This window comes from Microcaecilia unicolor, chromosome 14 (assembly GCF_901765095.1).
Source record: "Microcaecilia unicolor chromosome 14, aMicUni1.1, whole genome shotgun sequence".
Classification (NCBI taxonomy): Eukaryota; Metazoa; Chordata; class Amphibia; order Gymnophiona; family Siphonopidae; genus Microcaecilia; species Microcaecilia unicolor.
In genome coordinates, this window is record NC_044044.1 from 36,491,681 (window position 1) to 36,635,859 (window position 144,179).

At 46.1% G+C, this 144,179-nt stretch overlaps 2 protein-coding genes across 2 annotated transcripts in view; both read right to left on the reverse strand.

The window, feature by feature from the left end:
• Nucleotides 1–18,166: 18,166 nt before the first annotated feature.
• Nucleotides 18,167–119,590, reverse strand: INTS3 (integrator complex subunit 3). The gene is made up of 30 exons (XM_030187424.1): nt 119,464–119,590; nt 101,299–101,382; nt 101,132–101,215; nt 84,018–84,131; nt 83,439–83,523; nt 82,005–82,071; nt 79,454–79,598; nt 71,108–71,237; nt 70,515–70,612; nt 59,903–60,094; nt 58,408–58,495; nt 57,698–57,777; nt 56,817–56,908; nt 56,171–56,277; nt 52,740–52,859; nt 48,867–48,996; nt 48,196–48,250; nt 47,314–47,417; nt 46,822–46,866; nt 46,604–46,723; nt 43,357–43,510; nt 36,483–36,551; nt 34,007–34,082; nt 26,263–26,376; nt 26,124–26,172; nt 22,931–23,098; nt 19,823–19,923; nt 19,631–19,703; nt 19,319–19,472; nt 18,167–19,162 (listed from the first exon to the last, which is right to left on the reverse strand). Exons 1-30 carry the CDS (start codon nt 119,530–119,532, stop codon nt 19,085–19,087), a joined length of 3,045 nt encoding a protein of 1,014 aa, XP_030043284.1. The 5' UTR covers nt 119,533–119,590; the 3' UTR covers nt 18,167–19,084.
• A 12,187-nt stretch (nt 119,591–131,777) lies between these two features.
• The window catches only part of NPR1 (natriuretic peptide receptor 1), a gene marked incomplete in the record, with an annotated part of 80,624 nt that continues 68,222 nt past the window's right edge, over nt 131,778–144,179 (reverse strand). Inside the window, 5 exon segments of the mRNA XM_030187564.1 lie at nt 131,778–132,599; nt 135,091–135,182; nt 137,684–137,782; nt 140,153–140,327; nt 143,153–143,221. Coding sequence (XP_030043424.1) covers nt 132,543–132,599; nt 135,091–135,182; nt 137,684–137,782; nt 140,153–140,327; nt 143,153–143,221 — 492 coding nt within the window.

Here is a 144,179-nt window from a genome sequence, read left to right on the forward strand (position 1 = left end):
TGCAGACTTGCAGACTTGCAGACTTGCAGACTTGCAGACTTGCAGACTTGCAGACTTGCAGACTTGCAGACTTGCAGACCCTGCTCCCCTTATCCCCCTACTCTATTCCTTGCCCTCCCCGCCGCAGACCCTGCTCCCCTTATCCCCCTACTCTATTCCTTGCCCTCCCCGCCGCAGACCCTGCTCCCCTTATCCCCCTACTCTATTCCTTGCCCTCCCCGCCGCAGACCCTGCTCCCCTTATCCCCCTACTCTATTCCTTGCCCTCCCCGCCGCAGACCCTGCTCCCCTTATCCCCCTACTCTATTCCTTGCCCTCCCCGCCGCAGACCCTGCTCCCCTTATCCCCCTACTCTATTCCTTGCCCTCCCCGCCGCAGACCCTGCTCCCCTTATCCCCCTACTCTATTCCTTGCCCTCCCCGCCGCAGACCCTGCTCCCCTTATCCCCCTACTCTATTCCTTGCCCTCCCCGCCGCAGACCCTGCTCCCCTTATCCCCCTACTCTAACAGGGAAATACAGCACCCAAATTCCCAATGACCGTACAGACTTACTTCACCATTGAACTTAGTCATCGGCTCCTGACTAAGTTCAATGGTGAAGTAAGTCTGTACGCTCATTGGGTGCTGTATTTCCCTCTAAGGAGAGAAGGGCCTTGGAAAACCCCCATACCAATACTTACCTGTTTGAACAGGGTTAACAGCTAGTACAAGAATAAAGCATACCAGCTAACATGTCTTGTACTACATTCTCACACTTAGAGCTTAAAAGAGTACATGGGGAATAATTAATCACACTACACTTCAACTTGAACTAAAGGAATAGTAAAGTGAGGATGATAAAAGGTTCTGAGTTAAAAGATGACCTTTTAGCTTACATCTGAAGACTAACAGAGCCTGCAATTAGCAGCAGAGGAGAAAGGTGCAAATAAGAGATTTACCCTGGGAACAGCGTTCCCAGGGAGAGTGGAGAGGTACTGAGGAGCTGCAGAGTGAATGCACGAATAGGTCAATAAGAGAAGTTTGAACTGTAGGCGGAAACAGATAGGAAGCCAGTGAAGTGACTTGAGGAGAGGGCTAATATGAGCATAACAACACTAGCAAAATATGAGTCGTGCAACAGATTGAAGAGGAGAGAGAGAGATGGCTAAGTGGGAGACCTGTGAGAAGGAATCAAAGATGACCCCAAGCAAGCACAGGAGCTGATGAGACAGGAAGGATGAGAGTGTTATCCACCACCACAGAAATAGAAAATGGAGGAGGAGAGGTTAGTTTACAGGGAAAGATGAGAAGCTCAGTCATGTTTAGTTTCAGATGACACTGACCCATCCAAGCAGCTATGCCAGACAGGCAAGCTGATACTTTGGCCTGGATTTCTGGTGTGTGCAGAAGTAGATCAATCTGGGAGTCATCAGCATCAAGATAATACTGAAACCCATGACATGAGATCAGAGTACCAAGGGAAGAAGAATAGACAGAGAAAAGAAGAAGTCCCAGGACAGATCCCTAAGGTACACTGGGAGAGATAAAAAGAAAACCAGGAAAGAACAGAGCCCTGAAATACTACTACTTAACATTTCTACAGCACTGTAAAGTTTAACAAAAACAACAGTCCCTCCTCAAAGGAGCTTACAATCTAACAGCCAAATTGGGGCAGTCTAGATTCCCTCAATAAAGGTACCAAAAGCCACATTGAAGAGGTGGGCTTTGAGCAACAATTTGAAGGGGGCCTGGCATATCGGCTCAGGGAGTTTATTCCAGACATGGGGTGAGGCGAGACAGAAAGGGCGAAGCCTGGAGTTCACAGTGGTGGTGAACGGTATCGAAAGGAGGGATTTGTCTTCAGAGCAGAGGTTACAGGTAGGAACGTAAGAGTAGATGAGAGTAGAGACGTAAGGAGAGGCTGCAGATCGAGTGCATTTGTAGGTTAATAGGAGAAGCTTGAACTGTATGCGGTACCTGATCGGAAGCCAGTGTAGTGAGTGTATCGGTCCAGGCAGAAGAGAAGAGAAGACACGCAGCAGAGTTCTGAACAGACTGAAGGGGGGATAGATGGCTAAGTGAGAGGCAGGTGAGGAGTAGGTTGCAGTAGTCGAGGCGACAGGTAATTAGAGAGTGAACGAAAGTAGGGGTGGTGTGCTCGGAGATAAAAGGGTGAATTTTGCTAATGTTATAGAGTAAAAAGCAACAGGTCTTAGCTATCTGCTGCATATGCACAGAAAAGGAGAGGGAGAAGTCAAAAATGACCAAGGTTGCAGGCAGATGAGACACAGACTATGAGGATGTTATCGACTGAGATGAGGAGAACTGGGTTTGGGAGGGAAGACAAGAAACTCGGTCTCGGCCATATCCAGGCGGCAATGTCAGATAAGCAAGCCCATACTTTGGCCTGGGTTTCCAAAGTGATGTTTGGTGTGCAGAGATAAAGCTGGATGTCGTCAGCATAAAGATGATATTGGAAACCGTGAGATGAGATCAGCGAGCCCGGGGGAAGAGGTGTAGATTGAAAAAAGAAGACGTCCAAGGACAGATCCCTGAGGAACTCAGACAGAGAGCGGGATGATGGGGGTGCAGGAAGAGCCATGAGAATGTACTCTGAAGGTACGGTGGGAGACGGAAGAGGACGGAGCCCTGGAACCCAAACGAAGACAGTGTGGCGAGAAGTAAATTGTGATTGACGGTGTCAAGAGCAGCAGATAGATTGAGAAGGATGAGGATGGAGCAGTGACCTTTGGATTTGGCAAGGAACAGGTCATTACAGACTTTAGATAGTGCCGTTTCTGTCGCATGTAGGGGGCGAAAGCCAGATTGAAGCGGATCGATGATGGCACGAGAGGAGAGAGAATCCAGGCAGCAGCTTTGAACGGCACATTCAAGTATCTTGGAGAGGAAGGGTAGGACAGAGATGGGGCAGAAGTTGAAGGGACAGGTACAATCAAGTGATGGTTTTTTGAGACGTAGTGTGACTACAGCATGCTTAAAGGTGTCAGGGACGGTTGTAGTGGAGACAGAAGTTGAGAATATGACAGATGGCGGCGGGGGGGGGGGGGGGGGGTGACATTAGGAGAGATGGTGTTAAGTAAGTTGGTGAGGATGGAGTCTGAGGAACAGGTGGTGCATTTCAAGGAACAGAGAAGATGGCCAGTTTCCTCTTCAGTGATATCATGAAAAGAGGAGAAGGAGGCCAGGGTTGGTTGGTTGGTTGAGGGAGCAAGTTATAGGGTGAAGAGGAGGAGATAGTTTGGTGGTGAATTCGAGGTTGATCTTCTGCACCTTGTCACAAAAGAAGTCAGCCAGTGATTGAGGAATGAGGTGGGGTGGGAGCAGAGGGCGCTTTGAGGAGGGAGTTAAGGGTGGCAAAGAGACGACAAGGGTTACAGCTGAGGGAATTAGTCAGTTGGGTGTAATAGTCCTGTTTGGCGAGGAATAGGGAGGAGGATAGCATGAATTTTTTAGTAAATGAAATCGGTATGGGTGCGAGATTTCCTCCAGAGGCATTCAGCCAATCGGGCGCAGGAGCGAAGGTAGCGGGTGCGAGGGGTCAGCCAGAGCTGGGGATTAGTGCGGGACAGGAGATGGACTGTGCAAGGGTGTCCAGAGCAGAGGGGAGAGCGGCATTGTAAGCGGAGACAGCTTTGTCAACAGACTCAGAGGACATGATGGCAGGGAGGAGATCAGAGACACTAGAGGATAAGGTGGGAGGATCGACAGGCTGGAGAGGCACAGAAATTGGAGGGTGAGCAGGTAGAGGAGAGGACGAGGTCAAGACAGCGGCCAGATTGGTGAGTAGGGGTGGTGGTGGAGCTCAGTTGGAGGTTGAAATCAGTTGGAGCCGCCAAAGAAATCCAAGTGAGGACAGCGTATCGAGAAGTAGGCTGTGATCGACAGTGTCAAAAGCGGCAGATATGTCAAGAAGGATGAGGATAGAATAGAGACCTTTGGATCTGGCCGGGAACAGATCATTGGAGACTTTAGCGAGCGCCGTTTCAGTTGAACAAAGTGGGCGAAAGCCAGATTGGAGTGGATCGAGAATAGCTTGAGAAGAAAGAAATTCGAGGCAGCGACGGTGCACGGCACATTCTAGTATCTCAGATAAGAAAGAGAGGATGGAGATGGGGCCATACTTGGAAAGAGAGAGAGGATCCAGACAAGAGTTTTTGAGGAGTGGGGTGACTACGACATGTTTGAAGGCATCAGGGACAGTCGCACTGGAAAGTGATAGATTGAGGATATGACAGATGAAAGGAGTGACAGCGGGAGAGATAGGGTCAGTGGGGCAGGTGGTTAGTTTTGAGGATGAAAGAAGAAGTAAAGTTTCTTCTTCAGTGATTTCAGAAAAGGAAGAAAAGGAGGTACGGGTAAGAGGGTTGGGAGAGTGGACTAAGGGAAGAAGGGGTGGAGGAGAGCTGGTTGCAAATTCAAGTTTAATCTTGTGAACCTTATCGTGAAAGTAATCGGCCAAAGTCTGGGGAGAAAGTGTAGGGGGAGTTGGAGGAGAAGGCGCTTTGAGGAGAGAGTTTAGCGTGGCAAAGATGTCGAGGCTTCAAACCGATAGAGTTAGTTAATTGGAGATAATAATCCTGTTTGGCAAGTTGGAGAGCAGATTGGAAGGAGGTCAGTAAGAATATCAAGTGTAAGAAGTCAGCACGAGATTTAAGCCAAAGGCGTTCGGCGGAGCGGCCAAAAGAGCGTAGGTAGTGGATAGTAGGTGTCGGCTGAGGCTAAGGTTTGGTACGTTTTACGGGGCGAGACGCGGGAGGAGCAAGAGCATCCAGAGTAGACAGTGGCGTAGCAAGGGCAGGTGTCAGCGGGTGTGTGGGGGGGTGCTCTGTCGTCTCTTGCCACCACCCTGCCTTTTTTTTTTTTAAATCCATGCAGCGCCTCGCGTCTGCCCTGCGTGTGCTGTGTGAAGAAAATTGCATCGCTGGCGTCGGGCCTTCCCTCACTGTGTCCCGCCCTCTTCTGAGGTAACTTCTTATATCCTCGAGGGCAGGACAAAGCGAGGGAAGGCCCGACACCAGCCACGCAATTTTCTTCTTCACACAGCATGCGCAGGGCAGACGCCAGGCACTGCCTGCATCGCTGCATGGATTAAAAAAAAAGGCAGGGTGGTGGCAGGAGAAGAGGGCCCTGTCAGCTCTAAACGGAGGGGGACGGGGATGGGACCGACTCAGGGGGGGGGAACGGACCTCAGAGAGAAGGGGATCGGGGAGGGGTGGGGGAGCTCAGAGGGGATTGGGGAGGGGAGGGGTGGGGGGAGTGCTCAGATAGGAGAAGGGACCTGAAGCTGGAACTGGGCTCTGACAAGGGGGGATGCAAGGCATATGGTGGATGAAGGGGGCTGGAACTGGGGGCCGAAGAGGGGGCAGACCCTGGATGGGAGAGGGACAGCAGACGGATTGAAGGGGCAGAGAGAAAGGGCAGATGGTGGGTGGAAGGGGGAGAAAGAGAGAGAAAGAGGGCAGACTGGGGCAAATGGTGGATGGAAGGGGCAGAGATAGAGGGCAGATGTGGATGGAAAGGAGAGAAAAGGCTGACAGTGGATGGAAGGGGCAGAGAGAGAGGGCAGACAGTGGATGACAGAGAGCGAGCAAAGACAGATGCTTGATGGAAGGAAGACAGTGAAAAGAAGATGAGGAAAGCAGAGACAACAAACTGTAAATAAAATATATATTTTTATTTTTTGTGCTTTTGTAGCTGTGTTACTAAATGTTTATAAATAGAACATGTAAATAAATAAGGTAATCTTTTTATTGGATTATTTGTAATACATTTTGACATTTCAGAGAACAAAACCCCCTTCCTCAGATCAGGATAGGATACTGTATTGACCTGAGGAAGGAGATTTTGGCCTCTGGAAGCTAAATGTATTAGTCCAGTAAAATGGTATTATTTTATTTTCTGTATTGGTTTTATTTCTATTTGTTAATTTGTAAAGTGGTGATTGGTATTAAGTTTTTTTCACATTTACATCTGCTGTCTTTATATTTTGCACAGTACTACGGGACGTTTTCTGTTTCTGTAGTGTTGCATTGTATGCAGAGTCTGGCATCGGTGGTTCAGTTTAATTTTGGTCTAAATAGAAAGTTTATGATTACTTATTCTATAGTGGATTAGGGTGTATCTGTGTTTGTGAAAAAGACGTGGCTTTCGGTTGGCATTGATTGTGCAGGATCTGTGATCTGTACTAATCTGTCTGTTTTCGTTTTACAATAGGTGAATTGATGTTCTAGCGCTCACTGTAGTGTTTAAGATGCTTTCCTTTTCCTTGTGTGACTCGTACAAATTACTGCTTATGGTATGGTAGAATTGCTCTATAGGTCCTGAGTGTTTTGTATTCTCGGTATGTCTAGTACTGGATTTGGGGGGGGGGGGGGGGGGGGGGTTAAAAAATGACCAGCCCCAGGTGTCAACTACCCTACCTACACCACTGATTATAGGAAGAGACGGCCTCCTTGACGGACTCGGTCGATATAGCGCCGGAGAAAAGATTAGAGATACTAGAAGACAGGGTCAAAGACTTAATAGCCTGTAGATTCCTAAACGTGTCAGTTACAGTAGGACGGGACTGAGGAGGAGGGTGTCAAAGTGTGAACGTTAGAAGATGATAGTCAGATAGGGGGAGAGTTGAGGCAAGGAAATTGGAGGGTGAACAAGGAGAAGAAATACGAGATCAAAACAGTGGCCGTTCTGGCGAGTAGGGGCGGTGGAGCGCAGTTGAAGGAGGATGTTAAGGCGAGAAATTGACAAGTATAAGAGTTAGACGGGTCATTAACGTGAAAGTTAAAATCCCCGAGAATGAGGGAGGGAGATGAAGGTTCAAGAAGGAGAGCCGGGCATCAAAGGCAGTGAGAAACGAAGAGGGGAATTAAGCGGGGGGGTCGATTAATGATCGCTACCCGGAGAGGTAGTAGAGGAGCGAATAGACGGATCGCGTGGACTCGGAAGGAAGAAAAGCAGTGAGACTGAGGTGGAAGAATGGGTTGAAATTTACAGGAGGGTGAGAGTAGTAGCCCCGCTCCGCCTCCGACTGAGCGAGGAGAGAACCTCCGTCATGTAGGACCGCGACTGAAGCGGAGTCTTCGGGGTAAATCCGGGTTTCCGTTAGGGCGAGCAGATGAAGGGTATGAAAGATAAAGAGATCGTGGATGAAGGAGAGTTTGTTGCAGACAGAGCGGGCGTTCCATAGAGCGCAAGAGAAGGGCGGAGAGGAATAGAAATAAGATTGGAGGTATCGCGGCAAGGCCTGCACGAATAGGATGAGGGCTGATGTGGGGCACCGGGTTTGGGATTAATGCCGTCTATGAGAAAGGTTATTAATTCGCTTACCGAGTATTGATACATGGGAGGATACGACTACTGCGTAAATATGCTGGCTGTATCTATCGCTCCAACACACGCAACTGAAACAGCTATTTTTATACACTTTGTATTTAAGGTCAAATTACTCCTTACCTGATCGTTTTCTTTCCGTTAGAACCGACAGATCGATCCAGAGACGAGTGATTTGCTATGGATTTACAGCCTGTCTCACTAACACAGACTACCCGACAATTATTACATCGCTGGCCTCCACGTCTAAGCGATGCAAACATTTCTTTGACCAGGAAAGAAACAATAATTACATACATACACAATCATCACTGATCTCCATCGTCCAAGCTCTTGTCATCATCGGCTGAGGAGGGCCCGACACGCACAGCGAAAGAGCTAGGAGCTTTTTGGACGGGGAACACCACATTTCTGCGCAGCCCGTACGTTGCTCACTGTGCTGCGACAAGCCCCAATGTACACTAGGAAGCGGTCGCATGCTTCCGGCCCAAGTAAACAAACCGCTGGCCGGGTGGCTCCTCTCTTGGGCTTGGAGCATATATCCTCTTTCCCTCCTGCACAAACTGAATTGGTTAGAGACGTGCCTTATCTTCCGCATCCCAGCTTATTTTGTATTCACAAGGAAAGTTACTTTCGGTCTGAAAAACAAGGTTTCAAAGGGTATTATCGGACAAAAGCGGGATTGAAAAGCAATCCTTTAAGATAGCGCTTAAACAATGAATGAAACAGAATTACTTCTGATCGACCCAGACGGGGGTTGAAAAACAATCTTTTAAAATGCTATTCCGTTACAGTTATGTCCCTCGACCGGCACAGAGAGATAGAGAGAACTTAAGAGATTAGTATATCTGGACATTTGCAGCCATCTTAAACTCAGTATTGTTGATATCAAAGCGGTGAAGGCAAAAAATGAAACTTCTCTCCTGCCTGTATAGTCCCCATATTGTGGGTATTATTATCACTATTACTTATCGTTTCTATAGTGCTAGTTATGAACTATGAAACACGATTAAGACCTGTAAAAACAGGCCTCGAGTGTCTCTCTTAGTTGACCTTTTCACTGAATCTAACCTCATGGTCTGCTAGCACCTAAGTAAACACTATAAACTTAAGTTGTCCACCCACTGACACAACAAAATGATTATCACCACCAAACTAATTCTAATAACCTACACGCCATCTCTAATTCCCCAAACACTAACCACCCCCCTCACAAACACCAACAATATACCCGCAATACTTAACCTCTTCAGACTACCCAGGCGCAACACACCTCGCCGGAACAACAATAATCAAAACAATGAAAAAACCACCCCACGGGGACAAACGTGTCGCAAAGGAAAGAAAGGACGTAATAAACCTACGCAACAAGAGAACAGACAACTTAAGAAAATCATCACAACTACAAACGTAAAAGACCCCTACCAAACAATTCAAGTGGGATACGTAAACGCCAGATCAGTAGTAAATAAAGCAACCGCAATAACTGACTGGATTGCGGCAGACGACTTTGACCTAGTACTCGTCGGCGAAACCTGAATCCACGATCACAAACAAGGACCTCATAATCCGACAACTCTGCCCCCCGGGCTACAAAATTACACACTGGACAAGGAAAGAAGAAAGAGGAGGCGGAATAGCACTAATCTATAGATCCCACTTCACCGTAACAACTGCTGCTGAGTCTACAACACCAAAACTCGAAATTGCATCTGTTAGAATCCACCGTGCTAATCTACTCGACCGTCTAAACGCGGTCCTGGAAACTGGATTTTATATCCGACTCCAACTTACTCATAATAGGTGACATAAACCTACACCTGGAAGACCTTAATGCAGCCAATACACGGGATTGCATACACCGCTAGAGGACACATTGATCCTGTTACATTCTGACAACAGATCTACAAAAATGAATGGATAGCGCAGACAGACTCCAAATACTATCTCCAAAATTGGGACGATAGATGCAGGAACATACTAGACGAAATTGCACCGCACAAAGACACAGCTCAATACCTTGGTTCAACGAAGAACTGAAAAAACTTGTGTTTGTACACAAGTCAGGAGACTCGAACGCACGTGGCATACACTCAAAGCTTGGAAACAAATGCAAAGAAAATACAAATACTCAATAAGACACACCAAAAGAGCGTACTACAAAACCAAAATAGGACCGGACTACAAAGACGTACATAAACTCTATCGACTCGTGAATAAACTAATAAACGCCACGCCGGTTACCGCAGCCGGCACGGACACCCCGTCGGCAGACCGACTTGCCAAATACTTCAATGAGAAAATTACAAAACTTCGATCCACACTACCGCTCGATACCACCGATCACGAACAATTTATGGATTGCCTGGACCCTACTCTCGGTGAATACCCGGCAGACCGAACCTGGAATGACTTCGATCTGCTAACCGAAGAAACCGTCGCTCAAGCGCTCAACAAATTCTCCAAAACCCATTCCAAACTGCATATCTGCCCCGGTAATCTAATAAGGTTCACCCCAAACGCTTCATAACAGACCTCACGTCACATCTGAACCGCGTGCTACAACACAGACTCTTCCCCGAGGACAAAGGAAATATATTACTTACACCCGTACCCAAACACTTAAAGAAAAAATGAAATGACACAACCGACTATTGATCAGTAGCATCCCATCCCCCTGATAGTAAAACTAATGGAAAGTATGGTAACCAAACAACTCACCGACTACCTAAACAAATTCACAATATTACATGAATCACAGTCAGGATTCCGATCTAACCACAGTACTGAAACAGTGCTAACCACTCTCATAACCAAATTTAAACAACTAATTGCAACTGGAAACAATGTGCTACTCCTACAATTTGATATGCCCGGCGCGTTCGACATGGTCAGCCACCAAATACTCCCGAACATCCTAGACTACTTCGGGATCGGAGGAAACGTACACTAAGATGGTTTAAAGGCTTCTTAACAGCAAGAACGTATCAAGTGATTTCAAACTCAAAAACGTCAACACCAACCGTGGAAACCTGAATGTGGAGTACCACAAGGATCACCGCTCTCACCGACCCTTTTTAACTTAATGATGACACCGTTAGCCAAATCGCTATTCGACCAAGGACTCAACCCGTACATCTATGCGGACGATGTCACGATATACATCCCGTTCAAACAAGACATAACTGAAATCACACACAGCCTCCAAATAATGAACTCGTAGGCGGATGCATTCCAACTAAAGCTAAATGCAGAAAAAACACAATGTCTCATCCTGTCCTCACGATACAACGCAAACAAAACCGATACCGTAAACACCCCAGACTACACCCTTCCGGTCTCAGACAGCCTGAAAATACTGGGAGTCGCAATTGACCAAAATCTCACATTCAAAGACCATGCAAAAAAATACAGCAAAGAAAATGTTCTACTCGATGTGGAAACTTAAAAAGATCAAACCTTTCTTCCCAAGGGAAGTATTCCGCAGCCTGGTACAATCGATGGTGCTAAGCCATCTAGACTACTGCAATGCCATTTACGCCGGATGCGAAGGACAAATCATTAAGAAGCTTCAAACCGCTCAAAACACGGCAGCCAGACTCATATTTCGGAAAGTGAAATACGAAAGCGCCAAACCCCTGAGAGAAAAACTACACCGGCTCCCGCTAAAGGAACAAATTACGTTCAAAGTTTGCAACCTGGTCCACAAAATCGTCTACGGGGGAAGCCCCGACCTACAAGTCAGACCTTATAAACCTGCCTGTTAGGAACGCAAACAGATCATCACGCACATTCCTTAATCTCCACTAGCCCAACTGTAAAGGGCTAAAATATAAATCCACATATGCAACCGGTTTCTGATACATCTGCGCGCAGCTATGGAACGCACTACCAAAGGCCAAAAAACAACTCAAGACTTAACCGTCTTCCGAAGGCTACTGAAAACAATACCACAAACACCCATCTTAAACACTAAATAATAACATTATACACGATCTATACAAAACCAAACTCCTATCACATGACTGACTAACCTCTTTGCTATGAATAATCAAGCACAATCCAATTTCTTACTCAGGAACCTTCATGCAACATAATGGACTCTTCTTTACAATGTATGTATGCACATGGTGTGTGTGTATATATATATGGCTTACATTTGCTGTAATGGTGGTTGCCATTTCCGGGTAACAGAGTTACAATACGTACATGGAACCTAGCATATATGGAACAGGTCCTTATATATATATATGCTAGGTTCCATGTACGTTACCATGTATATATTGTAACTCTGTTACCCGGAAATGGCAACCACCATTACAGCAAATGTAAGCCACATTGACCCTGCTAATTGGTGGGAAAATGTGGGATACAAATGAATAAATACCTCATTTTCCGTTCCCTACATGCAGGCATCTTTCACGGGAACAATATGCTGAATCTGTGATGGGCACCGGCAGCCTCAACTTTCCACCGGTCAAACGCCGGTACGTGCACAGTTAAAATTTAAAGCCAAGAAGTGTAGAGTGATGCACTTGGGGTGCAGAAACCCAAGAGAGAGATACTGGATAAAAGGATAGAAATCAGTAAGCTCAAACAGGGAGACAGACCTTGGGGTGTTAGTGTCCTAAGATATGGAGGTGAAGAAACAGTGCATCAAGGCAACAACCTTAACCGGAAGGATGCTAGGCTGCACAGAGAGGGGGTATGACCGGCAGAAGAAAGGAGGTGTCGATGCCCCTCCACAAGTCATTGGTGAAACCCCGCTTGGAGTATCGTGTTCAGTTTTGGAGGCCATATCTTACTAAAGATGTAAAAAGACTGGAAGCGGTGCAAAGAAAAGCTACAAAAATGGTATGGGATTTCCATTACAAGACGTATGAGGAGAGACTTGTCAACCTGAACGTGTATACCTTGAAGGAAAGGAGAAATGGGGGTGATGTCATACAGATGTTCAAATATTTGAAAAGTATTAATCCGCAAACAAGCCTTTCCCGGGGCAGGGGGGAGGACAGATTCATGAGTAATGGCTAGAAGTATTTTTTCACAGTGAGGGTGTTGGATAGGTGAATGCCCTCCCATGGGAGTTGGTGGGGGATGAAAACTTCAATGCGTGAGATAAACCCAAAAGAATCCTGTTTAGAAGGAACAGAGCCATGGAATCTTAGTGGAGATTGGGTGGTGACGCCGGTAATTGGGAAGTGAAACAGGTGCTGGGTGGACTTCTATGGTCTACACCCTGATCGTGACTGAATGGAATGGGCTGGAGTGTAAATTTTAAGGGGCTTTGCCATAAGCTTCAGAACTTTTAGTACAAGAAGAGGGCTGGGTAGACTTGTACAGTCTGTGCCCTGAGAATTGCAAGGACAAATCAAACTCCAGTACGTGCCTAAAGTACTGCATACCGTGTAAAATGAGTTTATCCTGTTGGGCAGACTGGATGGACTATATAGTTCTTTAGCTGCCCTCATTTACTATGATCAGTACAACAGTGAGAGGGTGAAATTTGAGTTGATTGTGCAGTAGAAAAAAAAAAGGGAGAGAAGAGCGAAAAAAAACAAAAAAACTACAACTCAAAATCAGTATGTCAAGAACACGTGTAGTGAGGGTAAAGACAAATGGACAGCAGCTGCTTGAAAGAGAATTAGACGATGACAGACTGGCAAGCTGAAGACAAAGTGCAACCGACATGATGGAAAAATACAATGTCCATACCATATACGTAGAAAAAAAAAAAAAAACAATTTATTTTGAATGTTTTAAATGGAATATGTTGGCTTTGGGAAACCTGCATGCATTTGGTAGAAAGGAAACGCCGTATAAAACATTCCAGTAGTCTGATCGGCTACTTAGAAGACAACGGATCGGGACGCGCAAAGCAGAAATGGTGGAAAAGCCAGAGTACAACACCCGCAGTTAAAACAAACAAAAAAACAACCCCCCACAGGCCCAAACTACTCAAAAGATCTGTGCCCCAAAGTTCTGACTCTCATCTTAAAAAATGCCTCCTGTTTTTACAGTAGGTGGAAAAGGGATGCATTTCCTAGCAATTGTACAGGCAAGCTAGGGAATTAGAGTCCCGCAAATGAGCAGTGGCCCAAATCGGATGTTATGCCTATAAATTCCGAGACCGGAGGGACAGAAGAATCCTCCCGATGTTAAAATCTCCTAGGACCGCACCAAAAAAAAAAAAAAATCCAAAGAATTCTGTATCTCAAAAAAGATATAGTGGAATTGGAAAAGGTGCAGAGAAGGGTGACGAAAATGATAAAGGGGATGGGACGACTTTCCTATGAGGAAAGGCTAAAGCGGCTGGGGCTCTTTGGCTTAGAGAAGAGACGGCTGAGGGGAGATATGATAGAGGTCTATAAAATAATGAGTAGATGTGAAGAGGCTGTTCACCCTTTCCAAAAATACTAGGACTAGGGGGCATGTGATGAAACTACAGTGTAGTAAATTTAAAACGAATCGGAGAACATGTTTCTTCACGCGATGTGTAATTAAACTCTGGCATTCGTTGCCAGAGAATGGGGTAAAGGCGGTTAGCTTAGCAGAGTTTAAAAAAGGTTTGGACAGCTTCCTAAAAGTCCATAGACCTTTATTAAATGGCCTTGGGGAAAATCCACTATTTCTGGGGTAAGCAGTATAAAATGTTTTGTACTTTTTTGGGATCTTGCCACTGTTGAAAACTGGATGCTGGGCTTGATGGACCTTTGGTCCTTCCCAGTATGGCAATACTTATGTACTTATGTAACATTTAAAGAAAGCTTAAACAGGTCTGTTGCAAAACACCTTGGTGCCCACCTGGGTCTATCCCTGCGATAGCTCAGATCCTCCCGCACCCGGGCACTTGGTCTAGGCTAGCGCCCTCCTCCCGCCAACTGGGGTCCCAACCGCCTCTGGATGAAGCTCCCGCTCTTGAGGTATTCCCCGGTGACTTCTAGGTTACTGGGACCACGTTCCCGGTGGGACTGCAATTCCTAGAAAGCGCTCGCAAACCCACAATACAAACCACCGGGATTCTTAGACAAGCAGAGGCAATAAACTGAAACAGGTTTATTTATGAAAAATTAGAACAGTGTGTGAAGCAGAAAAGGTGCAATCGGCAAACAATAACAGGTAACTGAATATGGATCAATTATTAAATGATCTAAACATTAGTTCCTTACCTGAATAGTGCCTGGAGAGTACAGAAAATATAGCTGCTCAAAGGTTACAGAATACAACCGCTCACAGGGGCGGTCTTAATGAAGAGATCTTTCTCTTTTCCTTCCCAATCTGAGACTGGAGAAAAATCCAGTATTTCCAGACTGAATTTCAGCTCCTGGGTCAATCGGAAGCCAGAACAATGCTTCTTAAAAGTAGCTGGCCACATCGCTGTAAGTTACTACTTCTTCTGTGTGCTAACTAAAGAAGGTACACCACCTGCACATAAATGTGCACCACCTGCTGGCCAGACTAGAGAAATACACTTCAAGGAATAATACAGTTTTCAGGCTTAAAACCCACTCTTTGATGTCACAGTCCCACAAAAGCACTAGGAAAAATAAAAAAGGGGGTAGAAAATAAACAGTTCCACATACTGCAAAGGAAAGCAACTAAATTAGTACAGATGCAATGAGGACAACCATTCAAACACTTTTGCTCTAGTCCACACTAAAAAATGGAAGAGTGGCCTAGTGGTTAGGGTGGTGGACTTTGGTCCTGGGGAACTGAGTTTGATCCCCACTTCAGGCACAGGCAGCTCTTTGTGACTCTGGGCAAGTCACTTAACCCTCCATTGCCCCATGTAAGCCGCATTGAGCCTGCCATGAGTGGGAAAGTGCGGGGTACAAATGTAACAAAAATAAAATAGATACTATTGGAGATTCTACATGGAATGTTGCTACTATTGGAGATTCTACATGGAATGTTGCTATTCCACTAGCAACATTCCATGTAGAAGGCTGCGCAGGCTTGTTTCTGTGAGTCTGGCACGTACGTGCAGGACGTCAGACTCACAGAAGCAGAAGCCTGTGCGGCCACATTGGTGATCTGCAAGGGCCGACTTCTACATGGAATAACAACATTCCATGTAGAATCTCAAATAGTAGCAACAGTGGAGGAGTGGCCTAGTGGTTAGGGTGGTGGACTTTGCTCCTGGGGAACTGAGGAACTGAGTTCGATTCCCACTTCTGGCACAGGCAGCTCCTTGTGACTCTGGGCAAGTCACTTAACCCTCCATTGCCCCATGTAAGCTGCATTGAGCCTGCCATGAGTGGGAAAGCGCAGGGTACAAATGTAACAAAAATAAAATGCACATCAACATGTCTCTTCCTGGATCCTTTTTCTTACTGTTTCAAACAGACCCGGGAAGATACACATTGACCTGCATTGGTGGAGATTTGAGGTTTGCACTAACTGGTTCTTAATGCCCCTGACGCAGCATAGCTATGTCGGGCACCTGCTTGTTAACCCTGGGAGCGTGGATACAACTTATTAAAGACAGTGTTTTCTGCTTCTCTTCTTCTGTTCCACTGTGGATATTGTAGACCGACTGCCTTCTCGTTTCCTTACAGACAAATGATCCGGCAGAGAGAGAAATTTCACCTCAAATCCAGGAACCCCGCTGCTCACACAGAGATAAGGAAGCCGCTGGCGGGAAACAACCTCAAAGCAGGAGTCATACATTTCTTTGCTTGAATCGTACAAAGGCATACAAGTACACTAAAAAAAAACAATTTTAGATATGAGTTGCCAGCATCCCCCCCTTTTTCACTTTGCTTAAAAAAATAAAATAAAAAATTTGAAAACAAGTTTCACCTTTTTTCTTTTTTAACAACAATAGTCTATATATATATAGATTTTTTTTTTTTTTTACCATGTTGCAAGACACACACATCCATTTTTATAGTCACATTTACATTTTATAGTGATCTTGTTAGTACACATAAAACTTTGCCTTAACCCAACTTTACAAGTTGTTTTTTGTTTTGGTCTTTATTTTTTTATACATTGTACATCAATTATCTGATTGGATCTGGTGGTGGATGCTTGGAATGCCCTCCCGCGGGAGGTGGTGGAGATGAAAACGGTAACGGAATTCAAACATGCATGGGATAAACATAAAGGAATCCTGTTTGGAAGGAAGGGATCCTCAGGAGCTTAGCCTAGAATGGGTGGCAAAGCTGGTGGTTGGGAGGCGGGGCTACTGCTGGGCAGACTTATACGGTCTGTGCCGGGGCTGGTGGTTGGGAGGTGGGACTAGTGCTGGGCAGACTTATACGGTCTGTGCTGGGGCTGGTGGTTGGGAGGCGGGGCTAGTGCTGGGCAGACTTATACGGTCTGTGCTGGGGCTGGTGGTTGGGAGGCGGGGCTAGTGCTGGGCAGACTTATACAGTCTGTGCCAGAGCTGGTGGTGGGAGGCGGGGATAGTGCTGGGCAGACTTATAGGGTCTGTGCCCTGAAGAGGACAGTACAAATAAAAAAAGTAGCACATATGAATTTATCTTCTTGGGCAGACTGGATGGACCGTGCAGGTCTTTTTCTGCCGTCATCTACTATGTTTACTATTACTGTTTTTAGGCTATACCCCTGTAGCAGCCCTTGTCGGGTTAAGAACAGTATTCGGGGAATTCTCATCTGGTATCTGTTCTTTTTCCATCGATTTGATACAGATTGCTATAGTCTCTTGAGTACGTGTCAAATCGTCAAAATGCCACTTATAACCAATACGTTGCCATTCATTCTAATCGCCGACAAACGTGACGATACTGTGTCCCAACAGGGTTACTCCCCGTTTCACTTTACAAAAGCTGCATCAGGGGAATAAAGGAACAGGTACCGGCTTCAATCCAACATGGCTCATAGATGAAAGGGTAACGGTTTTACAACAGGCTCTCTCTCCGGCCGTAGCCAGCCTTGCAATTTGGGGGGAGGGGGCGGGCAATACTTGCCTCTGTCTCCCCCTCTATGCATACCTTTGCTGGCAGCCAATAAATGGACTGCTGCCGCTTCCCGCTGCTTATTTCTGGCTTTGAGTGAGCAACATGCCGGGACTTCTCACACGTGCGCGAGAAGTCAGAGGCTGCCGCTTACAGCTGGAAACGAGGAAGGGGAAACGGCGGCAGCTTATTTACTTGGCTGGTGGGGCTCAGCATCCCCGCCAGCAAAGTAAGAGAATTCAGGAGGGGGTCTGAGCACACATTTTGGGAGCCAGTTATTAAAGTAGCCAGTGGGGGGCAGGTGGTGTCTACTTTAACAACCGGCTCCCAAAATTCTTAAAGGCTTGACAATCGGCTCTTGCCAGCCCATGAATGCCCGCTCCGGCACACCGCCGCTTACAGCCTTTTAGCCTCTGTGGACAGAGTAGGAAAGCGGGAGGGGGACGGCTCCGCAGACTGTCGCCCCAGCTTCTGTACCGCTCAAATAATTTAAAATGATGTTCCGTTCTGAACAAACCCCCTGCTCTACTCGCACCTAGCCGCTACCTGGGACGGGAGCTGTCTGAGAAATATAAAGGATGATTTCCACTATCCGTTAACTGTCCATTTGAAGACGGAGAAAATTGCTTAACGTTCTATGTCTGCACAACACCCGTAAGGGTGAATCGCTTGAAACTATTTTCTTTCTGGCTACATCTGCTGGTTCATGGACATAACAGCCACTTGTCAGGATATGTATAATAACTATCTTTTTTTTTTTTTTATTAAACCAGTCGTTAGGCCAAGCTGGATGGGCCCTTTCAGCTTTTCCCCACTGTTATCTACTACATTAAGAAGTTAACAGAACAGAAACCGATTATGTAAAAATCTTGAACTGAAACAAGACCAGACATTTTATATAAAACAGTTTTATAGTTTTTATTGTATCATAAAAATATTCAAAATGTGAATACCCCTTGGAAAAAAAAAAACAAGGTGCCGCCTCAATTGTGCGGTAGCTCGGCGCTCTGAAACCCACGCCTCGCTCGTAGGTCCCCGCGTCGTGCGAGGATCTCGGTGGAAGATGGTATAACGTCTCGTTAAAGTTCAGTTCAAAGGTTGTTAATAGTGCTGGGAGAGGTCCAAGTTGACAAATCCTGTTCAGGAATCCTCTGCATTAGAAAAAAAAAAAAAAAAAAAAAGAGGCCCGATCTGAATTTTTAAACTCACCCGCACGTTTCCCAGCGGGGCCTCTACTCTCTAGCTCTTTACCCAAGCGACTCTGCGGGAAATGAGCATCGAGCCCAGCTCGACATATACCAAATCTGCCACCTGGAGCAAAAGGCTTTCTTCGCAAAGGTTTTGAAACCAGCGAGAACAGTCCTCCTGTTCCTTTTGAGCCCTCAAAGCAACTTTTGTGGATTCCTTCTATGCAAACGGCAGGCTTTTCAAAAGAAAGTCCCCGCTTGTTGTCTTTCCCACCCGATCACCTGAAGATATCTCGGTTGTGAGAATTATTTACAAACGTGGTTTCTCTAAGTTGTCTTGCGGTCCTTTTTCCGACGCGTTTGCTTTGCTCCCTACTACTCTCGATAGCCAGTAACATGTAAAGGTAGGGGAAGATAGCGCTGTGGACCCTAACGCTGTAACTCGCTACCGTGTCCTCCACCAAAAACTGCACGGAACGCCGACTACAAAATGGAGACGCTTGCAGAAATAGAGCCCAGACCCCGCTTAGGACAGCGGATCAGACTGCCTCCTTCCCGATTTATGCGTCTGCTGCTGCGGTACGCCGGAGCTCTGCGTCCTTCTGTTAGCCCCGGCTGTGGAAAACGCACAGGCGCCCGTCGTCCCTTAGTCGCTGTCCGAGCCCACTGCCGCCGAGCCTTTGCGCTTCCGCTTGGACGGCTTCGGTTTGGTTTCTTCCTCCTCCTGCAGAAAGAAAAGATCGATTACCTATCGATAAACAGCTACAGTGACCGTAAACAACTGTATACAAGCGCAGAGAGAGGCAGAGTCCAGATGGGTCAATAAAGATATTTTTACAAAATTAAAAATGAAACTCCCAAAACCAGAACTTGAGCCTACTGAAGCGCTGCTGGAAGCGGACTCTTCGTCGTTGTTGGCCGGCTGCGCGGCGTTCTTCCGGCTTCGTGGACTCATCATTGGACCTTTTCGGCGACTCTTTGGGGGTTTGGTGGAATCTTCGTACTCTTCTGCCAAAGAGAAGAGATCGCTGAACCTGTACAGAGACAAACGTGACAGTCAGCGTACAGCGGAGCTCGGGACTCTCACGGCTGGGTCCCGGTCCGTGTCGGCGCAAACGCTACCGCCTAAGAAATGAGGCCGTTTACTGAGGCGACACTGTCCACGCTGCACTTCCACCCGTGCTACACTCACTTCATCTTGTGGGCTTCGTCGCAGCTGGCCTGCACGTGCTGTAATGCCTGTAGGATTGGAGTCTGGCTGAAGACTGCAGAGATGGAGAGAGACAGAGCTTACAAAGACATCAGAACACAAAAGACACGCTGAGCAGAATATACTTTCCTGACTCTGGAAGCCAGGATCCTGCACAGGCAGAGAGGGACTTACAGTTCTGTTTGGTGTTGCTGAGGTTGAGTCGAAGATTATCCAGGTGTTCCAGGATCTGTTCCAAGGTCAGCTGGGCTAGCTTACTGCTAGAGCTACGGAGGCTGCGGGAGAGAGGCCCAAGGAAACGGGATCAGCGCTTCCGTTTACTGATAGCATACAATCTATACTGGGGTTTTCAGCATACCCACAATGAATACGCACGAGAGGGATCTCCATACAATGAAGGCAGTACATGCAAATCTGTCTCGTGCATATTCATTGTGGGTATCCTGAAAACCTGACTGATCTATACTAAACATCTCCTCAGAAGGGAGAGGAGAGCAAGGGACCGGTATCTTAGCTCAGCACACACAAAAAGCCACAGGCTGAGATTATCTGTCTGTCTGAGCTAGTGTTTCACACCGACAATAGGGGTAAAAACCAACACACAGTACCCATCCCTGAACACAGCGAAGGACTCGAGCACCCACACAGTTCCCACCTATGGCTGAACGCATACAACCTGACCCCGACAGGAAAACACATACCCCAATCAAAGACAAAGACACGTCCACACATCCTTCACAAGGGCGTGTGTAATTAAACTCTGGAATTCATTGCCAGAGGATGTGGTAAAAGCAGTTAGCTTAGCATGGTTTAAAAAAAAGGTTTGGCTAGCTTCCTAAAAGAAAAGTCCATAAGCCATTATTTAGATGGACTAGGGGGAAAATCCACCACTTACTTCTAGGATATCAGCGTAAAATGTATTGTACTGTTTCGGGATCTTACCGGGTACTTGTAACCTAGCTTGGCCACTGTTGGAAACGGGATGCTGGGCTCGATGTCCCAGTATGGCAACACTTACGTCATTATGAGTCATCACAACTGCTAAAGACTGGAGAAAGAGTGAACAGACAGAGAACAGCACCCTCCCATCTCGACTCAGATGTAGCAATAAACACTTTTAACAGCCTGTATAAATCTGAAAGCACCTTATGGGTGTCTCAGCTGGCAAAACAGAGGGGCGCTTATCCAGACACTTTAACCACTAGACCTGTTTCAGGAGAACATCACAATATCCTACAGATCAACGCAGAAACATCTCCAGACTCTAGGAGTCCCATGAAAGCAGCAGACTGCACGGCAAACCTGTCCCACCACCAGAGTCAGCTCACTTGCTCACCACAGGATAGAAAAGCACTTTAATTAAAGTGCCTCCGCTCCTGAGCATTTACACTGAGAGGTTAAGCGACTTGCCCACAATCACAAAGTGATTATTATACCCTTTTCTATTGCTAGAGCACCTTTCCAAATTTAGCTGCAGTTTACAGTAAAAAAAATAAAAATTTATATATATATGACAATAATCAACATTTATCCATTCCAAAACCACATAGCCCCAAAATACGATATAGCAAAAACCACATACTGTCCACTAAGTCCCCCCCCCCCCCCCCCCCCCCTCACAGAAACAGCATGAAGCCCCAGGAAATATATAGTCATCAAATAGTGGGGCTGGACTGTGTGTGAATTTTTTTGTTTTTTTTTTTACATTCAAAAGCTAAACGGCTAAAAACCATCACACTCTGGCTATTATCCCAAGTTTATGAAAACTGATCAATTGACCAGTTCCGAGCGCTGTCATGACAATATTCCAAGTATCTGAGTCCAATAAGATTGCGCTTTAGGACAAGACTACCAGATATACAAATATCACCTTATGTTCCAGACTCTCTGAGGCACCTTTTAAATCCAGATCTTCAATAAGTATCAAATGCTTCCTTCAAAAGAAGTCCCTATATCCTTCTCCCAGCGATTAGTATAGCATTTCGACAGTGCTGAAGGAGAGCAGGGCATCGTTCAAGCGAGTTAGACACCCTCTGCCACCGCTTCACTCGGCGCCTGCTCTAATGACGTCTCGGGTAACCCAAGCTCTCCAGGACGTTCTGGATGCAAAAAAAGATCTTCCTGCAACACCCCACCCATGTCCCTCTCCCTCCAATCTCCTCAAAAACTCCTGCTGACCCGCAAATTCCCTCCCCCCCCAGCAGCCCATACTTCCTTCACATTGCTGATAATAATGAACCTCTCTCTCCCATCTCTCTTTGTCATCAAATGTTGGACTGACTTACTCAAATTCAATCCTCCTACGGCACAGGCAGCTCCTTGTGACTCTGGGCAAGTCACTTAACCCTCCATTGCCCCATGTAAGCCACATTGAGCCTGCCATGAGTGGGAAAGCGCAGGGTACAAATGTAACAAAAATAAAATAGATACTATTGGAGATTCTACATGGAATGTTGCTAGTGCAGGACGTCAGACTCACAGAAGCAGAAGCCTGCACAGCCACATTGGTGATCTGCAAGGGCCGACTTCTAGTGGAATAGCAACATTCCATGTAGAATCTCAAATAGTAGCAACAGTGGAGGAGTGGCCTAGTGGTTAGGGTGGTGGACTTTGGTCCTGAGGAACTGAGTTCGATTCCCACTTCAGGCACAGGCAGCATCTTGTGACTCTGGGCAAGTCACTTAACCCTCCATTGCCCCATGTAAGCCGCATTGAGCCTGCCGTGAGTGGGAAAGCGCGGGGTACAAATGTAACAAAAATAAAAAATAATGCCAATTCTTTCCCTCCTTTTTATACTTCCTTCTCTGTTTATCTGTTAACTGCTCCATCTTGCCTAATAATCAACATCTATCTCTCCAATCCTGCACAGTAGGAGACTCCACCGTTTTCCAATGTGTGTGCATTGATTGGGGATGACCAATGGATGAGTGGGCAGAGATCAGGAAGCCCAACAAGAGGGAAGGGGAAGAGCATGCGGGAGTCAGGGATGGGATGGGGAATAGTGCTGGGACCACAATTACCAACGGAGACTGGGAAGAGTCACAATATGTGCTTCTAATCTCAACACTGCTCCTGCAAGTAAATGCCGCTTTCACGGTCTACGGTCGCTTACTTAAGAACCAAATGCTGGTCGATTTTATATTTATACATTTGTGTCCTCATACAGCGTGATGTCTGAAGCCAGCACTTCAGCTGAAATCCTAGTTACTAGGACGCGGAGTGCACGTTACCCCATCATCTACACTACATCTCTGGTATCTCTACGGTCAGATGATATCCTACCTCTGGCGTTTCCGCGGCAGGCTGTTGTTTTTGATCAATAAAGACTTGATGTGTTCTGCCAGAAGGTCGTCGTGTTTGATGCACCAGTGCCGGAGAATGCTGGTAGTGAACTGGTCCTCGGAGTGGCAGGGGCGGCTCAGCACCATCTTTACCATCTCTTCACTTGGCCTGAGAAAAGGAGAGCAAGAAAGCATGTAAGGCCTTCCCTCCTCTGAGTGACATCTCTGCTGTCTGGAACAAGTAGCTGTGTGTGTGTTAAAATCTGATCTACCACTGTGCCAGGAAATATTTCTGGTATACGCTTGTCGTGCCCTAAGAAACCCTGCGTCCGTCACAGAAAGCTCTGATGAAGGGCATGCTAAACGAGGTAAAGCGGAAAGATTCTATCCTGTCAATTCCCCCCCGCCGCCAATATCACCGTTTCACCAGAGAAAGCTCAGCTGCCGCTCAACGGCAAAGGTTGAGTGCCTTTAAGAAAATAAAAGGCTAAGTATTGATTATGGATGTTATTGCTCACAGTGTTTGTGTATTATTTCAGAAGTTTTTGGGATTGTATTCTGAAGATTTTAACCGATTGTACTTTGTCTGAAATGAAAAATTTGTACCACCTATTTGTGGAGAAAGAAGACTTCATACCCTAGTTCTCTTATTAGAGGGTGACAAACCAGGGATTTTGGTTTCAGCCGAAACAGAATCTGCAGCCAAAATTTGCAGTTCTGTTTTGGCTAAAACTGAAACCGAGATGCCCCCTCCCAAGACAGGTCCCTGTCCCCCCCCCCCCCCCCCCCCCGACCACTCATAGGCTCCTCTCCGTGCCAAATGCGCAGTGAAAATAGCTGCCTAGACTGCTGAGGCAGCCATTTTGAGACTGCTTCTGTCTATGCCAGTTCCAGTCTCAAAACGGTTGCCATAGGAACTCGAGGCAGACATTTTGACTGCGCAGCCAGCACAGGCAGGAGCAAGTGAGGATTGTTCCTGCCTCAAAGCGGCCGCTAGAATACCGCAGGTTCTTAAGGTAGGTCTGGAGAGGACCTACGGGTGGTGGAAGAATAGAACCTGTGGTCGGGAGGGTGGAGAGCGATGGGTGGGTTCAGCTGAAACGGACGCACGGCCGAACCTCGATTTTGGACTGGTTTTGGCCCCCAAACCAAAATTCAGTTGCCCTCTACTTTAAGCAGCTGATTAACCACTTTGCCTAGGTTGAATTCTAGTGACACTGGGACGCCCAACCCTGGTACTTAGCTCCCTAGTCACTCGGGATGGTATCTGTCATGATTATCCAACTGAATGCATCTAGGTCCACTCCCTTTATCAGGTTTCATTTGGCCGACCGCTAAGTTAGGAGGGCTGTGAACTCTGCCTGCACAGGAACCCTCACCTATAAGGCTGTGAGGATCTCTTCAACGCCTTCATGAAGTTCACAATCGCCACCGATCTCAGAACCTACAGAAAATCCCAGACTTTGGCACCCTCCTCTTTAGAAAACTTACAAATTGGGTTTGGAGCTTGTTTCTGTGGTCATAAAGCCTTTCTCTTGGCCTTGGGACTGGGAGCACCGCATACACCCCTTCCTGCCTGTATGATAATGCCTCGCGCCTCCCTGAAGCGAAATTTCCCAGAGGATCGTAAGGGAGCTCTTAGGCACAGCCTCGCCTCACTGAGATCTTTCACAATCTTCTTCAGGTCCTCTCCAAACAGCTGCGTCTTTGTTGCTGTGTCCGTTGACTAGTTACACAACTAGAAGAGAATCCTCATTGACGCTGCAACTGTCATTCAAGGATCTAGTCAAGTCATATAAAGGCATCCGCCATGTATGCCAACTCCAACTCTAGCCACGCCACACCCTTGGTATCATCCTTAAACTCTCCAGTACTCGATTTACCTCATGCAAATGAGGAAAGGCTAAAGAAGTTAGGGCTCTTCAGCTTGGAAGAGAGACGGCCGAGGGAAAATATGATCGAGCTCTACAAAATCCTGAGTGGTGTAGACAAGAGTAAAAATAAATCTTTTATTTTTTTTAAACTTGTTCCAAAAGTACAAAGACTAGGGGACACGAGCAAGTTACATGGAAATACTGTGAAATATTTTTTCACTCAACAAATAGCTAAGCTCTGGAACTCGTTGCCAGAGAATGTGGTGGGTTTAAAAAAGATTTGGACAAGTTCCTGGAGGAAAAGTCCATAGTCTGCTATTGAGACAGACATGAGGAAGCAAATGCTGGCCCTGGGATTTGTAGCATGGAATGTTCCTATTATCTGGGTTTCTGCCAGGTACTTGTGACCTGAATTGACCACTCTTGGAAACAGGATACTGCGCTACATGGACCACTGGTCTGACCCAGTATGGCAATTCTTATGCTCTAGACATGTAGGCGCTACAAATGGCTGCCTGAAGCCTTAAGGCCGAGGCCTCTAGCTTGTGGTCCTGCGGACTGTTGATGGAAATACTGCCCTTCGGTTGTCTTGGTCACCACCGTCACCGAGGCGTCCACCTTCAGGAGCTTCAGCTTCTATGTTTTATCCTCATAGGTCTCCTGACTTACAGGCCCAGTCTCCCATTCTGTCAAAAGAGTGCTTGAATCACCTGATGAACAGGAAAAGCATTTCAGGTCCTCTAGACGCCTTCAAAAATGTGTGTCAGAGTTCACTGCTCTATAGTCTCTGTCTCCATCTGCTGGCTGACAAGCATAACCCATATGTTTGAGATTGGCCTTGTGGAATGATAAGGAACGGCCCCCGGTTTCCATTTTCTCCTTTTGGACTCGCGTCTGAATGAGACCCAGAGCTGAGATCTGCTTTTCCCAGCTGCTACCAAAGTGCAGCGGCTCTTTCTAGAACCCCATATAACAATGTTTGTGTTTCTTAAATTTCTATATGCCACACATCTCACAGACCTGAAAAATTACAAAATACACATGTAACAATTTTATACATGACACAAAACCTTAAAATATATCTAGGAACTGCCAGCATTTTCAATACAAACCTTTCAAATTTCAATCCTTCAGAATTAAGACTAAGAAAACACAGAGGCCTTAAACCTTTTTAACGAAATGGTAAAAAAAATAATCAAACATAGACCTAATTTCTCCAGGAAACAAGAATTCCGAACAGCTATTTCAATGACTGAAAACAATTTTTAATCCTTCTCGGACGGGGGTTGTGACTGCACTACAGCAGAATTTTGTACTCACTTCTCCCTTCGGAGCTGCAGCAACAAGCACGACAGGGCCTCGGGATGCTCTGGGAAAGAGAAAGAGAGGTGAATTTCTTCTGCAAGTAAAGCTCTCCTGCTGCTTTGCCTGAAGTTGGACTGTGCTCACACTCACTTACCTTTATATTTCAGATGCTGCAGGATGGGAATAATGGTCTCCAGAGGTATGTTGTGAGCCAGGAAGAGCTGCCACGTACAGTACTGCTCAAAGGTCTCCCAATCCAGGCTCTGAACTAGGAAACGGAGAGAGAAAGAGGATTGGATTAACATAGTATTTAGCCCTAGGCAAATATGAGGAGGGGAAGCATTATATCCATTTTTGATTTTTCCCCACTTCCAGCGGCTGGAGGGAAGATATACAGGGACTGTTTTTGAAGAGAATGGTAACAGCAGCAACACTGGGAATGAGAAAATGCATGCTTACAGGTCCCACCTCCCACACAGACCGGAGGAGATTCAGGAGGGGCTCCCATGAGGCCTGCAAGTTTACACTGATTTTGTCCTTGCACTTGCTCACAATGTGCTGCCTTACTCTGGAGAGGTGAGCTAGGGAGGGAGGGAAGGATGGAGGGAGAGTGAAGAAAGGCAGGCAGCCAGGTCAGGAGGGAAGAAGATATTGATTCAGAGAACTTGGGGAGAGTTTGGAGCCAAACAGAGAGGATGACTATGAGCCCTAGGCATTGCACTGGGAAGAAACCTCAAGCTGGGGAGCTGTGTCCCGGAAGGTTGCAGAGGAAAGGAGCTCAGGCCATGGTCCTTGTCCATGCAGTAAGACAAAAAAAAAAAAAGAGGAGAACCTTGCCACAACCTCACAGGCGGAACAGTGAAGCTAACGGCGACGAGACCACGAGACAAGCCCACACTCACCAACCTTCTGACCCCCTGGAGACAAGGTATCAAGGCCACCGACTCAGACGAGAAACGTGAGTTGAAACTAACTTTAAACTCACCCTCACAGACCCCTAGAAAACTCCTAAAAACAAAACAAAACCCCAGCACTCCCACCTTAAAGAGAATTCCAAACGAACACAACAAAATTATTATCACCAAACTAATTCTAATAACCTACACACTATCTCTAATTCACCAAACACCAACAACATACCCACAATACTTAACCTCTTCAGACTACCCGGGCACATCCCCACCTCCCAACCACCAGTCCCGCCTCCTGCCACCGGCTCTGCCACCCACTCTCGGCTAAGCTCCTTAGGATCCATTCCTTCCGAACAGGATTCCTTTATGTTTATCCCACGCATGTTTGAATTCTGTTACCGTTTTCATTTCCACCACCTCCCGCGGGAGGGCATTCCAAGCATCCACTACTCTCTCCGTGAAAAAATACTTCCTGACATTTTTCTTGAGTCTGCCCCCCTTCAATCTCATTTCATGTCCTCTCCTTCTACCACCTTCCCATCTCCGGAAAAGGTTCGTTTAACATTCCTTTTGTTATTTAATAGGGCAATTAGCTTGCTTGTGTCTTGGTTTTCTTTGTAGGGGTTGTATCGTAAAATACAGGAGCTGCTGCACCCTACGGGTCTGAGAGGAAGGGAATGTAAAACAAAATTAAAAAGACAAATGAACAACAACAAAAAAAAAACCTGTCAAAGCACGGTGGAGGCAGACAGTGTCTGTGAGGGCTGCAGGAAAGGAAAGAAGCTGCGGCCAGAGGGAGAATTCGCTACTCTCTTCCTCAGCACGTCCCGTCTTCCCCTCGCGACACTTTTTTTTTTTTTTAATAATAATGCTAAAATTTAGAGTAAATAATTGGTTACAATAAAAATTCTTTTATCCCAGTATTACAGAAAATGGAATTCTTATTTATATCAGTCCGAATTTCAGTATAAGGAAAATAAAATCTCTCTCTCTCTCTGTTTGCCCTTCGGAAGCTGTCAGACTCTGACCTGGTACAAAAGGGTTCCCAGTCTGAAGACTCATTTGTCCATCCCTTAATGCCTTATATTTTCTCTCTTACTTATCTGGTATTCTCCAACTTTGACCTTCACACAATTCTGCTTCTTTGGTATTTTTCTCAAATATTCATCATTTGCCCTTTGTAATGAATACCTATCACTCTTTATGGTCCTTCACTGAAAATGTCCCTATGTTATGTTTAAAGCCTGTTTGACACAAACAAACAGACACTTGTTAAGGTTTATAGCTCATTACGAGGGTTAAGCAAGCCTGTCCATAGTCTGTGAGAAAACCAAGACACGAGCAAGCTACTTGCCCACTATATAAGAAAAGGAATGTTATACTAAGCTGACTGATCTGAAAAACCAAACATCTCCCTCTTTATGGGTCCTGAAACGATAAGTTCAGGGAGGTTCTTCTCAAGTGGCATCTTATTCAGAACTGGCATGCAAAGCAACAAAGGGCAAAAGTTCATTCCACATCAGAGGTTTAGAAGGTGACATAGAGGGAGCGTGGAGCACCATAACTTTACTAACGCCCGTCTCGTCTTCCGCCAGGGTCGCTTTACTCATACTACCCCTCTCCTCAAGTCGCTTCACTGGCTCCCTATCCGTTTTCGCATCCTGTTCAAAGTTCTTCTACTAACCTATAAATGTACTCACTCTGCTGCTCCCCAGTATCTCTCCACACTCGTCCTTCCCTACCCCCCTTCCCGTGCACTCCGCTCCATGGATAAATCCTTCTTATCTGTTCCCTTCTCCACTACTGCCAACTCCAGACTTCGCGCCTTCTGTCTCGCTGCACCCTATGCCTGGAATAAACTTCCTGAGCCCCTACGTCTTGCCCCATCCTTGGCCACCTTTAAATCTAGACTGAAAGCCCACCTCTTTAACATTGCTTTTGACTCGTAACCACTCGCCTCCACCTACCTTCCTCTACACATTAATTGATTTGATTACTTTATTTTTTGTCTATTAGATTGTAAGCTCTTTGAGCAGGGACTGTCTTTCTTCTATGTTTGTGCAGCGCTGCGTACGCCTTGTAGCGCTACAGAAATGCTAAATAGTAGTAACTGATAACATGTTGCGGTTAAAAAAGGTTATAAGGCATAAGACATAAGCATCGCCACACTGGGATAGACCAAAGGTCCATCTAGCCCAGCACCCTGTCTCCGACAGTGGCCAATCCAGGTCACAATCAACCGACAAGATCCACGGAGCAAAGCATTTTGTACTGCTTGTCCCAGGAATAGTGGATTTTTCCCTACGTCCATTTAATAACATTCTATGGCCTTTTCCTTCAGGAAGCCATCCAAACCTTTCTTAAACTCTGCTAAGCTAACTGCCTTAACCACATTCTCCGGCAACGAATTCCAGCAAAACAACAAAAACATACAGCGATAAGGCAAAAAACCCAAGAGAGAGAGAATAACAATGTTTTAAATCCAGATCAGCCCACCAAGAGGAAAGCACAGTTAATAATCGGTGAAAGTGTCAACCAAAAAACTATTATACCCCCAAATCCAGCAGGAATGATCCGCAACAGAGAAACTAGTGACTATTCCCTAATGCTTTATTCCATACCGTCATGGGAAGAAGACAGAGCTGTGAGGGCCCAGTCCATTGATCCTGTCCAACACGACCTTAGCAGAATCTGACCAAAGAACATTCTCCTAGGTGGACTCTGGACTGGTCTGCAGGTAGGATCTATTTCACCTTCCTCAGTGATATTCGAGACCAGTCCAGATACGAGGGAAGTATCAAAGTACAATTTCCTACAGGCAGGAATTAGAAAACCCTTCAGGCAGCACTCGCGCCCCAGAATCTGCACCCTGGTTAGCACGAACATCAAGACAATAGTGTTTTCCAAAAGAAATCACTGACAATCATTTAGCCACCCTGCAAATGTCAAGTGGAGGAACAAGACCATGTTCTGCCCGAGGCAGTTTGCCTCTTTGTAGAATGAGCCCTTGGTACCAAAGGAACCTCCCCAATCTTCTACAATATATGCTGTCACAATTGCCTATTTAATCCAGTGGGCTACAGTCACCTTGGAGAAGAGCTTCTAAGCCACCTAGTTCCAGGAGGGAGATTTTAGGCCAGTCCTGGATGTTTGACATCACCATCTTGGTGGATTATGGGATCTACAACAATGAAGTCAAGGGGTGGAATCAGAGACTATAAACCCCACACTGCTTTACAACATAGAACGAGCCAAAAAAAACAAAAAACCTCCTGGAACTGGGTATCTTGACACCTCTATCAGAGGTCGACTCACCTTTTGTTGAACCCATGGAGAGCACAAATAAGTGATTTGACCAGTTCTTCAGTCCTCACATAATCGACAGCTCACTGCACACGCAAGCATCGAGTCCTCATCTCCTCATACGTCCCCCAACACCAGAGGCAAAAAGCATTTATTATCATAAAACAAAGACACTACTTTTGGAAGGAAGAAGGAAATAGGTTGAATGACCACCTTCTCATTTAACACTACCAGCAAAGGTTCCCAGCACGATAATTCCAAAATCCTTCTAGCCTAGCAAATAGTCACTAAAAATACTTGTCTTCAAGGCAGTGGTCCTATGGGGTTCAAAAGGTACCTGAACCAAAACCGACAAGAATAAGTTCAAGTCACAAGAAGGAACCACCAGCCATCTCAAAAGTTGCAAAAAGCTTTATTTACCCTTTTAAAAAATCTCACCACATCTGGATGGAAGGCTAGTGCCTTACTTTGCACCGAACTCCTATAACATTCAAAATCTGTACCTTTTAGGAGGCTAAGGCCAACCTTGCTCCAAAACCATCCTGTGAGAATTCAATAGTTCCAGAACTGACACACGCAGAGGTGCCTGCTAACGTTCCAAGTGCCAGCCTTCAAGTATTCTCCACACCCTAATATATGCCAATGAGTTGGACGTCTTCCTGAAGCACATCAGCATGGAGATGACTAGACTAGAGTACCCCTGCTTACGTGGCTTTACCCTTTCAAGAGGGAAAGGGAAATGGGACTTGATATACCGCCATTCTGAGGTTTTTGCAACTACATTCAAAGTGGTTTACATATATTCAGGTACTTATTTTGTACCAGGGGCAATGGAGGGTTAAGTGAGTTGCCCAGAGTCACAAGGAGCTGCAGTGGGAATTGAACCCAGTTCCACTGCACTAACCACTAGGCTACTCCTCCACTCCAAGTCATAAGACAAAATGGAGACTGATCTTAAATTTTGATTGAACCCTGCATTAGGAGACCATCACCCCTAGGCACTGCAATGGGCCTTCCAATGAAAATCTCATCACATCTCCATACCAGGGTCTTCTTAGCCAACCAGGTGCCACTAGAGCTACCAAGCCCATGTGACCTCCTATGTTTTGAATGACTCTGACTACCAAGGGCCATGCAGGAAGAACGTATATCAGTTCAGCTGGGGGTCACTTCTGCATCAATACATCTAATTCCCTCAGACTGTTGTTCTCTCCCGCAACTGAAGAACTTGAGAATCTTCACATTGACTGCTATGTCCATGAGATCCATCACTGGAAGCCCCCAATGTTGTACAATGTGGAAGAAAGCCTTCTCTGTCAGATTCCCTTCTCCTGGATCTACTGCGTTTCTGCTTAGAAAGCCTGCCTGAACATTGGTCACCCTTGCGACATGTGCTGCTGATGGATTCAAGAGATGCCTTTCCACGCATGGCATTAGCAGTGTCATTTCCTGGGCTGTGCGCCAGCTTATGCCGCTCTGGCAATTTCCATAGGTCACCACTGTCACACTGTCTGATATTACTTGCATTACTCTGTTCCAGATCAGAAGCAAGAATGTCTGGAAGTCCATCCTGATGGCCTTTGCTTCCACTGACCAGGGCCCTTATGCCATTTTGCCCAGAAAATGCACTCCCCGGCCCTGAAACTTGGCATCTGCTGTCACCACCATCCAGTCTGGTGCCTCCAGGAACATTCCCCTTCTCCAAATGGGATCCTCAGATCCACCAATCCATACTTCTTGCCTCCAACAGCAGGGCCAGACATGTACCCAAGGAATGAGCCTAAGGAGACCAAAGAGACAGCTGGGCCTTCTGCAAGGGTTGTTTGTGAGCCCTGGCTCATGGTACCACTTCTGGCATAGCTGCCATGGACCCCAGATCCTGAAGACAGTCCCAGGCCATAACTCTTGATCTGAAGAACATTTCTGATCTCAGGCCTCAACCGCTGGCTCTTTGACACCTGCCCTTGAAGAGTGTCAAATTGCGCTCCAAAGTACTCCAGGGTCTACTCCAGCCTCAAATTGCTCTTTGAAGAGCTGACAACCCGACCTAGATCCTGCAGAAACTCCTGAAACAACTTAGCCCAAATCAACTGCTCATCCAAGAAGGGGTGAACTAGAATTCTATAACCACCACCTTGGAAAAAGTCCAGGACGCTGTTACGCGTTACGCTGTTACGCTAAATGGAAGAACGCAAAATTACAAATGGCACTCCAAATCATGCTCTTGCCAAACAGACGTGGCGATAAGCTTCTGTCAGTGCCGATATCAAGAACTGTCCTTGTCGAACTGCCATAATGACTGATTTTAACCTGGGGATGTTGAGAGCCCTGTTTACATGCCTGAGATCCAATGGGCCAAAACATGCCCTCCTTTTTTGGGGAACCACAAAAAAGATTAAATATATGCCCGTGCTCTTCTCTTATGGGGGAACTGATATAATCGCCCCTAGACCCGCTAGATGGTGCATTACAATTCCAATTACTGCTGCCTTCGGCTGGGAACAACATGGGGATTCTACAAAGATGAAAGAGGAAGAGGAAACTCCAAGGCATAACTTTCTTGAATGACATTAAAGACCCACTTATGGGACTGTGGAGGACGCACATGATAGAGATGCTGAAACTGGAAAGAAGCGCCCTCAAGGACCTGGCTTCGAGGGAGGGCAGGTGCTTGCAGAGGATATGGGAACGTTTTTGGGACACCTTACAGCCAGTGGCAAGAAGCAGAATTCTGAACTAAACATGACACAGCAGAACTCAGTTAATTTGTGGATATTTAGGTTGCAGGGGGGGGGGGGGGGGGGGGGGGGGGAAGAGGGGTGGGGGGGGGGGGGGGGGGGGTGTGTGTGGGGGGGGGGTAAATCTGGAATGGTTGAAAAGGTAATATCTGTTGTTGTATCTTTGTTGTTAGTGGAAATAAACATGATTTAAACATAAAGACCCACTTATCTGACATTATTTGGAAGGTACCTCTAGTAAAACCAGCATAGCTGAGCCCCCACCACTGGCTCACAAGTTCTCAAATCCTCATTATGAGGCAGGCTGGGTCAGCACCACTTGATTCCACCACCCCCCCCCCCCCCAGCCAAGTTAATTGATAGTGGAGTCCAGACCACCAGGTAGATGTGTGAAGGGACATGTGTTGACAATGTGTTTCGTCTTCTGGTTGACCTGGCCACAGTCCAATTGAAATTGGTTTAACCGTGACCACCATTATCAATACGGAAGGTCGAAACCAGGTTACAACTTCTTCCTTCTTGATAAAACATCTCACTCTCCACATGGGTGAATCCCACCAACCACCATGAACAGGAGGAACAGTAAGAGCGTGGCCGTAGCTCAACACGGGCACAGAAGAATTCTAAACTCTGAGCAAAATTCCCAGCAAAGAAAAATCTAGAGCAAAAGGAGGCTGAAGAGGGCACAGCATAGAGAAAGCAATGACAGACTGAGGAGGAGACAGCTACAACACAGAGAAAACAGTCAGAAAATGCTATTAACAGGTGACATCAACACAAAAATAATCAGAACTGGAAGAGCTTGACGTGACAGCAGCAATACAATATATGATGTCAGGTCCCCTCCATTCCTCAAAGGCAGAACAAGAAAGGAACTCATTTTTTTTGTATTCTGGTTAAGGTGATCAGCATTGCTATGGGGAAATTGGCTCTACTTTGTACTCACTCAGAATGTTCAGGACAGAATCCTTTCGAAACATGATCAGATTCCCCATCATCACATGGCAGACCAGTTCCTGCAGCTGCAAGGAAAGCAAAGTGCACAAGTAGCTTAATGTTTACAGAAACAGGCTGCAAATCAGGGAAGCCCCGGAGTTCAAATCCTGCTTTACCCACTATTGCCTCAGGTACAACTTAGCTGGTAAGCCCTTAAAGACAGGAAAATACCTACTGTACCCAAATGTAAGTCAACTTGAGCTTGAACAAAGCAAGTAACAGATCTAAGATCCAAACCCAAAGATGAATTTAGAGGTGAGAGAGCCAGTGATTGGCAAATGGGGATGGCACTAGATAGCCAGTAACTACCAGTGTACAAAAATGCAAAAAAAGCAAACAAAGGCCTACAGGGCTGGAACAAACGATCACTAGAAAATCCCTCTGACCACTTCTAAAATAATCAATGTCAAAAGTTAGAAAACGCCAAAGCGTTCCTTGGGTTAACAGCTGCTTAAACTCGACAGTGTGATCCAGCGCGTGACACTAACAACTTAGCAAAACATATCACCATAGCAAACGTCGTGGCATTGTTGAGTTTAAGCGGCCGTTAACCCAGAAACGCTTTTGCGTTTTCTACCTTTTGATATTATTTTAGAAGTGCTCCGATAGAAGGCTTTTTTAGTCATCCATATTGTTGCATCGAGAGTATTTTTTTCAACCCTTGAGGCAGGTATAGTCGCGCCAAAACACGGCCCATGTCGGGTCTTTAGAATAAAGAACTTTGTTTGTTCCAGTCCTTTAGGCCCCTGTGGGCTTCTTTGCTTTTAACTAGATAGCCAGTGACAGAGGAGAGGACCAAACAAATACCAGTCCCAGGATGAAATATGAAAGATCCAGTCAGGGCCGCCAAGTGACAAAAGCGGGCTTGAGGCAAACACCCCCTGGGCCTGCCTGCCCTGCTCCTGTCACTGTGCCTGGCAAAATGCCCCAGGGCCCAGCACTAGCATTGTTCTCCTGTTCCTGTGCGGGGCAGCGCCAAGTCCTTCCTTCCTGCCGCATCCAAAGAGGATGTTTGAACGCAGCAGGAAGGAAGTACTCTGCTCTGCTGCCGTGCACAGGAACAGCAGAGCAATGCTAGCGCCGAGTGGGCCCCCCTTGGATGCTGGGCTCTGGGGAATTTTGTCCCCCCTGACCTCCCCCCCTCTCAGTGGCCCTGGATCCAGTTAAAGAGAGATCTCCCTTTCCTTTTCCTTCTGGAACAGCAAGCAGCAAAGACTTCAAGGACATCTCGGGGCAAACGTTTTCTATTCTATAGATGTGGTACAGATTAACATCAGAATCAGGTTAGTACGTATCCTTCCTTCCTGAACATCGGTTCAAATCTCATTTACTTACACAGCAAACCCTACAAACAGCTCTCCCAGACTAATGGTTAGCGTAGTGGGCCGAGTACTGATTTTGATTCCCACTGTGGCTCCTTGTGACTCTGGGCAAGTCACTTAACCCTTTATTGCCCCAGGTATAAAAACAGATTGCGAGCCCACCAGGACAAAGTGGAGAGAGGACAAAAAGGGTAGAGAACTTTTCACAGAGGAGGGGGAGAGGACATATAGGGTGGGGGCTTTTCACAGAGGAGGGGGAGCGGACAATATAGGGTGGGAGGCTTTTCACAGAGGGAGAGAGGACATAGGGTGGGGGGCTTTTCACAGAAGAGGGGGAAAGGACATACAGGGTGGGGGGCTTTTCACAGAGGGAGAGAGGACATACAGGGTGGGGGGCTTCACAGAGGAGGGGGAGAAGACATACAGGGTGGGGGTCTTCACAGAGGAGGGGAGAAGACATACAGGGTGGGGGGCTTTTCACAGAGGGGGAGAGGACATACAGGGTGGGGGGCTTTTCACAGAGGGAGAGAGGACATACGGGGTGGGGGGGCTTTCCACAGAGGAGAGAGAGAGGAAAAAAAGGGTACTGAACTTTTCACAGAGGAGGGGGAGAGGACATATAAGGTGGGAGGCTTTTCACAGAGGAAGAGAGGACATAGGGTGGGGGGCTTTTCACGGAAGAGGGGGAAAGGACATACAGGGTGGGGATCTTCACAGAGGAGGGGGAGAAGACATACAGGGTGGGGGGCTTTTCACAGAGGGAGAGAGAGGACAAAAAGGATGGAGCACAGAGGAGGGGGAGAAAACATACAGGGTGGGGGGGCTTTTCACACAGGGGGAGAGGACATACAGGGCGGGGGTCTTTTCACAGAGGGGGAGAGGACATACAGGGTGGGGGGGGTTTCACAGAGGGAGACAGGACATCAGGGTGGGGGGCTTTTCACAGAGGGAGAGAGGACACATAGGGTGGAGAACGTTTCACAGAGGAGGGGGGCAGGACATACAGGGTGGGGCATGGGGGGGGGGCTTTTCACAGAGGAAGGAGCTGAGGACATACAGGCTGGGGACTTTTGGCAGAGGGCTGAGGTGAGTGAATATTCTCACCTGCGCAGAGTCAATGACAGCAACAATCATGTTCAGCAACTCTCCACTTCGCAGCGTCTCATCCGGAAACTGCGTGAATAGAAAATAAAGTGTGAGGCCCCTACCACTTAAAAAAAAAAAGGCAGGCGAGCATTTTTCTATCAATTTCAAGTGCACTGAAATTATAGCCAATGTTTATGGCTTTTTTGTTCAAATTTTACTTGATGGTTCAATTGCTTTAAAAATATATATATATCTTACAGGTGTCAACATTGCACAATCCCTGTTATCTCCCCAGACGGCAGCCTTATCATCACCATTTGCCTGATGGACCGTCTCCCTGTTGCTATTATTCAATGTGTGTGACCATCAAAGGTGACAGCAGACACAGCAGTACACAATCGGCTGCCAGAGTCCGCATTGCCATTTGTCAAAGGCAGACACATGTAATCTGGTATTTAATTAGCATAAAAAGTGGCTGTTATTACACAGGAGAGGAAAGCCAGCAGCAGATCTGCACTTGCTCCCGCTGCACTAACGGAGTGATCAGGACTACAGGCATTACACAAACCACTTTAAGTAATTACTAGTAGGCCATGCCTCGAGCGATGGGGGAGGGGGCGCTTCACAGTGCTGCTGCACATTTCTCTCCTCTGCTGAGCCCCCCCCTACCCCACCACTGCCACTGCAGCGCCCAAAGCCACAAACTAAATCATTCACGATACAGCCAGTTTCATTCATTTAATGCTTAAATGCCACCAAAGGCAGCCTGGGGACAAAGTTTTTAGTACTGATCAAGATCACTTTGCAACACAATATTTCTAGGAAAGAAAAATAGAGATGGAACATACTGTACGGAGCAGACCCAGAATAGGTGTCTTCCACCCCCGCTCAGCATCTCCCTCCATACAGTGAGAGCTGAGCATCAGGGTAATTGGATAAGGAGTCATGTCGTTTCAGGCAGCAGGAGCATGTAGAAATGGAAGTATTCTGTCCATTTATAGAAAAGTAAGACATGTGTTCTGGGTTTGCAGATAAATTATACAATGCCATCATTTAAGAAAGGCCTGAGAGCTTGTCTCGACGGGCCCAGTTAAACGAGAGCTGGGCCCGTTTGGGAAGGTTCTGGGCAGGAAGTGTGTCTGTGTGTGGGGCGGGGGGTTAGTGTTCTCGGCCGGAGGGCTCGGGGGCTGGAAGGATTGGTTGGCTTAAAAGAAGCCAGCCAGCCCTTAAGCCTGATTCTTGCTTCCGACTGGAGGAGAGGTTGCCGGGGGCGTGGCAGTGGGAATAAAGGCTGGGCTTCCTCCGAGGCTCAGGGCGCTTCCTGATCCTCGGAGGTGGCTTTGCCCCCCTCACATTTAATTGAGGGGGTGAGGTTTCCTTTGTTGTGTTGTAGAATTCTGTTTTTCAGGTGAATGGCGTTGGATTTGTTGCAGTGGCAAAAAACCCGAGCTACAGGAGCAATGGCTCGTGGGGATGAGCCTGGGCATTAAAGGCGGGTCGGATGACCCGGAATAAATGTGTGGAGGTCCACACGGGACATGGCTCTTGCTGTTAGGGCGGAGCTGGGAAGAGGAAGAGTTGCGGTGACAGCAGGAAGTGGAAGTTGCTGCTTTGCTATCAAGGCGAGCGGCGGAGGGGGGCACTTGTTGATGTTATGTTTTGACAACTGTAGCTCGGGGGTGGGATTATCCTTTACTGATGTTAATTGAAAGTTTTAAATTGTTAATAAATCAAGCTGCGGCCTATGGTTATCCCACAATTGATTGATGAAGTATGGGGGGGGGGGGGGGGGGGGGCATGCCTGGTCAAACGGGTCCCCTGCTCCAGGGGTTATATATATTTTAACCCACGTCATCACATGGGCATCTGCAGCAGTTCTAGGGCTGCTGTGCCTTAAATGTAAGCATATTTCTGTCAAGTTGCGCTGGCAATTCTACAGAGAATAGTAGATACCCTCCCTTTCTTTACACCTGCCCCTCCGTTTAGACACAAAGAATAAGAAAGAGCAGCTTTTTTTTTTAGCCAGTGAGCACACGCTCACCCCTCTATATAGACGGACCAAGCAGGAGAGCCTGCTGCTGTTATCTCTATGACACACCAGTAGGGAAGAGCTGAGATTCACCTGGGTACAGTAGGGGGAGGGACTTCTCAATCAATCACTGCCCTGGTCTGGAGGAAATCAGGTTATACAAGGATTTCCTCCATTAATACGTCTGATACCCCTGACTGATCATTCATGATAAAGATGACGGAACTCCTCACATATGAGCAAAGGCTAAAAAGGTTAGGGCTCTTCAGCTTGGAGAACAGACGGCTGAGGGGAAATTATTATTATACTACTATTACTACTAACATTTGTATAGCGCTACCAGGCGTACGCAGCGCTGAACATGAGACATAAGACCGTCCCTGCTCAAACAGCTTACAATCTAGGTAAAAACAGACAGACAAGACATTTACGGGCAAGGGAATTACTGGTAAAGAGGAACAGGAGAGAAGGAGGGCAAATGAGTAGGGTTAGGAGGCAAGGCAGTAGTGAAAAGGTGGGTTTTCAGCATAGATTTAAAAAAGGTACAGATGGAGCTAGACGTATGGGCTCGGGAAGGCGGTTCCAGGCATAAGGTGCCGCAAGACAAAAGGAACGAAGTCTGGAGTTAGCGGTGGAGGAGAAGGGGGACGATAAGAGAGATGTGTTCAGAGAGCGGAGTTCACGGGGAGGAGTGTAGGGAGAAATGAGAGATAGTGAGGGGTCACAGAGTGAATGCATTTAAAGGTCAGCAAGAGGAGTTTGAACTGAATACGGAAGCAGACAGGGAGCCAGTGAAGTGACTTGAGGAGTGAGCTAGTGTGGGCATAACGATTCTGGCGGAAATAAGTCGTGCTGGACAGACTGGAGAGGAGAGAGATGGCTGAGCGGAAGACCAGTGAGAAGTAAATTGTAATAGTCTAAGCGAGAAGTAACAAGGGTGTGGATAAGGGCTCTGGTGGCGTGTTCAGAAAGGAAGGGGCGAATTTTGCTAATGTTGTAGATAAAGAAGCGACAGGTTTTGGCGATTTGTTGAATATGGGCAGAGAAGGAGAGAGAGGAATCGAAGATGATTCCAAGGTTACGAGCCGAGGAGACAGGGAGGATATGAGAGCCATTGACGGAGATAGAGAATGGGGGAATAGGGGAGGAGGGTTTACGGGGAAAAATGAGAAGTTTGGTTTTAGACATGTTTAATTTAAGATGGCGTTGAGACATCCAGGCAGCAATGTCAGACAAGCAGGCAGAGATTTTGTCCTAGATTAAAGTTGAGATTTCAGGGGTGGAGATGTAGATCTGAGAGTCATCAGCGTAAAGGTGGAAGTGAAAGTCATGGGAAGAGATCAGGGCACCAAGGGAAGAGGTATAGATGGAGAAAAGGAGTGGTCCAAGGACAGAGCCTTGAGGCACACCTACAGAAAGCGGGAGGGAAGTTGAAGAGGATCCACCATAGTGAACGCTGAAAGTACGGAGTGAAATGTAAGAAGAGAACCAGGAAAGAACAGGGCCCTGGAATCCAAGCGAGCTTAGCGTATCAAGGAGTAAAGTGTGGTCAGTGTCAAAAGCAGCAGATAGGTCAAGAAGGATGAGAATGGAATAGAGACCTCTGGATTTAGCCAGAAGCAGATCATTAGAGACTTTGCTAAGTGCAGTTTCAGTACAGTGAAGAGGGCGAAAACCAGATTGAAGTGGGTCAAGAATAGGTTGAGAAGACAGAAAGTCAAGACAAGGGCGGTGAACGACACGCTCAAGTAATTTGGAGAGGAAAGGGAGAAGGGAGATGGGGCGATAGTTGGAGGGACATGTAGGGTCCAGTGAGGGTTTTTTAAGGAGTACTGAAAGATTAAGGATGTGGCAGATGACGGGGATGATAGTAGGAGAGACAGTGGTAAGTAGGTAAGTGGGGATGGGATCAGAGGAACAGGTAGTAGATTTAGAGGAGGAAAGCAGAAGGGCAGTTTCTTCAGCAGAAACTTCTGAGAAGGAGGAGAAAGAAGGAAGGAAGGGAAGGGAAGGAGAGTTGGTGTGAACTAATGAAGAGAGAGGTGGGGAGGGTTTGAATGAAAATTCAAGGTTAATCTTACGGATTTTTTCATGGAAGTAGTCAGCTAGGGTCTGAGGAGAAAGAGAAGGGGGAATAGGGGACGGAGGTACTTTAAGAAGAGAGTTTAGCGTGGCGAAGAGAAGTCGAGGGTTAGAACCAAGGGAATTAGTCAAATGGGTGAAGTAATCCTTTTTGGCAAGGTAAAGGGCAGATTGGATTTGAAATGAGTGAAGTTGGCAAGGGAACGGGATTTAAGCCAAGAACGTTCTGCTGAGCGGTGCAGGAGCAAAGATAGCGGATTGTAGAGGTTAGCCAAGGCTGGGGTTCGCCTAGTAGGACCTAGAAGGGGCAAGAGTATCAAGAGCAGAGGAGAGAATAGTATCGTAGGAAGAAACGGCATCATTCACAGACTTAGAGCAGTGGTAGAGAGAAGGTTAGAGACACAAGAGGATAGATTAAAGGGGTCAATAGCTTGAAGATTCCTGGAAGTGGGGGATGAGATTGGGTGGGACTGGGAAGGAGGGTGCTTAACAGTGAAGATAAGTAGATGATGGTCAGATAGGGGGAGCTCAGAGGAATAGAAGTTGGAGGGAAAGCAGTTAGAGGAGAGGATAAGGTCAAGACAGTGACCATTTTGGTGAGTGGGTGCCGAGCAGCAGAGTTGAAGATTGAATGAGGACGTTAGGGCAAGGAATTGGGAGGCATAGGAGTCGGATGGATCATCAGCGTGGATGTTAAAGTCCCCAAGGATAATGGAGGGGGATGAAGGATTATGAAAGAAGGAGAACCAGGCATCGAAGTCAGTGAGAAAGGATGGAAGAGACTTATCAGGGGGGTGATAGATGACTGCTAGACGGAGAGGCAGGGGAATGAAGAGGCGGATAGAGTGGACTTCAAAGGACGAAAAACGGAGAGACTGGGGTGGGAAAAGAGGTTGGAACTTGCAGGAGGGAGAGAGTAGGAATCCAACGCCACCAACACGGCCGGCAGGGCAAGGGGTGTGAGAGAAAAGATAGCCACCATGGCAAAGGGCCGCGACGGAAGTAAGGTCATCAGGGGACAGCCAAGTTTCAGTTAAGGCAAGTAGATGGAGGGAACGAGAAATGAAAAGATCGTGAATGTAGGGAAGTTTATTACAGATGGAGCGGGCATTCCAAAGGGCGCAAGAGAAGGGTAAGGAGGAAGGTGGAAGGAGAGGAATAGAGATGAGATTAGAGACAGGAATATTATTATTAATTACATTTGTACCCCGTGCTTTCCCACACATAGCAGGTTCAATGCGGCTTACATAGTAAATAGAATTACAAAGTCTTGAAGGAGAATGTTGCAAGTTGTAGTAAACATAGTAGTAATGGGGTTTTGAGGATATGTAAAGAGATTGGGAGGGGTAAGGAGTAGGAAGGATGGAGAGGAAGAGATTGAGGAATGAGCATAAGGAGATTGTGAGACATGATCAAAGGTATAATAATCGTCGGGGCAGGAATCATGTGGGAAATATGTTTGGCATCTACAAAATCCTGAGTGGTGTAGAAGGAGTAGAAGTAAATCAATTTTTTTTACTCGTTCCAAAAGTACAAACACTAGGGGACACGGAGGAAGTTACATGCAAATACGTTTAAAACAAACAGGAGGAAATGTTTTCATTCAACAACTAGTTAAGCTCTGGAACTCTTTGTTGAAGGATGTAGTAACAGCGGTGAGCATATCTGTGTTTAAAAACAGTTTGGACAAGTTGCTGGAGGAAAAGTCCATAGTCTGCTATGGGGAAGTGTTGCAACAATTGGGGTTTCTGCCAGGTGTCACTTGGCTTGGCCATTGTTGGAAACAGGAGATAGGGCTTGATGGACCATAAGTCTGACCCAGTATGACTATTCTTATGCTTCTCTTGGATGGTCAGATCTGGCATTCTGGAACCTTGCAAGGCCAAGCGGGAGAGGAAGGCCCGGCCCCTGCTTCAGTAAACATGCCTTGTGCAGCAGTAAAATAAATGTTGGGGAAAACAGCTCTGTGACCTCCTGGGCCCCAGAGGACCCTCCCAGATTCTCCAACAGCAGTCATTGCTGAAGTGACCTTCTTCCCACAGCCCCCTCCAGAGCTGAAGGAAGTGGACTGGAAGATGGCAGCCCATAGCTTCCTGGAGATGTGGCTGCCATTCCCACATCTAACTCTGTTCTTTCCAAGGCCATGGCCGACTCAGCTCATAACATCAAAACCTCTCCCCTGCAGCCTGATCGGCTCTCTGGCTCAGCACAGAAGGAAGTCCACACCTCAAATAGCGCCTTACATGCTGAGAGGGGGGCAGCCATGCAGTTTCGGCCCTGACACTCAGTGCTCATGGCATGACTCAATAGACCCTGCTAGAAACTGAACGTAAAAGATCTGAGAGTCCCCTGCCCCACCTGCACCAGGAACCTGCTCCACTTTCCCCTCAGCAGGAGCCTTTTCTGACTGGCTGAATTTTTTCAAATTAACTAAATGCCCAAATGTTCATCATAAATCTACCAGCAAAAGTTTGAGTCCAGGACAACGGGATCCAAACTGCTTTGGATGCAATCCTCAGTTGGGAGAACAATCCAGACACAGGACCAGGGAACCCCGCCTCTCCCCCTCCAAATGCCCCACTCTAATCAGCATCAAAACAGACTGAAGGGTGCACAGGGAACTGTCTACCATCTGATGGAAACTGAGGAGCGGCAGAGCTCACATGCATTTACGTTATGTCTCCATCTGCTGGTAGAGAGTTATAACTCATACGTCTGGACTGGTCTGATGCATGATAAAAAAACAAACAAGAAAAAAGGACAGCAGATTCAACCTCTTACTTCAGTATAGATGGAAGGAGTGAGGTAGCACAGCAGCCTAACATCATCCTCTTGACAGGCCTTCATATCCATCATCAGGCACGTGTGCAGGTCACCCAGCTGTGTGGCTTGAGCAAATGACTCGTACAGATTCATCTTGCCCGCGGCTGCTTTACTGAAACAAAAGAGCAAGAAATGATCTGGAAGCAGAACTGAATGCTTGGTAGTTAACTTTTAATGTCAAGAAATTTAGAGTGATGCATTTAGGGTGTAGAAGGACAGAGACTGACAGGCACGGATCAGGGGTGACAGCGTCTGAGGAATGGAAAAACAATGTGATACGGTAGTGCTCAAGAGCAGAAGATTAGTTTAGGTTGTTTTATTCTCGATATACCAACTATTATCTGACTGCAGACCAAAGCAGTTTACAAAAATCAAACAAAAGAGAGTAAGAAAGGAACCACAAGATAATCAAATCACACCAGAAGTACAAAAGATACTCACAAGCACTGTCAGGTCCTCGACCCCAGCTGATCAAAGGCTAAATGAAAAATGTGCGCTATCAAGAGATGAATCTCACTCAAAATCTCATAGGAGGAGGTTGTTTCATAACCACGGAGCCAAAAAGAAAACTTATTAAGTCATGCCAAGACAAAGAGAAAGGAGGACTAGAACATGGTCAAGAAGGGAACACAATGTTCGTGAAGGTTGGTGAGGAATGGTCAGAGAGGTTAAGTCAGTGGTTCCCAAACCTGGTCCTGGAAGCACTCCAGATATCCAAAATGAATATTCATGAGGGAGACAAAACACTCATGAATATTCATCGTGGATATCCTGAAAACCTGACTGGTTGGGGTGCCTCCAGGACCAGGTTCGGGAACCACCGAGTTAAGTAATTAGGAGTGTTACGATGCAACGCTTTGAAAGCCAATAGAAGCAACTTAAAGTGAACCTGGAGCGCAAATGATAGGCAATGTAAACGAAGTAGAAGAGGGTGAAAACGATCAAACTTGTGAGCGTGACGTAAAAAGCAAGCTTTGTAGGTAGGGTTTGTAAGCATTTTGACCAGTACACTGGAACATCATCACTGGAAAATCATCTACGGCGTAGTCCCAGGATACATGACAGACCTTATAGATCTACTAATAAGAAACAGACTTGGATCAGCACGATCATACCTACATTACCCAAACTGTAAAGGGCTAAAATACAAAACAACTTATGCATCCAGCTTCTCCTACATAAGCACACAACTATGGAATGGACTCCCATATGCAGTGAAAACAGTACATGACCACCTAAACTTCAGGAAATCATTAAAAACCCACCTCTTCAAAACCCTATCCCACTGATCCAACATAAATCCTCACACCCAGCAACACAACATAATCAATGTTCGTACTGGTCAATTTATTTTCCTCTTTCCCCTCGACCCCATGACGCCTGAATCACTTCTACCTCATCTGACCTCAACACAATCTTGTATTTGTTATCAACCAAAATGGCAAACGCCTTTACGGTACTTTCTAAGCCACACTGAGCCTGCAAATAGGTGGGAAAATGTGGGCTATAAATGTAACAAATAAATAAATAAAACACCCATATAAACCATATTACAGTAATCTAGCTTTGAAAATATAATGGCCTGGATTAAGAAATGCATAACTTCAGTACTGAAATAATCGCGTAAGTGATCTAAGGCATAAAAGCAAGATTTAATGACAAGGGAAATGTGGGGTGCAAAAGACACCCTCAAATATCTGACAGAATTAACTGGAGTAATAAGACAGTCAAAGTAAGGTGATCCTGCGCTACCAGTAAGGCAGTATGGAGCAATTAGATCTTACCTGCTAACTGGCTTTCCTTTAGTCCCTCTAGACAGGCACAGATGGGTTATGCACTCCTACCACCAGATGGAAACTGAGAACAAACTGGGCTTCAAGTCAGTCTATAACTGGTGCGCTCCGGAGCTGCACACAGGCCACAATGTCCTCCCGCATCCTGACGCTGGAAACTGCACAGTGCTTAAGGCGCTGGGACAGCGCCCTCAAGAAAGAAAAATATCCTTGGGAACTCCGCAGGTCCTCAGAGACTTTCTATGGATCCAGTGTTCGCGAGTGTTATCGTCTGTCAGGTTGAACTGCTTTCTTCTTAACGCTTGGGGTGTCAGGTGTACTATAAGTTTTGGACTAGGGGTGGTGTCCGTTCTCTCAGTACTTCACCATCATTTTCAGTATTTTTGCATACTTGCAGTGTCTCTGATTACATCTGTTATTTGCTGCCATTATCTTTAAGAAAACAGCTTTTTTTATTTTTCTAATACTTAAGCCTTGTTTCCCTTTCTTCTCAGTGTTTATAATTTGGACTGTTCTGAATTTGGATTGCACGAGTGGGAAGTTTGTGATCTAATCTCCGAGTGCTAAATTACCATTATTTGTCACTAGTAAAAGAGGCCCGTTTCGAACAGAAAGGAAACGGGGGCTAGCAAGGTTCTACGTCCCCCTACCCCTCCTCTTCTGGCCCAGTTGGTGGGAGGAGGGTGCTATTGTACAGCACAAGCGGCAGGTGGATCTGAGCTGTGCTGGGATAAACCCTCTAAGTGGCTGCAGGGTAACCCCAGGCGGGTGGCTAGGTGTCTCGTGACGGCTTATATTTAGGCCGCAGAACGCCGATGCGTGCTTCACATTTGGGTTTTACCGGGCGCATGCGCACAGGAGCGGAGCTTACCGCATAACTTCTCTGCGTATGCGCCAAGCAAGATCATTCCGTTGAACACTCTAATGTTCAACGCTATGAGCGTGCCTCTATATTTGAACCTCATTAGCGTAGAGCATTAGAGCGTCGTTCTGGCGGTACATTTACAGGAGTATCAGGGCCTAAATGAGGTGTTTGTGCATGTACGCAAGATACCCCTTCTAATTAAGAACCAAAGGCAAGGATGAGCTGGTAATGGCTAATTAATACATAGCATATAATCTCATTAGGGAAGATGACACCTTGAGAGGAAGGTTAAATCTTTCCTCACCGAGAAGAAAAGCCATTAATATTCCTCTGCTTTCAAGTCTGCCTCTTTCACCCTCTGCTTCCCAGAGCACCAAAGTAACAAGAAATCCACAAACGTTTGAAAAGCTGCCTGTTCGAGACACTTTGGTCCGCATGTGAGAGCAGCATGTCGATTTATACACAAATGGAGTGTGCGAGGGAGGAAAGATATGAGCTGTCTGGAAGCAATGACAGAGAAGGCTGGTACAGCCCCTGCAACTCTCACCTGGCCTTCAGGTAATAGAGCAAGTGGTAACCGATCTTCGGCTGCTTCTGGTACAGCTCAGACAAGAGATCCAGTAACAAAGAGAAGCCGCTGTTATCTTCCTGCATCTGAATCAGGTTCCTATAAAACATGAGATGCACAGAGGATGGGGACACAGCTCAAGCGCAGAGCAAGCTTTCAGCAATGCATTTCACGTCCCACCTTGCCAATCAACAAACCTGAATATTAGGTAAAGTGGTTTTCCCACCGACTCCTCCAGCGACCTGCCAAAAGAAAACAACAGGTGAACGCGGGCAGCTCACAATGCCCGATACATTCCTCTGTCTGAGCTCTCACTGCACCCAGTCTCCTCTCTCTTTTTCAGACTGGCATTTCTCTACAGCAAGAAAGTGAAGGGCTTGCTGTGACTCAGACGAATAGTTAAGCTCTGGAACTCATTGCCAGAGAATGTAAAACAGCGCTTAGCGTATCTGGGTTTTAAAAAGGTTTGGACAAGTTCTGTTATTAAGATGGCCATGGGGGAATCACTGCTTACCCTGAGGTTGCTAGTATGGAATGCCTGCTACTAATTGGGTTTCTGCCAGGTACTTGTGACCTGGATTGAGATGGACACAGTACGGCTATTCTTAGCCTCCATATCCCTTCCATATGGCAACACCCACGAGTCCCAGTTCCCTCTTACAAAACCTGGGATGAAAACCAAAACTTACTCTTCTGTGAGCTCTTCCGGTAAAACCTCCCCACGGAAATGGGCCTTAAATAACTCTTGCAGGCAGGAAGCAAGCAAAGACAACTGCTCGGCATCAAAGTCATCCTGTCACGAGGAAGAAAGAGAGAAGTGGAGATCCACAGGGAGAGAAATTAACAGGAACGAAGATGAGACGAAGAGAGGCAGTGAGAATATGAGGCAAAGACAGCTTCAAACATAAAACACAGTGTGTCCTTTCCTAAAAACAGGAGGGTTTATTTTGTAAGACAAATCCCTCCTCTCAGTGCCCTTCTCCACCACCGCCAACTCCAGGCTCCGCTCATTCTGCTTCGCCTCACCCTATGCTTGGAACAACCTTCCTGAGCCCTTACGCCAAGCCCCCTCCCTACCCATATTCAAGTCTTTTCTGAAAGCCCACCTCTTCAGTGCTGCTTTCGGCACCTAACTCTTAGCTCTCAGGAAATCCAGACTGCCCCTATCAGACTGACTGTTCACTTGTCCTTTAGATTGTAAGTTCTTTGAGCAGGGATTGTCTTTCTATGTTAAATTGTACAGCGCTGCGTAACCCTTGCAGCACTTTAGAAATGTTAAGTAGTAGTAGTATTGTTACATTTGTATCCCACATTTTCCCACCTATTTGCAGGCTCAATGTGGCTTTCATAGTACCGGAGAGGCGATCGCCAACTCCGGTATGAACAAATACAATATGATGTTGAGGTAGGGTAAGGTTCATGTGGAACAGACACATTATGGAATCGTAAAGCGGAAGAGTTATATTATGTCCATTACGTGCTTTGATTTCGTAGTGTTGCAGAGTTCAGGCCTCCATATGCTCCACGACCACAACCCTTCCTGCATTTCACACCCATTTGGAAGTACTTACCTCCAAGATCTGTTCCACAATTTCCTGCATGACTTCACACTGGACCTCTGTATCACTGAAAGCAAGAGGTACAGGAAAGTAGTGGTTTCAATCTTAAGATCAATGTCCGCACCTCACCCTATTAATGAACCCAGAGTTTATTGGTACTTGCCAAAGCCCAGAGCAGTGGACAAACTAAGGAAAAAAGGACGGACAGTAAACCATGCACACACCAAAACAAGCTATGCAATGTTACCGAACACTGGGACAGCCCCCTTCCTCCCCCTCCCCTCATATCTGTCAGGCCACACGGTGAAAAAGTTCATGTACTCTGTCAAAGGAAAGGGAAAGAGGAACCAATCTGTCGTGTACTCTAGTTGAGTGGAACCAGAGCTGGGATCTGGAGCCATGAACCTTCACTGGCCTGTGGATTCTTCCCCTTTTTTATATTCCATCCCGGTTTACATCAGTCCAATCAAGCAGCAGTAAGAATCAGACAAGGGCCTTAGAAAACCCTGCAATAATGGGTAAATCTTTCCTCACCCCAGGGACTCTGAACACTGTCTTTACTGCAATCTCAGCTTTGGCAAATCTAGACAATTAAATACCTGACCCATGAGTCAAACCCAGTTCGTGGACACCAAGTCAGCTCAAGAAATCAGACTGTAATAACGCAGGTGGTATATACAAACCTGCCTTTCTGGAGAGCAACAACTTTATCCTTCAAGGACTCATCTAACTGCTCCAGGTATGGTGTAATGTCCACTGGCTCTTCGATAAGAATTTCTTTGATCGGATGGAACCTGAACTCCCTCTTTTTACCTGAAAGACAGAAGAAGACATGAAACTACACATTCCAGAACGTTCCTGTTTCTTTAAGTGATTGTCAATTAAGGGCGGTAGAAAGATCAGAGGTCTACAAAATCCTAAGTGGTTTTAAATGGGTAAAAATGAATCGATTTTTTTACTCTTTCCAAAAGTATGAAGACAAGGGGACACTCAAGGAAGTTAAATGCAAATACCTTTAAAACAAATAGGAGAAAATATTTTTTCACTCAACGAATAGTTAAGCTCTGGAACTCTTTGGTGTTAGCGTATCTGGGTTTAAAAAAAGGTTTGGACAAGTTCCTGGAGGAAAAGTCTATAGTCTGCTATTGAGACAGACATGGGGAAGCCACTGCTTGCCCAGGGATTGGTACCATGGAAAGCTGCTACTATTTGGGATTCTGTCAGGTACTTGTGACCTGGCTTGGCCACAGTTGGAAGCAGGATACTGGGCTAGATGGACCATTAACCAGTATGGCTATTGTTGTGTTAAGTTCTTATGACATATGTCCCAGTTTTTGAGGGATCTTCACTGGCTTCCAGTAAAATTTTGGGCTCGTTTTAAATGCCTGTTTATAACTTTTAAAATGTTGATTTCTTTTTAGCTGATTTGACATCTAAATTATGCTTTTATAATCCTGCTTATATATATCGCTCTAGTTAAACGAAATTGCTTCTCTCTCTACTGTTCAGCTATTCGTTAAAATGACTGCATGTGCTCCCATTTCTCGGTTGCTGACCCCAAACTGTGAAACTCACTAACATTTAAGATTAGGTTTGAGAAAGATTTGATATTTCTGTTTAGAATTCTTTTTGTATAAGAAAAATGTGAGGAAGTATTTCTTCATGGAGAGGGTGGTGGATGCTTGGAATGCCCTCCCGCGGGAGGTGGTGGAGATGAAAACGGTAACGGAATTCAAACATGCGTGGGATATACATAAAGGAATCCTGTGCAGAAGGAATGGATCCTCAGGAGCTTAGCCGAAATTGGGTGGCGGAGCCACTGGGGGGAAGAGGGGTTGGTGGTTGGGAAGCGAGGATAGTGGTGGGCAGACTTATACGGTCTGTGCCAGTGGTAGGAGGCGGGACTGGTGGTTGGGAGGCGGGGATAGTACTGGGCAGACTTATAGGTCTGTGCCCTGAAAAAGACAGGTACAAATCAAAGTAAGGTATACACATATGAGTTTATCTTGTTGGGCAGACTGGATGGACCGTGCAAGTCTTTTTCTGCCGTCATCTACTATGTTACAATGTATACGTTATTGTATTGTATTTTCGTGAAACAGTAACGGAATTCAAGCATGCGTGGGACAGGCATAAAGGAATCCTGTGCAGAAGGAATGGATTCACAGAAGCTTAGCTGAAATTGGGTGGCGGGGGGAAGAGGGGTTGGTGGTTGAGAGGCTAGGATGGGGGAGGTCAGACTTATACGGGGTCTGTGCCAGAGCCGGTGATGGGAGGCGGGACTGGTGGTTGGGAGGCAGGAAATACTGCTGGACAGACTTATACGGTCTGTGCCCTGAGAGAGACAGGTACAAATCAAGGTAAGGTATACACATATGAGTTTATCTTGGGCAGACTAGATGGACCGTGCAGGTCTTTTTCTGCCGTCATCTACTATGTTACTATGTATGAGTGCTAACACTTAATCTATCAAGAATCGTAAAGATAAGCAGATTATAAAAGCATGAAATAAAATGAAACCTTGAGAAATGATCCCATTTAAGATGATATGGCTTTCCGGACATCAGAAGCACTTTTCAAATGCTAAGGCTACAGGAATTTCAGAGACTGAACCATTTTCAACATCCAAGCCACAGAGGCCAGAGATCAGAAACTGGTGCTTCAATTTCAGCGTGTCCATTTTCACCTGACAGTGATGGGGTGTAAATGGTCATACAAATGTAGGTGTGCCAATTCGGGTTTGTACACAGATGCCAATATTTTATTTGTTACATTTGTATCCCACATTTTCCCACCTATTTGCAGGCTCAATGTGGCTTATACAGTACCGTAAAGGCGTTCGCCAACTCCGGTAGAGAACAAATACAAAGTGATGTTGTGGTAGGGTAAGGTTCATGTGTTACAGACACATTAGGGAATCATAGAGAGGAAGAGTTATGTTTATAGGATTGTCACTCAGTGCGCAGCATCAGCACACAATTATAAGAGCTGCCCCCTAACAGCACTGTAGTTGCCCTGCATTTAGAGGTGCTGGAGGCAGTGGCGTAGAAAGGGGGGGGGGGGCGGAAGGGGCGGTCCGCCCCAGGTGCACGCGCTCGTGGGGTGCCGGCCCCGCTGGTTCCCTGCTCCCTCTGCCCCGGAACAGGTTACTTCCTGTTCCGGGGCACAGAGCAGGGAACCAGCGGGGCCGACGCAGCTCCGAGTGACGTGCACTCGGGGCAGATCGGCCCTCCCGCAGGTAAGAATGCAGTCCTGGTGGGGGGGGGGGGGGGGGGGGGGGGGGGGGGGGGGGGGGAGTGCGCAGCGGCGACCCGCCCCGGGTGCCATTAGCCCTCGCTACAGCATTGGCTGGAGGCGAGGACTGAACTGAGGGTGGAATCATCAATAGCAAAGACTAACCAAAACTGTGACTGGTAAAAAACAATTTGCCTGTGACTATGTTAAGCTTGACGTTTCTGGCATCAGAACAAGAGAGAAGCATCTCACGTGTGATATGACGTTTGCATGGCAGTGCTTGAATGAAACACAGATGTCATTCCAGAGCCACATACAAAGTACAGCAGGTGGAAGAACGTGAACCATGAATACCATGTGACCCAGAAGCTGTGCAATAACCGGCCAATGGAAGATGGAGCGAGAAAGTTTCCCCAATAAGAGTTAGACCGGCAACCTGAAAGGAGAAATTAGACCTTACCTGCTAATTTGCTTTCCTTTAATCCCTCCGGCCCGGCCCAGGATTGGTATTTTCTCAGTCTCCAACCTGCTGGAAGGCAAGCACAACCCATCAGTCCAATCCTGGGCCGGTCCAGAGGGATGCTAAGGAAGGAAGGCCTTTGAAGAAACTATGAACTCCTGTGACTTGATCTAGCAGAGAAGATATGGTAGCCTGAATGTGCCATTATGCTTCCTGCTAGCAGTATATTATCCAAATAAAGAAACAGGAAGATTCCACGTTGACACAGGTGAGCCATGACCACTGCAAGACATTTGGTACCAATTCAAGGAGCAGTGAAGACACCAAAAAAAGAGGAACTTAATGTAAGTACTCCTTGCCAAGAAAGGAAAAACCAAAGGAGCACCCCGTGATGAGGATGAAAGAGCACGTGACTGTACGCATCATTTAGATCCAATGAAGCTAGTCAACTGCATACTGTTTGGGATCCCTACATACAATGGACCTCACACCCCGACTCCTCTTTGAGCACTACTTAGGCATTTTGCTGTTGGGGAGTGGATCTTCGGGATTAACGTCTATTGTTGATATTGTCTATCCATTTGAAGGCTGTTCAAATGATGTTATGGCTACTTGTGTATTGGTTATTTTATTTTTCTTAATAAAAATTTGAATAAATAAAAGCCCTTGTCAGTGTGCACACGGAAGAACCTTTGGAAAAGAGCTGCCCACATGCCCAGAGTCTTGCATCTGGGACAAGATTTAGTTTCAGTCTCGATGGTAAGTGGGACGTCACAGTGACACATAAGACAGATGGATGCAGAACCTAAGAAATGCATTCACTGAAAATAACACTTTGTGCTAATTGTCTCCGGCTCCTCACCTTTGCCGTTCAAGTCCTCTTCGTCATCGCTAAACGCAGCTTCGGTGCTGCCATAGCAACTGTCATCCTTCTCAGCCATGTGATTGTCCATTTCCATGGAGACTGGCTCCTCAATTTTCACTGTAATAATGAATAGAAGATCAGCAGGACGCACATTAGAGCAGGCGTGGGTAAGGCTGGCATTTGCCATGAGTACCCGACAACATTCATAAGCAGCAGTTCAAACAGATCAGAGGCAAGGGCTCGACCACATGACGGCAACTCCAGCAGGAAAGCAGATCATCAGCATCTTACAAACTCCAGAAGCCACTAAAGCAGCAGAAATGGCAGATTCCCTTTAAAGAAAGTCACCTAACCTCCCCCCCCCACACCCCCCCCCCAAAACAAATAATGAAGTCTGCTAACACTGAACCCCACTGTCCAGCTCTGATCCCCCCCATCTATAAACAAAGCCCCCCTCTACAGCCCTGACCCCAGCATTGTGGGTGAAGACCCCCCCCTCTATAAACACAGAGCCCTCCTCTACAGCCCTGATACATAAAGAACTCATCCCCCTCTAGAAACACTGAGCCCCCCTCTACAGCCATGACATAGTAACATAATAAATGACGGCAGATAAAGACCTGTCCATCCAGTCTGCCCAACAAGATAAACTCATTTTACATGGTATGTGATACTTTATACCCGAGTTTGATTTGTCCTTGCCTTTCTCAGGGCACAGACCGTAGAAGTCTGCCCAGTACTGTTCTTGTACTAAATTCTGAAGCTAACATCGAAGCCCCAGGCGAGTGAATAGGCGTTTTGTGACAAGCCCTGATACAAACACTGTACATAAAGAACCCCCCCCCCCATCTATAAGCACTGAGCCGTGCTCTACAGCCCTGACCCCAGCACTGTGGATAAGACCCCCCCCCCACACCTATAAACACTTAGTCCCCCCCTCTACAGCCCTGATACCAGCACTGTGGATAAAAGACCCCCCCCATCTATAAATCCAGAGCCTCACTCTACTGCCCTGATACTAACACTGTACATAAACAACCCCCCCAACTATAAACACAGAGCCTCCCCCTACAGCCCTGATGCTAAAACTGTAAAGACCCCCCCCAATATATAAAACACTAAGCCCCACTCTACAGCCTTGATATTAGCACTGTGGATAAGGATCCCCACTGTCGCGAAACAGTGGGTTTTCAAGCATGTGCACCGTGGGAAAGTGCGGGGTATAAGCATGACAAATAAATAAATAAATGCTTTCATGAAGTGTATTTCTGTTGATTGGCCAGCAGATGGCTTTTGTTTTGTGTTTTAAATCTGTTGCAGAGTTTAAGCTTGTGGAAAGGCAATCTGCAGTACCACTGGCCAGATACTTTCAAAGTTGGTGCCCTGGGCTCTGATTGGCCCTGGAGTTCAAACCTAGTCAGGAGGTACTGGATTTTCCCCAGTCTCAGCTTGAGAGTACAGAGAAGAAACATCTCTGTCCTATGACCCTGTTCAAGACTTGTGAGCAGTTAATTTCCCGAAACTCCCCAAATGTTACCCAGGTACTAACAAGTGTTGGATAGTTTTAAGGTTGATCCTTGTTTCAGTTACCTGTTATTGCTTGCTGATTTTCACCTTTTTCCTCAGTTCACTGTTCTACTTTTTTATGATAATAAACCAATTCGTTTATTAGCTCTGTTTGTCCTGGACTGACTAAGAATCCTGGTGGTTTGTATGTTGGGTCTGTAGGTACTTTCCAGGAACTGTGGGACCTCTGAGAGTGTAGCCCCAGTAGCCTGGAAATCACCAGGGAATAACTTGAGAGTGGGAGGAGGGTGCTAGTATAGAGCATGTGTCCGGTGTAGATGGGCCTGATCAGTGCTGGGGACAGACCCTCCAGGTGGCCGCAGGGTTAACCTTAGGCGGGTGCTAAGCATTCCGTGACACCCCCATTTATAAACACTGATCCCCCCTCTATAGCCCTGACATCAGCACTGTGGATAAAGACCCCTCCCCATCTTTGAACACTGAGCTCCTCTCTACAGCCCTGATACTAGCACAGTAACATAGTAGATGACGGCAGAAAAAAGACCTGCACGGTCCATCCAGTCTGCCCTACAAGTCAAACTCATATATGCTAGTTTTTGTGTATTTCTTACCTTGATCTGTAACTGTCATTTTCAGGGCACAGACAGTACAAGTCTGCCCAGCACTATCCCCGCCTCCCAACCACCAGCCCCGCCTCCCACCACCGGCTCTGGCACAGACCGTGTAATTCTGCCCAGCACTATCCCCGCCTCCCACCACCGGCTCTGGCACAGACCGTATAAGTCTGCCCAGCACTATCCCCACCTCCCAACCACTATCCCCGCCTCCCACCACCAGGTCTGGCACAGACCATATAAGTCTGCCCAGCACTATCCCCACCTCCCAACCACCAGCCCTGCCTCCCACCACCAGCTCTGGCACAGACCGTATAAGTCTGCCCAGCACTATCCCCGCCTCCCAACACCGGCTCTGGCACAGACCGTATAAGTCTGCCCAGCACTATCCCCGCCTCCCACCACCAGCTCTGCCACCCAATCTCGGTGGATAACCCCAAACAGTGGATAAAGACCCCCCCCCCCCCCCCCAATCTATAAACACTGAGCCCCATTCTACAGCCCTGAACCCAGCTCTGTGGATGAAATAACCAGGGAGATTTGCAGCTGGAACTGGGATAAACCTTGTTTTATTCCACTTCTTTTGTTTACGACCATAGTCCCATGGCATCAACGCTATCCAAATAGCTATTCTGTATGAATTTATATAAACCTTGACATATCTGACTGCAAGCCAGTAACTTCTATCCCTCCAGCTCAGAAGCCTCATTTATTGGCCTAACAGATAATGCAGGCTTTGAAAACACTCACTACTTGCTGCCAAAATCAACAGCCGAGTGAATTTCTGGCAGCCTGGAGTGTGCTGGGACTTTCTCCTTCAGGAGGATTCCTGGGTACATCCAGGTTTTATCGAGCATAAGTCAGTGGGCAGCACTGGTCTTTGCTGTCTAGCTCTCACAATCCTCATATCTGCCACATAAATTTACTACATCCAAGGTGAAAATTAGATTAAAGTTTCAGAGAACTATATTTCTGTGCTCCATCTGGAAAATCCTTTTTTTTTTCTGTGCAAAAAGATGACAAGAAGCAAGAGACAGCCAGCCAGAAAGAGGAGCAGAACTCTTCTGAACAGACATCTCAACGAGAGACATGCCAGAAAGAGAGAAAGCAGCGCTTGCTGGAAATATTTCTCAGTACCATTCCCGCCCCCGCCCTGTTTACAGATGTATCCTGGCTCTCTTAGCCACGATCCATGTTTCTCTCAGCAAAACAGTACCTAGCGTGTACAATGAACGTACTCGCTCCTTCAGTGGCTTTTCTGAGCCAGAGAACTTCCTCAAATCCTACCTTCCGATGGCGGCGAGGGAGAGCTGCAGAACTCAGGGAATTTCTCTCTCAGCATGGAGCGCAGTTCCTTGTCCAGTTTGGGGTTATGAAATAAAGGAGCCAGGTGTCTGAGGAGGACAGAGGGACAATTTCAGATCAGACTCAGAGCCACTGTAATGTGTACCCACATCTAACCTATAACTAACCCTTTCAGAATCAGAGCTGCTCAACTTCCGCCAACATGTAACCTGTTGCCTGCTTCTGCCCTGATCCCAACCTCATCATCCCCAGAGCAGAGGTATTTATTTGATATCGCTTTGATAACACCCAAGTTACATCCTAAAAAGTCCTCCCCCAACCAGCAGACCTAGACTTTCTATACAGAGCCACCAACGCAGCAGAAACTTCAGCTGATGAGAAAGTTAGGAGCTGATGGACCTGCACATTCACTGTCACTCCTTGGCCAGGAGTCTATGGTGCAGCCAGTGGCAAAACTCCTCTCTGTGCCAGGATGGAAAGTGGGAATCTTGGTGTGGCTACAGCACAGCACATTCAGAGTGATAACCCCGCAAGGCCTGCTCAGCAGATGCAACAGAGCAGGGCCAGATCTCACATGGCACAAGATGCTGAAAGTACAAGATAAAACCCAGCACTGCTGGCTGCTTACGCAAGCACACGCTTCTCCACTATGTGGTTGAGGGAACTGAACACCCCTTGCCGCACGTGGCCCTCCAGCGGTGGGTAGAAGTTGGGAATTATCTGTGGAAAGGAAACCAAACACAATATTAGAGGTCCAAGCAGACGAGGCCAAGTCTGCCCCCCCCCCCCCCCCCCCCCCAGTTTAATGGCACCAGAGTGAAGGCGCTATTAATTCAGAACGTGGAAGCACTTAAGAACTCTCATCAAGACTGACAGGAAAAATGTTCCACGTTGCACAGAGAGACACTGATCCTGGCAGGTTATCAGAAGCAAAAGAGAGAACAAGTCTCTGGGATATTCAAGACCACCCCACAACTGCTTTTACCAGGTATCAGCAGCTATCAATTAATGCACACACGAAAAGACAGGAAACAGAAAAACCCACTCACAGCATCTGCGATGCACGTGAAAACCCCAGTGTCAAGGAACGATTAAAGTGAGGGCATTATTCATCACCATAATAGAGCAGTGGGGCCAGAACAAAGGCCAAATTAATATGGCAGTGACAGGGCCACAAGCTCAGAAGCAGCCCCGACACACACTTAATGGTAAGAGCTAGTGAGCCGTAGACAAGAGACAGAAGGGTAATTAACAGTCACCTCTCACACTACGATGTGAGATATAAATGTCACAACTAAATAAACAAAACTGTACCTGCTGTACACCACCTTGGGTGAATCCCAAGAATAAATAAATAAATAAATCAATCTAGCTGTTGACTATGCAACAGGAACCTTGTGGCAGTGTGAAGTGGCATCTGAAAGCACAGAAGGTACAATCTCTCATCAGGCGTGATCTCCCTGGCTCTCCTCCTCTCTGCAGTTTTTATTTCTCTGTCTCAGGACTTACCCGACACATGAAATCCAGCAGGGTGGCTGTGATAGCGGGATGGGGCTTCATGGAGTGATGCATCACCAGTATTGCAGGCTCTGAAGAGACAAAGACTCCAGTATCAGCTGAATGTGTCCGTCATACAGCACAAACTCAGGCCTGTGAGGGGTGTTACAGGAGTAGAGAGAAGCAGAAGGAAATGCTCTCCTTTCCTGGGTTCTTCTGCTGGGCCTAGTGACCTTTTGCTCAACCTTTTGGCTGCAGATGACCTGTGAACAGCAGGATAAATTCAGCATACCCGTTTCTTTCCAACTGCTGCTTCCAGGTATGGCTGATTTATCCTAACTGTCCACAGTTGATTTCTTGGAGTCTGAGTATTTCTCACACTTAAACAATCCATACTCTAAAAATCAAGGATTACAGATGCCCGAGAGCAGAGCTATAAGGACAAATGACATCAGTCGGGATACAACCAGTTATGTAACTGGCTCTTGTGCAAGAGCGTCTGAACCTTATCAACAGGAGGCAAAAGCAGAAAAAGCTTGCAGGTACCCAGTGCCACTCGCAGCAGCAGCAAGGGCAATGTTATGAAAACACAGTGAAGCCAGGAGGTGAAGAGCAGCAGACAGGGGATCTGGAATGCACGTCTCAGAAAGAGACTATCGCAACGGAGCAGCCTTGCCTCATCTCCAGTGAGAGCGGCTGAGCTGCTGGCATAGACCACTCACCGATATTCATTATGCTGTCCTTCTCCGGGCTGAAGAATAACCAGTCATAAAACAAGGCCAGTTTAGCATTTGAAGCTGCTACGTTAGACTGGAGGAAGAAGAGGAAAGAAATGACAGTAAGGCACTGTGGCTGACTCCGCACGCTACATCCTTCCTCTCATACAGGTGCCGTAGAACTGAAAGCGGCAAGGACTCCAAACACACAGACCCTTCACTCAGAAAAATAAGTGGGTGAGGGGGCTGTGTGTCACTGAAAGAGCTGGAACATGTATCACAGTTAAGAAAGGCCAAGTGATCTGATTATTCAAAGAAACCAGCTGCAGGAAGAGTCTAACCCTTTTATTCCTATCTCCACACTTTGGGAGTTAATCTGAAACACCCCGAGCCCCTTTTGCTCAGGTCCCTCGAATACACCACTGTCTTTCCTCTTTTATAGCCTGCTTTAGTAGCTTCCTGACTTCTCACCTCCAAAAAAGCGTATAAAGTTACAATTAGTCCAAAATGAAGCCGGATTAGCTGGCTCTTGCACTTTCTAAGAGATTATCTTTAGTTTGAAAGCACTAATTTGAGTATTTCTATATTTAGAAGACCTACTTACAACTTACAATTTAAAATTGGCCCAACAGGAGTGGGATAAACTGAGCTGGGACAGGTAATGGGTTGGAAACCTCAACCAAGACCAGCCCGTCCCACCTCTCATGATTTGAAATTCAAAAACTTTGTCAAGACTTGTAGAAGTGCTAAAACGTTTCAGCTTTTTGATAACTGCTGATTTTGCTCAATTTTGTTTTCTTACTACTACTACTACTATTTAGAATTTCTATAGCGCTACAAGGCATACGCAGCGCTGCACAAACATAGAAGAAAGACAGTCCCTGCTCAAAGAGCTTACAATCCAGTAGACAAAAAAATAAAGCAAACAAATCAATTAATGTGTAGAGGAAGAGGAGAGGAGGGTAGGTGGAGGCGAGTGGATACAAGTGGTTACGAGTCGAAAGCAATGTTAAATAAGTGGGCTTTCAGTCTAGATTTAAAGGTGGCCAAGGATGGGGCAAGACGTAGGGGCTCAGGAAGTTTATTCCAGGCGTAGGGTGCAGCGAGACAGAAGGTGCGAAGTCTGGAGTTGGCAGTAGTGGAGAAGGGAACAGATAAGAAGGATTTATCCATGGAGCGGAGTGCACGGGAAGGGGTGTAGGGAAGGACGAGTGTGGAGAGATACTGGGGAGCAGCAGAGTGAATACATTTCTTAGCAAGTTTATTTTATTTCAGTTCTTAATTTTGTCTTGCTGGGCTTTCAATGGATTGAAATCATCATCTTCAGCTTGTCAGGAAAAGACTAACCAAGCAGAGCGATTCTGCCTCCCGCCTCCCGTTGCTGTCTTTACCTACATGATCCTATATAACACATAACCAGTGTAACTCAGCATCCCCGAACGTTTACACTTTCAAATCTCTGTTCATATTGTGAAGCACCATCGGAGCCAGGGTTACTTACCGTGCATGTGGTCAGCAGCCATCCAATGATGGCCCAGCGTGGGAGGATGTCAGAGCTCAGAACTTCATTGGACGGATGGACCACACCGCAAATATACCGGATGAGGTCACAGCGCAGGGATTGGCTGTCAGGTGTAGATAAGTACTGTCGTTGAAACCAGTCTTGGTACCTTTTCTGCTGGCCAAACCTCACCTTATGGTGGAGTAGGGGACAGAAAGCACAGTAATAAATACCATTTCGGCAGCCAGGGGGTTCTGTGCTGTGCCTGACATGCTCTCTCACCACTCAGGAAAAAAGCTCTGCAGGCAATCAAACGGTTTCTTTGAACACTGAGGTATCTAATACTCAGTCAATAAGAATTATAAGCATGAGGGGTGTGCTTCTCTCTCTTTGAGGTGTGCAACAGCCCTCAAAAAAAATCAAAGATACGCACTTAAGGACAAACTAAAGAGAAAGAAAAATCTCGAGTGAGCTTTGATGAGATGATGCTGTTACACTGCATTTACTGCTGAGCATGTAAACAATTATTCAAGAAACTCACTCATCTACAGCCAGCTACTTTCTGAGGAATAAGCAGAGAGGTACAAAGACCTTTCATTCCACAATGCTCTGCCTCGCAGACTGGGAAGAGCTTTGGGTTCAGGCCAGCAATCAGACTCCTGGCTGGCAGAAAAAGCTAGTGGCCAATCAAACACACACACAAAGCAGAGCAGACTCAGGTCATCACTAGGATAACAGGCTTAGGTTACATTTAACATAGTGGTGAGTGACACACACAGGTCACTTCTAACCTAGTACTAGTGATACACATTTCAGGCAGAAAAAGTTCACATCACAAAAAAACTAAGACTGCAAAAGTTAATCACAGTTAACAACACGATTAATGCACCAATCGCACTTCTGCTCTCTTCCACTCCCATGATCCAGCATCTTTCCCTCCAGCCAGAATTCAACATCACCCCCGCACGTCAGCCTAACTTAAAAATGGTCTTGTATTGGTCCCCAGTCTGCAGTCTACTCCAAACCTTTCCCTCTGGCCCGTTCTGCCTCCTCTGATATCACTTCCTATTTTAGCATGGGTGGGATGGGTCAGAGGGAAAGCTTCGGACCTGGCCACAGGCAACCACTGCCAGAGACCAACAGAAGACCACCTTGAAGGAAGACTGGGGGGGGGGGGGGGAAGAGGGAAACTGAGAGGGGGCAGATGTCAAACCCTGAGTGGGGGGAGTGGAGCGAGCTGCAGGGGTCACCAGTGGAAGCTATTGCCAAAGCAGTAAGCTCCAGCAGCCACGGAAACAACTGTGTGCTGCTCACCACCAAGTCTGTGTCGCTAAAATTGAAGGTGGAGAGGAGGGAGGGAAAGCAAAAGAGAATGCACCAGAGGGAAGGAAGAGAAAGGGAGATATGCTGGATCTGGATTATCAGTTATTTAGGGAAGAGAAGGAGGATGGGATTTGATATACCGCCTTTCTGTGGTTATAATCAAAGTGGAGTGGAGGAGTGGCCTAGTGGTTAGGGTGGTGGACTTTGGTACTGAGGAACTGAGTTCGATTCCCACTTCAGGCACAGGCAGCTCCTTGTGACTCTGGGCAAGTCACTTAACCCTCCATTGCCCCATTGAGCCTGCCATGAGTGGGAAAGCGTGGGGTACAAATGTAACAAAAATAAAAATTATATACAGGTACTTATTTTGTACCTGGGCAATGGATATTTAAGTGATTTGCCCACAGTCACAAGCAGCTACAGCAGGAAATAAATAGATAAATAAACAAATGTTAATCATGCAATTAATCATGAAAATTTTTAATCGGAATGCAGCTTTAAAAAAAATAATAACCCTGTTCCAGTCAAGCCCATCCCCCACCTCACTCCACTCCAGAGAGAGCAGGCCTTCAGGTCACCTATAACTTAGTGCTGTTACACACATGGTGAAATCTGGTCTTACCTGATAATTTCCTTTCCTTGAGTTCTAGCAGACCACTCCAGAATGGTGAAATTAGATCTTACCTGCTAATTTTCTTTCCTCTAGACCCTCCAGACCGGTCAAGACGCGTGGGTTATGTCCTCCTACCAGCAGAGGGAGACTGAGAAAACACTAAGCTTTTGAAGCCTGTATATATAACCTGTGCAGAACCTCCACTAGCCAGTATAACCCTGACAAAGCAGAGAAACAAAAAACACTAACAACAACTAGCAACCCTGTACGTGGTCACAGTAAACTGCAAAAACAAGAAACATCTTCCGCTTGCTCTTACGGAAACATGTTCCTTTGCCTTTGATAAAACAGTTGGGCTTCTACAGGTGGACTATCAAAGAAGAGCCTCACCTGTCCCAGACTCCTATCACAAAACAGAAATAAACAGAGTCTGCAATTAGAGAAACAACAATCTACAGCAGCCAAGAATTATCCAACAAACACACCTCCTGGCCTCCAATACAGACAGGGCGGGCTCTTGACCGGTCTGGAGGGTCTAGAGGAAAGAAAATTAGCAGGTAAGATCTAATTTCACCTTCCTCAGCGACCCTCCAGACCGGTCAAGACGCGTGGGACGTACCAGAGCAGTAACTAACTTACGGGAGGGACCTACTAAGGCCAGAGGTCAAAACTGCTGCCCCAAAGCGCACCTCGTCCTTCGCATGCACAGGAATCCTATAATGCTTCACAAAGGAATGCAACGAAAACCAAACCGCAGCCCGACAAATATCTAATGGAGAAATCATACTATTCTCCGCCCACGAGGCTGCCATTCCCCTAGTGGAATGAGCAGACCAGCACTAGGCACCACAGGACCCTTCACCAAGTAAGCAGATGCAACCGCCTCCTTCAACCACCGTGCTATGGTCACCTTAGGAGCCGCTGCACCCTTCTTTGGGCCACCATGAAGAACGAACAAACGGTCAGAGGCTCTGAAGTCCTGAGTTCCAGAGAGATAACTCAAAACTCTCCTGACATCCAGCTTGGCAATACCACGTTGCTCCGAATCTCCAGCCATATCACTGAACACTGGCAGAGAGATGACCTGATTAACATGGAACTCGGAAACCACCTTGGGCAAAAAAAGGAAAGCACCGTCCGCAACGAAACCTTCCCTCAGAAAGGACAAAAATGGTTCCCTACAAGACAAAGCCTGAAGCTCTGAAACCCTCCGTGCTGAAGTAATCGCCACCAACAAGACCATCTTTAAAGATAAATCCTTACAAGATGCCGATACCAGAGGCCCAAACGGAGGCCTGATCAAAGCATTCAAAACTAGCTTCAAATCCCACGGAGGCACCATCCGTCACTGAGGCGGACGCAGCAACTTAACACCCTTCAAAAAACGCACTACCTGAGGCACAGAAGCGAAGGACTTTCACTGAAGCTTCCCACGAAAACATGACAAAGCTGCCACCTGAACCTTCAGTGTAGACAAGGCCAGACCCCTATCAACACCATCATGCAAAAATTCCAAAACTTCCACCACCGAAGAGCGAAACGGCCGAACTCGATGGTCTTCACACAAGTGCTCAAAGATTCTCCAAACCCGGACCTACGCCAAGGAAGTGGATCGTCTATGGCAACTCAACATCGTAGCAAAGCCACTGGACGAAAGCCCCTTCTTCTTCAACTTGTGCCGCTCAAGAGCCAAGCCGTAAGCGAAAACCGAGCCGGATCCGGCTTGATTATCGGGCCTTGACACAGAACTGATCCCAACAAAGGCAGGGCCGCCGCCCCTGCCAACCGCACCAGGTCTCCGTACCATGGTCGACGCTGCCAATCCGGAGCCACCAGAATCACCCGACCGGAGTGATGTTCGATGCGCTATATTACTTGACCGACTAACAGCCACGGAGGAAACACATACAGCCACTCCCGAGGCCAAGGCAACAGAAGAGCGTCGATTCCCTCCGCTCGAGGGTCTCTTCAGCGACTGAAAAAAAAAAAAATCTCTGAACTTGCGCATAGCGAGCCGTTGCCCTAAGATCTATCACCGAAAGTCCCCAGACCGACACAACTCGCTGGAACACTGACCGAAGAAAAGACCACTCTCTGGGATCTAGAGTGTGCCTGCTGAGATAATCTGCATCTATGTGACCTACCCCGGCCACATGCGCTGCCAAGAGAGCCTGAGGATGAGTTCAACTGCGCCGCCAAGGCTCTTCGTCCCCCCTTGACGGTTGACATACGCTACTGCCATGGCGTTGTCGCAGAGCACTCGGACTGCCTTGTGGCGAACCACCGACGGCAAGGCCTGGAGCGCCACCCGAATGGCCCGAGTTCCAGCCGGTTTGATGGACCACTCTGCTTCTGCCTGAGACCACCGGCCTTGAGCTACCTGACTGAGACAATGTGGCCCCCCAACCTTGCAGACTGGCATCCGTGACCATTACCAGCCCCTGTGGGGACTCCCAAATTGCGCGGGTTGAGCCACCATCGGAGACTGAGACGAGGGGCCACCGACAGCGGACAACACCTCTCCAAGTCCTGCGACAGAGGGGACCAACGACTGAGCAGAGCTGACTGTACCTGACGCATGTGCGCCCTGGCCCACGGAACTACCTCTATGGTCGCCGCCATCAGGCCCAGGACCTGACGATAAGTATGGGCCGTCGGCGCCTTCTCTGCAAGGAACCGACGAATCGGACCCTGTAACTTGGAACCAAAAGGCCGCACGAAGGAAAGTGAAGATAAGCTTCCGTCAAATCCAGGGAAGTGAGAAACTCTCCTTTCCAGACCGCACCAGTGACCGACCGCAACGTCTCCATTCGGAAAGAGGGCACCTTGAGTGCCGCATTGACCCTTTTGAGATCTAAAATGGGACGAAAAGTGTCCTCTTTCTTGTGGGCCACAAAATAGATCAAATAGCACCCTGAGCGGTGCTGATCTGAAGGAACAGGAACCACGGCTCCCAACGCGAGCAGCCACCGCAGAGTGTCCCTCACTGCTGCCCTCTTGCTCCAAGACCGACAGAGGGATTCCAGAAACACTTCGGGAGAACAGCTTTCGAATTACAGCGCATATCCGCCTCGAAACACCTTGAGAACGCACTGATCTGACCTGATTTGGGCCCAGCTCTGGTAAAACAGACTCAGCCGAGCCCCAACATGCAACACAGCCTAAGCCGCCACACCTTCATTGGGAATTGCGGCCTGAATACTAACCTCCCGCGGAAAAGCCACGCCCTCCGTGACGACTCTCACGAAAGAACTGTGTGCGCTGGAAAAACCGACCCCTAGAGGTCCTACTACTACTACTATTAAACATTTCTATAGCGCTACTAGACTTACGCAGCGCTGTACAAATTAACATGAAAAGACAGTCCCTGCTCAACAGAGCTTACAATCTAAATTGGACAGACGAACAGACAGCTAGGGGTAGGTCCCACTCGATCTGCCCGGCCTATACCGCTAAGCCTCCCTAAACCGTCCCCGAGAGGAACTAGTTCTGGCCCCTGCCTTGAACCGAAAATCTGGAAGCCATAGAACCTTGGTATTACTAAGACCTCACACTAACTTGTCCAAATCTTCTCCAAAGAGCATAGCTCCCTTAAGTGGCAGAGACCCACAACCATAGCCATATTTTTTGTCTGAAGTACGCAACAAATCATAAAAGCCTCAGACAAAAAGGATGAAGCAACATCTACCGAATCATCCAGGAGCTTCTCGGCCCAACGAAAACATGCCCGAGCTACCAGACCCCCACAAACCAAGGCCTGCAGGGCTAGAGCCGACAAAACAAAACTACGCTTGAGAAAAGATCCCAACCTTCTATCCTGAGGATCACGGAGGGCCGTTCCTCCATCAACCAGGATAGCCGTAGCTATAATTACTGCCGTCACTACTGCATCTACCATGGGAGCCTTAAAGGAATCCCTATCGTCCTGAGGGAGGGGATAAAGCCTCACCATTGCCTTTGCCACCTTACACGGCAAATCCCATTCCTGACAAATCATCTCCCGGAGATCCTTGTTCATAGGGAAGGATCACGCCTGACGCTGAATGCCCTTCACCAACGGATCCTGGACAGTTTCCCCCAAAGCCTCCTCAGGACCAAACTGAAGGGTGGACGACACCTGATCTATGAGTTCTGACAGCTCATCTTTATGGAAAATCCGCACTACTGAAGGATCCTCTCCAGGAATCCAACAATCCTGCTCCTGAGAGCCGTCAATTCCATCTGACTCCCCCAGATCACTAAGCGCAGCTTCTGCAGCTACAGGAGAAAAACATTGCCTGTCCTCTGACCACTCTAACCGTGGTCTCTCAGCCAAGCAGAAAACAGCCCCCTCTTCCAATTGGGGGGGGGGGGGGGAGGGGGTCCCGATCTCCAGGCCTGATACCGCGTCCAGACAAAATCTGGAGGAAAGCCCACCATTCCTGGACCGTCATTAGGCCCTTTTGTGCCAAAAACGGAGGCCGCAGGCCCAAAAACAGCTGGCTCCACGGGCCGTGTCGGACTCAAGATGGCGGCTGTTCCCGCCGAAACTGTTCCCGCTGACAGCGGCCCTGCCTACGCTCTCGCTGACCCGGAGACTCCCGACACCATCGATCCCTCCGCGGTCAAGTCGGGGGGAGCCACAGCCACTTTTATAGGTGCACCGCAAAGCTACACTGAGCGCCCGGTGCCTCTACCCCTCGCCACAAGCACGCGCGACATCGGAGGAGCTGGGCCGCCATAAACCATGAGGGACGGGAAAAGCTGTTCAGCAAACGCGCCAAACCAAAATCTCACTCACACTGCAAAAGCACTGAAGAAAGCGCTGCTCCCTCGTTCCAGCAAGGAATCTAAACCCCGCTGAAAATAAAGAAATAAATGCCCTTAAAGGCACAGTACTCCAACTCTGGCAGCTGGAAATTGTAAGGCACTCAAGGCTACAATACTGAGAAAGCAGCCGAGGCACAAAGCTGCCAAGCAAAACGAAATAGAATAACTGACCTTAAAGGCACAGTACTCTAATTCTGGCATCTGGAAATTGTAAGGCACTCAAGGCTACAATACTGAGAAAGCAGCCGAGGCACAAAGCTGGCAAGCAAAATGAAATAGAATAACTGACCTTAAAGGCACAGTACTCTAATTCTGGCATCTGGAAATTGTAAGGCACTCAAGGCTACAATACTGAGAAAGCAGCCGAGGCACAAAGCTGGCAAGCAAAATGAAATAGAATAACTGACCTTAAAGGCACAGTACTCTAACTCTGGCATCTGGAAATTGTAAGGCACTCAAGGCTACAATACTGAGAAAGCAGCCGAGGCACAAAGCTGCCAAGCCAACAGGGGGAGGGACCCAAACATAGGTGTAACACCCCAGGGGGAAAAACTGGGCCCCACCAGACCCAGGGCCCCAAAGCACTTTTTTTTTTTTTTTTTTTTTTTTTTACACACACGTACAGGGTACTGCAACAGAATAAAGTTTGGAAGGAAAAAATCCTACGACCCAATGACAAACTACCTCACCAGATTATTGGAGACTGCACAGGCTGTCAACTGCTACCTCTGCTGAGACTGAGAAAATACTGGCTAGTGGAGGTTCTGCACAGGTTATATATACAGGCTTCAAAAGCTTAGTGTTTTCTCAGTCTCCCTCTGCTGGTAGGAGGACATAACCCACGCGTCTTGACCGGTCTGGAGGGTCGCTGAGGAAGAATGGGTTATGTCCCTCTATCAGTAGATAGAGACAGAGAACAAAATTTTCTAAGCTCCACGCCATACTGTCACCTACTCATTAGCATTTTTTTGTAACAAAGCAAACGGGAGACTCCACTTCCCCACACTCCTCAAAGATCAGGGAGAGAGGTGGATTGTACAGTGACTGGCTGTCCCTACAGAATCACCACCAAATATTCCTACCTCCTGACAGATACCAACAAACAATTAACATGAAAAACTAGAACAGAATACCTCAGAACATGACACAATGGGATGGGATTCTTGATTTGTCTTATAGGACTCAAGGAATGTATCTGGTAAGACCAAATTTCGCCTTCCTTATCACCCGCAAGACCAGTGATATAACACAGTGGGTGGGATCCTGAAACCTCAGTTCTCATACACCCGTACTGCAAAGGCCACATCCTCCCTAGGAAAGACATCCACCCTATAAAGTTCTGAAAAAGAATGTAACTATGACCCTGTCGACAATGCAGATTTCCAAGGGCGAGACGTCCTAAGATGGATTTCACCTTCCCCCTATAAAGGACAAACAATCTGACCTCTAAAACTCATTAGTCACTTCCAAATACCAGAGCGAGGCCTGACCTATGTCCGTGGTTGATCTCTGACGCAGAAATGGCTCCAACAAAACAAAGTCTGCCCTTGTGAAACCCTTCTGGTCAAATTGCCTCCAAGAAAGACACTTTATCGTTTATTTGTTTACTATACCATCACTTATTGATTTGCAAATCAGAACGATTTACACAGTTAAAAACATACAACAACAAAGTATATAAACTGGGAAATCCATTTTCTGATAGGATAGCACAGACGAAGCATCCATACAGGAGATAACGACGACAGTCATTTTCATCAGTCATACATAATTATCTAAATTATAGCCCTCCTTATTGCATAAAGCAATTAATGTCATACCTGTGTGGTTTTCTTTATCAACAAAAGAGATCATATTTCAAAAGCAGTTAAAAAAAAATAAGTTTTACAGATATATGGAAATGAGTGTTTGATTCTTCCCTAATTGATTTTGGAAGGGAGTTCCACAGTGCTGGAGATAAAGCCCTCGAGGGTGGCGGGTGAAGCCTTTCGCAAAGGCTCAAAGGAAGGGTTAACCTAATGCCCAGAGGACTAAACCGAAATTCCACAATGGAAAAACTGGAATCAGTGGGGACCCAGATAAAATATACCTTGGATAAAAAAAACCCCAAAACATTCCAATACTATCAACCTGGACCTTCAGAGAACTTACAGTTGTGATCCTCCTGGAGAAAGGTCAAAATTTGTGCTTCTGAAACCTGCACACCAAGCTTCAAAACCCCTCCAAACTCACGCACACGTGAGGTAGATTACTTTATTCACATTTGCTACACTGTCTTTGCAGATCAAGGCAGGTTACAATCTAAAAACCAAATGAACTAAATCTCACACTAAAAGACACAAAATGGACAACCACACCATGGTCCGATCACTACAACGTGAACTTATCCCTTCACTGGCGAACAAAACACTCACAACACAAACAAGAACAATCAACCTATACCACGAGAGGCAAAATAGACCCACTAAAATTCTGGCAATAATTCTATGACAACGAATGGACAACAACAACGGACTCATCCCAATTTCTCCATGTCTGGGACAACAGATGCAGAATCATATTAGACAACGTTGCACCACTCCAAACCAGAACCTCACATAGAAAAAACTCAATACCATGGTTTAATGAAGAACTGAAAGAGCTAAAAATGCAAGTCAGAAGATTAGAACGAGCATGGTATAAGAAAAAAAGACGACTTTGCACTCAACTACAAAGAAAATACAAATACACCATTAGACAGACCAAAAGATCCTACTTTAAAAATAAAATCGGACCAGGCTACAAGGACACACAAACTCTTCCAACTCGTAAATAATTTACTAAACGCTACACCGCTCACTTCTAACAACGATACCCCATCAGCAAACAACCTTGCGAACTACTTCGAAGAGAAAATCAGAAAGTTACCAAACATGATACCTAACAACACAATTATGTAGACCTCCTTGAATGCTTAGACCCAACACATGAAGAATATCCAGCAGACCGATCATGGATCAACTTTGACTCGCTATCGATCGAAAACATCTCTCAATCACTCAAAAGATACGCCAAATCGCTATGCAAACTGGACATCTGTCCTAGCAATCTGATAAGATCTGCCCCCCAACAATTCATAACAGACCTTACGAGGCACCTAAACTACAGGCTACAAAATGGCCTCTTCCCAAAAGATAAGGGAAATATACTACTTACTCCTTTACCTAAGGACGCTAAGAAAAGTACAAATGACTTAACCAACTATCGCCCAGTAGCATCTATCCCCTCACTCTCTCCCCACCTTTCCATACAGCTTCTCCCCTCTCTCTCTCCCCACCCTTCCATACAGCATCTCCCAGCACCTTTCCTCCTCCTCCTCCCCCCCCCCCCCCCCCCAAACTAGGCTGCTGCTCCACCAGTCCAGCAGCAGCAACAAAACAACCTAAAGTAGTCCCATGACCGAAGTCTTCATGCGCATGCTGTCAGCACTGGGCTACCCTGCTCCAGAACAGGAAATTGATGTCAAAGGAGTGGAAAAAGGTGAAGGTCCTGTACTGGCACAACATACCCCTTGGAGTATGTGTACTACGTGTTGAGAACCTCTGGCCTAAGCCACCCCTCCTGTTTGATCTCAAAATGGGTTACCAGTTCTCCAACCCTGACTTAAGATTGTCCACCACCACAGCACGGTATGCCTATCTGCCATCCACTGAGAAATACTGAGGAGTAGGTGGCAGCATGATGCCTTATATAAGGTAGAGCTCGTAAGTTTTGTTCCGTCTCCATCCACTGGTACAGGGGCATAACCCATCCGTTGTGGACTAGTCTGGTGGAGGATAGGGAAATATAGCTATATAATTTAATTCACAGTGAAGAATGCAAAATTACCCGAGATGTCATGAAGAGTAGTTTAGTCTCCATGTCAGGAGTGAGACGACAAGCCAGGAACTTACGAGAGGTCCGTGACTGCAGTAGCTGCAGGATACCTGCAGAAAGAGGGAATGTAATATCATTAGTAACTAGTTGGGAGACAGGAGGAATGCAAAAGAATGCCTGCCTAATGACAACATACGAAAAAATCCAATATTTCATCAGAGAGATAAAGCAAAGGCCCAAGATGCTTTCCAGCTTACTAATTAGCACCTGTGTGCTACGAGAGAGAAATCTGTATTCCTTTCCCAGGCCAGTATCAATATCACACAGACACACCGTGGCACACTGGCAAGCCAGGGTTCACCAGATGTTATCTGTATTTATTTATTAAAACTTGATTTTCTGACCTTCTAGAAAACCCAGGGCAGCACCAAATATCTTAAAATAATTTCGGCACACCTTGTAAGAAATGCACGGGCTTGTGCTCACCCTCTCTCTCTAAAGTACTTTGACACGATGGTCAGATGGAGAGAAGGGATGTCTCTCCTATGTGGCAAGAAAGTGGCAGCTTATTAAATATATCAAGCATGTCCTGCACATATGCTTACCAATGAACTGCGGATTTAAAGCCTGTGGGTTGTGTATAAGGTCCTTCCACAGCAGCTCAAACTCCGGTATTCTAGCAACATTCTGCAGAAGGCGTACCAGGTCCCGGCCTATCATGAAGCAGTCCATGAACTTGGAAAGAAAGTGACAGGGTAATTCCGACTTTATTCCTGGACAATACGCTTACTCTGCTCCAAAGGCAGGCTCTGAGAGACCTCATTCTTTTGCACAAAAAAAAATCATCTCATTACCCTATTTGCAGCCCCATGTTAGAAAGGGTAAAAGTCAGAATTGAAACATCCAGGTCAGGATGTCTCAAGTTTCACTAGTATTTCCGAACAGAATCTGTCAATTTAGAGTCTGCTCTAAAGTACAGGAAAAATAGATGTTTACGGCACAAAAATCTATTAAAAAAGATAAATGTAGAAACTTTCACTGGATTGTATGTTGATCTTTACCAGTTTAGAAATATAAAGATATATTTTTCTTACGCTGTCGCAAAGACTAATATCCCTTGCGGTTTGCCTTTTTCAGGAGACAAAAACCACTAGGAGATTAAGAGGCAAGCTGCTCTAATCCCTGCAATGCAGTGCTGCTCAATCAAAGCAGTTCGCCAAAACCTAAATGTGTTTGGTAGCAGATGTAAATCCTGACATGTTAGGACATTTATGATTATTCCCCTTCTAAGATGTGAAATAAACGTATCTTCTAGGCATGTCCTATTCCCGCCCAACACTACTACTACTACTACTATTTAGCATTTCTATAGCGTTACAAGGCGTACGCAGCGCTGCACAAACATAGAAGAAAGACAGTCCCTGCTCAAAGAGCTTACAATCTAATAGACAACAAATAAATAAAGTAAGCAAATCGAATCAATTAATGTGAACGGGAAGGAAGAGAGGAGGGTAGGTGGAGGCGAGTGGTTACAAGTGGTTACGAGTCAAAAGCAATGTTAAAGAGGTGGGCTTTCAGTCTAGATTTAAAGGTGGCCAAGGATGGGGCAAGACGTAGGGGCTCAGGAAGTTTATTCCAGGCGTAGGGTGCAGCGAGACAGAAGGCGCGAAGTCTGGAGTTGGCAGTAGTGGAGAAGGGAACAGATAAGAAGGATTTATCCATGGAGCGGAAGGGGTGTAGGGAAGGACGAGTGTGGAGAGATACTGGGGAGCAGCAGAGTGAGTACACACACTCAGATCGCCCCCTTTACCATTTCCACACACTTAGGTTTTTGATGTATATGTCCTGGCTTTGTAAAATGGGAACTTAGATTTTTATGCAAGATTAACATTTAAGGCGAAACTAGATATTACCTGTTAATCTTCTTTCCTTTAGGCCCTGAGACCAGTCCAGACTCTTGGGCTGGTGTATCTCTGCGGTCCTTTGCTTCTGCCAAACCCCAATGTTGCCGCACTTATGGAGTGCAAAGGAATGGACGTCTCTGGCACACCATGTATATTCTGTGGGGACGCTACGGCGACAGCTCTGGCAGTGCAGGAGTTGCGAGAGGTTTCTGAATGTCCAGTTTTCTTGCCGGTGCACGAGTCTGATTCTGGGGCCGTGGCAGTTCCTGTTTTGGATCCAGAAGGGGAGCGCCTGCGTCCTCCTGATCACTGAAACCTCCATTTGAGTACCGAGAGAACTCAAGATCTTCCCCCTCATTCACCCAGTCCAGTCTTGGTTGCTTAGAGGGCACTGGGGCTGATTGGGAAACACCCAACTCCCTGCCTTCCAAGCCCTGTACATTGCTCCCAAATTTGTTTTATTATTTTCCATTAGAGACATAACAGTATTCACATTTTATCTTTGTACAGAAATTAGAGTTCCTCTTTCAACTAACATGTTTCCATCTAATACCCTCCCTCCCCTATTGTAGTCCCTCCTCTTAGGAAGTTTTGTGACCAATTCTCTTTAGACTTGTCCATGTGACACATCGATCTGGGGTGTCCGAGAGGTTAACCATTGTTCATAAGGGTTCCACGTTTTATGGTACTGCGGAACCCGGCCAGTGCGTAAGGCTGTCAATTTCGACATCAGATGAATATAGTCCAGTTTCCGCAACACTGACCGCTGTTCCGGAAGTGTAGGTTGCTTCCATGCCGCCGCCAGCACCAATTTGGCGGCCACGAATAGTTGTACGGCAAAGCGGTGTATGGCATTAGGAATTCCTGTAGGTCTAAAATGGAGTAAGCAGTAGTCCATTCTCATCTGGTAGTTCACTCCTGTAACTTCACCTAGAAACTTCAATATCTCCCCCCAATACTCCTGCGCATGCTTGCATGCCCACCACACATGAATCATATCCCCCACTTCTCCACATTGCCTCCAACACAAAGCTGACCCTGTTTTAAACATTTTAACCAAGCGATGGGGAGTGTAGTACCAGCTGTATAATATTTTGTGACCGTTTTCAGTCAAGGCACTAGACACCGAGACTGCTAGCAGAGATCTAAGTGCCACTTTCCACTGGGGCTTTGTGTAGGTTTCCCCCATGGCTTTCTCCCACCTTGATAGGTATCGCTCCACTGGGTTAGCATGTAGAAGTAGTGCCCTATATATTCTTGAGATGCTACCCCTTCCTCCTCCCTTCATCATCCCCTCCTCCAATTTAGTTTCTTGTAGCTTTAACTCATCCTGTGCTCTGCGAGCTATAAAATCCTTCACTTGATAGTACTGAAAAGCTTGTAGGGGAGAGAGGCCATGCTCCTGGCATAATTCTTGGAATGGCACCGTCTTATCTGTTTCCCACATTTGGCCTAATTCACAAAGCCCCATCTCCTCCCATCGCTGGAAAGCTTTATCTTGTTTGCCCGGTCTAAACTGGGGAGCAAAGCGAAGGAACATATGCCTAAAATATATTCGCCCCGGGAAAAAGTGTCCCCTAATCTTACTCCACGTCAATAGAGGCCAGCGCATCATAGGTGGGCTTCCCTTAATTATTTCTCCTAAATCTTCCCGCGATAACCAGGGGATAGCTCGCAGCGGGAAAGGTCCCATCCATTTTTGTTCCACCCTTGTCCAGGCCTTCCCTGTATCCTGAAGCCATGTAGCTATTACTCTAAGGTGGGCTGCTTGTAAGTAGTGTGTGAAGGAAGGAACTCCCATCCCTCCCCTCTCTTTCGATTGATACAGGATTTCTCTTTTCACCCTCGGGGGTCGTTTTCTCCAAATAAATGAAAATACCTTGTTCTGTAGGCCTCGCAAAAATCTATCTGGGATGGCTATGGGCAGGGCCATAAAAAGATACAAAATTCTAGGTAATATAACCATCTTAACTGCATTGATCCTCCCACTCCAAGACAGTGTCAATCCCTCCCATCGATGTAGTTCTGCAAAGAGCTTTTTTACCATTTCTGGGAAATTTGATTGGAATAGCTCATCTAAACTCCTCGGAATATTGACTCCCAGATATCTAATATGTCGTGCAGCCCATCGAAATGGGGAAGTAGTCTGCAACTGTGTTTTTTGTGGGGCTGGGATATTTATATCTAACGCTTCTGACTTGTCTAGGTTAACCTTGAAGCCAGATACTCTCCCATACGACTGGAGCAACTCTTGTATCTTTAGAATTGCGGGTCCTGGCTCCCGTAGCATAAGTAGTATGTCATCCGCAAAGAGGAGCGCCCGTGTTTCCAGGCCCCCCACCCGTGGTCCCCTGATATCAGGGTACGCTCGTATCCGAATAGCCAATGGCTCCATAACTATCGCAAAGAGCAATGGTGATAGCGCACAGCCTTGTCGGGTCCCCCTATGTAGTTGAAATGGCTTGGAGAGTCTCCCATTTACCCTTATCGATGCTAAGGGTGCCTTATAGATCAGTTTAAGCCAGTGTGTAAATCGCCCGGTGAAACCCATCCTACCCAGGACTGTAAACAGGAAAGGCCAACTCACCCGGTCGAATGCCTTCTCTGCGTCAAGGGATAGCAGGCACATAGCAAGTTTATGTTCCTGTGTGTGATGTATCATGTGGAGGGCCCTGCGGATGTTATCAAAAGTCTGTCTTCCATGTACAAATCCCGTTTGGTCTTCATGAATTAGTGTTGGGAGGTATCTCTGGAGTCTGGTCGCTAAAATTTTTGTAAAGATCTTGTAATCTACCCCCAACAATGAAATCGGCCTGTATGATGCACATAATTGCGGGTCTTTTCCCGGCTTAGGGATAACTGTAATGTTAGCCTGATTCAATGTGGGGGGGAGCTCCTGACTAAATTCAAGCGAATTGAAGACCTTTAATAACAGTGGAGCCAACACTCCCCCAAACACCTTATAAAATTTGTTGGTGAATCCGTCAGGCCCCGGCGCCTTACCTATAGGAAGCTCCTTGAGAACCCGCAGGAGCTCCTCTAGCTCAAATGGGTGTGACAGGACTTGATCTGCACTAACTGCTAGTTTAGGGAGTTCTATGTCTGCAAAATAATCCTCCATTTCCTCTTCCGGTACCTCCTCCCCTGCCATATATAGTGTTTTATAAAAGTCCCCAAATGCCGCCTCAATATACTCGGGGTCTACGCGTGTTATCCCTCCCTCATCTTTTAGACTCACCACCACATTCCGGAGTGTAGTTTGTTTAAGTTTATAAGCCAAAAGCCGGCTGGCTTTATTGCCAAATTCAAAGTGGGATTGGCGGACCCGCTGAAGTTTTTCTGCCAAGTCCGCCAGCTCCAGCTCATTTATCTGTTTTCGCAGTCTATGTATTTGATCGATAATCTCCACTGCCGGCCGGGGCCCATCTCGGTGAAGTGCGGTTTCCGCTTTCCCCAGTTGTCCCCGCAGTTCGGCTTCTTTGGCTCTCTTTGTTCTCCCTATGTGGGTTTTTAATGCTATCAGATGTCCGCGCATGACTGCTTTGAAGCTCTCCCAAAGTACTATAGGAGTCACTTCCCCAGTGTCATTGAACTGAATGTATTCCTTAATATGTCGCTCCAGGCTTAGTATGTTAGCGGGCTCTTGGAGCAAAGTATCATCTAGTCGCCAGCCCCCGTTTTCTCGTCGGGTCTTAGGAAGGATTAGTTGTAATAATATGGGGGAGTGATCTGTCCATGTACGGGGTAAGATTTGCTGTGAACCTATAAGCCCCTGCATTGCAGCCTCTCCCAGCCAGAAGTCTATCCTCGATGAAGACTGGTGCACTGTCGAGAAATAGGAATAGCTGCGTTTGGTATGGTTTGCCTGTCGCCAGAAATCGACCAGGTGCCAGCGCTCAATAAATTCTTGTAGCGCCACCCTATCTCTTTGGCCATATCCTGTATGTCGTGAGGAGTTGTCTAAATGGGGCTGTAGCGTTAGATTAAAATCCCCTCCTATCAGTAATGAGCCCTCTAAGTGTTGTAGGATTATCTGGTCTAGCTCACAAAAAAAAGATCCCTGATCTGCATTAGGTGCATAAATATTAACTACTGTATATACCTGCTCTGCTAAGGAAAAAATCACTAAGATGTAACGTCCCCCTTTATCTTTAACAATTTTTTGTATCTTCCAGGGCTTAGCTCCGTTAAATGCTATTAATACCCCTTTATTTTTGACATTATCCCTATTGGATGCAAAGTATATACCAGGGAATTTCTTATGTTGACACAAGTGTTCATGCCTAGGTAGGAGATGTGTTTCCTGTACCAGGGCCACATCCGTCCGAAGGCGGAGTAGCTCCCTGAACAGGAGCTGCCGTTTTCTAGGAATATTCAACCCTCGTGCATTAAGCAGTAGAAAATTTAATTCAGCCATGAGTTATCCAAGATAATCGTATAGGTTGCTTAAATTGAGTGTCCCCTCCTGTGACTCTCACCCTTGCTTTCGAGTCATGGTCACGCTCCTCACAGTATTCGCTCTCTCCCTTTTGTTCCCCTCTTCCCTCCCCCCTCCCACCCATCCCATCTTCTTCCCCTCCCTCCCTCCCCATCTTCCCCCCCAAAAATTCTGTAGCTGCCCGCGTTAAGAAACGTGGGTAGTGTAAGGAGAAAGTGGAAGGCGGATGGTGCCTCTCAAGTGCCCCCACAGGTTTCATTGTACTAATTAACAATCCTCGACTGGCATTTTTGTGAAAACTATAACCCAACAATATTTATACAGTGTCTCACTTTGTATAACTCTATTAACTTTTGCAAACTATTTCAAACCTTTTTTCCTGACTTTACGTCAAGCAGTGTCCTGTGCCCAACAGTCTTATAGTCATGTCTCTTAGTAGATTGATTAAGGGCAAAGTCAGGTTATCTTAGCAGCCGATTGCTGCCGCTGTAGGCGTCGTGTTCCCTTCCCCGCTCTCTGCCATTTTGGGGGAGCATCCGATCTTCTTTGTGGTGGTTTCAGTGCCTTTAGTGACTCTCCCAAGTTTTCTTCTGGCAAAATCTCCTTGGCCTCCATCAAAGATCGGATTTGTTGCATCTTTCCCTCCTTGTAGAAGACCAGCGCGAAGGGGTGTCTCCATCTGTAGCGGATACCCATCTCTTGTAATCGCTTGGTGACTGGCTTTAAATCCGCTCTGCGCTTTAGAGTGGCTGCCGCCAGATCTTGGTATATTTCTATTTCATACGAATCCCATTTAAAGTTTGGGGTCTGGCGCGCTATGTTTGCCACTTGTTCCTTCAGCTTATAATCTTTGAAGCACACAATGATATCCTTGGGTAGATTCGTTCGCGGAGTTCCGAGCGCTCTGTGAGCCCGCTCTAGATGGATCGCTGATTGTTCCAACTGGGTTCCGCTCGTAGCCAGGAGATCCCGTACTAGCCTCTGAATCGTGTCCTCACAATTTGAGTATGTTGGTGTCTCAGGCAGGCCCCTAAAGCGCAGATTGCATCTCCGGCTGCGATTCTCTAAATCCTCCAGTTTATCCAGGATTTGCTGTTGGGAGGTCTGCAAGTCTCCCACTTGTTGGTCAAGTGTGTTCAGTGTTTCATCGTGGGAATCCAACCGGGTCTCCGTATCTTCTAGTCGGGCCCCCAGCTCTCGTATTTCCCCTCTGAGATCTGTTCCTAAAGTTGCCAGATCGCCCCACATGGCCTTCAAGTCCACTTTGATTTCTTGTAGCCATTGTTTCCAGTCAGGCCATTGGTCCTCCTCCGAAATTTCTGCTTCCATACCTTCTCTCTGGGGCTCTGCAGTCGATGTGCTTGCCATTTGCTGTTCTTGGGTGTGCGCCGCGGCCGCCATTTTGTTCGCCGCTCTTGCTGTCCCCGCACCCGGGAAGGCGAATCGCGAAAGATCCACTTCTGCACTTCGCGTTCGGCACAGCTGTTCGACCCGCTAAAGTAAGCAGTGATATTTAGCGGTTTTATGGAGAGTTCCCGCGTTCGCGTCGGGTATTATTTCTGTTTTTTCCCTGTGGGTCACTCGGAGCTCTGTCTTCAGGCAGCCATTCCGCCGGTGACGTCACTTCCTCCCCAAGCCCTGTACATTGCTTATACAAAGTCCGGGGGAAATCCTGTCTCCCCCAATGGCCTCTTGGTCCTGGGCGCAGTATGCACCCCCTGGGAACTGCAGAGCTAATGCATGCTGCAGTGGTGGATCAGATTTGTGTGCTGGCAAGAGAACTGGACCTCTGAAAACCTCTTGTGACTCCTGCACTGCTGCCTTAGCGTGCCCACAAAATTTATATGATGCACCGGAGACTTGCACTCCTCTGCACCCACAGGCACAACATCGGGGCGGCAGTAGCAAAGTACTGCAGAGACACACCAGCCCAAGCATCTGGACTGGTCTGGAGGGCTGAAAAGGAAGTGCCAGTCTGGGTACATTTCAAATGCAAACAGCTCTTCTAAAATGACAATATTTATCTGTAAAAGCTGCCAGTTCTATACATCTGGGACAGAATACAGCAACAGCATTGGCTCTTGTTATATTTAGTAAGATGGATAAAACAAAGAAAGGAAAAGGTGCTTCTGTATCTGTCTATATCTCAGGGCTGCCGAGAGACTGAGCCGGGCCCGGGGCTGCCGCCTCCCCAACCCCTACCACTGTCGCCTACCTCTCCTGCTCTCAGGCCACCGGCGCTGCAGACCCAAGTCTTTGCCCCCAGCCCCGTCGACAGCCCCCCTCCATCCGCCACCGTGACAGGGCCCCCTGCATTCAAATCGGCAGAGCCTCACCTCCGTGTGAAAGCGGCAGATTGCCTGCCTTTGAGCCTTCCCTCATTGTGTCCCAACCTCGTCACTTCCTGTTTTCGTGAGGGCGCTCGGCCCCCCTTGGAGGCCTGGGCCCGAGGAATTTTGTCCCCCCTGCCCCCCCACCCTCTCGGCAGCCCTGCTATATCTTGATATTCAGGCAAAGACAGCAGTCTGCTAGATCACAGATAACACACACTTAGCTACTACTAACATCCATAAAGGTAGAAACTTGACAATCATATTCTTCACTCCTACCCGCTCTCTCAACAGCATGATACAGAAATCCACTTCTTTCTGTCGCAGGCTCTGAAGCTGTGAAGTGCCGTGGTGGTCTACTATGAGGCGAAGGTAAGTGTACACGGCCATGGCAATCAGAATACTGCTCTTCATAACCCATTCTCTGCAAAAACAGCAGCAAAGAGAGTCACCACCAGTATCACAGGATTAACAGCCTGGCAGCAAAACCTGCTTTCCATTCCATGAAGGCAAAATTCACAGGGCCTGATGCTCAGCTGGCAGCTATCAGTATTTTGCTGACCGCCGCTGGTGTGGAACCTGGGAATTCCATGCCGGGCCATATCCAGGCTCCGGCACTGAATTTCCAGATACAGGGAGCCAGATGAAACATAAGCCAGTTGGGTGCAATATTCAGTACTTAAGTGGCTAAAAGAACCACATAAAGATAGGACTGTGGTTTACATACCCTGTTTCCCCGAAAGTAAGACATCCCCCGAAAATAAGACCTAGTAGAGGTTTTCCTGAATTGGTAGATATAAGGCCTCCCCTGAAAGCAAGACCTAGCAAATTTTTGTTTGAAAGCAGGGCCGCCGAGAGCCGGACAAGGCCGCCCCCCCCCTCCGTCACTCCCGGAACTAACCTTAAACGCCTCCTTTCACCTTCGCAGCAAGCAGCAGCAGGGCAGACCTCTCCTTCCTTCCGTGCCCGGCCCTCGCGGACGTTACGTCAGGCGAGGGCGGGACACGGAAGGAAGGAGTGGCCTGCCCTGCTGCTGCTTGCTGCGAAGGTGAAAGGAGGCGTTTTAGGTTAGTTCCGGGAGTGACGGAGGGCGGGCGGACCAACCCCGATCCAACCCCGATGTTTCCCTGAAAAATAAGACAGCCCCTGAAAATAAGACCTAGCGCATTTTGGGGGACAAAAATTAATATAAGACAGTGTCTTGTTTTCGTGGAAACACGGTAGTTATCTTAAGCAATTAAGTGACAACTCTGCGCCCCCCCCCCCCCCCCCCAAATAGCCAGTTTTGGCTTGAGTGCTAACTGGGCATTCAGTGGCGTTATCTGGTTAAGTGCCACTGAAAATGGATCAGTTAGCCCCAGACAGAACCTCTCCTGGCTTGTAAATCATCTTGAATATTGGGTCCCAGTCATTGTGCAACAGTGACACCTAGTGGCCAGATGAAGGGTCCATGACTGCAGCTTCAGAAGGCTACTATAGGTGACATACCCAAGGACGTCAAAAAATAGGAGGAAACATTTCCAGCTTGTTGCAAATGAAGTCTTGTACAGAAGCTGCTGCCCTTTGCTTCTCCCCTTTATAAAGAAACTGACCACACCTTGTCCTGTTAGGAAGCAAGTCCACATTCCCCCAAATCACCATCACACTGGGTGTGAACGTAACAATGGAAGGATCCTAAATGACACGACAATAGAGGCGGAAGGTGACCACACTCTTTACACAAGCAGATAGTTTGCTTTGAAAAGTGTTTGGACAGAAGCCACCTGGTCACTCCAAGACTCATTAATGTACCAAAGACAGGCAGAGTTATTCTAGGTCTCTGGCACTGATGCAGCAGGCCAGAATAAGAAGACTCAAAGAGCCTTGGGATCATGAGACTCAGCTGGATCATCAACCAAACTGCAAGCAACCCAACAGCGTCAACAGAATCAGGTTAAACAGTCAAGGCCGCAAAACAGGTAGCTTGTAGGCATCACACCATGAAGAACCCTACAAGCTGAAACAGCAGCATGGATTACAGTGCAGTGCCCAGGAAAGGGAGGCATCACAGGCACCTGAGAAGGAACAGCAGTACAGATGCAGCATACGGCCTTGGACCATAGAGGTGCAGCAGCCAGAGCCCTGGGATAATGACCTGGCCCTAGATCAGTGCGTGGGAGCAGGCAATAGTAATGCACATTGCATCACAGCCTGGACGCGGTGGAGATAAGTGAGTGTTATATTGCGCCTGCACATAAGTGCATAAACTAAGTGCCAGGAAACCACAAGGCCTATATTTATGTGATAACTGCACAGACATTTCCATGGATCAGCACTTCTGGGAGCTCCTTAGAAATTAGGCACAAAGTTACTTGCGCCTGGGGGCAGGCCTAACACTGTGGGGCAGCTTTTGGGAAGATATTCTACAAAGGCGCATGTGTTGCATATACGCCCACATTCCTTCGCAGTCTTGGCATTCTGTTTTACAATCTTCAGTACGTCAGCCTGGTAGCTGTCTGTTGCTGTATTATTTATTTATTTATTTATAGCATTTGTATCCCACATTTTCCCACTTATTTGCAGGCTCAAAGTAGTTTACATTGTTCCGTAATGGTGATCACTAGTTCCGGAACAGAGAAATACATAGTTAAGGTGGAGGAGACAGAGTGCATTAGGTATTCAGGTAAAGGAAGTTTTAGAAAATACTGAATGAGAATCACAGTCTCATCTTCCATTTGGCTCACTGCAGCAAGTAACAGGGTATCGCTGCACCCTCAACCAGCTAAGGAGTTTTTGGAACTGTAATGGGCCGCTCCTATCAGTCTGGCTCTTCAGGTAAGCGGAGTCTTACCTCTGCTCAGTCAGGATATCCAGGACGCTTTCCGCCAGCCAGATGTTCTTTGCAGTCACATCTCCCCCTACAAAAACACCCCCCAGAAAAGGAGAAGCAGGTGAGACCCTGGTGAGATGATGCACCACAAGCAGTAAACCAAGGGGGACAATTCTAAGCTGTCTGCTTCCTACGGAGGAGGGAAAAGCTTCAACAGAAAGATTGTAAATGAGAAAAATAATGGACTGAACTTGTTTTCTAAGTGACTTTGTTCAGATACTTGGCAATTTGCTCACTGCCTCTTGACATGCTGACAAAAGGCAACCAAACCTGGCAGATTATATGAGTGGCAGTGACAAACACAAAACTATCTCTATTTCAGGAAGCAGGTGAAAGCTTGGCTCTTCAACCAGGCCTTTACTGGAAGAAGTAACTAACTCATTAGATTCACTCACACACACAAGGAGTGACTCGGGCTGCACATACTGCAGCAGGACATATTTATCCACTGCTATCCTAGCTAAGATCATATTTAATCATCTCTCTGACCTCATGTGCAACTTTTTTAAATCAATCACCTTACTTTCTAACTCTTCCTACTTTCTTACCTATCTATATGTTCTATCTCTGCTTTACCCTTCACTATCAATTATAATGTTCTATTACGTATTGTGTTGACATTGTAAATAGCATACCATGCCATACTTTGTATTGTTTTTGAATATTTTTTAATTGCCTATTGCTCATGTTTGATTTATTCTCACTGTACACCGCCTTAAGTGAATTCCTTCAAAAAGGCGGTAAATAAATCCTAATAAAATAAATAAATAAATTTTGGGCTTATATTCTTAGCGGTTTATAAATTGTAAATTTAGCTGGGCTTTTTTCTACTTAATTATAGGTTCTTTTCAGTGATTTCTGCCTCAGGTACTATTGCTGGGCAACTTTTCTGGTAGAATCAGCTACGAACATTTGTGTCACTTATGGAGTCACCTGCACAGACAAGGCACAAAACTGAGTGGAGAGGGAGAGATGAGACAGTACTGGCCCGCGGAGGGGGGGCAGTATTCATGCAATAAACAACTATTTAAATGCATCAGGGTTGTTTTTTCACTTAAAATCATAATTCCTACTTTATTATACTTGAAAACAAATTTGTACTCATGGGTTGGCTGAACAGCCAGTGCAATAAAGTCTGAGCTCTTTTCTTTTGTGAATTGGAGGTATGAATGATTTCTGTAGGTCCTTTTCTAATCTCGATTTTACAGCATTGCTCAGTAAAGGAAGTTAAATAAATACCAATAATCCATGAATCCTGGAGAGCTAGGATTAGGTATTTATCAATATTACAAGTATTATATTATCCCCATACTCTTATGCAACTGGAAACTCACACCATGCACAGATTCTGGGCTTCAACATGAGGTGAATATCACCGTATGAACCCCGGCTCACCTGCTATCTGTTTCATGAAGGTCATACAGACACCATCAGCCCCCATAACTCCGCTCTTCACCAGCTCCCGTACCAGCCAAACCAGCTGCGGACAATTAGGAGAGGGGACAAAGACAGAACTATCAAAGCAGCAGCAACATCACCACCACACATCAACCAAAGAAAGCGACCTGACCCTGCCTGCCGACACCCACAGACAGAAAGGACTGACCCCACCAGCCATAAACTACAGAAACCAACCTGCTACTGCCCCACCTAAGCAAAGAACTGACCCCACGACTCACAGACAGCAACCTGCCACTGCCCCACCCATATAGAGAAGTGACCAATCCTACTACCAACAGAAACAGACCCACAGAGAGGAGGTGACTCCGAGAATGAGACATATAACTGGCGCACATGCAGTGAGAACTGAGGTTAGTTTAGAGCTGTGAGGATGAGGTGCTCACTTGTGGTACAGAAGGCTGGGGTGATTTTTAGGCTCTAAGCAGAGTGTGTGGGGCTGGGGTCAGAGTAGATCTCTACGGATGAGGTATATAGCTGTGGTACAGGAGATGGGCTGGGGTCAGCGTGCTCTACCTGAGTCCGACAGCTATCTTGCAGCTTTAAGTATTTCTCCATTAGAAGTTGGTTTATCTTGTTTAATACAATGTTCATTCCATCTCTGCTCACCAGGGCCAGATCTCGATAACACTGCAGCAAAGACAAGGAGACAAGAGTAAAGAATATCCTAACCTATAAACCGTGACCCTCACAGAGAAGCCAACTGGATAATCTATTTCTTCAGTACATAACTTTTCAGAAAAAAAATTTGTTAACTCTCAAAGAAGCCAAAGAGCTCTTCTTTTTCGTCCCACAGATCAGTCCAGAACTTGTGGGTAATGCCTGTCTACAAGCAGGTGGAGATAGAGAAAATGACTGAGCTTTGCCATAAAGGCTACTGTGCAGTTGCTCTCAGTCAACTGATACAAGGCACTACCTCAGCTCACATTCTTGCAGGAAAACATACTCCTTTGGACCTGAAGACCCATTCAAACAGAGCACACTCTACTTCCTTTGCAGAATTTCAGGGGATTTTTCTTGATAAAATTTATAGATCTGCCACGTAGTTACCCTGTCATACATTTTCTAGACATTACCAATCGGATATTGCTGCCACAGAACAAAAGCTTCCTTTGGTGCTTCAGGCCTTTCAAAGGACTATCTTGGCCCCTCCCATCTTGAGGACAGTTTTTCTATATCCCACACGTTCTGAATTGATCCATGAGATGAACAGGAAGGAGAAATTAGTTCTTACTTGCTAATTTTTTTTTCCTTTAGTCTCAACAGGTCAGTCCAGAATTCAAAGCGTGCTACTACTTTTTTTTAAATTCGGTCTCTTTTTTTTAAACACCAAGTTTATTCCTCTTTTGTTAAAAAAAACCCCACAACAGCGAGACACATTTTATGTTGACATATTATGTGATGGAGGCAAGAGATTCGAGTTCCATTCTGCATGTTTTCCCATAGCTTTGTCATTGAAATAATGACAGAGCAATTGCACAGTAGTCTTTATGGCAGAGCTCTCTTGCTCTCGCTATCTCCACCTGCTGGTAGACGGGCATAGCCTACAAGTTCTGGACTGATCCACTGCGATTAAAGGAATGAAAAATTAGCATTAGAACTAATTTTTCCATCCTACTGCAAAGAGCCACTAAAAAGGGTGAAAAATGTGTTATTCTACATTTCAGCAGCAAAACAGTGAAGATAACCAAAGACCTGCATGTTGAGTCCCTTGACTAGAAATCTGTTCTTCAATGGATGTCATCCAAGTAATTTTCAATAAATGATCTTTTTGAAGGCTTCTTTGGCTGCAAGCTAGCCTTTTGGTAATCTCCACTGTTTGGCTGCTATCTTCCGAGGTGTGGAGACTGGTCCCTCTTTTTTCATTTCTTTATTCTACATTTTTAAACCATCCTCTTTGAACAGACACAGAAATATTACAAAATGGGTTAAACCAATCTAGTCTGAGCTATCAATTTGCTATTCCTTCGTATTTTGTAAAAGCCTCAGCGGGTCAGTTTCAACGGGTCTAGGTCAGTTCGCACTGACCAATTGCCATCTAGGACAATTACCACCTAACCAATTCCCACCACCCCAGGGAGGACAATTTCCACCCTTAACAATCATGAAGCATCACAGTCTGAAATTTAACTCCTTTCCTTTCCCCTTCCAGATCATTGGGAGAGGGGGGGGGGCCCAAACATTACCGTTAACATGCCACACCAAAAAAATTAAACCAAAATCCAAATTAATAAAGAGCATAAAATATTTTACATGCCAGTAAGAAAGAACCAGGGGGAAACAGTCCAGGCGGGAATTGGTAAGTGGGAACTGTTCAGGTGGTAACTAGCCTGCTACAGTTAATACTTTACGGAAAAAATGGAAAAATGTGCACATATTTATTTACTTATTTCAATTTTTATTCCATACATACATAAGTCCCAAGTGGATTTCAAAATAACATACATATACATAAACATAAAACTATGTAGACAAACCATGTAGCCACTCTACAAATGTCGGCAGGAGAAACATAGTGCAACTCCATCCAAGAAGTCGATAGTGCTCAGGTAGAATGAGCTCTCAACCCCTTAGGTTGTGGAAATCGACTCCTTGAACCATTAAGCAATAGTGGACTTAGTTGTAGAGCCTCCCTCTTCTTTGGGTGTCCAACAAGTACAAATAAATGATCTGTCCTCTGGAACTCATTCATCACTTCCAAATTCTATATATATAAAAGGCAACCCCAACGTTCTGAAGCCTCCACGGAAGTTGAGGCGCCCGAGATATCTGGTGTGCCCTGGAGTGTCTGCACCGCCCTCGCGTCAAAACGTCATGACGCGTCAAAACGTCATGACGTCAAGGGCGGAGCTATTGACACTCAAGGGCCGAAACGGCCCACAGCGAACAAGGCAGCAAGTAGCTTCGAGGGACGGAGGGAGGGCGAACAAGGCAACTAGCTTTGAGGGATGGAGGGAGGGGGCCCCTTGCTAGCGCCCGTTTCATTCCGCTCAGAAACGGGCATTTTTTCCTAGATTTACATAAGAACCCTACCCATACCCTAAGGCATAAAAGAATATGCTAAGGGGTAATACAGTAAGTTGACAACCTGGGAACTGGGTTCATTCCTACTGCAACTCCTTGTAACCCTGAGCAAGTACCTACATACAAGATGTATGGAACTGCTTTGATTATACCACAGGAAAGCAGTATATCAAATCCCTACCCTTTTATTTAAGAAATGCAGGACTCAAACTCTCATCATTATCTTCACCCCTGAAACCCGGCAGGGAAAGCCAGCAGGGAAACCACCTGCTTAATATGAAGCAGGATATACACCTTACACAAGAAAGACAGAATAATATTAACAGAAATGTCCCTTTCTGTAATCTGCATGGAGCTCCAAAAGTTGTTGAGCTGAACAAAGTGCTGCTAAGAAAACCATCTTTGATCCTTCAGAGATGCCCGAAGCAAAGGCTCAAATGTAGCCAAAGACAATGTACACAGGACTAAAATTAAGACCCCCAAGTTGGAGGCAACCTATGCAGTAATGGACATAAATATATCATCCCCTCAAGAAACAAGCAACATTTGGGTGAACTTCCAACAGAGAGCTCTAAACACGGTCCCAAAGGAAGCCAATCCTGCTACTTGTACCTTCAATATTCCTTCCAGCAAGGCAGAAAGTATGCAGGGCAGAGATTTCATTCCTCCCACCAGTCCTCGTATACTCTTTACACTCTGGAATACATCAAAGGCATACATCAACTCCGCAACTGAAGAAGTATGGTTTATCTCCTTGGCCCGGTAACCCTTCTCCCTCAGACAAGCCATAATAGAGAAGACAGATGGGTTGTCCCTATGCAAGAAGATCCCACACTGGAGGCAACCTCAGGACCTCTCCCAACTTGAAGCAGACCAGATCCACAAACTACAGCCACACCTGGGCCAATCTGGGCTCACCAAAATCACAAGACTGGGGTGTGCTGCAACCTAATGCAGGATCCAACCCAGGAGCAGCCAAGGAGAAAACATGTATAAGAATCCAGTTGACAGTCACTGTTGCATCAAGCCCAGATGAACCCTATTCTCCTCCTGAGTGAAAAAAAAAAAAAAGGACAACTTTGCATTCCACCTTCGAGGTCAAAGTCTGTGACAAGGTTGGCTTAACAGGTCCAAATCAGGAAGGCGGCCTCTTCCAAAACTCCAATTCTTCCAGATCAAGGAAGAAACTACTCAGAAAAATTGCCTGCACATTCTGCAATCCCCATAATATGAGCTGCCAAAATCCAGTTGTCCAAATATAGATAAATCAAACCACCTTCTCCGCAGAGGGTTGCGGTCAATACAACCATTGAGTGGAGTGGAGGAGTGGCCTAGTGGTTAGGGTGGTGGACTTTGGTCCTGGGGAACTGAGGAACTGAGTTGGATTCCCACTTCAGGCACAGGCAGCTCCTTCTGACTCTGAGCAAGTCACTTAACCCTCCATTGCCCCATGTAAGCCGCATTGAGCCTGCCATGAGTGGGAAAGCGCGGGGTACAAATGTAACAAAAAAAAAATCTGTCACAAAATGCCTAGCACCCACTTTGGAGTTAACCCCACGATCACCTAGAAGGTCTATTCCCAGCACTGCTGAGGCCTGCCTGCACCTGCCACTTGTGCTCTACACTACTGCCCTCCTCCCGCTGACTGGGTCTCACTTGCCTCTGGGCGAATCTCCCACTCTCATGTTATTCCCCAGTGATTTCTAGGACGCTGGAACCACACTGAGGGGTCCCACAACTCCCAGAAAGCACCCACAGACCCGAAAACACAAACCAGGATTCTTAGTTACGGAACTTGAACAGTGAACAGAAAAGGGTGAACTCATCAAACAATAACAGGTAACCGAACATGGATCAATTATAGAACTATCTAAACATTTGTTTACTACCTGCATACTACCTGGGGAGTTCAAGAAATGTAGCTGCTCACAGGTTATAAAATATAACTGCTCACAGGGCCTCAGTAAATAAATCTCTCTCTCTCCGCTCCATGGCTGAGACTGGGGAAACTCCAGTACCTTCAGGCTAGATTTGAAATACAGGACCAATCAGTGCCCAGGTCAAACATTTTGAAAGCAGCTGTCCAATGGTACTGCAGATTGCCTTTCCATAAGCTGAAATTGGAAAAGAGAAATTCTTTTTCTGCAACAACTTTAAAACGTAAAACAAGAACCATCTGCTCGCCAATTTAAAAGAAATATACTTCATGAAATAATTAATACAATTTTCAGGCTTAGAAACTGTGAAGAAACACTGTGTTTTAAGCCTGTAAAATGTATTGGATATTTTCCTGCCTTAATTATGTCTGACGTGTATTTCTCCTATTTGGCCAGAAGGTGGTGTAAGCTGTTACAGGGAACTGTTTGTTCTTTTTCTTTAACACAAGCAGGAAGCAAGCAGCAGTATACTTTTAATCTTGTTGACGGGGCTCTGATTGGCCCAGGAGCTCATTTCCTTTAGAGTGTACTGATTTTGCCTCTAGTCTTATCCAGGAAGAAAAGAGCAGTAACTCTTTGCAGAGGCTCTGTGAACAGTTATTTATTTATTTATAGCATTTATATCCCACATTTTCCCACCCACGGGCAGGCTCAATGTGGCTTACAGTAATCTACAGAAATCATACATCAATTCTACAACAAACAGTCAACGACATTGAAGTGAAAGAGACTAGAGAGTAATGCAAAGGTGCTATCACCTGATCTTCCCTGGTACTGTTTAGACAGGATACAAATGATTAATTAGTTTTCTATTTGATCCATTTCTAAGCTACCTGTTATTGTTTGCTGATTGAACTTTGTATGTCTACTGTTCAGGTTCTGAGAATAAACATAATTGTTGGTTCACCCTGCTTGTCTGGACTGATAAAGAATCCTGGTGGTTCGTGTGTTGGGTCTGTGAGTGCTTACTAGAACTGTGGGACCACTGCGAGTGGCTCCAGTAACCTAGAAATCACTGGGGATAACTTGAGAGCAGGAGACTAGCCCAGAGGCAGTGGTGACCCAGTCGGTGGGAGGAGGGTGCTAGTGTAGAGCACAAGTGGTAGGTGCAGACAGACCTGAGATGTGCTGGGGATAGACCCTCTAAGTGGCCATGGGATAACCCCAGGTGGGTGGCTGTGCGTTTTGTGATAGACCTTGTCCTTCTTTTTTGGTGGCAGCATAGTGGGATTGTCAGGTTCAGTGTGTGGCGTGAAGGTCACCATCCACTTAGTGGTTCAGATCTTTTTATTTGTAACCTCCAGACACAGAGCACAGTGAACAAGTACAGCAGGACGACAACACTGAAGAACCTGCTCCAGGACCATCAGGTTTTGGCAGCCATCCAGGGTTTCAACCTCAGCTCCACTGAGCCACCGTTGATGCTGATATCTTAACTGGATCACAAATTCACTGTATCATCCGCCCCCTTTTGCAATGTCCGGAACTTTAGCCTGTAGGTCTCAGGGATAATGGCATAACAGTTCAACAAAGCTTTGTGCACCTCCTCAAACTGGGAGCACATCTATATAGACAGTCCTTGGAATGACTCAAGTACTCTACCAGTGAGCTTTCCTCCCAGATAGCGCACTTAGTCTTTCTGAGAAATTTCATTGAGGCAGCAAATTTTTTGAAAGGCAGATATCCATCAATGTCACCTCAGGTATCATCAAACTGAGCAAACAAGTTGGCCTCGATCCGGGCTATGGATCCTATCTCTGTCCTTAGCGCAGAGGTTGGACTGGAGCTTTGGATACAAGCCATTTCCATCTCCACCTTTACTTTCTGCAGCTGGAATTCCCGCTCATGCTCTTCATACCGCAATAAAGTAATAAAGTGGTGATGAGCCCTGCGGAATTCTACAGGGTGGTCTCCAATAGTCCGAAAATCCCTCATTCCATTTTACTGAGTAAGACCTGTAAATAAGAAGCCTTGAAACCACTATAATATAGATCTGGAAATTCCAAATTTATTCATGATTTTGTGATCATCCAGATCAAAAGCACACAAGAGGTCAAATTGGATTAAGATGGCATATTTCCCTTGGCTCAACAATGTTTTGCCCAGGGTAACAATTGAACCGAACACAGTTTCTGTACTATAAAGCCTTCGAAATTGAGATCGGGAATAAATATCTATCCAAATATGTTTGAGGTTGTTGAATAGCAAGACCTTCCATTAGTTTTGTTACACATGGTATAGTGTTACGTTCCTCACCTGGTTCCAGGCCTGCGCGGCCGGTTCGCCGGCAAGGTGCGGTCCGGCTGAGATAGCCGGCTATTTTGGATGTGGTTTCTCCAAGATGGGTCTGTTTCGGTTTCCTGTTTCTGGCAGCCGTCATCTTGGTTGGATCAAGGACAGCAGCCATCTTGGCTAGCTCAGGAGGGGGCAGCCATCTTGGAGTAACGAGGTCAGGAAGGAAGCCCATATTTGGACATAGGCACCTCTGCTGATGGGGGCAGCCATCTTGAATCAGCTGCACATGCTTGAGCCTAATTCCTCCACTACTTAAGGCCCTGCCTTCAGTCCTTCGTTGCTTCGGCCTCAATTGTGTTTGAGGTTCACGCCGGTGCTGTTTCCCTTCAGTTCCAGTGTTCCAGACCTCTGCTTGTTTCCCGGACCTTGCTTGTTCTGCTGCCTGCCTTGACCTTGGACTGTTTTTGACTACTCGTTGCCTACGGACTTACCTGGCTTTTGGACTGTGTCTGTTTGCCTACCTGTCTGGTCAGTGGTCGTGCAACCCCGCCGGTTCCAGAAGTCCTGGTGGCTGCCCGAACCTGGGGGCTCAACTCCCAGGGAACGGCGGTCGTTCCCCAGGTGAAGCTAGGGGTTGTCTGGCTGCCTGACCGAGTGCGGTGTCACTCCATCCTAGCCATGCTCAGTCGGGGCACAAGGGCTCACATTTCTCCAGTCATAACAGTAGACCGAAGCCATGAGCTCGCCAGACAGCTCCGAGGTTTCTAAGTTGGCTCAGGTGGTACACGAGCAGCAGGCGCAAATAACGCGCTTGTCCAGCATACTGCAGAACGTCTGTAACCAACTATCAGCGATCCAGCAACAGGCCGCAGCGGCCCCTCCAGGCCCTAGGGTGGAGGCTTCCGCCGCACTGCTGCGTTTCCCGGAGCCACCTCGTTTTGATGGAACCCCAGCGGTCTGCCGGGGATTCCTTAACCAATGTCAGATCCTGTTTGAGCTGCAACCAGAGGCTTTTCCATCTGACAGGATTAAGGTGACCTATATTATCTCTCTGCTGTCCGGTGCCGCACTGGCTTGGGTGTCTCCGCTGTGGGAACAGCGGAGCCCAGTTCTGACCAGCCTAGAGGAGTTCTTGCGGCAGTTCTGGATGGTGTTCGACGTGCCTGGCCGACCTTCCTCTGCCTCGGGGGAGCTGCTGTGGACCCAGCAGGGCTCCGGGTCGGTCGGGGCGTACGCCATCCGGTTCCGCACCCTGGCCGCGGAACTCAGGTGGAACCAGAAGGCATTGATGGCCATCTTCTGGCAAGGGTTGGACGGCCAGATAAAGGATGAATTGGCCGGCCGTGAAATTCCGGCTACTTTGGACGCCCTTATTGCACTCTGCACGAGAATCGACATCCGGTTCCAGGAGCGAGCCCAGGAGAGGGCCACGCAGCGGGTGGTGCAGAAATCCAGAGGCCTGGCCTGTCGCCCAGAGACGCCTAGGTCCCTCGAGGAGGGTTCGGAAGGAACCAAGGAGGAGCCCATGGTAATGGGGCGGCATCGCCTATCCAAGGAAGAGAGGGCCCATCGCCTCCGGAAGCAGCTCTGCTTGTACTGTAGGGAGGCCGGCCATCTTTTGGGCACCTGCCCAAACAAACCAGGGAGATTGGGAAACGCCCCGGCCCGAGCCCCATGAAGGGAGTAGCTCTGGGCCGGTTGGCCTCCCTTCCGGACTACTTGCTTTCTGTTCCTGTCCTGCTCCAAGACGAGGGGTGCCAGATTCATACTACAGCCTTGCTGGACTCCGGGGCCGGAGGGAACTTCATTGATGCGGAGTTCCTGTCACAGTTGGGGAGCTCCACGTTACCCTGTCAGCCGGAGCTCCGGGTCACCTCCATCCAAGGGGATAGCCTTCCCCGGACCATCACTCGGATCACCTCGCATCTACATCTACAGGTGGGAGCACTGCATCAGGAAAAGATCCAGTTCCTGGTCCTCGCCCGAGCCATCCATCCTGTGATTCTGGGACTGCCCTGGCTCCGGCTACATGCTCCAGTGATCGATTGGGCCACCAGAGAGATCGGGCAATGGGGTTCCCGGTGTGGCGAGCACTGCCTCCAGCAGGTGAAGCCTCCTCTGCCGCTCTGTTCTGCTCCACTTCAGGCGCCGCAAGAGGCGTTGCCCGGGCTGCCCAAGGACTATCAGGATTTTCGTGATGCCTTCAGTGCCCGGGCGGCTGATACGTTACCTCCACACTGGCCTTTTGACTGCACCATAGACCTCCTGCCGGGTACCGATCCACCCCGGGGGCGTCTTTACACCTTGTCCCAGGAAGAGTCCCGCGTTATGAGGGAGTATATCCGGGAGAACCTCCTCAAGGGCTTTATCCGAGCCTCTACGTCACCTGCTGGGGCCGGGTTCTTCTTCGTGTCCAAGAAGGACAGGTCCCTTCGGCCCTGCATCGACTATCGGGGCCTGAATAAGATCACGGTTAAGAATCGGTACCCGCTTCCACTCATCCCAGAGTTGTTTGACTGCCTTCAAGGAGCCCAGATTTTCACCAAACTGGATCTGCGCGGGGCCCACAACTTGGTACGGATCCGGGAGGGAGATGAGTGGAAGACAGCGTTTAACAACCACGAGGGCCACTTCGAGTACCGGATGATGCCGTTTGGCCTTTGTAATGCTCCCGCAGTATTTCAGAATTTTGTCAATATCATTTTCCAGGATCTGCTCTACACCTCGGTGATCGTGTACCTGGATGACATTCTGATTTTCTCCACCTTGCTGCTGCTGCATGTTGCCCATGTCCGCACAGTGCTTCAGCGTCTCCGGGAGCATCGCTTGTATGCCAAGCTGGAGAAATGTTCTTTCCATCAGAAGAGCCTGCCTTTCTTGGGCTATATCGTTTCTGCCACCAGTTTGCAGATGGATCCGGGGAAATTGACTGCAATCCGCGACTGGCCGGCTCCCCAGGGACTGCGGGCCCTACAGAGGTTCCTGGGGTTCGCCAACTACTACAGGCAATTTATCAAGGACTTCGCCGGCGAAGTGCGGTCCGGCTGAGATAGCCGGCTATTTTGGATGTGGTTTCTCCAGGATGGGTCTGTTTCGGTTTCCTGTTTCTGGCAGCCGTCATCTTGGTTGGATCAAGGACAGCAGCCATCTTGGCTAGCTCAGGAGGGGGCAGCCATCTTGGAGTAACAAGGTCAGGAAGAAAGCCCATATTTGGATGTAGGCACCTCTGCTGATGGGGGCAGCCATCTTGAATCAGCTGCACATGCTTGAGCCTAATTCCTCCACTACTTAAGGCCCTGCCTTCAGTCCTTTGTTGCTTCGGCCTCAATTGTGTTTGAGGTTCACGCCGGTGCTGTTTCCCTTCAGTTCCAGTGTTCCAGACCTCTGCTTGTTTCCCGGACCTTGCTTGTTCTGCTGCCTGCCTTGACCTTGGACTGTTTTTGACTACTCGTTGCCTACGGACTTACCTGGCTTTTGGACTGTGTCTGTTTGCCTACCTGTCTGGTCAGTGGTCGTGCAACCCCGCCGGTTCCAGAAGTCCTGGTGGCTGCCCGAACCTGAGGGCTCAACTCCCAGGGAACGGCGGTCGTTCCCCAGGTGAAGCTAGGGGTTGTCTGGCTGCCTGACCGAGTGCGGTGTCACTCCATCCTAGCCGTGCTCAGTCGGGGCACAAGGGCTCACATTTCTCCAGTCATAACATATAGAGACTATAGGTTTATAATTACTAGCCTCATTCAGATTTCCATTTGAATATTTTGGGATAGGCGTAAGAACAATACTGCCTTTATCTGATGGAAACATACCCTCCTGAAACCGATTATTAATCCACTGAGTCAATAGATGTAAATATAATAACTAGTCTCGAGTGTATCCCGCTCTGCCATGACCAGAGTCCCGATTGCCTGATGAACAGGAAAAGCCATCACTGTCTTATGTAGACCTTCCAAAATGGGATCTCCAGAGATCTCAAGCTCCTTCACTAGATCCTCTGCTATGCTGTTCACCTCCAATGTCTGCAAGATCATAGACAGCAACATCTCCCTCAACTCCTGGAATTGCTCCCTTTTCCAAAACCTGTCAAAAAGCTCCCCCCAGTCGCTGAGGGCAGATGCCCCCAATATCACCGAAGTCATGTCCTACTTTGTGGGCATGAGATCCAAGCATGGGGTGCCCCAGCAACTCACCACAAGCTGAAACGCCTCTCCTGACAGCTCCTACTCACTGGGATCCAGAACGTGCCAACTGAGAAAGTCGGCCTCCAAGCTGAAGGATTCCACAATGTGAGTGGTCGAAAAGCACAGCAGATGTGTCTCTGCCCAGGCCATTAACAAGCTGGATTCCAACACCAACTGACTGCTGCGAGTCTCCCCTTGCTCGTTGATATAAGCCACCAAAAATGAATAACAACATGTACTGTCTGCTCCTTGACATTTGACACAAACTGGAGATAATGTTCTACTTGCTTTATAGAGATGTACATAGCTCTGTGCAGCAGTCCCTAGAACTTGCATTAGCAGTCATCCCAGGCAACCCCTTGAAGGGATTTCCTCCCTTTAATAGGACACACTCTCCGCCAGTATAGCTCAGCCAGATTTCAAGCAGTGCCACACCATTAAGCTTAACTGGATCCACAGACCCATGTCCATGGTCCTCTTTCCAACTGTCCCCACCCCCCTGGTGTGCTCTGATCCCCGATGGATTAGTGGAGCCCTTCTCCTCATAGCCCTGACTCACCCCAAAAGGTCAAAATGGTAAGGAAGACATGATTCCCAATCATTCCTATGCCAGCTTTAAAAACGGCAGTGTCCAACCCCTAGCGGTAGCTCAGAACAAACGGAGAAAAAAAAGATCCTCAAGATCTTAATGCGCACAACAAAACGCTAGGGACAGAAGCACCAAACTCCCTCAAGCCAGCAACAGGCAGAGGCTGCAGGAGTAGGTAGAGAAACAAGGGGGCCATCCAGAAATTCCCCCCCCTGAACAAAGAGAGGAGCAAAGGACCTGAATTACCAGGCAGTGTAAGAGTCTGGATTAATGGTTACCTATTAGCTAGAAGCTGATCTCATTATTTCCTAAACCCAAGAAAGGGCTGCCTATATCCTGATCCAGGAAGTGCATGCAGGCTTCTAATTATCAAGGCCAGCAGGGAGGTGGGCCATGGGGAGCAGGTCCAGCCTCTCTTCTCAAATACAGACTTGGCCTTTCCATCTGTCATCAACAACCACAGAGCAAGTCACATGGCTAGAACCTGGTGGAAGGCAGACAGTCGTTCAAAAACGCATGGTTCGGAACAAGGTATCTTTCAAAGATATCACCAAAACAGGGAAGATAGGGTATCTGCAATAGAAACCATAGTAGACCAGGTGACTTTAAATAAAAATCAGACAAAACATTGCAAATTAACATCGTCAACTAATGAGCAAGATGTAAATATGAACATAGTTTGAAATGTCTTTATGTGAACGCCAGAAAAGATGGGAGAGTTAGAATATATTGCACTTAATGAAAATTTAGAAATAATAGGCATCTCTTAGACCTGGTGGAAGGATGATAACCCATTCCACACACAGGGCCAGAGAGACAGGCAGAGCTCCAGAGTCTCAATGCGTGGATGGTGCAGGGAGGAGGGTTTTAGATTTGTTAGGAGCTGGGCAACATTCTGGGGAAGGGGGAGCCTATTCCGAAACGATGGGCTCTATCTTAACCAGGGTGGGACCAGGCTGCTGGCGTCAGCATTCAAAAAAGAGATAGAGCAGCTTTTAAACTAGATATGGGGGAAAGGCCGACAGTCGCACAAGAGCGCATGGTTCGGGATAAGGTATCTTGCAAGGATACCTCACAAACAGGGAAGGTAGGGTTTCTGGATAGTGAGGTTACACAAGAGACCGTGGTAGGCCAGGTACCTTTAAATACAACTAAAGATCAGACAAAAGATGGCAAATCAATAGTGTCAAGCACTAAGCATCATGCAAAAAGGAACAACAAACATACTCTGAAATGTCTATATGCAAATGCTAGGAGTCTAAGAAATAAGATGGGAGAGTTGGAATATATTGCAGATAATGAAAAATTGGATATAATAGGCATTACTGAGACCTGGTGGAAGGAGGATAACCAGTGGGACACTGTCATACCAGGGTACAAATTATATCGTAGTGATAGGGTGGACCGTACTGGTGGAAGGGTAGCAATGTATATTAACGAGAGCCTTGACTCGGATAGATTACAAATTCAGCAGGACACAAATCACACCTTTGAATCATTGTGGAGTTTTTTGTTTTTTTTTGTTACATTTGTACCCCGCGCTTTCCCACTCATGGCAGGCTCAATGCGTTGAAATTCCATGTATAAAAGGGAAAAGGACTACCGTCCGCCTCGCCAGGATGAACAGGAGGACGCAGAAATGATAAAAGGAATCAGAGACGCAAACAAAATGGGCAATGTGATAATAATGGGTGACTTCAATTACCCAAATATAGACTGGGCAAATGTGACATTGGGACACACTAGAGAGGTTCAATTCCTTGATGAAATCAAGGACAGCTTTATGGAGCAGCTGGTGCAGGAGCCGACAAGAGAAGGAAAAATTCTAGACTTGGTCCTTAGTAGAGCGCATGATCTGGTGGGGAACGTTATGGTACTGGGGCCGCTTGATAACAGTGATCATAATGTGATCAGTTTTGATATCAACCTTGAAGTAACTATACATAGGAAGTCAAATACGTTAGCGTTTAACTTTAAAAAAGGAGACTATGATAAAATGAGAAGAACGGTTAAGAAAAAACTTAGGGGGGCAACTGAGAGGGTAAAAACTGTACAACAAGCATGGACGCTGTTCAAAAATACCATCCTGGAGGCCCAGGCCAAACATATTCCATAAATTAGAAAAGAAAGACGGAACTCCAAAAGACAGCCGGCCTGCTTGAAAAGTGAGGTGAAAGAAGCTATTAGGGCTAAAAGAAATGCCTTCAGAAAATGGAAGAAGGAACCGTCTGAAAATAACAAGAAGCAGCATAAGGAGTGTCAAAGCAAAAGCACGGCGCAGATAAAGAAGGCCAAGAGGGATTACGAAAAAAAGATAGCATTAGAGGCAAAAAAAACATAGTAAACATTTTTTTCAGTATATTAAAAGCAGGAAGCCGGCAAAAGAATTGGTTGGGCCGCTGGATGACCGAGGGGTAAAAGGGGCAATCAAGGAAGATAAAGACGTAGCGGAGAGATTGAATGAATTCTTTGCTTCGGTCTTCACCGAGGAAAATTTGGGTGGGATACCGGTGTCGGAAATGGTATTTCAAGAGGAGGAGTCGGAGAAACTTACTGAATTCACGGTAAACCTGGAGGACAGAATGGGGCAGTTCAACAAACTGAAGAGTAGCAAATCTCCTGGACCGGATGGTATTCATCCTAGAGTACTGATAGAACTGAAAAATGAGCTTGCGGAGCTACTGTTATTGATATGCAATTTATCCTTAAAATCGAGCGTGGTACCGGAAGATTGGAGGGTGGCCAATGTAACGCCGATTTTAAAAAAGGTTCCAGGGGAGAGCCAGGAAATTATAGACCAGTGAGTCTGACGTCGGTGCCGGAGAAAATGGTAGAGGCTATTATTAAAAACAAAATTACAGAGCACATCCAAGGACATGGATTATTGAGACCGAGTTTGCACGGCTTTAGTATGGGGAAATCTTGCCTGACCAATTTACTTCAATTCTTTGAAGGAGTAAACAAACATGTGGACAAAGGGAAGCCGGTTGATATTGTGTATCTGGATTTTCAAAAGGCATTTGACAAGGTACCTCATGAAAGGCTACAGAGGAAATTGAAGGGTTATGAGATAGGAGGAAATGTCCTATTGTGGATTAAAAACTGGTTTAAGGATAGGAAACAGACAGTGGGGTTAAATGGGCAGTATTCACAATGGAGAAGGGTAGTTAGTGGGGTTCCTCAGGGGTCTGTGCTAGGACCGCTGCTCTTTATATTTATAAATGATTTAGAGATGGGAGTAATTAGCGAGGTAATTAAATTTGCTGATGACACAACGTTATTCAAAGTCGTTAATTCACGACAGGATTGTGAAAAATTACAGAAGGACCTTACGAGATTGGGAGCGTAGGCGGCTAAATGGCAGATGACGTTTAATGTGAGCAAGTGTAAGGTGATGCATGTGGGGAAAAAGAGCCCGAATTATAGCTATGTCATGCAAGGTTCCACGTTAGGAGTTACGGACCAAGAAAGGGATCTGGGTGTCTTTGTTGATAATACACTCAAACCTTCTGCTTAGTGTGCTGCTGCGGCTAGGAAAGCGAATAGAATGTTGGGTATTATTAGAAAAGGTATGGAGAACAGGTGAGAGGATGTTATAATGCCGTTGTATCGTTCCATGGTGCGACTGCACCTTGAGTATTGTGTCCAATTCTAGTCGCCGCATCTCAAGAAAAATATAGTGGAATTGGAAAAGGTGCAGCGAAGGGCGACGAAAATGATAGCGGGGATGGGACGACTTCCCTATGAAGAAAGACTAAGGAGGCTAGGGCTTTTCAACTTGGAGAAGAGACGGCTGAGGGGAGACATGATAGAGGTATACAAAATAATGAGTAGAGTGGAACAGGTGGATGTGAAGCGTCTGTTCACGCTTTCCAAAAATACTAGGACTAGGGAGCATGCAATGAAACTAAAGTGTAGTAAATTTAAAACAAATCGGAGAAAATCTTTCTTCACCCAACGCATAATTAAACTCTGGAATTCGTTGTCGGAGAACGTGGTGAAGGCGGTTAGCTTAGCAGAGTTTAAAAAGGAGCTAGACGGTTTCCTAAAGGACAAGTCCATAAACCACTACTAAATGGACTTGGGAAAAATCCACAGTTCCAGGAATAACATGTATAGAATGTTTGTACGTTTGGGAAGCTCGCCAGGTGCCCTTGGCCTGAATTGGCCGCTATCGTGGACAGGATGCTGGGCTCGATGGACCCTTGGTCTTTTCCCAGTGTGGCATTACTTATGCACTACGGTGTATTCTCATCAATAAAATTTGAGTTTCCTGGGTCAAAGTGTTTTGATATTTGCTGACCTCTGCAGCACCTCTCGGCTGAATTTTCTTTTTTTTTTTTAACTCAATTGTGGCCCTGAGAGGCTCCTTTTCCCCATCATTTTTTGGGAAAAATATTGTTAAGTTTGCTGGTAAATCTTATGCTTTCTTAGCTCCACATTTTGAAGAATTTATTGGAACCAAGGAAGCCTCCTGCCCTTTGAAAGTTTGTACTCCTGTTAGCCCAGACGTAGATATGACGTAATTGAGGCGTAATGAAATCTCTCTGCTACTCCTTTTTTCCCCCTAGGGGGACTTTCCTCCTGATCCACTAGTATTTTCTGCCCCTCACCCGCCCCTTTTCAGTGTGATTTTGGGTTATTGATATTTCTTGCTTTATTTTCCTCTTTATACAAGTTTTTCAGGGCAGTTCTAGGGACTGTCCAGACTTCAACGGAATATAAGCTTAATGTAATGTCCAAGTTCATTCTTAAGATTGTTTAATGAAATTCTTAATAAAACTGAAAAAATAATGACATAACAGCATGTCTGTCTCCAGGACGGTAGTACTGAAAGAAACATTTTCTCCCACAATGCAGGTCCAAACAGCCTCTCGGAGCCCACAGAGGAGAGAGCAAATGCCCAGTAAGGGACAGAGCTTCAAGTCTTCAGCTGTGGCACAGGAATGGGGTGCAGACAGAGCTCTGGAATGGTGGGGGTGTTGCAGGTCAGGAACACAGTTCACATAGTTCCTCACATTGGAATTCATCAGTTTTCCCTTTCCTCCGATGGCTCCTCCGTTTTCTTTACTGCAGCGCTGGAATTCTGTCACTATGAACCTTCTTCAATCTCAGCTATCCAGGGACTAGCAGGATGCACCTCCCACTATATCTAACCTAGTCACTATAGCAACAGTCCTGGGCCCGGGGCCATGCGCCCAGAGTGCTAAATCCAACAAAGCAAGTGTCATCGTGACTGACAACCACATCTCCCCATCCTCAGTGGGCTATGAATGTTGCCATCTCCCGTGGGGCCCGATTTGGAAACTGAACCAGAAACCCTCTGCATGAGAGTGAACAATTGTTATTGAGCTGCTGAGCCAGCCTGGCATCTGTCACATTTTAGGAAAAAAACAAACCAAGGTCTGTCACAACCAATATTACTACTACTATTCATCATTTCTATAACGCCACTGGACGTACGCAGTGCTGTCCACTTGAACATGTAAGCGACAGACCCCACTCAACATTGTTATCAGACCCCAGACACAAAATTACAGCCTCATCTCAATAAAGAATAAAGAAAGCCAGGCTGACAGAAAGGACAAACGTCAACACCAGCATAGCGCTTCTTTTGTGGCCCCACATCACCCGCTGCGTCATTCCTGTGTTAGTTCAGATCCACTTTACCTTCTGTGCTTGAGCAGGCTCCATGAGGACCAGAGCAAAAAGTCCCAGACAGATCTCCTCATGCTGAGGTGCACCTTTACAGACCTGCAGGGAGAGAGCAGAATTACTATCACCTTCCCTCGAAAAGGGAATTGGCCCCTCTCCCCCACCTTGTAGAAATTACTTACATGAGCGTTCAGGGCATCATTAGCCTCCCTTTCTGACAGGCCACTGATGAGCGACGTCACCACAGCCACACACCTCTCCAACCTCTGCAAGACACATCACACAGAAAAGTGTAAGCAATGCTGAACACACTAGGAGGGCACAGACTGCCAGCCACAGAGCTCTATCACCTGCAAGCTCTCTTCTTCCCAAGGGGTAGAAGGGGTAAATGGGATCCCCATAATCACCCCACCTTTCCCATGTCTAACCAAAAGGCTCTGCAGGAATCTAACTATCCAGCCTCCTACATGTCTTGAAAACCTTGTACAGGAGTTTTGTCACATAGATTCATGAGATCTGACAGGATTAGATATGGTTCCTCTAGCTGGGTCAACCCCACTGTGCTGGATTTCAGCTGGAGTATAGAGATGAAAGAATCTGTAAGGCTGCTGGTTCTAAACCCGGAGTGAGCACCGAGACCTTGGAAAGTTATTGGCTCCCTTTATTCTTGACCTACTGCTAAAGGGTGTATGTCACCCTGATACTGGCTGCTAAAAGCAGTCATCCTTTTCCCTTTTCAGAAAATGCAGACAAATCAGGCAGAGCAAGCAACACGCACACACCTCTTGGGCTGAAAGCCTACTTCTGTTTATTTCCAACACACCTGCATCCTGTTTGCATGGAAAGTGTCACAGAACATGGGAGTTATTCTTAATGGTTAGTCTTTTGCTAGTTGCTTGTAATCTACTACTATAAATCATATGAAAACCTCCATCCACGTCCCTCTTCAATTAACTTTCAGCCCCCTGCCCAGTCCCACTAATTTCCTTTGAATTCAGGAACCCCTGACCCCTGCTGCCCCCACAAAATCTGAAGGGCAGGGTAGGGGTGAGCTCCTTCACAGCTCTTTACCGATGACGTCTTCTCATTCTACGTCTAAATCTGACTTTTAAAGCACCACTTTAGACTACAGGGAGAAATACACAGTTGACATTCCCCCAACCCTGTCATCACCCAGTTCCCCCCCCTTCATTCCCGCAACCCTGTCTTCACCTGGTCTCTCTCTCTCTCTCCTATCCCAGCATCTCCATCACCCAGTTCCCCCTTCATTCCAACCCTGACACCACCCTCTTCTTTCCCTCATCCCTATCACCATTCCCCCAACCCAGCCCCTCCTTCCATTTCCCCAATCCTTTAGCACACAGGAGGCCTTGGTAGGTATGACCATATTGGGAGTTATTGATAATCAACCACATTTTCAGGCACATCTCTCTTCTCTGGTATAAAAATGTTCACTTAGATCCTATTTTGATATTGATGCCTATGTAAACTGCTGTTAGGGCAGTTAGACTATTGCAATGCGTTCCTCTCAGGTCTTCACGTTGTAGAGTTCAAATGCTTACAGGTCATTTAAAACACTGCAGTCACAATTCACCTTTATCTGATATACCTCAAATAACAAAATATCTAAGTCGTTTACAGGAACTATAAATGACGATGGCCTAGAGTAGTGGAAACAGAGATCAGCCAAGCTTCCTTGTTCATAATGAACTAGATAGACTCATTACCACTCTTGTCTACTAAACCTCCATGCTGCAGCTTATGGACTTGCATGCTCTGATTCAAGCATACTATACTTTGCTTTTTCACTCATTCACTACTTAATGCACTCACTACTTAAGGCTGATACAGATCGATGCCGAAACTGCTAAACGCTGACACCGTTTAATGCTGACACTACTTGATGTCATGAAGGCTTGATGTTAACACTGCTAAATGCTGACACCGTTCAATGCTGATACTACTTGTGGACGATAATGCATGATGCTGATACTGCTTAATGCTTAATGTTAATACCGCTTGATGTTAAAACTGATGAATGCGGCTATTGCTTAAAACTACACTTAAACACTACTTAATGCTCACACCCACTGCCTAATGCAAACAGTGCTTAATATCCATATCCATACAAAATTTCACTCACTAACACCCCCAGACACAACCAAACACCACGAACTATAGCCAACATGAATCTATGAACTGACCAGCTTCCGCAAACTACGGAAGACTCATCTCTTTGACAAGATATACCACAAAGATCAACACATGTAATATTCTTCACATATATCCAGAAATGTCTTATAATGTCTTCTGCTATACCACTATCATGTATTCCATTACCATGCAACCCAATATCCTTCTGTAACACCAAATGTATATTCTCTTCTATTTCCACTATCCATGATGTATTGTAAGCCACATTGAGCCTGCAAAGAGGTGGGAAAATGTGGGATACAAATGCAATAAATAAATAAATAAAATACCAACAAACTGATCATGATAATCTACTTCCTCCCCCTAATCTACCACGCATGGACCTCTCCCAACATGAACACCAATCTCCCCACAACACACACATCCTATAGACAACCCACTCATAACTCACCAGACCAAAAGAACAACAACCAACTAAAAGGAAAAATAAATACATACGGAAATAATCAACACAAAGGGAAAAAAAAGGCACAACAAAACCAAATACCAAAAAAACAGGCAACTAATAAAAATTAACACAGCTAGGTCACAAACTGAACCTTACCATTCAATCCAAATGGAGTACATAAACGCCAGATCAGTAGAAAATAAAACAGAAACTATAACAGACTGGATCACTACAGACAAACTGGACCTACTATTCTTATCCGAAACCTGGATCCACGACCTCAAAGACCCCATAATCTTAGATCTATGCCCACCTGGATACAAAATCACCCACTGGACAAGAAACGGAAAAAGAGGAGGAGGACTAGCCATAATATACAAATCCGAGTTCACCATTACAACCACAGCTGAATCCATTTTGCCACAACTTGAAATCGCCTCGGTAAGAATCAATCACCCAAATTTGCAGGAACACCTTAACGCAGTCCTACTCTACAGACCACCAGGCAACTGGCAAGACTCCCAAACACACTTTATGGACTTTATCTCAAACATCTGTGTTTCCACCTCAAACCTTATCATAATAGGAGATATCAACCTGCACCTTGAAGATCTTACCATAACAAGCACCCAAGAATGCAAAGAGTTCCTACAACTGTGGGATCTTCACGGATCAACCATGCAACCAACCCACACTAAAGGACACACACTAAACATTATTACACACAAATTCGATCCCAACGCAAATCTTATACTAACAGATACAAAATGGACACCCACACCATGGTCAGACCACTATAAAGCATACATCTCCCTCCAATGGCGAGCGAAAAACTCACTTAACAAACAAGAACAAAAAACCTACACCACGAGAGGAAAAATAGACCCAGTAATATTCTGGCAAGAGATCTACCACAATGAATGGACAACAAAGGCAAACACAAACCAATTCCTCCTAGAATGGGACGATAGTTGCAAATTAATATTAGACAAGATAGCCCCAATTCAAACTAGAACCTCACGCAGAAAAAACTCAATATCATGGTTCAATGAAGAACTGAAAAAACTCAAAACACAAGTTAGAAGACTAGAACGAGCGTGGAATAAAAAGAAAGACGATTCCACACTTAATGCCTGGAAACAACTCCAAAGAAAATATAGATATACCGTAAGACGAACCAAAAGACTATTTTACAAAACTGAAATTGGACCTAACTAAAAGGACACACATAAACTCTTCCAACTTGTGAACAAACTACTGGACATCACACCAATCACAACCAACAGTAAAGACACACCAGGAGCAGATGATCTTGCGAGATACTTCAATGAGAAAATTGTACAAATACAACTAAAAATACCTGCCAGTAATATCGAATACGCCGTACTCCTTGATTGCCTAGATCTAGACCTTGGTGTATACCCAGCAGACAGAACCTGGACCAACTTTGAGATATTAACGGAAGATCTAATCTTCCAAACGCTCAAAAGATTCGCCAAATCTCATTGCAAATTAGACATATGTCCAAACAACCTTATGGCAACTTATGGCAACTGCCCCTCAACAATTTATAACAGAACTAACGAACCACTTGAGCTTTATGCTACAAAATGGACTCTTCCTGAAGGACAAAGGAAATATTCTACTCACCCCCATACCCAAAGACGCAAAGAAAAGTGCTAGCGAATTATCCAACTATAGACCAATAGCATCCATCCCCCTAATAACCAAACTAACGGAAGGGATGGTGACCAAACAACTCACAAAGTATTTAAACAAATTCTCAATACTAAACGACTCCCAATCAGGATTTTGATCTAACCACAGTACTGAAACAGTACTAGTAACTCTCATGACTAAATTCAAACAAACGATAGCCACTGGCAAGAACATACTACTTCTGCAATTTGACATGTCTAGCGCCTTCGATATGGTCGATCATAGAATTCTACTACACATCCTCGAGTACTTCGGAATAGGAGGTAACGTTCTTAACTGGTTCAAGGGGTTCCTAACCACATGCTCATATCAAGTGATATCTAACTCGATCACATCAGCCACATGGACACCTGAATGCGGAGTTCCACAGGGATCCCCCCTCTCACCGACCTTATTCAACTTAATGATGATACCGTTGGCCAAACTACTATCAAATCAAAACCTTAACCCATACATATACGCAGACAACGTAACGTACGCCCATTCAAACAAGTTCTAAATGAAATTTCAAATGACATCAACCAAAGTCTACATATCATGCACTCATGGGCGGATGCATTTCAGTTGAAACAACGCAGAAAAAACCCAATGCCTAATACTCACATCTCAACACAACATGAACAAATTCACCACCATTAACACACCAAAACTGAACCTCCCAATTTCGGACACCCTAAAAATTCTTGGAGTTACTATTGATCAACACCTAACACTCGAGAGTCACGCGAAAAACACAACCAAAAAGATGTTCTACTCAATGTGGAAATTAAAAAGAGTAAGACCTTACTTCCCAAGGACCGTTTTTCGCAACCTGGTACTATCAATGGTTCTCAGTCATCTAGACTACTGCAATGCACTCTACGCTGGCTGCAAAGAGTATATAATCAAGAAACTTCAGACAGCCCAGAACACTGCAGCTAGACTCATATTCTGTAAAACAAAATATGAAAGCGCCAAACCCCTACGAGAAAAGTTACATTGGCTCCCACTTAAAGTTTAACGCATCACGTTCAAAATATGCACTCTAGTTCACAAAATCATCCATGGTGACGCTCCAGCCTACATGACAGATCTGATACACCTACCACCCAGGAATGCTAAAAAAAAATCATTCTGCACATTCCTTAATCTTCACTTCCCTAATTGCAAAGGTTTAAAGTACAAACTAATACATGCGTCATCCTTTTCCTACTTGAGCACACAATTCTGGAACGCATTACCACGCAACTTAAAAACGGTCTATGAACTGACTAACTTCCGCAAACTACTGAAGACCCACCTCTTTGACAGAACATACCACAATGATTAACACATGTGAACTCTTCCACAAGGAACCAGAACTGTCCTACTCTATTACTTGCTAAGATATTATCATGTTTTATTATTATCACCTTACCCTTAGATCCTTTTGCTATACTAAATGTATTTTGTCAGACAGATTTCCACAACTCATGATGTATTGTAAGCCACATTGAGCCTGCAAAAAGGTGGGAAAATGTGGGATACAAATGCAATAAATAAATAAAGGGAAAACGCATAAAGGTGACTGGGTTCTAAGAAGATAAACTCACAAATTCATAAGCTTAAATTAAGAAAAACCACACGAAGCACTATTATAATTAACAGTAATAAGAGGAAGGAAGGGAGTTGTGACACAGACATCAAGTCAAATAATATTAGATATACCGCCCTTAGAGCATTCCTCAGAACATACGGTGGAAAGGAAATACAAGCTGCCAGACAAAAGCAACTCTCGGGCATCAACAGAATGGGAGCAAAAATTATTCTGAAGTGGAGGGAAAAGCAAGAATCAGTTATCGTTTACTAAAATCTTGATATACCGCTTAATTTGTAAGTCAAAGCGGTTTACACATAGTTTAAAAAGGTATAAAAGGAAAAGAACTCCATTAAAAGAATAGTAAAGTTACAGTCATTCCAAATAATTCACAGAACATCAGTCATTTGCATTGCGACTCCTCTGCTCCCAGTATCATAGTAACATAGTAGATGACGGCAGAAAAAGACCTGCACGGTCCATCCAGTCTGCCCAACAAGATAAACTCACATGTGCTACTTTTTGTGTTTACCTTACCTTGATTTGTACCTGTCCTTTTCAGGGCACAGACCTTATAAGTCTGCCCAGCACTATCCCCGCCTCCCAACCACCAGCCCCTCCTCCCACCACTGGCTCTGGCACAGACCGTATAAGTCTGCCCAGCACTATCCCCACCTCCAAACCACCAGTCCCGCCTCCCACCACCGGCTCTGGCACAGACCGTATAAGTCTGCCCAGCACCATCTCCGTCTCCCGCCACCGGCTTTGCCACCCAATCTCGTCTAAGCTCTTTAGGATCCATTCCTTCTGAGCAGGATTCCTTTATGTTTATCCCACGCATGTTTGAATTCCGTTACCGTTTTCGTTTCCAAGCATCCACTACTCTCTCCGTGAAAAAATACTTCCTGACATTTTTCTTGAGTCTGCCCCCCTTCAATCTCATTTCATGTCCTCTCGTTCTACTGCCTTCGTATCTCCGGAAAAGGTTAGTTTGCAGATTAATACCTTTCAAATATTTGAACATCTGTATCATATCACCCCTGTTTCTCCTTTCCTCCAGAGTATACATGAGAAACAGGGGTGATATGATACAGACGTTCAAATATTTGAAAGGTATTAATCCGCAAACGAACCTTTTCCGGAGATGGGAAGATGGTAGAACGAGAGGACATGAAATGAGATTGAAGGGGGGCAGACTCAAGAAAAATGTCAGGAAGTATTTTTTCACGGAGAGAGTAGTGGATGCTTGGAATGCCCTCCCACGGGAGGTGGTGGAAATGAAAACGGTAACAGAATTCAAACATGCATGGGATAAACACTTATTATTATTTATAAATATAATATATAAATCAGATAAAAACTGTATTGAAAAGATTATGATATTCAAAAGCCTATGAAGAATCTGGTGCAGACGTTCCCAACATTAAGTGAAGGTTGGTTATGTGCATTGCTGAGGCAAATAAGTGATATATCATAATGAAGGAGTAAACTGTCCATGGAGAATTAGGTGGAGTATATGTGTATGTAGGAAACCTTGAGGAGTTCACTAGAGGAAGGTCATTTCAGATAAACCTGATTGACTTCTTTGACTGGGTGACCAAACAATTGAACTTGGGAGGTGTGCTAGATGTGGTGTACTTTGATTTTAGCAAAGCCTTTTGACACAGTTCCGCACAGGTGACTGATAAATAAACCGAGTGCCCTTGGTATGCGACCTAAAGTGACTACTGGGTCAAAAACTGGTTAAATGAAGGAGACAGAGGGTACTGGTAAACAGAGCTTGCTCAGAGGAAAGGGACGTTATCAGTGGTATACCGCAGGAGTTGGACCTCAGGCAAGCTCTTTTTAACATCTTTGTGAGTGATATTGCGAAATGACTGTCTGGTAAAGTCTGTCTCTTTGTGGATGATACCAAACTCTATAATAGGGTGGACACCTCGGAGGGTGTGGATGATATAAAGAAGGATCTAGCAAAAGTTGAAGAATGGTCTGATAATTGGCAACTAAGGTTTAATGCTAAGAAATGCAGGGTCATGCACTTGGGTTACAAGAATCCAAGCGTACAGTACAATATAGGGGGTGAATTGCTTCTGCGTATGACAGAAGAGAGGGACTTGGGGGTGATTGGAGATCATAAAGTCATCAGACACAAACTGGTAGAAAAAGTGACGTCAAAGCCAGAAGAATGTTTGGCTGCACAGGGAGAGGGATGACCAACAGGAAAAAAAGAGGTGATAGTGTCCTTATAAGTCTCCGGTGAGGCCCCATTTAGAGTACTGTGTGCAATTCTGGAGACCGCACCTATAGAAGGATATAAACAGGATGGAGTCGTTCCAGAGGGCGGCTACAAAGCTGGTAAGCGGTCTCAGTTATAAAACATATAGAGACAGGCTTAGGAACCTCAACATGTATATGCTGGAAGAGAGGCAGGAGAGAGGGGATATGATAGAGACATTTAAATACCTCGGTGGCATTAATATACAGGAGTTGAGCTTTTTTCAAATGAAGGAAAACTCTGGAATGATGGGACATACGATAAAGTTAAGAGGAAATAGGCTTAGGAGGAACCTAAGAAAACACTCTTTCACGGGAATGAGTGATGGATGAATGGAATGGCCTCTGGTGGAGGTCATGGGTGACCAGAGAACTAGATTGAAGTGGTAGAGGGCAGTGGTAAATGGAACTCACTTAGAGGAAAGGAAGGTGAGTCATGGAGTGCTCAGGGACTGGTATCGGGGTTGATTCTATTCAATATACTTTTGAGTGACCTTGGGTTAGAAGGAAAAGTTTGCCTTTTTGGTGGATGACATGAAGATTTGCAACATAGAGAACATGACAAGTGATCTACAAGAACTATAAGAATGGTCTTATGTTTGGCAGTTAAATTTTAATGCAAAGAAAGGCAGAGTTATACAATTAGAGGGAGAGGGGCTGATATGCATGGGCTGGGAGGGGGACCTTGGGGTGACAGTGTCTGAGGATCTCAAGGTGGCAACACAATGTGCTAAGGCGGTGGCTGTAGCCAGGAGGATACTGGGCTGCACAGAGAGAGGCATAACCAGGAGAAGGAGCTGTTGATGTCCCTGTGTAAGTTGTTGATGAGGCCCCACTTGGAATTTTGTGTTCAGTTGTAGACGCCATAAAAAGGTATGAAGCGGTTCAGAAGAAAGTGACAAAATGGTGTGGGGCTTGTTCCAAAAGACACACAAGAAGAGACTTGAAAACCTGAATATTTATACACCCTACAGGAAAGGAGGGACAGGGGAGATATGATAGATGTTTAAATACTAGGAAGGTATTAATATACAAACAAATCTTTTTCAGAGATGGAAAACTGGAAGAACTAAAGGATATGAACTGAGTTTGCAGGGTAGTCACAGAGAGGGTTCTGGATGCCTGGAATACCCTCCCGGTGAAAGAAAAGATACAGAGAAGGGTGACAAAAATGATAAAAGGGATGGGACGAGTTTCCTATGAGGAAAGGTTGAAACAGCTTCGGATCTTTAGCTCGGAGAAAAGATGGCTTCCTAAAAGAAAAGTCCATAAGCCATTATTAAAATGGACTTGGGAAAATCCACTGCTTATTTCTGGGATAAGCAGGATCGTATTGTTTTGGGATCTTGCCAGGTACTTGTGACCTGGATTAGCCACTGTTGGGAATAGGATACTGGGCTTGATGGACCTTCGGTCTGTCCCGGTATGGCAACACTTATGTACTTATGTGGTGAAGACACAAATAGTGACAGAATTCAAAAGATATATGGGATAAACACAGAGGATATCCTTTAAACAGGGTGTAGGAGTGTAACCTGCATGGAGTGGCAGGTACAGTGCAACTCTGGTGTCTTGCTGGGCAAACTGGATGGACCATACAGGTCTTTATCTGCTGTTATTTACTATGAGAAACAAAACAAGAGCAAACCACCTACACCACCAGAGGCAGATTAGACCCACTATTATTTTGGCAACAAGTCTATGATAACGAATGGACAACAACAGACTCAACCCAATTTCTCCATGACTGGGACAACAGATGCAGAATCGTATTAGACAACATAGCACCACTTCAAACCAGAACCTCACACAGAAAAAAATCAATGCCATGGTTTACTGAAGAACTAAAAGAACGAAAGACACAAGTCAGAAGACTTGAACGTGTATGGAACAAGAAAAACAAGACGACCCCACACTGAATGCCTGGAAGCAACTACATAGAAAATACAAATACACTATCAGACAGACTAAAAGAACATATTATAAAACTAAAATCGGTCCAGGCTACAAGGATACACATAAACTCTTCCAACTTGTAAACAACCTACTAAATACCACGCCGGTCACATCCAACAACACAGACACCCCATCAGCAAACAACCTAACCAACTACTTCAAAGAGAAAATCATAAAACTAAGCGCTACTATACCTAGCAACACAATCGATTATGCAAACCTCCTTGAGTGTCTAGACCCAATACAAGGGGAATACCCAGCAGACCGATCATGGACCAACTCTGATGCACTATCGACCGAAACTATCTCCCAATTACTCAAAAGATACGCCAAATTGCACTGCAAACTAGACATCTGTCCTAGCAACCTGATAAGAAGCGCCCCCCAACAATTTATAACAGACCTCACAAAACACTTTCAATTACATGCTACAAAATGGTCTTTTCCCAAAGGATAAAGGAAATATTCTACTTACTCCACTATCTAAAGACGCAAAGAAAAGTACAAATGACCTAACCAACTACCACCCAGTGGCATCTATCCCGTTAATAACCAAACTCATGGAAGGTGCAGTGACAAAACAACTCACCAACTACCTACTACTACTACTATTTAGCATTTATATAGCGCTACAAAGCGTACGCAGCGCTGCACAAACATATAAGAAAGACAGTTCCTGCTCAAAGAGCTTACAATCTAATAGACAAAAATAAAGCAAGCAAAGCAATTAATTTGTAGCTCAACCAGGATTTCGAGCGAACTACAGCACAGAAACAGTACTAGTTACCCTAATGAATAAATTTAAACAATTGCAACTGGCAATAACATACTTCTCCTACAATTTGATATGTCCAGTGCCTTCGACATGGTCAACCACGGAATACTACTACATATCCTGGAATACTTTGGAGTCAGAGGTAATGTTCTTAATTGGTTCAGAGGATTCCTGACAACCAGATCTTACCAAGTAACAACTAATATGGCGACATCAGACCCATGGATACCTGAATACGGAGTCCCCCAAGGATCCCCTCTCTCACCAATCCTCTTTAACCTAATGATGATACCACTAGCCAAGCTATTAGACAATCAAAACCTTAACCCATACATATATGCAGATGATGTCACGATCTACATCCCATTCAAACAAGACCTAAAGGAAATTACCAACGAAATCAACCAAAGCTTCCAAATCATGCACTCCTGGGCGGATGCATTCCAGCTAAAACTCAATACGGAAAAAACACAATGTCTTATACTCACATCACATCACAACACAATACAAATACATTCACCACCTTAACCACCCCTAATTTTTCCCTCCCCATCTCAAACAATCTGAAAATTCTAGGAGTTACCATTGATCGAAATCTCACACTCGAAAACCACGTGAAGAACACAACAAAGAAGATGTTCCACTCCATGTGGAAACTCAAAAGAGTAAAACCTTTCTTCCCAAGGGCCATCTTTCGAATCCTAATACAATCCCTGGTACTAAGCCACCTGGACTACTGCAACTCACTCTACGCTGGCTGTAAAGTACAAACCATCAAGAAATTCCAGACAGCCCAAAATACTGCAGCCAGACTCATATTCGGTAAAACAAAATATGAAAGTGCAAAACCCTTAAGAAAGAACCTACACTGGCTCCCACTGAAAGAACGCACCATGTTCAAGATATGCACGATTGGTCATAAAATCATTCATGGAGACGCCCCGACCTACATGCTAGATCTCGTGGACCTCCCACCCAGAAATGCTAAACGATCCTCCCGAACCTTTCTCAACCTACACTTCCCCAGTTGCAAAGGGATCAAATACAAATTAACACATACGTCCAGCTTCTCCTACATAAGCACGAAGATGTGGAATGCACTACCAATTCACTTGAAAACGATCAACGAACTAAACAGCTTCCGCAAAGCCTTGAAAACCTCTCTCTTCAACAAAGCCTACCACGAAAATCTATAATAAATAGAACACAACCCTTACACCCTTACACAATCCTCGTCCATGCTCTCATTACCTCTCGCCTTGACTACTGCAACTTACTCCTCACTGGCCTCCCACTTAGCCATCTATCCCCCCTTCAATCTGTTCAGAACTCTGCGGCACGTCTCATATTCCGCCAAAACCGATTTACTCATATCACCCCTCTCCTCAGGTCACTTCACTGGCTTCCAATCAGATACCGCATTCAATTCAAGCTTCTCCTTCTTACCTACAAATGCATTCAGTCTGCTGCCCCTCACTACCTCTCCTCCCTCATCTCCCCCTATGTTCCCGCCCGTAACCTCCGTTCACAGGACAAATCCCTCCTCTCAGTACCCTTCTCCAACACCGCCAACTCCAGGCTCCGCTCATTCTGCCTCACCTCACCATATGCTTGGAACAACCTTCCTGAGCCCTTACGCCAAGCCCCCTCCCTGCCCTTCTTCAAGTCTTTGCTTAAAATCCACCTCTTCAATGCTGCATTCGGCACCTAACTCTTACCATTCACTAAATCCAGACTGCCCCAATTTGACCGCCCCTATCGGACTGTCTGTTCACTTGTCTCATAGATTGTAAGCTCCTTGAGCAGGGACCGTCCCTCTATGTTAAACTGTACAGCGCTGCGTAACCCTAGTAGCGCTTTAGAAATGTTAAGTAGTAGTAAGTAGTAGTAGTATTCATAATGTCTCACTGTATAACTGCATAACCTGACCCTCCTGTCTTTGATTACCCCTTTGTAACACCAATTGTATTTCTTCTCTGTTATGGCGATGCCATAACAGATTTCTGTAAGCCACATTGAGCCTGCAAATAGGTGGGAAAATGTGGGATACAAGTGCAATAAATAAAATACATAAATAAACTGCTTCCTTTTTCTCTTTTGTCACTTGAGAAACATCAGGATACACAAGTATCTTTACATTCATGAGCAAAACATCCTTGAAAAGTCTCAAGACCCATTCCCTGCTTGAATCAAAAGCTTACAGAACCAACAAGTAGCAGGTTCCATCACTTCCACATCAGATCTCGCAAGAAGATTAGTTAAGTTCAGACTGTCCATAGACATTCCAGATAGCTGGACATGAGAAGAACATTTTTCCCCTGGAAAAGATCATAGATTTTGGAGATCAGAGGAATGGATGTGTCTGGGACCTTTAAGATCTCAAGGAGGTATTTCTTAAACATATCACAGACAATAATGCAGCTAATCAATTTTCCAAAAGCTTATTACAAATTCTGGTGTCTAAGCACATTTTCCAAAGAGTTGTACTTGTCCAGGTAACACCTTGGGATTCCAACTTCTACGATACATCCCAACTTTACTTTCCAAATCCCCAACAGAAGATTTCCAAACTGAATACTCACTGACACACGTTTCTAAACATCACAACAGCTTCTGTTTTGGGGCCCCAAGGAGAACACAGACCTGTTGCTACGTCCCAAATAGCCTCTAAACTAAAACCTGAGGTCAGGGAAATTCCAATCCCTTTACCTCCAACAGGCCCTATAACACTCCCAGTGCCTGCTGCACCAGACCGCATGAACACCTGCGCCATCTCCAGATGCTTACAAAAGCTGTTCCTGCAGTGCCCCCCCCCCCCCCCCCCCCAGCTGTCTCTCCACCTCCTTTCTGCCACTGCACTGCTTCCAAGTCTTTACTCTCCCATGACTTCAACTCAGCAGACACAGGAGGGAATGGATGCGTCATTCCTCGAGGGAGAAGACCTACAGCTGAGGACTGGGTCCAGGCTTCTGGACCTGGCCTGCAGAGCTAAGGGAACCAGAGGACTCCTTGGGGAACAACAGGGGCTTAATTTTGTGCTTAACCAGTAAGACAGGTTATCAGCTTCTTTCAACCAGCTGAGCTCCATCCCTTCAATTTGTTGTTGCTTTTTTTTTTTTTCCACTTTTTCTTTTCTATGAATGCTATCACCCTATGCTTGGAATCAACTTCCTGAGCCCTTACGCCAAGCCCCCTCCCTACCCATCTTCAAATCCTTGCTCAAAGCCCACCTCTTCAATGTTGCTTTCGGCACCTAACCTTTATACCTTTCAGGAAATCTAGACTGCCCCTATTTGACTGACTGTACATTTGTCCTTTAGATTGTAAGCTCCTTTGAGCAGGGACTAAATTGTACAGCGCTGCGTAACCCTAGTAGCGCTTTAGAAATGTCAAGTACTAGTAGCATGTTCATTTTACATTTGCCTTGTTAGTTTGTGGTTGGTTTTAATACTTGTTCAGTTTCTGTTTCTATCTGTATGTTTTATTATTTTGCACTTTCCTGTTTCTTTCTCAGGATTTATTTATTTATGAAAGTGCAAAACCCCTACGAGAGAAACTTCACTGGCTCCCACTTAAGGAACACATTGCATTCAAGATCTGCACGACTGTACACAAAATCATTCACGCAGACGCCCCAATTTACATGCTAAACCTCGTGGACCCACCTCTCAGAAACGCCACAAGATCATCCCGCAAATTTCTCAATCTGCACTTCCCCAGCTGTAAAGGTCTAAAATACAAGCTGATGCATGCCACTACCTTCTCTTACAAGAGCACGCAGATATGGAATGTATTACCTACAGACCTGAAAACAATCGACGAAATAAATCACTTTCGCAAATCTCTGAAGACATATTTCTTCAACAAAGCCTACAAAGAGAACCTATAATCTCACTTATCCACTTCACCAACCCACCCAGCTTTGAAAGTTCACCTTCTATACTTAACCCCCTAATCACTTCCTTCTTTCTTCCCTTACTTAATCTCTGCACATCACTAACTATATCTGAAATCCTGGAACGACAATGTCATAATAAAACTATATAAGCCATATTGAGCCTGCAAATAGGTGGGAAAATGTGGGATACAAATGCAATAAATGATAATAATAATTTATCACTTTTTTAAAGAAATTCACCCAAGGCAATGTACAGCAATTATAACCTAGACAAGGCAACAATTACAGCAATAAAAACACTCCCAGGCAAAATCAAAAAATAGTGATCAAACCCAGCTTACTAGTATGTTCAGGGAATCTGTATAAATAATTCTTAATTGGTTATTGCACTTAACTATTCATATCTCATGACAGGAGGACAAAGAGCCTCAGTTGTTGATGAAACCAAACACTGTTCATGAGAACTGCATAATTCAACGTTCTTAGCTCAGCTGTATTCAATCAGTGCTTCACTTTTTTTTTTTGTTTCCGTTTTATAATATTTGTCAAAAGATTGTAAATCCAAAATTTAGAACTCCTTATTTCTCAAATTCCTGAACAAATGAAGCAGGGTCTGGTCAAACATCTAGACATTGCACAATCATTTGTAATGTTTCACAAATCGAGCATCAGAGAGACTTATCTCTGAACATCCTAGATAACTATTTATTCATTTTGTGTGGAAACTTTTAGCTAGTGATCTTCATTGGATTTTTGATATAGCAGTAAAAATATTAAAATAACAGTTCACATTACAGCATTTTTGCTATTTACATTATCAAGACAGTACACATTAAAACATCTTAATAGACAGCATATGGGAAAAGCAAAGGTGGAGCATACAGACAGATAAGATAGAGCAACGTGAAAAATACAATGAAAAAATGTTCCAATCGATGTGGAAACTCAAAAGAATAAAACCTTTTTTCCCAAGAAACATCTTCTGCACCCTAGTACAGTCATTGGTAATAAGCCACTTGGACTACTGTAACGCTCTGTACGCAGGCTGTAAAGAACAAACCATTAAAAAACTCCAAACAGCCCAGAACACCGCAGCCAGACTCATTTTTGGAACACCTAAATACGAAAATGCAAAACCCCTCAGACAGAAACTGCACTGGCTCCCACTCAAGGAACGAATTGAGTTCAAGATCTGCACGACTGTACACAAAATCATTCACGCAGATGCCCCACTCTATATGTTAAACCTAGTGGACCTACCGCCCAGGAATGCCAAAAGATCGGCCCGCAAATTCCTCAACCTGAACTTCCCCAACTGTAAAGGAGTGAAATACAAACAGGCTTATGCTACGACCTTTGCGTACAAAAGCACACAGTTTTGGAACGCTTTACCCATGGCCCTGAAAACCATGAACAATCTAACCAGCTTCCGCAAAGCTTTGAAAACACATCTCTTCAACAAAGCCTACAAAAGTCATCCTCAATGAAACAAATCATTCCTTAAACCACCCAAGTACACCAAAAAACACCTCTCACACGACCTTACCTAACACCTTTCCATCTAAATCCTCTTATACCTCAGCTTATGATCAACTGTATTTAAATCATGTAACGACTTTATCATAACAATACTCTGTAAGCCACATTGAGCCTGCAAAAACGTGGGAAAATGTGGGGTACAAATGCAATAAATATAATATAATATAATATTTTAGATCAGTGATGAACCAAAGAACTCTGTTAGAAGTGGAATTCATAAATAAACTAATAGAGACTAGATCCAATTAAGCAGCAAGCCCAAACTTTCAGCAGATTTGCACCTATATCTAAAACAAACTGTACGCTACAGAGGGTATAGTTCTATTTATACAGTGCATAGGTCAGTGAAGCCACCCTGCAGCCATGGCACATGCAAGTGACTAATAACCCAAGACGTACTACTACACAGCTTTAATCCACTCTTGCCTTGGAAAACACTGCAGCAAAGCAAGGGAAAGTATCAAAGTGAATTACTGCATAGTGCGCAATACAGTGTAAAGGAAGAAGTGCATTGGGCAGGTTATACAGTAGCTGAGAGGTGACCTACATGAGCTAAGGATTGGGAGAAAGGTACAAGAGACAGGTTTGTTTTTTTTCCATCAAGCCCAGCATCCTTTTTCCAACAGTGGCCAATCCAGGTCACAAATACCTGACAAGATCCCCAAACAGTACATTTTATGCTGCTTATCTTAGAAATAAGCAGTGGATTTTTCCAAAGTCCATTTTAACAATGAAATATGAAAGTGCTGAACCCTACGAGAAAAGCTACACTGGCTCCCTCTTAGAAGAACGTGTCACGTTCAAAATATGTACCCTAGTTCACAAAATCATTCACGGAGACGCCCCTGCCTACATGTCAGACCTGATAGACCTACCACCCAGGAATGCTAAAAAATCATCCCGCACATTCCTTAATCTTCATTTTCCCAACTGCAAAGGTCTAAAATATAAACTAACGCATGCATCAACCTTTTCCTACTTGAGCACACAATTCTGGAACGCGCTGCCGCGCAACTTAAGGACGATCTATGAACTAACTGACTTCCGCAAACTACTGAAGATCCATCTCTTTAACACGGCATACCACAAAGATCAATAAATGTGAACTCTTTTACATATATCTAGAACTGCCTTACAACATTTGCTTGTTAAACTACCATCATGTTCTTAGTTATCACGTTACTCTAGATCCTCTGTAATACTAAATGTATACTTTCTTTCATCTTTCCACTATTCATGATCTATTGTAAGCCACATTGAGCCTGCAAAGAGGTGGGAAAATGTGGGATACAAGTGCAACAAATAATAATAAATACATAAAACAATAAATAAACTGCGCAGAATAAGGATTGGGGGAAAGCACATGTGACAGGTTGCAGGGTGGAGAAGAGGTTAAGTGGGGTGGGCTGCATGAGACAGGTTGCAGAGTAGGGTGGGGGAAGGGTAAACTGTCCAGGGTAAGAATGGGGGAGGGGTGGGTTGTTCTGGGGCAAGTGGGGGAAGGGTAAGATGTGCAGAATGAGGATTGGGGGAAAGCACACGTGACAGGTTGCAGGGTGGGGTTATTGGGGGAGGGGTAAGCTGTCCAGGGTAAGAATGGGGGAGGGGTGGGCTGTTCTGGGGCAAGTGGGGGAGGGGTAAGATGTGCAGAATGAGGATTGGGGGAAAGCACACGTGACAGGTTGCAGGGTGGAGAAGAGGTTAAGTGGGGTGGGCTGCATGAGACAGGTTGCAGAGTAGGGTGGGGGAAGGGTAAACTGTCCAGGGTAAGAATGGGGGAGGGGTGGGCTGTTCTGGGGCAAGTGGGGGAGGGGTAAGATGTGCAGAATGAGGATTGGGGGAAAGCACACGTGACAGGTTGCAGGGTGGAGAAGAGGTTAAGTGGGGTGGGCTGCATGAGACAGGTTGTAGATTGGGGTGGGGGAGGGGTAAACTGTCCAGGGTAAGAATGGGGGAGGGGGGGTAAAATAAGATGTGCATGATAAGGGGGGGGGGTTGTGGGCTGGGGGAGGGGTCCCGGCGTCTCTACCTCCTCCAACTCGTCCTTGGCGTCCAGGCTGCTGGAGAGCAACAGGCGACCCTTAGCCTTGGGCTCCATGTTGGCCCCGCGCGGCCTCCCTCCTGCTCACACAGGCCGCATCCAGGGCCAAACTGGCAAAAGCAGCCGGAAGTTACCGCCCTCTGCCCGCTCGCAGCAATTCGCCAATCACAACGCGCGCTCCAGCCTGATTGGCACCAAACAGACCAATGCCATTTCGGGAGCGGCGGATCGGCAGCCGCGCCGGCCAATCGGAAACCTCTGGTCTCCCCGCGGCAGAAGGACGTTCTAAGGATCCCCCGAGCCGCAAATGCGCAATGACGTCACTGACCAGGGATCATCATCGGTGTCTGTGTCGTGCGCTTGCGCGAGGAACGTTGCGGTTCTTCTTATCTGCTCTGACTTGTGTGATGTCACCAGCAAAACACAACAGTCCCAGCTGTGTCCAAAACTAGTTCTGGCAGATGCACATTCCAAAAACTGACATATTCCAATCAGTACATAGAAAATACAAGTCCTGTTTTCTCTCTACTCCTAAACCTTCAACTGTCCCCTACTACTACTATTTAGCACTTCTATAGCGCTACAAGGCATACGCAGCGCTGCACAAACATAGAAGAAAGACAGTCCCTGCTCAAAGAGCTTACAATCTAATAGACAAAAAATAAATAAAGTTAGCAAATCAAATCAATTAATGTGAACGGGAAGGAAGAGAGGAGGGTAGGTGGAGGCGAGTGGTTACGAGTCAAAAGCAATGTTAAAGAGGTGGGCTTTCAGTCTAGATTTAAAGGTGGCCAAGGATGGGGCAAGATGTAGGGGCTCAGGAAGTCTATTCCAGGCGTAGGGTGCAGCGAGACAGAAGGCGCGAACTCTGGAGTTGGCAGTAGTGGAGAAGGGAACAGATTACTACTACTATTTAGCATTTTTATAGCGCTACAAGGCGTACGCAGCGCTGCACAAACATAGAAGAAAGACAGTCCCTGCTCAATAGAGCTTACAATCTAATAGACAAAAAATAAAATAAGCAAATCAAATCAATTAATGTGTACAGGAAGGAGGAGAGGAGGGTAGGTGGAGGCGAGTGGTTACAAGTGGTTACGAGTCAAAAGCAATGTTAAAGAGGTGGGCTTTCAGTCTAGATTTAAAGGTGGCCAAGGATGGGGCAAGACGTAGGGGTTTGGGAAGTCTATTCCAGGCGTAGGGTCCTGTCTGTCCTAACCCTTATCCTTACTTCTCCTGTCTGTCATAATTAGATTGTAAGCTCTATAGAGCAGGGACTGTCTCTCCATGTTCAAGTGTGAAGCGCTGCATATGTCCGGTAGCGCTATAGAAATGATAAGTAGTAGTAGTCGTGTCTTTATTTTCTGATCATCTTGTTCTCAGTCTCTGGTTCTGTGTCTTTTTTTTTTTTCTATGTTCCTATCCATTTTCTATTTCTTTTCTCTCCTTTCTCCTTCACTTCCTGCCCTACCGTTTTTGGCCCTGATCTTTCCCATTCAGCTTTATTCCATTTTCAGTCCTCTAGTTTCCATCTGTTCCCTCCCCCCCCCCCCTTCCCTCCAAGTGCAGCTTATCCTCCCTCTCTTTCCTTCCGTTTCCTTCCATCCATGTGCATCTCCTCGCTCTCGCTTTTCTTGCCTTCTCCATCCATCAGGGCGTGTTACAAACTGGGTCCTTCAAATCTACTCTATTCCTCCTACAACGGGGTCGGCAGAGGAGCTGGCTTTTATGTGCTGCTCCGGATCCTCTCCTGCCTTGGTCATGTATCGCTAACGTGTCCGGCTTTGCCCCCATATTCTCTGCTGCCTCAGCAGAATCAAGTGGCTGCCCTGGATTCTCCACTGCCTTGTTCGGCCCTAGGGATCCAGTGGTCGCTGTGGCTACTTCTCCACTCTACCCGCTCTGCTTCAGCAGGGCTTACCTTGCCCAGCAGCTGCAGCTGGAGGTTTTTTGTTTACATTAAAGTTGGATCCAACTTTAATATTAAAGAAAAAAAAAAGCCCATCTCTTTAATATTAAAGAAAAAAAAAGCCCCTCTCTTCAATGTCGCCTTTGGCACCTAACCACTATTCAAGAAATCTAGACTACCCCAACTTGTCATTTTGTCCTTTAGATTGTAAGCTCCTTTGAGCAGGGACTGTCCCTTTTTGTTAAATTGTACAGCGCTGCGTAACCCTAGTAGCGCTATAGAAATGTCAAGTAGTAGTAGATATAGCTACAGCAGCCACAGGATCCAGGGCAACACATAAACAAAACAGATCTTCTGCAAACTTGATCGGAAGAGGTATAGAGTGGATCCAGGTGGATCCTCACTGGACCTTTTTCACTATTCCCTTCATCTATATGCAGCACTTTCCCTCTCTTTCCTTCCATTCCCCTCCTTCTCTCTTCCCCTCCATCCACACATAACATTTTCCCTCCCTCTTCCTTCCCCTCCATCCATATGCAGCATTTCCCCTCTGTTCCATCTCTATACAGTATTTCACTTCTCTCCTCTCTCTCCAACTGTCTTCCATGGCTCCTGCCCATCCAGCATCACCCACTCTTTCCTCTCTCCACCTCTCGGTCCAAAATCACCCCCTTTCACCCTCCCCCAAACTCCAGTATTTCATCTAAACCTCCCTCCCTCCCTCTGCCACCTTCTGTGCTACCATACTTCTGAGTCTGGGCAGTCTCAGCAACAATGGGGAAAAAACAGGACCAGGACCACTACCAGCGATAACTTCCCCACTGATGACCTTCAAGCCCATGTGCTCATTGAAGGCCCTATTGGTACCGTCCTCTCTGACACATACACGTATGCATCAGAAGGAGTGGTACCAACAAGGCCTTCACGAGCGGATAGGCTGGAAGGCTCCTCAGTGCAGAAGATTGGAGGACCTGGTCCTTTCCCATTGCTGCTAGGGGCCCGGACTCAGAGTACGACAGCACAGGAGGTGACAGAGGGAGAGAAAGGAGATCAGCCCAAACTCAAGCCTGGAAATCCGATGACACCCCTTCTATGACAGCTGTACCCCCTTTGCCCAATATGTACAATTATGACTTTTGAAGACTGGATTTTTTAACATGTCTTTACATTTTGTTTATATTCTGTACAGTTTAGGCAATTTCATTGAGTATAACTGAAGGAATATTCTTATGTTATATATTTACATGTGCAGTTTGTTTTAATAATCAATGATTAATGCGAGCCACCTTGTTTGAAGGCGCTGCCTTGGTGTAGGGATATGGCTGTTTTTTTTTTTTACTTAGATCTTTTTTTTTCTTCACATTTTTGATGTAGTTCATGAAGCTCCTGCAATACAGATGATTGGGTAGAATTCATGATTATATTGGTTTCTGATTTAATTCTAATGATTCCTTTCAGTGTGGAATTAGAAAAGGTGCAGAGAAAGGTGACGAAAATGATAAAGGGGATGGGACTACGTCCCTATGAGGAAAGGCTAAAGCAGCTAGGGCTCTTCAGCTTGGAGAAAAGGCAGCTGAGGGGAAATATGATAGAGGTCTATAAAATAATAAGTGGAATGGAACAGGTAGACGTGAAGCATCTGTTTACGCTTTCCAAAAATACTAGGACTAGGGGGCATGCGATGAAGTTACAAAGTAGTAAATTTAAAATGAATCAGAGAAAATATTTCTTCACTCAACGTGTAATGAAACTCTGGAATTTGTTGCCAGAGAGTGGTAAAGGTGGTTAGCTTAGCCGAGTTTAAAAAAGGTTTGGACAGCTTCCTAAAGGAAAAGTCCTTAGACCATTATTAAATGGACTTGGGGAAAATCCACTATTTCTGGGATAAGCAGTATAAAATGTTTTGTACATTTTTGGGATCTTGCTGGGTATTTGTGACCTGGATTGGCCACTGTTGGAAACAGGATGCTGGGCTCGATGGACCTTTGGTCTATCCCAGTATGGCAATACTTATGTACCCATTATTATAATGTTGCCAAATTTGCCAGCTTTACTAATTTCTGTAAACATTTCTTAATCCGTCTGTTTGTTCTGTCCCGGCGGATGGTAGTACAACCCTACAAGAATATTCCTTCCCTTCACACATGTAATTTCTATCCAAAATGATTGCACGCTATGAGGCATATTTTCAAAGCACTTTGGGAGGCTAAGTTCCATAGGTTTCTATGGAACTTTGGGAGGCTAAGTGCTTTGAAAATATGCCTCTATGTCATGTGAAATGTTTATTTTATTTGACTCAATTCCCTCTTTAACATATAGCACAACCCCCCCTCCAATTTGATCCATTCTATCATTGAGATATAAGTTATACCCTGATTAACACAGTGTCCCATTGATTGCTTCCTTCACCAGGTCTCTGAGATGCCTGTTATATCGACCTCTTCATTTAGTGCTATATACTCTGACTTTCCCATCTTATTTTTTAGGTTTCAAGCATTTGTATATAGACACTTCAAATTGTGTTTTTTTCCTAGCATCTACAAGCTGCGTTGAAGTTGATGGGGTTATTTTGCATCCGTTACTCTGTTTGCTGACTATACACACCTGGCTTTCTTTCCACCATATTAATAGAAATCAAACAAAATAAAACATGGAAAAGAAAATAAGATGATACCTTTTTTTATTGGACATAACTTAATACATTTCTTGATTAGCTTTCGAAGGTTGCCCTTCTTCCTCAGATCGGAAATAAGCAAATGTGCTAGCTGACAGTGTATATAAGTGAAAACATTCAAGTATTACTATGACAGTCTGACAGGGTGGGAGGATGGGGGTGGGTAGGAGGTATGCATGGGGACATCAAAGCATATAATTGGTATTCTAACACCTGTCTGCTTCTTGGGTCCTGTGCATGGAACAGGGAGCATTTCCGAAAATGCTACCCTGGAGGATCTGGATTTCAGCTTTCTAAGAACCTAAATTCAGCTTCCAGAACCTCCCTCCCATATTTTCCTATGTCATTGAAAATACAGCAGGCTCCTCCGCAGCACTATCCAAAATCTTATCTAGGTGAAGTGTGAGGTCCGCCATCTTCGCACCAGGCAGGCAGGTGACTAGGTGAACCTCACACCCACCAGCCACCAAATTATCTACATGCCTAATGATCAAATCACCAACTACAACAGCTGTCCTAACCTTTTCCTCCTGGGCAGAAGCTCCTCGATACACATCCTCAGTGCAAAAGGTTATTATTTCATCCCCTGGTGGGCAGGTCCTGGTTGCAGGATTAATTCTAACTTCACCAGACTTTGCTGTCCTTCTAGGAGACCTCCTTCTCCTCCAAGACAGCACAGGGGCTGTCAGACCAGAAGTGGGACTTCTCTACAACGTCCCTGTAGGCCTCCTCTATGTACCTCTGTGTCTCACTCAGCTCCTCCAAGTCTGCTACTCTAGCCTCAAGAGAAAGGACTTGTTCTCTGAGAGCTAGGAGCTCTTTGCATCAAGCACACACATATAACCTCTCGCAGGGTGTACTGCAGGGTAAAAGTGAGGTGCACTGGCCGAGCTGTGTGTGTGTGGGGTTCTCAGCAGTGAAAGAGCAGTGGGTGCTGCGGGGCAGGAGTGAGGGGGGGTCTTAGTACTGGAATAGCAGGGGGTACTGCAGGGCAGGAGTGAGGGGCATTGACAGTGTTGTTGGGTGGGTGGATTAGTCCTGGAGTAGAAGAATGTGTGGCAGTGATACCCGTGGGAGAGGATGGCGTAAAGGGGTAATCCATAGCAGGCAGGTGGAGAATGGCGTTTGGTGGGTGGGCTTTCATTGGAGGGATCTGACTCTTCCTTTTAATTTAGGAAGTTGCAGATATAGATAGATATAGACAGATATAGATATATATATATATTTTTTTTTTTAACAGGGTATTTTCCATCCCAACTGGACTTGATTACTTTCCAGATGTTGACAGCTGTTAAAGGAACTGCTGCTACTTACTTTTCTAGTAAATCTAGAGCTGGTGGGGGGGAGGGGAGGGGTGCATTGCTCATTTCTTCAACCACAGGAGACTCCCTCACATTCCTTAGACAGGATATGCGTTTAATGACTCCCTAAACAACTTAGCAGTTAGCACAGCCTTTCCGCTCTCCCCCCACCCCCCCCCCTCCTGAGGCAGGCAGAAAGGAACACATCCCTTGAGTACAGGACACCCCTTGGTAAAGGTCAGACCTGAGCCTACCAGCTTTAACACACCAGCTTTCTCTGCCTCCCTTCCTTCCTTCCTGGTAAGGAGGGCAGAGTCCTCACTAATGCCCAGTTCCTCAGCCACTTCTCCGCCCCCTTCCTATATTTCCTGGTAAAAAGGAACATGTGCAGTAATCAGAGATGCCAAGTTACCCAGTTACAGGCTGGAGCTTTTGGGACTGTCCTGGATTTTTGATCATTGTGATTCGTGATGCATTATGAAACTTGCAGCACAGATTTCATGGGCAGAATCAAGCACTTCCAATCCCACACTGCTTTGGGTTTCAAGTTCAAAACCAGGACTAGCCAAAAAATCTCCAGCCTGGAACTGGGTAACTTGATATATATTTTTTTTAGTTGTACCCCGCTTTCCCACTCATGGCAGGCTCAATACGGCTTACATGGCGCAATGGAGGGTTAAGTGACTTGCCCAGAGTCACAAGGAGCTGCCTGTGCCTGCAGTGGGAATCGAACCCAGTTCCCCAGGACCAAAGTCCACCAGTAGGCCACTCCTCTGCAGTTTCAGTACAGAGACCCTCACACACAGCTCCCCTGCTTCCAATACTGAGACCCCCCCCCACAGCTCTGCCAATGCCCCCCACTGCTGCCATGCAGCAACCCCTTGCTACTGCAGTACTGAGACCCAGTCTGGTATTCCAATTCTCCTCCTTCCTCCTCAAGTTCTGCCGACTGCGACTGAGACCTCCCTCCACATAACTGTGAACTAGTGGAATGTGCATGTCTGGATAATGGTGGCGGGGGGACCGGAAGGAGCCCACAGGGGCAGAATCAGTAGCTGGCTACAGCGCCTTTGCCCTCTCCCGATCCTTTTTTGATTTTTGTTTTGATGCAGGGGGAAGCGGGGAGCTACGTGTTTATGTTTTTTTTTGTGGTTTTGACATTTGTGGCATGCGCAGAGCAGCCAGCATAACGCTTGGCTGCTCTGCGCATGCTTTAGGGGCCGATTACCGACGGGGATTACACCAGTTTAACGAATCTTCAATGCATTGTACTTTACAATACTGCACCGAACATGTGCGACTTGTTTTTTTTGGTGCATTCTTCGTTTTTTCAAATTCGTTAGGGACTTTTACGTTTTAGATTTTTTTTTACCTTTGGTTGATGCATCTGGCCCTCAGTGCTTCTGGATTCCTCTCGTTCACATTCTTTCTGTGTTTGATTATTGAAAGGAGACAACACAGCACTTTGGCAAAAAAATACAAAACCTAACAATCCTCATTAAAGTATTTTCCTTTCTTTGACTACAAATTGTTTTTATTTGCTCTGCAGGAGAGAACAAATTGTTCAGTTTACCTCCGAGACTAAAACAGCAAATGCAATCACAAAACAATATAGCCCTTAGCAGAAGTAACAAGAAGGGAAAGACTGCAGAGCGTAGTTCCTGGAATTCTTTCTGGTTCTGCAGGATGTGCATTCATGGGTGGAGGAAGAAAGGTGGTCGGAGGCTATGATGCCTGTGTGTGGATTTGTGTTTTCTCTGCCATAGAGGGAACATGCAGAGGAGCTCCAACAGTTCATTGGTTCGGAAAGAATAATAACTACAAGTGTGATAGAACATCAAACCTTTAGATAGCACTGTCTGCCCATTTCAAAGGATGCATTATTATACATTTTAATGACAGGGGGCCACTGTCCGCAAGCAGCAGGTATTACCATGCCTCTCCACCATTTGGAGGCAGCATGAAACAATCAGTAGCAAGTTCCATGGCTCAGCCACTAGGAGTCACTGTCCATATAACCATTACAAAAGCTGTCTGTGGACAAGCTGGATAAGGCAGGCAGCTCTGCACTGGTGACATCATCAACTGATACCTACAAAGAATATGAAATGCACAGCCCTTGAAGCATACCTAGTGCCATCAGGTTTTCAGAGTATCTACAGTGAATATGCAGGGTATCGATTTACATACCATGATGGAGGCATATTCACTGGGGATATCCTCCAAACCTGATGGAACCCCATGATCCTCAAGGACTGGGTTGAGAAGCACTGTGGACTAAGGGGTACTTTGATTACTGAAGGCTGAGGGCAGCTCAGCTGGTAGGTGTCTGTTCTATGAAGGAAGGCAGGCACCTACTTTCCTGTACAGAATTGTGAAATGCATATCTATAATTTAGAGTGACCACTTACAGCAGCGTGCATTCCAACGCTACATGGATAACCTATATTCTGTAAGCTACGCAGGTTGTGTGTGTCCATGTGTCTGCGTACCTGTAACATATGCACATCTTATATAATAATTCTCACCTCCAACGTTCTGACGCTGCCTGGGACCGTGGCTCATTCCGAGTTGGTCTGCTAGGTTCCGTAGATCAGGCTGACATCACCATAGCCGTTATAATGTCAACTTCAGAACCTGGCTGGGGGGGGGGGAACATGCCTCACAGCTGATCCATGTCCAGAGGAAGGTCGCTGGCCATGGGTGGCTGGAGGGGGGCAGGGGAGAGAGGAGGGTTGCTGAACATGGGTGACTGCACTGGGCGCAGGAGGAGAGGAGGGTCGCTGGACATGGGTGGCTGCAGGGGAGCCGAGGAAAACCTTGCTAGCGCCCGTTTCATTTTTGTCAGAAACGGGCCTTTTTTACTAGCCTTTACAGAATGCTGAATATGCAGTCAGCAGCAGTAATGTTTCTTTAAATGCTGAGTAAATTAAAGCTAGATATTCAATGCTGAGCATTGTCCGGACGCCAGTCAAACACTTAGGCAGACCCCAATTTTTTTGGAGGAGGGCACATATATTGCACCCACTTCCCCACTCCCACATACCTGGGGCTGGCAGGGGTCCCCAAGCCCCATTAGCAGAAGTCTTCCTCCAGCGTTGTTCGCTGCCATGCCACCTTCCCTGCTTCGCCACGTGCCACACATACTCAGTTTGAATGAAACAGAGCATGTGCGATGCCTTGTACATGCTCAATTTCACTAAAACCGAATATGCGTGGTACATGGGGATGCAGGGCAGGCAGCACAGTGGCGAACAGTGCTGGGGCTTGGGGAACCCCACCAGCCAAACCAGCAGACCTTGAGGGGCCCAGGCCCCCAAGGCCCCCCTGTGGCTATGTCATGGACACCGGCATGAAATATCCAGGGCATACGTGGACCCGAAGTCATGCAGAGCTAGAACTGGACTTAAACCAGGCTAAATATTGACCTCAGAAGCAGTGGAATTTTTATATTTGTGTACACTATTATTCCTACAATCCACCTGCATGGTCAGCATGAGAAGTTCATGCACACGTCATCGAATCCCCCTTCAAACCTCATTGAATTATTTCCATTCCCTCATGGGTGTCTATCTGACTGTATCTGCAGTGTCTCGGTTTTGTTGTGCCTGAGACGCAATTTGAAAAGGAGGAATTCCCTAATTGTTGTTACGTTTCAGTGAATCAATTAGAGATGTTTACGAGGTAGATATTCTGGTCCCTATCATATTGCTGTCGGCTCCCACCCTCCTCACAGTTTTCTCTCTCATCCCTGCTGCACCCAACCTGCACGTAAAAGATCTCGTAAATGTAAACAAAACATTAAAAGTATCCTACAACGTCTTAAAATTGACCTTGTTAAGGATGCAAGAAAAACATGTTCTCATTATGAACATGGACCCTCTTTCAACTTTTTTTTTGAGCTGAGATGGTGGTGTTTGCAACAGAGCTATACCAAATATATATTTACTATTCGGCCAAATAGGAAGAGTGGGCATTCAGCTTTAACATAAATAATAAAAGAAGCATGGTGAAATCAGAGATCAAGGGCTTATTTCAGTAGGATTTAGCAGAGTAGAGCCCTGGATTATTCATATTCAAATTTGAATCGCTATTCGGCTGAATACCAATAATGTATTTTTGGGACCAAATTGATTCAAATCCAAATACTTGGTACTCAAGTTTTCAAATCAAGGTGTGCACAGGGACATAATCTGATCCCTATCCCCTCCCATCCACATTCACTTATGATCTTTTTTCACAGAGAGGGTAGTGGATGCTTGGAATGCCCTCCCGCGGGAGGTGGTGGAAATGAAAACGGTAACGGAATTCAAACACGCGTGGGATAAACATAAAGGAATCATGTTCAGAAGGAATGGATCCTAAGGAGCTTAGCCGAGATTGGGTGCCAGAGCCGGTGGTGGGAGGCGGGGCTGGTGGTTGGGAGGCGGGGATAGTGCTGGGCAGACTTATACGGTCTGTGCCAGAGCCAGTGGTGGGAGGCGGGACTGGTGGTTGGGAGGTGGGGATAGTGCTGGGCAGACTTATGCGGTCTGTGCCAGAGCCAGTGGTGGGAGGCGGGACTGGAGCTTGGGAGGCAGGGATAGTGCTGGGCAGACTTATACAGTCTGTGCCAGAGCCGGTGGTGGGAGGCGGGGATAGTGCTGGGCAGACTTATACAGTCTGTGCCAGAGCCGGTGGTGGGAGGCGGGGATAGTGCTGGGCAGACTTATATGGTGTGTGCCAGAGCCGGTGGTGGGAGGCGGGACTGGAGCTTGGGAGGCAGGGATAGTGCTGGGCAGACTTATACGGTCTGTGCCAGAGCCGGTGGTGGGAGGCGGGGATAGTGCTGGGCAGACTTATACGGTCTGTGCCAGAGCCGGTGGTGGGAGGCGGGGATAGTGCTGGGCAGACTTATACGATCTGTGCCAGAACCGGTGGTAGGAAGCGGGGCTGGTGATTGGGTGGCGGGGATAGTGCTGGGCAGACTTACACGGTCTGTGCCTTGAAAAGGACTGGTACAAATCAAGGTAAGGTATACACAAAAAGTAGCACATATGAGTTTATCTTGTTGGGCAGACTGGATGGACCATGCAGGTCTTTTTCTGCCGTCATCTACTATGTTACTACGTTACTATGATCTATCCCCTCCCATCCCTGTGGTCTGAAGAGCTGTTTTGTCAACAATACTGTGGTGGGTTCCTGCAGGTTTCCTGTTCTCCCCAGCCCTGTGCTCAGCTCTAATATCAAGGTTTCTTCTCCCATCCAAATACATTCAGCAATTTCTGAGACCATTTCTCTAGAACACTTGCTCTGATGTGACCCATTTTCTACCTCGATATCACTTTTCACTGGTTTGTCCCCTGTGCCAAATTTGGTCCCATTCTATTTTCAGAGAGTTATTTTGACACCAGACAGACATTCTTGTCCACTTTGTATAATTTCTTTCCAACAATCCATTGGGTTGGAAGAATAAAAACTGCCCAGTATACAAGCAAAACAGAGACCCCTCTGTGTCTGTGTACCTGTAACATATGCACATCCTATATAATAATTCAGAGACACTCTGGATGTGGGCAGGGTATGGGGGAATGAGAGTGGGAGAGAGACTGGTGAGGGCAGAGGATGAAGGAATTAGACAGATGCTGTGCAGCTTGGGAACGGAATGTGAGTCTCTCTGTGGTTGGCTCCTAAATTCACAGAAAATTTGTCAAGACCTGGCCTACAGCATCTAATATTTTTGCTCCTCAGGCAGAACATAATAAGTAGGAACCCAATGCAAGAGAAGCCAACGATGTGAAACACATTATGATTTTAATGTCACAATTATTACAACAGCAGATTGAGGTCATGAACTTCACATTCTGAACAGGAAAAACCGAGCGTGCAGGAACTTTGAAGTCGTATCACCTTCCTGCCGAGACCTGGACAGGCTGCTCCCTGGTCTGGTACCACCCAGTGGAAATGGTACCATCCACTTCTCACCTCACCTTCCTCTCACTCTTCTCTGATCTCAAGTCTTTCAACTTTGCTGTTATCACAGTCACGTCCCCAAAAGTTGAGGAAGGACAGAACTCATGGCTCCGATGGGTTCTACCAATGCAGTAATCGACCCATGTCTTGTCAGTCCAAACACTTAGTCCCTGACTACGACAATACTATGCAGAATTATCATGCAAGCTGATAACCCAGTATAGCTGTCAAAACTATTTGTGAAAATGTGACTGATGCAAAAATAAAGCAATTTGGACATGAGACAGTTCCAGAGTTCCCCAAGGAGAAGCAGAGAAACAGATGTGTAGCCTCATTTAACGGTGGGGATGCTGGTTAAATGTTGCTTGATCTATTTCCTTCTTTGATTCCATAAGGCGTTTTATTCCCATACAACACACTCTTATAGGACCGAACCAGTAAGGAAGGCTATTTTGTTTTTTTGTTGGGGGGGGGGGGGGGGGTGTTCCCCTTCTCCCAGTCTAAGATACAGCACTATCCTATTCACTGATCAGCTCATCTTGCAGGGACTTCTGCCTTCCATTGTTTGCTCCTGTGTTCTGTTCCTGAACAACATTATAAGTACAGCAATGAAACAGAGACCACCCAAAAGAAATATCGGTGTTCAGGATCTACACATCACAACCAGGAAGGGTGTCTGTACACAAGGCTTGCAGCTGTGCAGGACCAGCCCTCTGGTATGGCAACAGGACACTCTCAGACTCCAGACTAACTCTACATGAGAGGTTGTGCCCCGCTCTGCCAGGGCTGGCGCTGAGAAATCTCACAATGCTGTACTGACATTTTCTAAGAAAATACTTCAGCAACAGCTAAGCAATATGGTGACCCCGTTCCAGGGAGTGAAGAAAGGGGTCTCAGTCACTGTTCATCTCTTTTGGTTTACAAAACAACAACAGTCAGAGATTTCCTCCATCCTGACCGGATGAACATCCCTGATATCAGAAGTACAGTACATGTCAAGTCTTCTGGACAGGAAGGCAGAGGCCTCAGGCTGTCTTTGTGTTTCAGTAGAGAAGGTCGGAATGAGGGTAACAAGGCTGAAGGAGGTGATGATGGCTTCATGCAGCTCAGCTCCTTTTGAAGCCTTCAGAGTGGTCCAGCAAGTCCCTGAGGTCCTGAGCATAAGATTCACAAAGACAGGAGGAGGAGAAGGAGGCAGCAGCTGCCCCAAGCACCAACACTGCTGTCACCTACCTCAGATACTGCTAACTCTTTCTCCATGAAGCCAGTATGTGCTCACTTTCCCTTTACCCTTGGAGAGAAGAGGAGGAGAGGACATTTAGGATAATGATTGCAATACACACAGAGTGTCCTCTCATGACACTGCTCTGGGTTTTAGGAAGGAAATAATTTAGAGACCTTCAAACATCAGGCAGAAAATGTGAGGGTTAGGGGTTGAGAAGGTGAAATTTGCACTTCAGGAGCAAAAACAATGAAATATGGAGATTCAGCTCAAAAAGGGATCCCTAAGTGTCAGGAAAGTACAGGTAGGGTCATTAAGTTAATTAAGGGGACACAGGCTTACAAATGCTGAAGGATTGTGCAACCTAGGGCTGTTACCATTAGAATACAACAATGGTGAGGTTTATTTGCATTACCTGAATATCAAAGGACCCTACAAGGATCATGCAAGTCTACATTTTACCTAAAGAGCTACAGGTGAAACAAGGGGAACCCCAGAGGTTACAGGTAGTAGGGATCGATTCTGCTAATGCAAGGTGATAAAACGATTTGTTTGTTTATAAAATTTCTAGCCTGCATCACCTGGGTGGGTAACAAAATACATCCAGAATTTTAACAAAAGTCTATAAATAAAGCAAACACATTTTAAGAACATTTTGTCAGAGATGCTAATGACAGAAATGTTAAATATCACTTTTGGAAAAGATTTGAGAGGCAGAAGATAGATGGTGAGTGAGTGAGCTTAGACTGATCCAGCAGGTCCGAGCTGAATGGACAGAATAGGTTACAAAAGCCGAGGCATCTTTACCTCTCTCCTAGAGCACCTGCTATGAACTTACTTATCCTCACCTATTTATTCCCTTACCCTTAATTGTTCTGTTTAACAGTCTTATCTAGATTGTAAGCTCTTTGAGCAGGGACTGTCTTTTGTGTATGGTGTACAGCACTGCGTATGCCTTGTAGCGCTATAGAAATGTTAAGTAGTAGTAGTAGGAAAGACTTGATTCATCTCTGTTTTTCTTCCAATCTAACCAACTTGAGGCAGCAAGATTCAAAAGATTTTGTGTGGGTAAGTGTGTTTTTACAGGTTACAGCACATTTTGAAAGGTGCACCAGAAGAAAGGCATTTACTTGTATGAAAAAGGAGCAGAGCTGGGGGCAAGGTAAGCAGAAAGGTTTCATGTTCAAGTCTCCAATGTGGACATGCCAGATGTACTTGATACCCATGTTAAACATGCTACTCAAAATTCACTTAGAACCCCAAAAACCTACGTGGAAGACTGGAGAGTCCAGAGGGTCTTGGCAAAATGGGATCCAGAAACCTACTGGGATATTATCAAAAGCAGACTCTGGAATCTACAATCTACATGCGACAGAGCATGAACTCAGAAAACTAACAGGATATTGACAAAGGGGGTGAAGAGGGTTCAGATACTCAAGCAGAAGAAAGTTGGCCTTTGCTTCACTTGTTGGTTGGGATTGAAATTCTGTAGCTCGTCTCAGGGTACCTTGGTCATGGCAGTTGGTGAAGTCTTCTGCTGGTAGGTGTATGATAGGGGAATATCCCTTGTATGCCAGTTAGTTTCTGAGTGGTTCACCCCCCCCCCCCTACACACAGCCCAGTGAGAGTGGAGGAGTGGCCTAATAGTAAAGTGAGCTGAGATCCTGGGAACTGAATTTGATTCCTGTGACAGAACAGTGTGTTTTACGCCTGTAAAATGTGTATTTCTCTAGTTTGGCCAGCAGGTGGTTCATGTTTATGTTTTGAAGTGGCTGCAGAACCAAGGCTGTTTTCTTTGTTTAAGCCTTTTGGAAATGCAGTCTGCAATATACTTTTAAACTTCTTGTTCTGGCCTCTGATTGGCCCAGGAGCTCAATTTCATTTGGAATGTACTGGCCTTTGCCCCAGCCTTAGCCAGGAAGAAAAGAGTAGGATCTCTTTGCTGAGGCTCTGTGAACAGTTATATGTCCTGATCTTCCCAGGTACGTTTTAGAAAGTAAACAAATGTTTAAGTAGTTTTACAATTAATCCATATTTCAGTTACCTGTTATTGTTTGCTGATTGCACTTTTTCTGTTAATTGTTCAATATTTTTAAGACAATAAACATTTTTCAATTTATTACCTCTGCAGTCTGGACTGATAAAGAATCCTGGTGGTTTGTGTGTTGGGTCTCAGTGCTTTCTGGGAACTGTAGGACTACTGAGAGTATGGCCCCAGTAACCTAGAAATCATTGGGGATAATTTTAGAGAGGGAGACTCACCCAGAGGCGGTTGTGACCCAGTTGTGAGAGGTGGGTGCTAGTGTAGAGCACAAGCAGCAGGTGCAGGCGGACCTGAGCTGTGCTGGGGATAGACCCTCTAAGCGGCTGCGGGATAACCCCAGGCGGGTGTCTAGGCATTTTGTGACCCTGGGCAAGTCACTTAACCCTCCATTGCCCTAGGTACAAATAAGCTTAGATTGAGAGCCCGTTAGGGAGAGAAAGTTCCTGCAAAATAGTATATGTAAACTGCTTTGACAGTATATCAGGTATGAGATAAACATAAACTTTAGCCCATTACCTTCATTTCTATATCTCCTCGGAACTCCAGTTCAAAGCAGCCAAACTCCTCCAGGATAACTCTTGTTGCTGGTGACACGTGGATCTTTAGCGCTAAATTGGAAAATTAAGGGGGAAAACATTGGAAAAACAAAAGCGTAAGTATTGAATTAATTAATTAATTTACTGATCCCTGGATTGGTTGAAGCAGCCTGCTATTACTGAGAGTGAACAGTAAGGTTAAGGAAAGAGAGGTACCAGATTGCTGGGGGGGGGGGGGGGGGGATGGGGAGGGCAGCTAAGAGGGACACAGGTGCTGCATGTGAGGAGGTGGATAGTGGGGAGAGATGTCCGACCCACAGATAGGGAAGGGAAGGACAGGACAGGATGCCAATGTGTGCGACTGAGGCCCTTAAGCGTGTGAGCTGGAGAAGGGGACTGAATGCATATGACTTGGCATGTCTGAGTCCTGCCCAAGAGAGGGAAGTGACACGGGGGGAGGTGGAGCCAAGAGGGCATGGTCCAGGAAGTATATAAATGGAGTGGAGGAGTGGCCTAGTGGTTAGAACACCAGGTGTCAGGTTCAAATCCCACTGCTGCTGCTTGTGATCTTGGGCTACAAAATTAGATTGTGAGCCTTCCAGGGACAGGGAAATACCTCGTGTACCAGATTGTAACTCACCTTGAGCTACTACTGAAAAAGGTGTGAGCCAAATCCAAATAAATAAATATAAGTTGAAGCCATAGCTGGGTTAAGGAGGCCCAGAGGGGTAACAGTAACGTCCCACTTATTTGTGAAGTGCAACTGCTACAGTCAGGTAGGCCAAGCTCCACTTGGAATGGAAAGGCTAAAGCGCTTAGGGCTCTTCAGCTTGGAGAAAAGGCGGCTGAGGGGAGATATGATAAAGGTCTATAAATAATGAGTGGAGTTGAACGGGTAGATGTGAAGCGTCTGTTTACGCTTTCCAAAAATACTAGGACTAGGGGGCATGCGATGAAGCTACAATGTAGTAAATTTAAAATGAATCAGAGAAAATGTTTCTTCACTCAATGTGTAATTAAACTCTGGAATTCGTTGCCAGAGAATGTGGTAAAGGCGGTTAGCTTAGCGGAGATTAAAAAAGGTTTGGACAGCTTCCTAAAGGAAAAGTCCATAGACCGTTATTAAATGGACTTGGGGAAAATCCACTATTTCTGGGATAAGCAGTATAAAATGTTTTATACATTTTTGGGATCTTGCCGGGTATTTGTGACCTGGATTGGCCACTATTGGAAACAGGATGCTGGGCTCTATGGACCTTTGGTCTTTCCCAGTATGGCAATACTTATGGAACCCTGCAGACTTAGTATTTGTGACCCGAATAATTGCTAGAGAGTACTCTGATAACTTTGAGGAACCAGGCCAGGCACAAGTGAAGTGTGCTATTGAGTCGAGAAGCAATCAGGTACATCGTGGCCCTGCAGGAGCCACACAAGGACACTGCTACATTTACAGACTAGTTTAAGGCTGCCGACTGGATCCAAAATTTCAGGACAGGGTTTACCAAGTTGCATGCAGGGACTTGTAGTTCTGATTTCCCCACCGCATTCCCTAGCAAAAGACTACAAATCCCACCATGCACTAGGGTAAACCCAGGACTGGATCAACCCTGTCCTGCGAATCTGGATCCAGTTGGCAGCCTTAGACTAGTTTTACGTTGCCTTTTTCTTCCAACCTGTGAACGGAGCAGAAACCTTGACCTAACACCTTTAATAAATGTTATTTTCCTTCACCTGCAACCGCTGTGTGGCTCTGTTTTTACCTGGGCAGCGGGGTCACCCTGGTTCACGTTACCGCACTGACACCGTCAATGGCTCAGTGGCTGTGCAATGGGAGGGTCCGAGAACCTGAATCTGTCTCAGACATGTCGAGTACAGCACATAATTACTTTAATAAACAGATTTATATGTTTACATGTTACTGAATCTGCTTATTGAGTAATAACTGGTTTTGTTGATCACCTGGGGTCACATGAATTTTCAATGGCTAAAACGGGGGAAAGGTTTGGCCAGAACCTGGTACTCCAGGGCTGTGTGTGGCAGACTCTTGTCTGCCAAATAAACACATTCTTTTTTTTGCTGTAGAACATTTTTGAATTATTTAACAAACAGAAATTCTGCTCCTTTCCTGCTCTGCTGTCCTATCATTAATATGAAATGCTCCATAATTTTAAAACTCTTCAAAGTTGACCACAAAGTTGTAAAAATACTTCCTTTCCAGCAAACACATATTTACAAATTAATTTCATGTAAAGTGCATCATGCATTAATACAGAAAAGCTTTCTTCACTGGCTGCCTCTTTAAAGAGCTGCCCTGTCTCCTTGCCAGCAGATTTCTCTGTTTGCAGGCTGGAGCCTGAACGACTCCTCTGAGGACACCCCCAAGCCAGATCACCCCGATGCCATCAGGACAGCTGCTCAGACAGCATCACAGCCGTTTGTGCACCAAGGAAAGGCGACAGGCGCAGAATGCATCACAAGAGCAGACAGGAAGAGACACAAGACAGGAGCGTGCAGGGACCAGAGAATTAGCGTGAGAGAGGCAGAAGTAAGGGGTGGGGTGGGGGAGACCCTACCTTCTCCATTGGACTCCATGCGAGAGGCAGTGTTCACTGTGTCCCCAAACAAGCAGTAACGGGGCATCTTCAGTCCAACCACACCAGCACAAACGGGACCTGTGAAGAGAGTAAGGACACAAATATAATTTCATCCTGTCACTCAGCAGAAACCCTGTACATTACTCACCCTGCAAATCAGGGTACTTACTATGGTCGGTGATCTTCCTGACCCCTGGAGGAGGACAGTGTATGGGAGAAAGTCACAGACAGAGATTTGACAAAAGCCAACATGGATTTAGTGAAGGGACATCTTGCCTCACCAATCTACAACATTTCTTTGAAGGGGTGAACAAACGTGGATAAAGGTGAGCCGGTCGATATTGTGTATCTGGATTTTCAAAAGGCCTTTGACAAAGTACCTCATGAAAGACTCCAGAAGAAATTGGAGAGTCATGGGATAGGAGGTAGTGTCCTATTGTGGATTAAAAACTGGCGAAAGGATAGAAAACAGAGAGTAGGGTTAAATGGTCAGTACTCTCAATGGAAAAGGGTTGTTAGTGGAGTTCCCTAGGAGTCTGTGCTGGGACCGCTGCTTTTTAACATATTTATAAATGACCTAGAGATGGGAGTAACTAGTGAGGTAATTAAATTTGCTGATGACACAAAGTTATTCAAAGTCATTAAATTGCGAGAGGATCGTGAAAAATTACAAAAGGACCCTACGAGACTGGGAGACTGGGCGTCTAAATGGCAGATGACGTTTAATGTGAGCAAGTGCAAAGTGATGCATGTGGGAAAGAGGAACCCGAATTATAGCTACGTCATGCAAGGTTCCACGTTAGCAGTCACGGACCAAGAAAGGGATCTAAGTGTTGTCATTGGTGATACGTTGAAACCTTCTGCGGCTAAGAAAGCAAATAGAATGTTAGGTATTATTAGGAAAGGAATGGAAAACAAAAATGAGGATATTATAATGCCTTTGAATCACTCTATGTGCAACCACACCTCAAATATTGCATGCAGTTCTGCTCACTGCATCCCAAAGAGATATGGTACAATTAGAAAAGGTACAGAGAAAGGTGACGAAAATGATAAAAGGGAGGGACAACTTCCCTATGAAGAAAGGATAAAGCGGCTAGGGCTCTTCAGCTTGGAGAAGAGATGGCTGAGGGGAGATATAACAGAGGTCTATAAAATAATGAATGGAATGGAATGGGTAGATGTGAATCGATTGTTTACTCTTTTCAAAAATACTAGGACTAGGGAGCACACAATGAAGCTACAAAGTGGTAAATTTAAAATGAATCAGAGAAAATATTTCTTCACTCAACATGTAATTAAACTCTGGAATTCGTTGCCAGAGAATGTAGTAAAAGCAGTTAGCTTAGCGGGGTTTTAAAAAGGCTTGGATAACTTCCTAAAAGAAAAGTCCATAAGCCATTATTAAGATGGGCTTGGGGGAAATGCACTGCTTATTTGTAGGATAAGCAGCATAAAATGTATTGCACTGTTTTGGGATCTTGCCAGGTACTTGTAACCTGGATTGGTCACTGTTGGAAACAGCTGGGTTTGATGGACCTTAAGTACTGCCATGATGTACTTATGATGGACAGAGGAAAATGGTGGATTGGGTGTGGGGGGGGGGGGGGGGGGGGAAGTCACAGTAAAAAGATTCACAGGAATGGGGATTGGGGGATTCCCAAGGGGATGGAAGATGTTGCCGTTGGATTCCCACAGGAGCGTAGTCAAAATTTCTGTTGACTCTAGATTGAAGCTTGAAATGTACAGAGAGGCTGTTGGAGCACTCATCGATTGAATAGGGAGTCTCTTCGTAAATACCACCCAAAAAACCCACAGGAGGCAACAGAGAGCTGCGTGCAATAATAATAGTATTGACTCTTGCAGGTACAGGTGTGGATGGAAGAGATTAATTGTGGGGATGGAATGGATCTTAGCGAGTATGGGTTAGATTCCATTGGGGGTGGGTAAAACGTCTGTCCCTGTGCAACTCTCTAAGTCACAGAATTTTGGTGATGTCCATCACCTGTGTCTTCCCCCTATCTACTTCCCTCCTCTGTTCATCATCAGAAACCCTGTGTGTCACCCCAGTTTGAGACGTTCTTCCCCACATCCTGTCCTCTGTCTCAGCTGTTCGCCTATGGGAGGAGAGAATGATGGGAAGATGTGACCCCTGGGCTGAGGAGCTGTTGGATCTTTTGGTCAAACAAAAGGAAAGGAGACAGAGAGGACAGAAAGGCCTGTTCCTGCAGCTTCTGTGTGGCCACTGCTGCTATAGACTATGAGGACTACCCTCCTGGAACAGTTCAAAACAACTTCAGCCCTGAGTGTGGTCCAGGTGCAATCTGACCTCTGCCCTGTGAACTAAAGCTCTCCAGGAAGTCCCAGATTTGTAAGGTTCTGCCAGGAATGTTCTGGAAGCAGGATACAGCCTGTGACCCTCCTGAAGATGGGTGTGAGGACTATTACCACTGTGAATTCCGATGCGCAGCTTCAGCTGTTGCTCCGGCCTGTGGCGGATTTTGAAGGTCTTCACGGCTTCCAGCAATGCCAGCGACATGCGAGCCACCTCCCTGGCATGCAGCTTCCCATTCCGAACTGGTAGCCCAGATACCACCATATAAGCATCACCGATGGTTTCAACCTATGAGATGCAAGATGCTTAGAGTAAACATTGAGAATCCTCTATTGTGGAACAGAGAAGGGGCAGGATGGCTCTGTGAAGACCCTGCCTCTCCTGACTACTGTTTCCAGAGGGGGAGGGTGGAGGTCTTATATACAGTGAGCATGAGGGGCTGTGTCTCGGGGAGAGAAGCAATGTTTGCTGGGTTAGACTAGTTTTCAGGCTGAAAAAAAAAAAAAAGAAAAAAACCACCACCACCTAATCCAAATCAGGTGTTAAATTCTTGTCTTCAAGAGTTGCAGGTCAAGATTTTTCCCCTGAGCACCATAAAGTCTCATTTGCATCTATGTAAATACTCACTGAAACACTTGCATGTTAATGTGATGGAGAATCATTTTGTTGTGTAATCTTAGCCAAGACTTCTTGTGCAGATTAATTTTTATTACTAAGGTCCTTTAGCCTGTTTAGAGACCCAGTGCATGTCAGGTACTTCGTTTCCAGATTTTGTTAAGAAAATAGCATTACAGCACATACAGAAAGGCTTCACTGGGGTAGAATTATTCCTGGCACTTGCTGAAAAATGTGTTTCAGTAACAGAGGTGAGATATCACACTGTACATGAAAACATTAAGACAACTGATTCACTCCATCCCGTCCAGCCACTTCTATCTCAGCTGCCACAGAACATAACGCTCCTAGTCCAAGACAGTTCTTGACATTATCCTTCACCGTATCCCACCATCCTGAGCATGCATAATCCCCCTTTCAGTCCCTCCCCACCGCCCTCTTTCAGGTCTAAATACAATATTCTAAAGAGTCAATACTAGCAAGGCCAGTGAACCCAAGCAATGGTCTAGGGCCATGTGGCCCTTTCTACACAGCAGTGGTGTTCCTGAGGTGGGTGCGGTCCGCCCCGGGTGCACGCCGCTGGGGGAGGGGTGCCACGCGCCTGTCGGCTCTGCTCGTACCGTGCTCCCTCTGCCCCGGAACAGGTTACTTCCTGTTCCGGGGCAGAGGGAGCATGGAACGAGCGAAGCCAACAGGCGCGCGGTACCCCCCCCCTCCCCCAGCAGGTAAAAATGCACCTGGGGGAGTGTCGTTTCGCCGGGGGGGGGGTACATTGGCGATCCGCCCCAGGTGTCAGCCACCCTAGGAACGCCAGTGCTACACAGCTCCACATCAAACCAAACTTGCATCAGTGACTCAGTCACTACATGGAGTGTAAGGCCTGTCAGACAGAAAGAGCTGGCTCCACAACACTAATTCAGTCACTACAAGGTGTGCGAGGCCTGATAGATAGATCCGGCTGCACTGCCTAAATTCTTAAAATCAACTCAGAACCATCTAAACTTCAGGAAATTATTAAAGACCATCCTCATAGGCGTAGTTTGACTGTTTCATTTGGGGGGGGGGGGGGCAAAGGAAGGGGTGGGGCATATTAGCATATTCACTTGCATATTTGTATATGCAAATTATGCTAATATGGAGGAGGGAAGGAAGGGAGCAAGAGCTGGCTTTTTTTGGGGGAATAACCATAATGAGATATCTCATACATATACATTATGGTTATTCCCAAAAAAGCCAGCTCTTTCTCCCTTCCTTCCTTCCTTCCTCCTTACCCAGCACTCCCTCTTCCTCTCCACTAGTATTTCCCCACCCCCTTTCCCATACCACAGATACACATTCCAATTAAATTCTGAATAAAATACTTTTTTCTTCCTTTTGTTGTCTGATCATTTCGTTTTTCACCACTTCCACCTCATCAGCAATGATTTCAGCACTCCTATGATGCTCTGCCATGGATATCTCAGCACCACGTTTGTAGACTCTCCACTAATGAAGAAACCGACGACTCCCTGTCTCCACTGACCGCCATCGCCTCACTCGGTACAAAAAAAAAACTCTATTCCCGCTCCACCTCACGCTCCCTCACCGACCGTCAACAACATGCGCGGGAGTCCCAGGACACAGCGGGCGATGCGTAAAAGCAGCAAGCAAGCAGCCAGGCTCGACTTCCTGAATCCTGCCCTCTCTGCATCCTGCCCTCTTGTGATGTCATTTCCTTTCAGGCGGGCGGGACGCTGAGAGGGCAGGATTCAGGAAGTTGAGCCTGGCTGCTTGCTTGCTGCTTTTACGCGTCGCCCGCCTGTTCGCCGCTGCAGGAAAGTAGATTAAGTCATCTTCGTCATTTGGGGGGGCACTGCCCCCCTCGCCCCCCCCCCCCAGTCTACGCCTATGGACCCATCCTGTTCAAGAAGGCTTACCTTCCAGACGTAACTTAGTTCCTTTCTTATCTGTTCAGCAAAATTTATGGACCCTAATGTTTTCCCATCATCTTTTATTAACCTTGTTGTCAGACGATACCTTTACAATTAATTTTTTACTATAACATTGTTTAATGATATTATACTGAACTGTAGCCTACCCATGTTATTGTGTAAGCCACATTGAGCCTGCAACTAGTGGGAAAATGTGGGGTATAAATATTTGTATTTATTTATTTAACACAACATCCACATTTTACATCTGCCTCAGATCAGCTATGAAAACATTGACCTGTGCTTTACTGGGGAGAGTGCTGGGAGCTGTGTCCCCAACTTACTTTGTAAAAATAATCTATTACATTTACTAGTTATTTCTTTAAGAAATGGATTAAGTTACTGTGAAAAGTGGTTACTTGTAATATTACTGCCCAACACTGTCTGGAAGCTTCTTTTGTAAAGGTGCCTTTATGAAACAGCATCAACTAAGTGATTTCTTGAAATGTTTTTAGGTGCCCTGATGATACGAGATTCCCCCACCCCCACCCCCTTGTGTACAGAGTGCTAAAAACATTAAATATTTACCTTATACACATCAAAGTTGTCTATAATGGCATCAAAGCAGGTGTAGAGATCATTCAGCAGATTCACAACCTGTAAAGCGGGAGGGAAGTAGTGAAGGGGAGTCCGAAAGTAAGGAGGGGAAGACAAGGAAAAGAAGAGAAATAGAGAGGGGAAGGGAAGGGAGAAAGAAAGAGAGAGAGGAATAAGGGAGACCATGAGGGGGGGAAGAGAGCATGGGGGGGGGGGGGAGAAGAGAGAAGGAAGAGAAGACAGTGAAGGAGAAACAGTGTGTGTGAGGATGGAAAGAGAGAGGAAGGAAGAGTGCGTGGGGAGGGGGGATAAAGAGGAAGAAGGGAGACAGTGAGGAGTGGAAAGGAGGAGAGAGAGGAAGATGAGATACAGTGATGGGGAAAGAAAGAGAAAGGAGAGGTAGTAAGTGGAAAAGAGAGCATGGGGAAAGAAAGAGTTGAGAGTAAGAGGAGGAAGAGAGCATGGGGGGAGACAGAGAGGAAGAGGAGAGACAATGAGGGGGGAAGAGAGCATGGTGGGGGGGGGGAGACAGAGAGGAAGAGGAGAGACAATGAGGAGGAAATGCAGAGTGTGTGTGGGGTAAAGAAATAGGTGAGATAGTAAGGGAGAAGAGAGGAAAGGGGAGGGGGGAGAGTTATTTCTTGCTGTCTGAAGCTGATTCAGAAATAACAGGGGGAAGGTTAATGCCTTGGGCCAGGGCTCAGACCCATCCACAGGCAGACACTGTACAAGAGGCTCCCTAAAACCTGGACCCTTGTATTAGAAACAGGAGGGAGGGGCAGTCCTAGCTCTGTACAGCAAGTTCAGGAGATTAGGAGGGAGCAGGAGTGGGAGAGAGACAAGCTACTGCCTGACCCCAGGGCCATAAGGTCTGAGTCTGAAGGACTTTGTGACTGCAGCCTCTCCCCCAATGTGCTCCTTCTGACTTTCCTGACACAGATTACTGCTTTGTATATCATGTGTCCACATCCATAACACTTTCTTTGCTAATTAAACTGAAAACTGCTGTATTAATTTA

Excerpts from the sequence above, each read along its gene's own strand:
- INTS3 (XM_030187424.1), bottom strand. The coding sequence starts at position 119,532 with ATGGAGCCCAAGGCTAAGGGTCGCCTGTTGCTCTCCAGCAGCCTGGAC. Across the intron at positions 26,173-26,262 it reads GCAGCATCTGAAATATAAAG|AGCATCCCGAGGCCCTGTCG; the intron begins GTAAGTGAGTGT and ends TCTCTTTCCCAG. Across the intron at positions 19,163-19,318 it reads CCGCTTCCAGCAGCGCTTCA|GAGGAGGAAGAAACCAAACC; the intron begins GTAGGCTCAAGT and ends TTCTTTCTGCAG.